Raw genomic sequence first — 144179 nt, 5'->3', positions numbered from 1 at the left:
TGTCACCCTTTCGCTTGCCTTGCTGCTTTGACCCTTTAAGCCAGACCATAAATCAGCTTCAGGTAGAAGCCACGTTTAAGGCCATAGTTTGGAACCCTCACCCACCACTCCACTGGATCTCAAGCTGACTTAGCCTGCCCCCTAGTTGAGCTTTCTTGCCTTGACATTCCAACATGCAGGTAGTAATAGTTCCCTACTTTGCCTTGGGCGGTCACAACTATGTCTGGCTGAAAACTTTTTATCCCAATGATCTTTCTGGGCAAGATGCCTTTGCCAGTGCTTGGAGATCTTGCTAACATTCTTGAGTGTCTGCCTGTCACTTTTGACTGTTGGCTGTGTAGCAGATGTGAATTTTAAATGTTGTTAGAATAAAATTCACTTCACCTAATGCCAGCTGAATTAGGGGCTGAAGGCAGGTCCACTCAAGGTAGTGTTTCTGAACCAGATAGGCAATTTGTTTTTTCTTTCTTTTTTTTTTTTTTTTTTGCAGTACGCGGGCCTCTCACTGTTGTGGCCTCTCCCCTCGCGGAGCACAGGCTCCGGACGCGCAGGCTCAGCGGCCATGGCCCACGGGCCCAGCCGCTCCGCAGCGTGTGGGATCTTCCCGGACCGGGACACAAACCTGTGTCCCCTGCATCGGCAGGCGGACTCTCAACCACTGCACCACCAGGGAAGCCCCAGATAGGCAATTTTGTTCATGAGCTGTGCCTTCAGTTTCCATTCAGGGTAGGTAACCTAAAACCATCTATCTAGAAACTAGATGTAGACTTTAAAGATAGTTAAAGCAGGACATTTTTACAAAAGGGTGGCCTGTTCCCTAGTATGGAACTAGGGAATTTTGACAATTTCAAATCAGATTAGCTTGGGTAGCCCCAGAACAGGGCATGAATAAATGTTATTTTTATTTCTTAGACTACTATAATCTGATCTTCCCTGAAGACTTTAACTTACTCAGGCAAATTGGGAAAATAGAGAGGGGTGAAATACTGATCATAGCTAAGGAAACGTAAGAAACACTACATATCCTTGTTTGTCCCAGGGGCTATTCCAATCCACAACTCTTAACACCATGTGTGATAATTATGATGGGTTGAAACACAACCAGAGTCCTGGAAGTTGGCCTGGAAATGGTACTATGCAAGCTTGCTCAGGTCTTTTCCATAACATCCTTTTTTTTTTTTTTTTTTTGACATTTATATCTTTTGACCACCTTCATCCAATTTCCCCTCCCACCCCTAACCGGTAACCACAAATCTGGTCTCTTTTTCTATGAGTTTGTGTCTTCTTTTTCCTATTTTTTAAAATTCCACATATAAATGAGATCATACGGTGTTTGTCTTTCTCTGCCTGACTTATTTCACTTAGATTAGCATAATGCTCTCAAGGTCCATCCATGTTGTGGCAGATGGTAGGATTTCTTTCTTTTTATGGCTGAATAATATTTCATTATATATACACACCACATCTTGTTTATCCATTCATCTTCCCCTAGACACTTAGATTACTTCCATGTCTTAGCTATTGTAAATGATGCTGCTATGAACATGGGAGTGCAGATATCTCTTCCACATGTTGTTTTCCTTTTCTTGGGATAGATTTCCAGGAGTGGGATTGCTGGAACATACAGTAGTTCTGTTTTAATTTTTTTGAAGAATCTCCGTACTGTTTTCTACAGTGCCTATACCAACTTACAGTTCCACCAGCAGTGCACAAGGATTCCCTTTTCTCTACATCCTCACCAGCATTTGTTATCTTTTATCTTTTTGATAATAACCATTCTAACAGTTGTGAGGTGCAATCTGGTAGATTTGCATTTCCTTATGATTACTGATGTTGAGCACCTTTTCATGTACGTGGTGGCCATTCATATATCTTCTTTGGAAAAATGTCTATTCAGGTCCTTTGTCCATTTTTTACTTGGATTATTTGAGTTTTTCCTAGTGAGTTTAGGAGTTCTTTATAATTTTGGATATTAATGCTTTATTGGATATATTTTTTGCAAACATTTCTCCCATTCCACAGGTTGTCATAACTTCTATTTCTTTGCTAAAATTTTCTAGTTTTTGATTTGTTTCATGAGGATTTGTAATTGATTTTTAAAACACTTTATAAACGGCTCCTTTAAAATCTTTGTCAGACATTCCAACATCAAATATATCTTGTTATTGGCATCAGCTGGTTCTTTTCTCATTCAGATTAGGGTTTTCCTGGTTCTTGGTCTGATAAGTGTATCCAGACATTTTGGTTATTATGTTAGGAGAGCATTGATCCTATTCATATTTTCTGTGTTAGCAGGCCATTGCCCTGTGTAGGTTGAGCCTATAGGTAACTTTTGTTCATTCTGTTCCAATGACAGTTTGGGTTTCTGAGCCCTTGCAGTGTTATTCTTGTCGGCTTCATTCTTCTGATGCTTTTAGCGTTCTTGCTTAGGCCCTTCTGGTGTCATCTGTCAGCGTAGAAGGCACTTCCTTGGGCTACGTACAATTTCTGGGTGATCTTCTGGGGGAAGACGCCGGTGAGGAGCAGGGAAAAGTGAGTGTATACAGTCTTGTTCCAGAATTGGAAGCCAGCCCAAGTCGTTAACCATCCTCCTAAGAGTTCTTGACTACAAATGCACAAAGATGTTGTCCAGAAAATATCCAGGTAGAGGAATATCTAGATGACAACATCCAATTGAGAAATATACCCTGGTGGAAACCAGAAGTCCATTTATCAATGTTTGGAAGATGAGAAGCACTGCACAGGTCATTGGACATTTTCACGTCCTGAAGTTGCCTGATGCATTGCTTGAAATTTACCTTCCTTTTTCTCACACTCACCTTGGGCTCTCTGAGACTCCAGCTTTGTGAAAACCCAGGCTCCATGGAGCTGGTCCAGGAGTCCTGCTACTAGGGAAGTGGGCAGTAATTTCTAATAGTAACTCCACTGAGGGTATAGAAACCCTGGCACAGATAAGTTCTCTGCTCTTTCTTCTTTGTGAAGAACACTTTGACCCCTGTAGGGGAAGTGGAAAGTATGTTCCCATTATTTACAAAGCACTTTACACCAAGATTACCTGTCCACACACCAGTAAAAGGCTTTTGATGGCCCAGGTGCTTGTTCAAAGAGCCCTCTACTCCTCAGTTATATCTCAGCCTGGTTTCTCTTCATTTCCTAACCCTACTCTAGCATTTGGCTCGGTTGTGCGGTTTCTCTCATAGCTTTCTCAGCATGTCAGGGCATCTCTCATTTTAGTGGAGGTGACTCCTGCTTTAGCTCCAGTAACCTCGACATGGTGCTATAACGGCTTTTGCCAGGCAAGGTCCAAGTGGCTGGTGAAAAGTCCCAGTACCCAGCATGGTTCTCATTTCCGTCACAACAAGCCATGTGGTACCGATACATAGAATCTTACAGAAGAAGGACAGCGTGTTGAGTCAGGTTTCAAAATGAGACACCTCTCCTACATCTACCCCTGTCAACTCAACTTCATTCCTCATTCCTAGAGAAGGGGGCTCCTGAAATACTTGATATCATGGCCTGTGAGTACGCTGACCACAAAATACAGTGGATTTGGTGGAATGAGCTATTCTCACACTTCTTGGTTGATAGGTTTGTTGCAAATCTTGCGTAGCTTTGATTCAGTTACTAAAGCAGATGTTTATGTTGGTCTCATTGAGAGTTCTTGGGACAATCAGAAAAATCACACTTTGATTTTTCTACCAGCTAGTCCACCGTCAGAGATCAGGAAGACCTCGTTGTTGTGGTTCTTCTTTGTTGAATAAATTCCCCTTTTGTTTACATCCATCTGATTTATGATATATTGACCCTTCCCTTGTTTATCCAACAAGGAATTTTGGACACAGGACTCTTCTGTTAGGCATTCTCAGGCACAGATTTACAAAGTTTATTTAATGTATCACTAACATATCTAGTGGTGCATTTCTTTTAAACAAATTTTCCTCTAACAATAATCATAAGGTTTGCAAAATGGAAAAAGATTTCAACAAAAAGTTACAAACAACTGAATGTATACTGGGCACTGTGCAAAGTCCTCGAAATACAAAAATAAAAAATAACATGGATCTGGCTCCCAAGACTTATGCAGTGTAACGGAAGAAAAATTACATGCACCCATGAGCGATAGTTAACATATAGTAATAGTGCAATATTATAAACACTGACAAAGCCAGAAGTCCTATATCAGAATTGCTTTAGACAGGCAGATGAGTCAGGAAAGACTCAGCAGAGCAGGTAATAGTTTTGAATTAAGTGTTTAGAATAAATAGGAACCAATCACGTGGGAAGAGAGCAAAGACATTCCAGGCTCAGCGAGGCCCATGGGCCAAGTCACAGAGGCGTGGAGTAATAATAGGCGTTGGGAGCTATAAGCAGCTCTGCGTTGCTCAAGTCCAAAGGGATGTGAGATGAGGCGGTAAGGGGTTTTTGCAGTCCATGAAAAGCAGCTGGGATTTGGTTCTTTAAGGAATAGGAGACTTAAGATAGATTTTAAAGTGGGAAGCTTTGCATTTCAGAAAAAATCACTGTTGATTACAAGTAATGCTAACACCCGATTTAAAAATTTAAATTTATAACCTCGTGTTCGATCATGTTGCCCCTTCAAAGATCTGAAGGGCTCTTATATAAATGTAAGCATAAGGACATCTTAGGCATTGCATACCTCTTAGGTAGGACTCACGTAAGAATAGCTGGTAGCTTCTTTCTGCCCTTATGGAACCATAAAGAGAAAATGTGCCGTCTTTAAAGAGGAAACTTCCTTTCTTTACAAAATTTCTAGTAAGCATCAAAGCCAAATGGAAAAAAAAATTATTCCCATAATGCTCTCAACAGTCTTGTCCTCCCAGGCCTTCCTAGTGGATGGGAGATCTTGCCCTTTGTACGCATAGAGTGTGCTCGTCTGTGCTGTTGACTAATGCCCTATATCTGTCTTCCAGACACCTATCCATAGAGGCAGCCTTCATTCCCTATTTCCAGATGAGAATTTAAGTCAAGGAACATATCAAGGAAAAAAAATTAGGTTATATACGCAATAGAAATTATCCATCCATGACTGGTTTTCTCTTATGAATATTTGTACTGATACTCTCACGTCGCTTAAGAAAGGTGATTGTCAGAGAAAGATCACACCTTCAACAGGTGCACCCAGATCCTGTGCACCTTCACTCAGGCAGTAAAAGTGAAGGTGCCCAGGACCATTTGTGATCATCAACCTGTCTTCCTCTCTCTGTCTCATGTCCTTCTCTTGCCATGATGACGCAGACAAGCAGGCAGGGCAGCAGCATGACTCTGGGTTTGAACCCTGGCTAACATTGACACAGATTTCACAAGCCGTGGCTATTAATGCAAAAGCACATCGGTCTGGATCTTATGGAAAAAAGGATGATTTCTGTTGGCATCTTAGGTTCTTTATAGGAAATGCCCTGCATGAGGAAAGCCGTGGAATGAAAGCAATTGATAGGTAAATAGAATAACATCGTGGCATCTCAGTGTCTCATGGATATCACTTTCACAGATAAAACCTAAGTCTCTCTGTGTAACTGACAGGTAGGCCATTAGCCATTTTTAATAAAAGAGTAGACAAGTTTCTCTCCTGTGGCTTTTGCTGGTACTTTTTATAGCCGAAGTGTGGTAGGAAGTAGGCCCCAAGTTCCCTTGGCAACAAGTAGAGTAGAAGCGATACACAGAAATCTGAATCATCGGTGAATCATCTGAGGATTTCTGTTTCCATTCCTTGGAAATAATTTACTGATTGTTTTTTTTTTAATCTGTGTGATGTTTGCTGACTCCAAGGTAAGAGCACAGAGACTGACTCTGGTCAGTCATTTAAGAATCATTCTGAATGCTCCAAGTGGACTTTAATATTGATATCCAAAAACCCACTGTTCTTTATTAAGACAACACTGACTGTTTAAAGGGAACAGATCTGCACATCAAGGCATCAGCAATGGGGAAGTTCCCCTTCACCAAATAAACCTGATGTTCCCAGGAAGATGTTTCAGGACATTGCTGCATTTAAACTCAATTTTTCTTAGCATCAAGGAAAGGTGATCTCTATAGAGCTCATTGTTAATCACAGAGAACACTTTCAGACACTGAAAGAGAGAAATGATATGGTTGCCCCTGAAACGTGTGTGCACACGTGCGTGCACGCACACACACACACACACATACACACACACACCATGTGAAAATTCTGGACATCAGTTACTCAGTTTTTTCCCGCTATTTTTTTTTGCACGAATACCTGTCTTGTATAATCCCTTTACCTCCATTCTTGTTTCTTCTCCCTTATTTCAAGGTTTATCACTTTGTCTTCCTGAGTCAGTGTCTTTACTCTATTCTTTGTGCATAGAGAAAAAGAACTTCCCCTACAAATGCTTTTTCTCATGTCAGCATCCCAATAAAAACTCATGAATTGTTCAATGACTTCTTGTGGGTCATGACTTAACTATCATTGTATTCACAGCATGCATCATGGTGTGACCCATAGAATATGTTCATCAATAGATATTTATTGAATGATGTATTATAATTGTGGAATTTTTGATTATACACTTCCCATAATAATCTAAATCTATTTGTGAGCATAAATCTAATCTCATAAGTCTTTGCATCCCTAGCTGCTAGCATGGTCTCTGGTATAGTATCATGCTCAACCAACAGTTATTGAAACAGTGAATGGCATTCAAATTCTGGACTCTCGTATGCATGTTGTAATCTCCCCTATCTAGGTGGCCTCATCTCCTACCAGTCCCCTCCTTCCTGTGAAGTGACCCTTTGTACCAGTCAAGCCCCATGTAGTCACTCATACCATTTTCGTCAGATGAATTATCACCACCATTCCCACCACCTACTTAAGTTCTATCCTTCGAGGCCCAGCCTAAGTTTCATTCTAGTCACAAATGGAGAGATTTCTTGATTCCTCCAGTCCTCATAGATCTTCATGTTCTTCTAACTCCTCGTGTCTATGGCCTTTATTCAAATTTTGTCCCTAATGCAATCTTCCATTGTTTGCTTCCTTTTTGATTCCTGGGTGATGTCACTTATTTCCTAATCCTCGGCATCTCCCATATATTGATGACACTAAGCTCCCTCATCTCTAGCCCTGATGTCTCCTGAGATCGTGAAAACTCAGTGTTTTATAAATTCTTCAGGCTCAAAAATGTTCAGAAGTTAGTCCATACCGTTAAATTTTGTAGGTATGTTAATTCTAGTATTTTTGTTGTGAGTCCTTTTGTCTTTAGGAATACGTATTAAAATATTTATGGATGAGGGCTTCCCTGGTGGCGCAGTGGTTGGGAGTCCGCCTGCCGATGCGGGGGATGGGGGTTCATGCCCCGGTCCGGAAGGATCCCACATGCCGCGGAGCGGCGGGGCCCGTGAGCCGTGGCCGATGGGCCTGCGCGTCCGGAGCCTGTGCTCCGCAGCGGGAGGGGCCCCAGCAGTGAGAGGCCCGCGTACCGCAAAAAAAAAAAAAAAAAAAAAAAAAAAAAAAAAAAAAAAATTAATGGATGAAATGATATGTTGTCTCAAATTTATTTAAAAATAATATGGGAGAGGATCAAAGGAAGAGTTATGCTATTCTATGCACTACATGTTTGGAATTTTTCATAATACACACTGCTTAGAATTTTATTCATCATTTTTCTCTATTAGTGCCTTCAGTCACTTCAAACCTGCTCCTCCTTTGCTTAAATGCATTTTTCCCCCCAACCCCTGTCCCAACCTCTGGGACATTCTCAAGCGGGGAGCAGAGATTGACATGTGAAACTGACCTAGTTAGCTGCTCATGAGATCAGTGCCCAAGTAGAATATCCTGGTGTCAATCAAGTAATTAGAAACAATTTTTGAAAGTGAAAGGAGAGACCAACTCTCTTCTGAAAGAAAACTAAGATAATTGAGAGTTACCCCTCCACCCCCCATATCCCCAACTTTGTGATTCTCTACGCATACGACAAGAGAAACAACCAAAATCCATGGTCACGTTGTGTCCTTTGCTTGAACTATCTTTCCCTTCCCCTCTTACCTACTTAGAAACTATCTACTTAAGCTTCATTTAAGACTCTGGTCAACCATCCCTTTCTCTTTGTAGCACTCCCTGGACTCTCTCTGTCTCCTATAGGCAGAATTAAATGGTTCCTCATCAATATTCATATAGGACATTATACCTACTTTCTTTTTTTTTTACTACATCTCTAAGGAATATAGTGACTAGTTTATCTGTGTTCTTCTGGCATTGTGCTAATGTGGCGAGAACTAGCTTAGACAATTTCCCCCACGCTGTAAGCTCTGAGTTCAGGGACTCTCTTCCTCTCCTTGATTCCCTAGATAGCACAGTGCCTTGAAAAAGGTAGATGTTCAATGAAAGTCTGAAATTGAATCAGAGAGAATCTAATTTCTTTCTATATGTTGCTCCCTTTTTCTGCTAATATCCATATATTGAAAGTCTTCTTTCCTCATCTCCCGCACTCCAAAGCGTTCCATCTTCCTCTGAATTCACAGCACGTATTATGATCTGCTCTGGTTTTGGTGTCCTATTTCATTTGCTGTTTAAGACTGGTGAGAACAATGACCATACATTTTCATCCTCCTCTTTTCTATGGAGCCTGCTTAGGGTTTGATTCCCAAGCACAACTGAAAAATTTTTGAATTGAATGTTTGAGTGTGAAAGACCCAGGAAGGGCCTGTTTCCTCCTTGAGGTCAGCAGTACCAAATATTTGATGTCCACTATTTGCTTAAATAATTTCATGAGCTCCATTATTTATAAAAGGAATAAAGAGGTCTGTAAATAGGCAGCCACAATTCAGAGAGTGAGTACTCACAAAGTTCCTTAAGGTTTCAAGAATTATGCAGCGTATGTCACCCATTTAATCAGTTACTGCTCACAAAAACACAATGATAGAGGATTTGTATCTCCATCTTAGAGTTACGGAAACTGTGGCTACATTAGTAGCAGATTCAGGAACAGAGCTCAGATTTTTATCCCAGGACTTCTGAATCCAACTCCAATGTCCTTCCCACCCACACCACAGGTGCCTGTGTGTAAATGATACCAGGCTTAGCTCATTTAATACAGTCAGGGACCTGATCATCTGTAGATTTGGTATTCACAGGGAGTCCTGGAACTAATCCCCCATGGATACCAAGGGATGACTGTGCTTCTCATCTGTTACAGGTCTTTTAGAGAAGCGTTACAGCATAGGGAGTTAGGAGAAAACCTCTGATGCCAGACTGTGTTCAAATTCTGGCTTTGTCTAGCCTTGTGACCCTGGGCCGGCCAACAATCATGCTGGAGAGGGAAAAAAAATTGCTTAATTAATTGAGGCAGTGCACTTCATGAAGGAAACTCAGGTGGCTGCTGTGGAGGCTTCTTGCTATCAAATGTGCGCACTCTGTGCCTCAGTTTCCACATCAGTAAATTAAAGATGATAATACTCCCTACCTCCTAGGGTTGAGCACAGGATTAGATAAGTAAATATACATAAAGCGACAGTGCCTGGCACATACATATAATGGTTTGCGTCTGTCACTACATTAATCATTTATTTTAAAATAGAGCATATGCAATACATTTTGTATAGTAAGAAAAGCAGAAATATTCACTGACTCTGGGAGGTCAATATCTGAGCCTCGTTCTAAGATATTTATGGAATTAGCATCTAAAATTTCTTTCATATACTCCACAACCTTTCTAAGCATACTTAGTTTACAAAATCAGATTGGACATTGTACAGGAATAGCTTTTCTCATAATATGTTAGTACTTTCAGTTACATTCCAGCTGGAGTCTGAAATGTTTTTGCGTGCAGAAACTTAAAAGTATGTGAAAACAACATGATTCAAACTTTTTATTCATTTTCATTAATTATGTTGTTCGTTTTTTGCTATCACTGGATAGGAATCAATCACCCCCAAAACAGGGCAACATATTGGGAACTATTCTGATGTCTGCTTGTGAAAGAAAAACTAACAAAATGATACATCATTTATTTAATAATGTAGTCTATACATATCGATCGAGTATTCTCGTATTCCAGGAATTATTCTAGAAAAAGGACACAGACAGTGTCCTCTACATGGAATTAATCTGCAGGTGTAAGGAGACATAAAGTAAACAAATAAAATAATTAAAAATGTTATGGTGGGAGTTATGGAAGAAATGTGCAGGGTGATATGACCCACTAAATAAGTGGAAAGGTAGAAGGATGAATTTAGATAAGGTAATTTGGGAAGATTGAGCAGAAACTTAAAAGACCAGAAGAAGGCACAGAATTTGGTGATGTAGTCTGAAAAACAGAGTAAAAAAAAAATCAACGATAGAGACTGGTAAATACCAACAGGATTTTGTTTTTGTTTTGTTTTCTGTGCTCATTTTACTTGTGTTTTTTGTCCTTATCAGTAAGTTTGCTTTGGTTCAAATGCAGTTCAAATAGCTTGGATGAAGATCAAACATTATCCGAGATTCACGTTTCTTTCTCTGTTTCCTTTTAGTATTAATGTAATGCTCATTATAAAAAATTCTGGAAATTAAAATTTTTAAATAAAATAAAATTTACCCACAATCCAAAAACGTAAATGCAAACGTTACTAACATGTTGGTCTGTTCCTAAGGCAGATTTTTTTAAAGTTCAGTTTGTGGTTATCTAACCTTTGTGAAATGAAGTTAAATGAAGTAGGTGGCCAACTCGGCTTAGAAAAAAGAGAGGCAAAGCAAAGGTCATGCCGATATTGGGTTTACACGGTAATAAGCATGTTTGGGTTTAAAAAGTTACAGTTGACCAGAAAAACTTGTAGTGGTCAGAACAATATGGCCAGAGAAATGTTTTGATAGCAAATGTTGCCAAATCTTATCTCCCTAACAGTTGCCCCACTTTGGAAGTAATAGCCTTGAGGGAGAGGGACCGTAGAGAAATCAGCCTTGTTCTGATGGAAAGAAGCTGGGATGGGTGATGCTTCTGGCCCTTATATGGTCCCAGCTGAGTCCCAGTTGATGACAAGACCACAGCAGCAAATATCTTGCTTAGTCACATCATTTGAGATCTAATTTTTTCGTAACTGTCAACATTATACTTTCCTTCTCCTCCTGCTCATTCTCCCTCTCCAGTTCTCACACTGAAGAGCCTCTAGGTTCCAGCTTGCTTTTTGAGGCAATACTGAACTCACAGATCTCAGTACCACCTTCTTTTGGATAGTGTAAGGCTCATGCTTTAAGGGGCTCAGAACACACACACCTTCTTTGCTTCAACCCTGAGAATAAACCAAGTAATGGAAAATAAAGGCCCAGCAGCAGTCAAGTCTGAACAAGAGGAGCCCATCCATAAACACTGAAAGAAAAGTATGCTGATTTAAAAAATCTTCCACTGGGAACCAGGGACGGGAAATTAGAGGGAGAGATGATTGGGATATTGCTAATTTCTCTATTATCTTTCACTTTACATAATAAAGAGACTTGTCTTTTGCAGTGCTGATGTCAAAGAACCAAATTAGGTTGAAGCATTGATGTAAGATAAGCTAGGGAAAAGTAAAATATGTTATTATGACTCAGGAGTCATTTGGCAATTATTTTTTCCTTTTCAGGTATAGGTAGATAGGTAGGTAGAGAGATACAGATATTTATACATATGTATGTGTGTGTGTGAATTCATTATTGTAAATACAATTCTATCCCTTGTCTTTCTCACTAAACATCTTCCCATGTCATAAATTCATCTTCAAAAACATCTTATTAAGTGAATAATCTATTATCATACAGCTGTATCATAGTTAATTTAACCAAAAGTACCCTATTGCTGGACTTTTAGTTTGCCACAAATGTTATAGATGATGCTATAATGAACATCATAGGATATTAATCTTTTTCCAGTTGCTATTTTTTTAAGGATAAATCCCTAGACACAGATCTACTATAATCAATCATTTGAGTGTTTGTCAAGTCGTAGACCTGTATTGTTAAGTTGCTCTCCCAATAGCAATGTTTAAAGTAGAGCTTCTCACTAAACCCAGCAGTATTAACTGTCTTTCATGAAAATCTTTACTGGCATGAATTTTAATAAAGTTTAAGGTCTGAGTCAGAGTCACTTGTTATTTTCCTTTCTATTTTTTCTTCTATCTTTTTGGAGGGTGGGGATATCAAAATAGGATTCATAGTAGAGCTAAAACATGCACAAAATAATAAGCCACAGTTTCAAAAAAAGAGCATGTAGTTTTAAAAATGTGCACAAGATTTGTCAATGACTTTATTTTTGGAAAGATTATTTTCTTAGGACCATTTCAGTGACCTTGGGTTAATACTGCTTTTGAATCCTGTATGGTCAACATTGGCTATTTTTGAGCACAGAAATTTCTAGATCTTATTTATACACTAATATACTTAACTGCTCGATTATGTGGGATTTTAGCTGAATGGGTAAAACAAATTCATTCTTCTCATAGTTGTCAAATCAGACAGCTGTTTTCTTTCTAGTAACATCCTTTTCGTATTTGTCATTTCCTCTGTGGAATTGTGAAATAGATTGATCAACTTTTCCCCATAATGCTAATTTACTTCACTATCTACTTATAATTTTACCTACTTTTAGATATTCTTCTTTTTTTAATTAAGTGTAATTGATTTATAATATTATGTTAGTTTCAGATGTACAGCAAAGTGATTCAGTTACACACATTTTTTTTCTGATTCTTTTCCATTATCCGTTCTTACCAGAAATTGAATATAGTTCCCTGCGCTATACAGTAAATTTTTGTTGTTTATCTATTTTATGTATAGTGGTGTGTATCTGTTAATCCCATACTCCTAATTTATCCCTCCCCCCAACGCTTTTTTCCCTTTGATAACCATAAGTTTGTTTTCTATGTGAGTCTGTTTTTGTTCTGTAAATAAGTTCATGTGTGTTATTTTTTAGATTTCACATTTAAGTGATATCATATTATATTTGTCTTTCTCTGACTTACTTCAACTCAACGTGATAATCTCTAGGTCCATCCATGTTACTACAAATGGCAATATTTCATTCTTTTTCATGGCTGAGTAATATTCCAGTGTGTGTGTGTGTGTGTGTGTGTGTGTGTGTGTGTGTGTGTGTGTGTGTGTAAAACATCTTCTTTATCCATTTATGTATAGATGGACACTTAAATGCATTCTTATATACAAGGGCAATGTACCTTTGACTAGAATAGTACTAAATTCTAGTCCCCCTCTACACAACCAACCATTGCCATCAGGTTAATGTGGATACTTTTTAGACTGTATTCTATGCATGTGTAAACATCAATAATCACAGAGAAAATGTATAGTGCTGTTTTGGTATTTCTCTTTTATAGAAGCTGTGTCATAATATACCTACTATACCAAAAACCTGATCTTTTTCAGTGCCTCTTCCCTGTAAACTCTGGCCTTATATTCTCTACCACAGATTATGAGTCCCTCTGTATACAGATATTGAGTTCACTTCAAGTTTCTTGGTGCAGAAATTTTTTATTTAAGAACACCTTCTTGATCCCAATATCAAAGAGAAATTATACTACAATTTAGTGTAAGACTTTTATAGTACTATATTTAATACATTTATAGTATTATATTTATGCTTAGATTATAATCTAAAATTTGTTTTTATGAATATGAGATATGAACTAACTATATCTTTCTAAATAAGGAACTTTTTCTCCCAGAACATTTATTTTAAAATCTACCCTTTATCCATTTATTTAAAATGCCATTCTTATTGTATCTTAAATAAGCATATATGCTTGCATTTATTTTTAGACTCCTATTTCATGCATCTAGTTAATTTCTGTCCTACTACTAGACTATTTTTATTACTATAATCCTATAACATGTTTGATACATAGTAGGCAAGCCCATTCCATCTTGGTTTTCTTTGATAGATTTATCTTGGTTACTTTTACATATTCACTCTTCTTTATGGGTTTTAGAAGAGGTTTCACATTTCCACAAAACATTGTTTTATATGTTTATTTATTTTTGCTGTACGCGGGCCTCTCACTGTTGTGGCCTCTCCCGTTGCGGAGCACAGGCTCCAGGCGCGCAGGCTCAGCGGCCATGGCTCACGGGCCTAGCCGCTCCGCGGCATGTGGGATCTTCCCGGACCGGGGCACGAACCTGTGTCCCCTGCATCGGCAGGCGGACTCTCAACCACTGCACCACCAGGGAAGCCCTATATGTTTATTTTTAAATTATTTTTTCTTCCAGTTTTATTGAGATATAATTGATATACAGCACTGTATAAATTTATGGTGTATAGCATAATGATTTGACTTAAATACATTGTGAAAAGTTTACCGCAATAAGTTTAGTGACCATCCATCACCTCATACAGATACAAAATAAAAGAAAAAGAAAAAAACCATTTTTCCTTGTGATGAGAACTCTTAGGATTTCCTCCTTAACTTTTATAATAACACACAGCAATTGTATTTCCCATATTGTACCTGCATCCCTAGTACTTATTTATCTTATAACTGGAAATTCGTACCTTTTGGCCACCTTTGTCCAATTACCCCTCCCAACGCTTTTTTTTTTTTTTTTTAGTGTTGTACTAAATTCATAGATTATTTTAGAGAGAATAGACATCTTTAAAATACTGAACCTTCTCAGTCTTGAATAAAGAATTTTTCCCCATTTATTTAGGTTTTCTTTTATGCCCTCCAGTGAAGTCTTGTTAGGATTATTCCTAAATATTTGATGTGATTGTTTCTATTATAAATAGACCTCTTATTCTATTTTATTTTCTAACGGGCTTACTGCTGTGAATAAAAGCTACAGGATTTTATATGCTGCATTTGTATTTGGCCATCCTGATGGAATTTACTTACTAGTTTTAAAATTTGTCCCATTGGTGTCCTCAGGACCAATTATCTGCAAATTGTGACAGTTTTGTAACTTCCTTTCCAATACTTGAGTTGTTTTCCTTATTTTATTACATTGTCTGGGACCTTGAGTTGAAGATTGATCAGTTGCCTAATTCTTGTCAATATGCGTCTGCTTCAAATATCTCATGATTATGGGGAGGGCTTGATGCAGGACTTTGGTAGATCCTTTTATAAAGTCAGGGAAATTATGTATTTTTTTATTTTACAGAAAGCTTTTTAAAAATTGTCATAAAGGTGTTGAATTCCTTTAGGATTCTTTTTCGAAATCAAGTGAGATTATCAAATAGTTTTTATGCTTTAATGTATTAATATAGTGCATTCCACTGAAAGATTTCTAATGTTGAGCCACTTTTGCTTTCCCAAGATAAATCCCTATTTGGTCATTCTGTATTATTTTTTACAGCAAATTGCTGGATTCGATTTGTTACTATTTTACTATTTTGTATCCATAGTCAGCCAGTCAAAAATGTCTTGCTTCAAGAAGATTTGTTAGTGCTTGCTCATAAAATAATCTGGGCCCTTGATGAGGGCTGGTAGGGGCAAGATATTATTCCATTACCAGTTCAGTGTCTGTTACTGTTTTTTGTCTTTTTTAGATTTTCCAGGTCTTCTTTTGTCAATTTTAGTAATTTTTTAATCTTCTGTAGATAAAGTCTTACATAATCTTACTTTTTAAGCTGTGCTATATTTTTTCTTAATCATAACTTTAAAAAAATTGACCTTTCATATAACTTTTCAATGAATTAGTTTTTGTTTTTGAATCATGTCAATTATCTCTATTTGTTTTATTCATTAATTTTTATATTTATCTTAATTCCTTTCTTAAATTTATTTTTGTAATTGTTTTAGATTGTTGGATTGATTGCTTAGTTCTTTTATCTTAAATCTTTCTAACTTTCTAATAAATACATTTAAAATGACAAATTTTTCTCTGAGTACAGCTTTGACCACAAATCACAGGTTTAATATGTAATACTCTTAGTTTGAATCCGTTCTAGACATACTTTCTTCAGTCTTTGCTAGTATTATAAATTTCATTTTCTTCAGTTATTTTAGTGTAGTATAGATTAGCTACCTTTTTCATTCCTTGGATACTCAGGAGAGATACAATATATATTCCTTGAAAATAAAAAGCCTTGCATACTAGAGCACACAACATGAATAGAGATTGAATAGTGCATAATATTTCATTCCTAGGAATATGGATCTATAACATGTTACCTGGAGCAAATGTTATACATTTTAATGAACTCTATTGTTTCAAAAAGATTTAACACTTCTTTGGGAAGAGGAAGAACAAGAGTCAATTGAGACTGGAATTAAGTTCAAAGGGGTGACTCTAAGCAGGATCACACTATTTATTTTATTTCTAGACTTATGAAAAAGGCTGTTTCTAATTATGCTCAAAATCCAGTACCCAGGGTCATATGGTAGTCCTTAGGTTTCTTTGTTTCTTTGTTTTTTACCGAGAGAACATTAAAATTAGTGAAATATATCAGGCAGAGAAAGGCAAATACTGTATAATATCATTTATATGTAGAAACACACACAAAAAAAACAATACAAATGAACATATATGCAAAACAGAAACAGACTCACAGATATAAAAGACAAGCTTGTGGTTATCAAACAGGAGAGGGGCAAAGTAGGGGTATGGTATTAACAGATACAAATTACTATGTATAAAATAGATGAGCAACAAGGATATACTGTCCAGCACAGGGAACTATCCCCCCTATGCAGCTCAATATCAAAAAAACAAACAACCCAATCCAAAAATGGGCAGAAGACCTAAATAGACATCTCTCCACAGAAGATATACAGGTTGCCAACAAACACATGAAAGAATGCTCAGCATCACTAATCATTAGAGAAATGCAAATCAAAACTACAGTGAGGTATAATCTCACACCAGTCAGAATGGCCATCATCAAAAAATCTAGAAACAATAAATGCTGGAGAGGGTGTGGAGAAAAGGGAACCTTCTTGCACTGTTGGCGGGAATGTAAATTGATACAGCCACTACGGAGAACAGTATGGAGGTTCCTTAAAAAACTAAAAATAGAATTACCATATGATCCAGCAATCCCACTACTAGGCATGTACCCTGTGAAAACCATAATTCAAAAAGAGTCACGTACCACAATGTCCATTGCGGCTCTATTTACAATAGCCAGGACATGGAAGCAACCTAAGCGTCCATCGACAGATAAATGGATAAAGAAGACGTGGCACATATATAGGATGGAATATTACTCAGCCATAGAAAGAAACAAAATTGAGTTATTTGTAGTGAGGTGGGTGGACCTAGAGTCTATCATACAGAGTGAAGTAAGTCAGAAAGAGAAAAATAAATACTGTATGGTAACACATATATATGGAATCTTAAAAAAAAAAAAAAAAGGTTCTGAAGAACCTAGGGGCAGGACAGGAATAAAGGTGAAGACATAGAGAATGGACTTGAGGACACGGGGAGGGGGAAGGGTAAGGTGGAACAAAGTGAGAGAGTGGCATGGACTTATATACACTACCAAATGTAAAATAGCTAGCTAGTGGGAAGCAGCCGCAGAGCACAAGGAGATCAGCTCGGTGCTTTGTGTCCCCCTAGAGGCGTGGGATAGGGAGGGTGGGAGGGAGACGCAAGAGGGAGGAGATATGGGGATATATGTATATGTATAGCTGATGCACTTTGTCATACAGCAGAAACTAACACAGCAATATAAAGCAATTATACTCCAATAAAGACGTTATAAATAAATAAAAATTTTAAAAAAACATCAAAAACTAGAAGAAAAAATCCAGTATCATTCACTTCATTAATTTTGGGTGTTTTTGTTTCTTAGGATTCATGGTTTTCTCCCAATTGCCCTGGTCGGATACGAAGCCCTAAATTGGTAAGAAGTCTATTGGACTGATAGGAAATATTTCTTAGTGCCTGGAAAGGAAGAATCTGTTGGACAGTATGAAATGCAATCACGGGATTCCTGTTTCTGGTGGGTTATGCTGTTTCTAACAAAAACATTTGTGCACACTCATATCCTTTCTTCCACTACCTGAATGCAGAATTCTGCTAATGGAACTGACTAAGGTAAGTGTTTCACACAAAACGCAATTTTGCAGGCATTTTATTTTTTGATGTGTTATCTTCACCTTTCAGCTCACAGGGTTTTAGAGAGCCGGAAACTTGATTTTCACAGTGCACAGACTTTCTGTTTCCCCTACTTTTCATACACATTTTTGAAGATGATTAGCTATGAATCTAATCTCGTTAGCACCATGACCTTTTCACCACCGAGTTTTAAGAGCTACCTGTTAGACCACTGCCTACTAAGCATTAGGAAGTAAAATGCATGGGATATATGAAGTTATCAGGCAGAATGGTATTTATTCCCTATTGATACATAACTAACAAAACGTTACGTAAAATACTTTCTGCCTACTTTAAAAGATTTGGATTAATTCTCCTTTTCACTCTAGGATAAATAATATTTACACTACAATTAAAATTTAACTAAGTTTGGCAAGTTGCACAGAGTTCAAAAGTTTCTGGAAGTCCGGAAACCTTCATATTTTATTTGAACTGGACACTCATTTTTACCTTGGCTATTATGTGGGTCTGATTATTTCCAGACTTAGAACTCACTAATCCTTGTACATTTTAAAAGAATTGGTAAAGTAAATGTGACACAGAAGTTGTTCATGTGACATTGTCCCTAAATGAAGAAAGAGAATAGTTTGCAAATAACTCACCATGCCTATAAAGAATTTTTTGGATCCCAAGTGGTATAGCTAGATTGTGACTATATTTACTGCTTTTAACTAGACGGTTGCTCAACTATCTACTTAACCTTTAACTATTCGGTTGTGTACTAAATTACAAGAATTAAGCACAAGTATGAGGCTTAATTGGTAACCTTTAATGGTTGTTAAAAACAAAGCAAAAAACTTTCATTCTAAGAATAATTTCTAGATGAGAAGTAATAGCCATTAGCTGGCAAGTAATAAAACCTGACAATGAAATACTAAGAATTCTCAGGAATGAAGTCTATATGAGTTTTTATTAAAAATTGTATACTTATATCTACTTTTACTTTTTAATGAGAAATACAGAAACCCTGTCTTCGATTCTTAATTAGTAAATATTATGGAATTTTACTGTTAAAAGGGTTTTTTTTATTTCCACTGATATAAAATATTTTGCTCATTTAAATTATAGTCAGGACAATGACTGAGGGTCAAAATCCAAATACAGCTTGTGCCATCACTTGGTCCAAGTCAGAGAATATAACCTTTATCTTCAGGTGGTTGTTCAGTGTGATAGCAGATTACCTTAGCCACAATCACATCCCCTTGGCATGCTTACATTAACCTTGTTTTGAGGAGAAAGGTTCCTGTGGTATCTCAGGAAACTTCTAAGTGTGGATTAAGAAGTCATAACTTCCTTTATTTAAACACTTCCTCATAGTTTTCTTTTGTCAACTTACTAATAGAAGTAGTCTTTTTCAAAAAAGAAGCATAATTAAAACGAAATTTCAGCTCGTTTTCCCCATTTGATAGCTTTATAGTATAGCAAAAGAGCCCACCGTAGAAAAGAGTATGTGAAAAAGCCTATACTGGTTTCCCTGGCAAAACGAAATTGGGTTTACAGAGTGCGAACAGTTCAATTATTTTCGTTAAAAAAAAGTTAGCTCTCTCCATGAGGGTAGTGGTGTGTTGGTTGAGAAGGTGGCAACGTGGTTATTGATGGATATCATTTATACATGCAGGTGTCACAGGAAAACCTAATGTGGTCTTAATAGTCCTTTTCATGTTCTTTATGCCGGTAGATTGTTCTTATTGTTGTGGTTGTTACTCAGAGCCTGTAGCTACGAGTAATCCGATTCTGTAAATGCTCAGTGGTCCCAGCCTCTGCTCTTTTCCTATGGCCGCCTGTCAGCTGGTATGTAGGCTGCAGTGGTTTCTCAGCTCTCTACATTTCTTTTACAGGCTCACTCTCGAGCATCAGAAAAGTGTATTTATTTTCCTACCTCCATACTTAAGGCTATTCCTCTTTAGCTCACTGAACAACCATCTGGATATCCGTTGACATGCATTTATTGCATATACACACTCCATCAAAAGTGGTGAAGTATTTAGCGTCCTCTCAGAGATAAATTGTCATATTCACAGCAAATAAATCAAGATATAGGCCATCAGTTAATGACAAGCCATTCACTTACTCTGGTAGCCTTAAAGTCATTCAGTTAACATTTATGTTCTGTGTTCTTACTGGATTTAAGGTACTACTATCTGTGGGAAATTCTCTGAGTTACCACACTCACTCAGAATGACTAGAGCCCAGGCAAATATATGTTATATTTTTCCCCTACATTTTTTTCTTTTTTTCTTATTTTAGTTTTGGAGTATATCATAAATAATTTGATTGTATTTCATTTACATGGTTTCATCTATACTTTTGGAAACACCTCACCACCAGTCATAAAAGAAGAGCTAATACTAATTGCATGTGCTAGTTGCTTCACATGAACGATTTCATGGCAACTCTATGAAGCATGAGTATTACTATTATGAGTCCTGCTTTGTAAGTAGGCATGGAGGGGTTAATTGAACAGCAAGGTTAATTGAACTACCCAAGGTCATATAGGTAGTAAATAGTGTAACCGGGCTTTGAACCCAAATTGTCTCACTTCACAGTCTAGGCACTTGCTTTTTCTCCCCCCACCCCCCTTTCTGTACATAATGAGCTTACTATGTTCCGGCAACTCTTCTAATGCTCTATATGAATTAACTCATTTGATCTGCATAATAACTGTTAAAGTAAGCACAAATATTATGCGTTCTGTGTAGATAAGAAAACTGAGGCATAGAGAGGTTAACATGCTCATATTAACACAGTTGGTAGGTATATGAACTGGGAGCCCAAGCATTTTAATATCAGAATCTGTGCTCTTAACCGCTATGCTATATTCTCTTTGATCTTTGAAAAGTACTCACAACAAAAACATGTGGTTTCTAGTAATGAAAATCTATCTAATGAAGATACTTGCAGAAATAGAATTTTTTTCAAAAATGTGTTTTCCACCTCTATTGCCAATACGTTGTTAATTGGCAATTTCCCAGAGGTAGCAAAATCTCTGAACATTTGTGTATTATACAAATTCCACATATGTTTCAGATTCATCACAGTTATTTGTGATTAATGTTTTTCTAGTCCTCACACTTACATCTGGCTTATTTACTCTAAACAGGAATCAAATAAAAAGAGGAGAGATATCTGGGGACTGATAATGGAATTAAGGTGTATGGCAACTTCAATTTGGGGAAGGATAAAGAAATCTCTCTTAGAAACACAAAGATGAGTTTAAACACCCCGGGTTATTCACACCAAATGTCACATTCACAGTATGTGAAAACTGATGTAAACATGCCATCAACAGCAACAGAGTAATTCCAAACATAATGCTCATAATACTATGATTAATAATACTTCAAAATGCTAAAGTCAATAATGAAGTTATCATTCTAATGCAGTGGAGAGAGACATCATAGTTTTAACCAGTGTGACTATTTGATTAATGCTTGTTATCTCTTCCATTCTCTGAGTTCCATATTATCAGGTACTGGGCCTGTTTTAAATCACTAGAGTATACCCAGTGTCACTATGTGCTCAATGTTGAGTACAGAAAATGAGCTCGATAAGCATTGAAGGAGTGAATAAATAAATGCAGACATAATAGTGACTGAGTTTCAGCATACATCAACCTAAATTCAATCCTTTTGTTCCAGATACAAACCCTATGGCACCAAGTTTAAGTCCGGCTCACTAGATAATGGGCAAAGGCCATCGCTATAACCCCTACCTTGGTGGTATGGTTGAGTCAGGATTAGGAAGACAACAGTGGCCAGAGGTGGTAGAGTCCAGGGACATTTGTCTCTGTTTACTCCCTGATTCAAAATAAAATAATCATTCTCCATCAGCAGCTTTCACCCTAGTGGATCACTCCTTCCTTCTTGACACAATTTCTTCACTTGGCTTTCAGGACCCCATACTTTCCTGGGTTTTTCCGTAGCCTCCTTTAGCTGATACCTCCTCTTCTTCCCAACTTCTTGAATTTTAATTTTTTTAAAAATAGTCTTTCTTTAGAAGAGCAAAGTTTTAAAATTTTAATAAAGTCCAGTTTAGCCATTTTTTTTCTTTTAGAAGTATGCTTTTGATGTCTCATCTAAGAAATCTGCACCTAATGCAAGAACACACATTTTCTTCAAAGTTGTCTTCAAGACGTTTTAGAGTTTCAATTTTGCTTTTAGGTCTCTGATATATTTTGAGTTAACATTCTCGTATGGTGGGGGGAGATATGAATCAAAGTTCATTTTTTGGATATGGATGTCCATTTATTCCAGGATTATTTGTGGAAAAGATTATCCCTTCTTCACTACATTGCCTTTGGATCTTTGTCAAAAATCAGTTTTCTAAGAGAATGAAAAGACAGGCTAGCAACTCAGAGAAGACATTTGGAAGTTACATATCGGACAAGGAACTTGCACCAAAATAAAAAAGGAACTCACAAAATACTACAGTAAGAAAACAACCCAATTAAAGCATGTGCAAAAACTACTAGACACCATCAAAGGGGATATTCAGAAGGCAGAGGAACATAGGAAAAGATATTCAACATCATTAGCCATTCAAGAAATGCAAATTAAAACCATCATGAGTTACCACTACACACATCTTAAAATGGCTAAAGTAAAAATTACAATATTAAATGCTGGTGAGCATGTGGGACAGCCCATAAATTGCTGGTGGGAATGTACTAAAGATAAGAATGTTGAGACAGTGACAAAATTGTCCTGCCTTGATTTCTTTTTTTTTAAATATATCTATCTATTTATTTATTTATTGGCTGCATTGGGTCTTCGTTGCTGCACGCGGGCTTTCTCTAGTTGAGGTGAGTGAGGGCTGCTCTTGGTTGTGGTGCGCAGGCTTCTCATTGCGGTGGCTTCTCTTGTTGTAGAGCACGGGCTCTAGGCGCACGGGCTTCAGTAGTTGTGACACGAGGGCTCAGTAGTTGTGGCACATGGCCTTAGTTGCTCCTCCGCATGTGGGATCTTCCCGGACCAGGGCTCAAACCCGTGCCCCCTGCATTGGCAGGTGGATTCTTAACCACTGCGCCACCAGGGAAGCCCTGCCTTTACTTCTTATGACAACAAATATATATCATTTTTCAAAACAACTTTAACTTTATATTATGTATCTGTCTTACTTGCAGTATTAGTTTAAAGAGATCATCTGTTTTAAATAGAAAGATATAGCATATATCAAGATCTATATAAAACACAAAGGCCGGGCTTCCCTGGTGGAGCAGTGGTTGAGAGTCCGCCTGCCGATGTAGGGGACACGGGTTTGTGCCCCGGTCCGGGAAGATCCCACATGCCGCGGAGCGGCTGGGCCCGTGAGGCATGGCCGCTGAACCTGCGCGTCCGGGGCCTGTGCTCTGCAACGGGAGAGGCCACAACAGTGAGAGGCCCGCGTACAGCAAAAAAAAAAAATCAACCCACAAAGGCCATATTTTGGATGTGATGTAAAATATAATAATAATGTGAGAGCTATTTAGAAAAAATGAGATTGATGATTTTGTCCTTGGCCTTACTGGAATTATTTGAGGATAAATAGTTCTTTAGAACTAGCAGGACAAACAAGATGCTCCTCACTGCCAAGTCAGTGAACTTCTCAAGTTCAAAAGGAGTCTTCAGCTATTGCCTAGAGCCATTTCCTCATTTTTGATGACAGCAAATGAGTGGTTCATTTTCTCTTTTACAGTGTTATGCCCTTTAGCTAATTCTGAATAAAACTGCTGCGCTTGTTTGGTGAGAATTTTTTCAACATTCCTCTCTGAACATACCCACTGTTCATGACTAGACCACATAAGTTCAGAGCCTAAAGACAGCTTTCAAAACACAAACGCAAAATAAAATGAAAGTATAATGATGTGGGATCTCCATATTAATTTGCCATTGATCTGTCTTGAGTTGTTTACACATCTGACCTCACCTTTCCAGTGCCAGCTCAGGCTGTGTAATGAGACACTTAAGACTAAGATTCTGAACAATTCACTCATACTTCACAGGCCAAAGGTTAACTCAAGGTTTAAAACTTTTACTTGAGACCTTACAGAATCACATCATGCTTTCCACAGGTCAAGACACCTGCTGGTGTGCTGTTTACCTCCTGGTAAACACTGCCTAATGTATGGCTAAAAAGGCATATAGAACAGAAAATAGTCATAACAAATGTTCAACACTGTTAACATAAATAGCCAACAATCACTCTTTTTCCTGACTACGTGTATTTAGTGCGATTCTTGTTAAACAAAATATTTTTCAAACCTGAAGCTTTGCTACTTAAAATTCAGGCATCAAAATCTTTTCCTAGGACTGACTTATATCTAATATTTCTACCAATGTCTGTGTGTCAGCACCCAACCATGACTTCAGTTTATTGTCAACACACGGATAGACAAAGCTCGTGCATAGACCATATTTATTGAATTATTCCCATCCTAGTCTCATTGTAATGCAAAATGCTTAGGGCTTAGAAAAACATACAAATCAATTATCCTAATCTGGAGCTTGCAGGAAGAATCTCAAATGAAATTTTAAGGTTTTATTTTATCTGAATATGAAATTGATAGCTGAGAAATAGGAGTTTATCAAGGGCATTCTTGGTTTGTTAATCATACAAACAGTGGGTACTCCAACATTTGTGGGATGGATAGAAGTCCATGAACAGAACAGAAAAGAAAGAAATGCCATAAATGCAAGGCAGAAGCCTACTTTGGGAAGGAAAAAATGGGGTAAGAGACAGCTTGTAGGTATTCACTGGAGACCTCTTTGCCAGTGTAGAACAGCATCCAGATGTGGTGGCCTTGGGAAGTCCAAGAATAAGCAGAAATTCCAGAATGTAAAATTCATGGACTATAAACAGAGCTGCTGTTTTTTTTTTAAGTTTAACAAATTGCCTTTTTATTACCTTTAAAATTTTTATTTTATACTGGAGCATAGTTGATTACCAATGTTTTGTTAGTTCCAGGTGTACAGCAAACTGATTCAGTTATACGTAAACATGTATCTATTCTTTTTCAAATTCCTTCCCATTTAGGTTATTACAGAATGTTGAGCAGAATTCTATGTGCAATCCAGCAGGTCCTTGTTGGTTATCTATTTTAAATATAGCAGTGTGTACGTGTCAGTCCCAAACTCCCATTGTATCCTTCCCCCCTCACCCTTCCCCCCTGTTCTCCCTAGTGGCTGCACCAATTTACATTCCCACCAACAGTGCAAGAGGGTTCCCTTTTCTCCACAACCTCTCCAGCGTTTATCTGTAGATTTTTTGATGATCACCATTCTGACCGGTGTGAGGTGATACCTCATTGTAGTTTTGATTTGTGATTCTCTAATAATCAGCGATGTTGAGCATCTTTTCATGTGCCTCTTGGCCATCTGTATGTCTTCTTTGGAGAAATGTCTATTTAGGTCTCTTGCCCATTTTTTTGATTGGGTTGGGCAAGAACATACAATGGAGAAAAGACAGTCTCTTCAATAAGTGGTGCTGGGAAAACTGGACAGCTACATTTAAAAGAATGAAATTAGAACACTCCCTAACACCATACACAAAAATAAACTCAAAATGGATTAAAGACCTAAATGTAAGGCTGGACACTAAAAAACTCTTAGGGGAAAACATAGGCAGAACACTCTTTGACATAAATCACAGCAAGATCTTTTTCTAGCCATTTCCTAGAGTAATGGAAATAAAAACAAAAATAAACAAGTGGGACCTAATTAACTCAAAAGCTTTTGCACAGCAAAGGAAACCATAAACGAAATGAAAAGACAACCCACAGAATGGGAGAAAGTATTTGCAAACGATGCAACCAACAAGGGATTAGTCGCCAAAATTTACAAACAGCTCATGCGGCTCCAAATAAAAAAGAGCTGCTCTAGATGAAAGGAATTCTTTATTCCCCAATTTTCACCACCAACAAAAACCAAAAAATACTTTTATCTATTCTTATATTTCTTTTTATTTTGAGGTAGTTTTCAATGGACTTATGCTCAAGATATCATCTTTCCAGAAAGTTCTAAAAAGGCATTTAAAATTAACTTTAAAGTAGACACCCATTAAAAAGTATTCTTATTCATGACTCAGATAAGTTGTGTACTTGTAATATGCCATACTAAATGATAATATTTGTTATAAACAAAAAGCACTAAAATTTTTTTTTCCTTTGAAGAGTTTTAATGTAAACACAATGCTTAAAAGACTATAATTTTATAGCATTTTATCTTAGTCCTCAGTTTCTTGAATTACTAATAGATGTCTTCTAAATCAGTTATTTCTACAGATGCCCAACTATGTTTTTAAATGCCCGAATCTATATAGTATGGCTCCCTAGCGTAACTGTAGTCCAATAACTATAATCCAACAGAAATATACAGTCAACAAGATAATATATGTAATGTGTCTGCCACATAAATATTTGTTTCAGCTTCTGTATTTTTTTTTTGTTTTTTTCCGGTACGCGGGCCTCTCACTGTTGTGGCTTCTCCCGTTGCGGAGCACAGGCTCCGGACGCGCAGGCTCAGCGACCATGGCTCACGGGCCCAGCCGCTCCGCGGCATGTGGGATCTTCCCGGACCGGGGCACGAACCCGTGTCCCCTGCATCGGCAGGCGGACTCTCAACCACTGCGCCACCAGGGAAGCCCTTAGCTTCTGTTTTTAAAAACAGAAAGAGTTTTATTTCTTTCCCCAGGGGTAGTACACATTTGGAATAATTTTCTATAGTTAGAAGGCTGTGCAGGAAATGGTTTGTTTTTTTTTTCTTAAAAGACAATCATTCAGGTGTTTTCACACTGTCAAAGATGCAGTGAGTTAGGATGTGCTGATCTCTTTGCTCACGAGGGCAGTTTTAGAACATGAAGCTCCAATAAATGGAAGGCTTAGCCCTCTTAACAGAAGCTGGCTTTCCTCGTGTGAGCGGACCCCCATCACAAAGATACTGTGTTCCTATTGGTTAGATCAATTTCATGGATTTTTCTGCCCTTGGAATGACCCATAGCTGTAAATATAACCACGAAGATGATACGTCTTCATGGTATGATGTGATATGATAGCACAATAAAGACATTTACTCCAGTGTTTTCTCATAGCAATGGGAATGTTTACTCAATGTATCTTAGTGGAACAACGTATCTCTGACTATCCAGATAAGATTTTTAAAATTTCTTAATTGTGAGAAATATACATAACATAAAATTGGCCGTTTTGACCATTTTTATGTGCGCAGTTCAGTGGCATTAAATATATTCATATTATTGTACAACCATCACCATCATGCATCTCCAGAAATTTTCCACCTTCCCAAACTGAAACTACCCATTAATCAGTAACTTCCTTTTCCCTTTCCTCCCGGTCCCCGGAAACCACAACTCAACTTTCTGTCGGTGTAATTTGACTACTCTACTTACCTCATGTAAGGGAAATAAGGCGGTATTTGTCCTTTTGTGACTGGCTTTTTAAATTTATTATAACATCCTCCAGGTTCATCCATCTTAGGGTCATATGTCAAAATTTCCTTCCTTTTAAGGCTGAATAATAGTCCATTATATGTATATGCCACAGATAAGAATTTTTAATGTGCATATTATAACACAAGCTGTGTGGACATATTATCTAAAAGCATTGAAAACTGAAAGTTGAATTGCATGAAACAATTTGAAGGTGTCAAATCCTAAAAATATAGACTAAATTAGTAGTTTCTAACAGATAAATACTTTCTCTGGCTCTATCATGAACCAGTTAGTGTTGGGAGAGACAGGATGACAATGAGTTTAAATTGTATAAATATATGATCATTCAGATAAGTTCAGTCATTCTTTTAAAATGCTGTAATAGTTTTGAAACGAGAAGGAGAGCACATGTTTGCACAACACTGTGAACGCACTAAGTGTCACTAAATGGTACACTTTAAAATGGTTAATTATCTACGAATTTTACTTCAATGAAGAAAAACGCTATAATGATAGAAATTTTCTTTAAATTTGTACTGGAAATTGTATTTTTACTACAAATATCACATGCGTTGGTAAACGATTTTGAAACATTTTGTATTTCAGTTTAAAGGATTAATTTAATGCTACAGTTAATTATTATTCATAAATGCAACGGAGCAGGAAATAAGCTTTGTGGAAATGCCATTGCAGATATGGTTCTCTCTGCTCAGAATATTTCCCAAGGTCTGCCCATCCCCACAGCCCAGCTCATTGACCATCTTCTTATAGGAGCTATTCCCATTACCTAATAATAAAAGTTTCTCTTTTTTGCACCTGTCAGAGCACTGAGGTTCTGCCTAGTTGTAATTGTCTGTTCCCCCTGCTAAACGGAAAGTTCCTTGAGGACAAGGTCGTACTTTCTTCCTCATCAGTCATATAGTACATTCTCTGTCAGTCCTGGTTATGTTGCAATTTACTGATTTGAATTCATTAAAATTGATTTTTCTTGCTCACTGGACTTGGCAAACCCTTGTTTCATTGTAATTTTTCCTCAAATGCTCCATCCATTTGGAATTAAGAAAGTGGACACAGAAAATTAAACTTGAACCTGGCTACTACATGAAGTCATACAAAATTGAGTGGCTGGACAAATATTTCTTTATTTTTCCATTATCTTTCTTTAATAAGCATGCATTTCTTATTGCTTTACTTTGAAATTAGTCACTGGCCATTTGTTTCTCATTTTAAAGCAAAAATATTTTCTTAACTTCTCTTGTATGTATCTTTAGTCTACTCATCATAACCAAAGCAGCTGAATTTTCTAGTAAGTATCTATGGTATATACAGCATTGAGCAATATCCTGTTGATGAGAGTCAGTGTTCTTGAGTTATGGTCAATATATGCTTAATATAGCTCAACCATACACACATGAACTCATTTAAGGAAAGTGACAAAATCAGTATCCAAGGCACAATTATAGACAATAGAATAAATTGATCCTAACAAAATTATTTAAAAAATAGTTTCTTCCATGTAGTATATAAAATTATTTCCTGTGAAACAAAACATCAAACAGAATGAATCAGTATGTGATGCCAAAAACTGAGCCTTGAGAAGTGGCTAAGTTTAAAGATCTGCAGATCCTGCACAGACAGGGAGAGAAAGAGGACGCCAGTGCCATGAGAGCTAAGGAAAGAGATTGTTATTTGGAAAACGGGCAAAGGTAATAAGGGTCTCCAGGAAAAGATTATAAAGCTCTGAAGAAGTAAATAATGACAAAGTGCATGTAATGGAGTTGCAAATTTACTCACATCCTCATTTAAATTTGAAAAGAAAATAGAGCCTCTTCCTATCTCTTTAACAGTCAGATCTTTCTCGTGATATGCATCTACAAGGTAAGAAGAAAAATCTAAAGTTTGGTCCATCCAAAACCTAAATCCACTATAATATTAATCTCTGGTAAAATGAGCAGTATCTTAGAGGCTGTCTTCTTTGCCCTTGTGCAAAATGGTTTTTACAGTTTGGAGCGTGCGGTTTATTTGACATTGTAGAGGCAATGGAAGAAGTAGCCTCTGTAATCTCTTTGGCCTCTGTTGTGAAGCGGCTCACTGGTCTGCTGGCTGAGCCAAGTGGCAGTGGAAGGGCTCCTTGAGCATCTGATCCGCGTCTAGGCATCTGCTGGGGAACTTATGGTCTGGACACCCTGGACTTGGTCAGGGCACAGTCATCTTCCTGCTGACTCAGTCCCACCATAAGCTTCACAGGTACTTGACTACACAGGTGCTGAGCCTTGACTTCTGAGCTCCCTGGAAGAGCCCCCCAGCCTCTCAGCTTCCACCTATCCGCCTCAGGGCACACAGGCCCTTGTGGGTCTGATCTGGGACACACAGGAAGCAATGTAGAAGGAAACCAAACTTGGGTCTTCTCTCTGCCTAATCACTCTCCACCACCAAGTTTATCTGCTGTTTGGGGTCCAGATTGATACGGAGACTTTGAGGGCAACTTGTCCCGTGTCACACACCTTCTCCCTTTAGAACTTTAGCCTGGAAAGGGGAGATCTAGCTGTAAATATCTCTCTGGCTTCTACCTGCCCCTCCCTTTCTCTTCCTATCAACCCCTTGGGACCAAAAGGGTAAGATTTTCCCTCTTCCTCTTTCTTTTTGACTAGAAACTTTTTTTTTTTTAGTGATCAATCTTGCTAGGCCAGCTTCTAGACTTTTTAAAAAGGAGAAATAAAAGAATTTAGAACATTTTCTCAAAGTCTGGCTTTCAAGACTCTTGTCTGTCTGCATATTGCCTTTGGGCAATTTCTTTTTTTTTTTTTCTTCCTTTCTGCTGCAACTCTCCTAATCTCCCTTAAATTCCCAAGACTGTCTAAGGAAACAGCTTTCCACAAGGAAGTGAAAAAACGTAAGCACATTACATCTCTCAAAATATTATATCCATTATGTCTCATCTCATATAATGCTATTCTTTGTCTAATAAGAAAATATCTAGATTATATTTCCATGCTCTAGGAAATTCTTTTAAAGAATGCTAAATTTTGTTTGACTTCTAACATTTTAATGCCTTTTTTTTTTTAAAAAGACAATTTTTAGAGCAATTTTAGGTTTACAAAAAATTGAGAGGGAGGTACAGAGATTGCCCATGTCTCCGGCCCCTACACATGCACAGTCTCCCCCATTATCAGCATCACTTACCAGAGTGGTATTTTTTTTTTTTTTTACCAAGGATGAACCTACATTGACACACCATAATCACCCAGAGTTCATAGTCTATGTTAGGATTCACTCTTGGTGTCGTACATTCTATGGATTTGAACAAATGTATAAATGACATATGTCATCATTATAATATCACAGTATTTTCACTGCTCTAGAATGCCCTTTTGCTTACTTTTTCCATATTTGTATTCTCTCTGGGTAACAAATGTTACATTCTCTAGTCTTCTAATATTCTGAAAACACAGTGTTTACTTATTAAGTTGTTCATATTAATTTCCGCGTCTTAAAGGTAAAATCTAATTGTATTTGTAAAAGTTTTGAACCAAATGTGTTAGCATTTAAATGCCCCATTTGGGTTCCATTATGTTTGTTTATTTTCTTTATGGCACTTCAGTTCACAGTGGTGATTTTAATCCAAAATATTTGCCTTTCAAGATGCACGTTCTACAATTTACAATCCATACTGTACCTCTTCATAGAACACTGTTTGATGGTACCTACAAACTTAAGATGGCTTTTATTTTCCTTTGTGTTTGATTACATTTACCTATTGAGTTTTTGAGTGTGAGAGAACATCCCTGAATGTTTATAGTGGTTCATTTTTTCTGAACTCGTTTTGGTAGAGTTGGTGGTTCTACTCTAGCTGTTTTTAAACTCTTGAATTAAATTATAGATACATTTTTGGCAAAGGAAAAAATTTAAATTTGAGGTTATCCACTGCAAGCTTCAGAGTAAGTGAACCAAAATTTTAACTGTGTGATTTAATCATTTTAAAAGTGGTAGACCCAGTTTTGACTATAAGTACAGTCATATCAGTGGGAAAGGACGTTTGAACTAGGGGGTATAGACAAAAACTCATTTTAATTTCTGGGTATCTTCCTTAACTGTTTTATCAGATTACCATGTAGAGCAACTTGCCATTCTGTGGTTACTCACTTCTAAGATTGTAAATGTCGAGAAATGCCAGACTGTCACCTTGGACTCCAAAGTGAGATTGTTTTGTGTATATGTGGTTTCATACCCAAGTGAGTCATTCTGCCAAGAACCTTGAGAATATGTCTCGTCTAGACATTTCAATCTTAATGACTGATACACCAACCCTGGCATAAGATTAGGTATCATTAGAAAGAGGATGTAGGTGTAAAATGGTTCTATGCAAATACAAATATTATATTCTTAAACCCACAAAATCTTGACTAGTCATTTCCTCTGCTAGACTTTTCCATTCCCACCATTTTTATTATCATTTTTGTCAACAACTGCTCCTCAGTAAACCTCATATCTTTAAAACAATCTCTGCCTGTCCTATTTATATTTCTAGCATGTACTGTGAGGCCTGCCTTAGTTGCTTCAGTAAAAATCTGTTGAATAAATACTTACCTCAAGGGACTTACGGGAAAGCCATAGTATTTGCACCTCTGATATTTTTATCTAACTCTTCTTTTCTTCAGTCTTTTCCGTAAGTATTTCTGATAGCTTCGAGGAATTTGTCACTGGTTTTCACAATGTTATCCTATTTTATCAAGCAGCAGATATTAGGAGAGCTATGAATAATCATATAAATGTTACTTTTATCAGATTTCTTTGTTTTATAAGAAAGTCGGTGTATGTTAATGTAAGATATTCCTTAATTCTGAGGGAGTATTTTTGGGAATAGCAGTCAATTTAGCATGAATAAACCTGTTAGTGATGGTCATAGCGATTAAAATGGAAGTTTGGAAAACTGAATGTTAATTTTACCCAGTGCTACTCCCGTGGGCCCCCATCTTCAGAAAGTTTTAAGTTTGGAATCAAGTGGTAAAATACGTTATGAATCCACAACACTTTTCATGAAATATTTTGATGAGCATGATACAGAGGATGTATACTAAAGGCATAGCCTGCGTAGATTTTCTCTTTAGTGAGTAAAGGGCTAATTCTTCATAGGTTGAGAACACAAAATTCTTTTAGAATCACCAAGGGTAGCATCCTTTAGAAGGGTAGATCTGATGGGAAGCTGCTATTTGCCTGGGGGAGGAGAGGACCTTTCGGGTTTTGAGAATTGAAAAGAAAAATTGCCTAGTGTTGTGGCTGGACCACAATTAGGGCTGCTCTTCAGCTGATGTGCCCGTATCGGTTGTTAACTTATAAATATTTCAATACAATTGGTATACTGCTGCCTCCCTGCTTTATTTTCCCTGTTCCTTTTCCTGGAAACAGTAGACCTCCTTGCAGTCAAGCCACTAACTGGCACGTGCCCAGGGATCTTCTCGATCCTTCTCCAGTGCCAGGGCTTCTTTCAGTTCTGATTTATCCCATATAGCATCCCCTGCTGGAAAGGTTTCATTTAGGCCTGCCAAGCATGGTGTATAATCCCCTTTTTGGTAAACCTGAATGAGTGTCCAGGCCAGCACCCAAGATAATGGGCAGAGCAGAGGACTCAGCCCCAGCCACGAGGCCAAGGTCCACACCGGAGGTACAGCTTCACTCTTCACAGCTCTAGTGCTCCACTAGAGGGATGCCACTGCTCCCCAGATACTCAGACATAACTCCATCATGTTTTGGAGCTACCTGCCCCTAGAAAGCAGCACGTTGTGTCCATGGCAACGGACCACCACATGCAAATCCCCACCGCTTAAGTGCTACACTTTACACCCATGAACAGCAGGGGGTAGAAAGATCTTCAACCTAAATGGTTGAGGTAACTTTGGGAAACATTTCACCATGGGTAATGTTGGGGAGGGATCTGCCCCACCCAAGAGGAAGTAGTACCCATAACTTGGCCCACTATGTGCTAAGACCTATGTTTATTCTCCCACCAGAGCATCTCTTTAGCAGACAGGATATCGAGACAGAAACAAGCTAGTCCGGACTACCCCACGAAACAGACAAAAGCACCAGCAACTGGGGACAATTAAGGCACATTATTTCTTCCTGAACTATACATAAATAAAATACTGAAAATTAAATATTCTCTCACTTGGGAAAAACTTTTTTTCTCCTCTTTTCTTTACTATTTTATCAACTTCACAATGGTCTCAAGACCCTTAGCTCTCCTTGTCTTTAGCCAACCATAGCAGACAGAACAATGGCCTCCCAAAGATGCCCATGTCCTAATTACTGGAGTCTGTGAGTACATTATTATGTTACAGGGCAGAAGGGGTTTAAGGTTGCAGATGGAATTAAGGTTTCTTGTCAGCTGACTTTAAGATAGGAGGATTATTTTGGATTATTTGAGCGGGCCTATCTAATCATAGTCCTTAGCAGACAACCTTTCCTGCCTGTGGTCAGAAAGAGAGATATGATGATAGAAGAAAGGCCAGAAAGATGCTACTTAAAAAGGATTTGCCCTGCCATTGCTGGCTTTAATGATGGAGGAAGGTGGGTGCGGGGCATGAACCAAAGAATGTGAGCACCTCTAAAATTTGGAAAAGGCAAGGAAATAGATCCTTGCCTAGAGCCTCCGGAAAGGAATGCAGCCCTGCTGACACCTTCAGCCCAGTGAAAAACCCGTGCTGGACTTATACCCTATAGCAGGGGGCCCCAACCCCCAGGCCCTGGACCGCTACCAGTCCAATCCAATAGGAACTGGGCCGCACAGCAGGAGGTGAGCAGTGGGCAGGCGAGCGAGCGAAGCTTCATCTGCCGCTCCCCATTGCTCTCATTACTGTCTGAACCATCACCCCCATCGGTCGCATGACCCCCTGAACCATTGTCCCCCACCTTCCCCCGTCCATGGAAAAATTGTCTTCCATGAAACCGGTCACTGGTGCCAAAAAGTTTGGGGACCACTCCCCTATAGAGCTATAAGATAATAAATTTGTATCATATAAGCCATTAAGGTCGTGGTAATTTGATACAACAGCAATAGAAAACTAGTACTCCATCCCTTCCTCTCCCCCAAAAGAAAACTCAATTAAAAAGTTTATGATAATGACACAATTCTGAAATCACATTCTCTGGAGCCAAGAAAGCAGAAAACTCCCCCTCAATTCCCTTTCAGTTCAACAGACGTTTGCTTAGTTGTTTGTCTCAGTCTGGGCTTTCTGACAACATTTTCTGAAGTTACTGAGAAAACTGTCAGGGTGAGGCATGCCTTGACACACAACAGAAACATATTAGGCCCTTTGATGCTCTACAAGTCATACATACGTTGACAGCCAAACATCTTGGAAGAGAAATTCACATCCAGTTCCTAGTCTCAGCATCTATCAGTTTGGACTTGCTTCATCAGTAGTGAAGCTCATCTGAGGCCTTCCTAGAAGCCAGGGGGAGCTGTATCTGTGGGAGAGTCTGGACTTGATGGATATCTGAGTGTGGCTATGGGTAGAAGAAGCAATTGTAAATTACATATTTTTCTCTCCCATCATCTCTGATCCTTCTTGTTCAACATTATAGGCTAGTCTCAGGTGTAGAGAATCAGAAAAAGGGCCTGGTCTAGCCATGTTGGCAGAAAGCCAAAATATCATCCAAGACCACAGATGGTAGCTGTGACGGTCACTGGCTGAGAGCAGACACTGTGGGAGAAGGCAGGATGGGAGAAGGTAAAGGATCTGTTGATTAGTGCATATAAATGCATCCTTAGGCATCAGAGGGATACTTGGGAGTGGAGTATCAGGGTTGGGGGGCTAAATTCCTACATTCAACCAATGGAGGTTTAAGCAATTCTAATTCAAGTACTTAAGGGAAATCAAAATATATTTTGTGGTCCACAGTCTAGTAAGGTGTAAATATTGGTTACAGAGTGGGATTATGTCTAGTGCAACATACATTCTTATTACAAACCCTAGAATGGAACTGAATTATATTTGGGATGTTATACTGGGATGGATAGAGGACATCATATGGGTGTGATATCACCGAAATAGGATTTCTGCTTTGAAGGAACCAGCAAACTGTGATGAGATGGAATTTCAAGAAATTAAACCAACAAGCTGATTTCATATCCTGACCCGGTATAGAGAGAGATTAGGAAGAATGTCAGGAAAAAAAAAAAAAAAGAAATGCAGTCTTACTAAAGCTTGCTGAACAAGTTGATTACTTGAAATCATCAGGTAGATTCTAGTAACAGGAAGTGATCTTTAAGTCCCCTACCTTGTACAGTACGTTTTTTGAAAGAGTGAATACTTTTTTTCAGAGAAGGGTACTATGACATATGCTGAATCTAGGCCTGGTAACATTCCTATAAATCCAAAACTGAATTAACAGGAACCTCCTGTAAGAGAAACCACATCCATTTGCTTCCTTTCCAATCCCACTCCCTCTTTGCTGGCAATGGCTCTCCTTGTCCCCTTCTTGGATCAAGTAGCAAGAGCTATACCCTGGCTTCCACTGTTTTGCTCATCTCACCAGCCTATGGCCATCAGGCTCTTTTCCTAAAAATCAGATCTGACCTTGTCTTTCCCCTGTTCAAAATCCTTCAATTAGCTCCTAATCCGTAAATACTATCACCTAACCTCTTATGGTTGAGATTTAAACTCCGTTAATAAATAGTTCTTGCCTTGCTTTCTAGCATTATCTCCTGCAGTAATCCCCCTCTCCCCATGTCACCCCCAATATGTCTATTTTAACTGTAAGTGTCCAAACATGTCTTGCATCCTGCTGCTTCCATATGGAGGAGAAAGAACTTGATGTTTTCAGTGGGAAGATTCAGGTTTCAGTCCATCATTTACTAACTTTGACTTGGAGCAACTCACTTTCTCTCTCTCTTTCTTGATTTCATCATCTGAAAAGTAGGAAATTAAGATGCACGCTTACCCTACAGGGCAGCTGTCAGGGTCAAATGAGAATGATGGTGAAAGAATATTTTACACTGTAAATTATCTGGATGAAAGCTATTATAAGTGTGGTCATTCTCCTCCCCTATTAGATACCTAACTCCTGTAGGTGACTACCCCGACTTGATTTTGCTCTCTCCAAAATCTCACATAACAGGCTTCCAACAAATGTGTGACAAATTGAATGGAAACATTCCATATTGTATGACGCATTCCAATATTTACAATATGCATCATTAAAAGTTTGTACAACATAGGGTTACAGAGGACAGTAGAATTGTCACACTCTTCCAAGTACATCTGAAAGTTGGAAGCCTACAAATGAGAAATCTATTTCAATACTGTACATTCTGTTTTCAAAACTTAATTAAGGCAAAGAAATTAACATTGTGATGGTAAGTTTTATTATTACTGCTTTTCTGATACTACAACTGATAATACTATTTATAAGAATCCTAGAAGCTACATAATAGGTAAAATATGTAAAAAGTCAATGCATTTTTTTTTAAACCAAAGAGGGCAAAATGGAGAGAAGGAGGAAGAGAAAAAGAAGATAGATAGAAGCTTCCTCTGTTCATTCTTTGCATTTTGAGTTATGGAGACCCTTCCTTTCCTTACAGGTGACGTCTGAGAAAATAAAGGATCAGAGAACATAGATTTTGAAAGTTAAAAGTTTTCTTACAGCTCATCAACTCCAAACTTCTTACTTTACAGAAAGAAATTGAGATGTAGAGATGATACAGGAAAGCCGTAAATATGATTTTAAACCAGTGATTGAAAATCTGATAATGACAGATGAACTTTTTGCTAGAGGAGTTGACAGTTATCTTCAGATTTTAAACCAGTGATTTAAAATCTGATAATGACAGATGAACTTTTTGCTAGAGGAGTTGACAGTTATCTTCAAGTATATCTTCCTTCTAGAAAAGCAGACACTGCTGCTTCTGTTTCTTATAATGGTATCTTTATTTCCTAGGGAGTCTCTCCAATGTGACGGGAAGTGGTTTTCCTAAAGCCATGAATAATAGCCTCTATCCTTTGTCAGGCGCTGCAACTAGAATGCATGGAACAATACCCCTGTGCCCTGGCAGAGCTAATGAGTCTCCCAGGGCTACTAATTTACCAGGAGGGCGTAGCTTAGAATTCGGGGAGATTCTTCTTTATTTTATCAGTGCCCTTTTATTTTGTTAACCTAATGCCCCTAACATTTCCCTCCATTATACTTCTTTCCTTCCTTTTATACCAAAGTCCTTACATGAAAAGTGTATGCTTACCACCTCCCTTTACTTTACCTCTCACCCCTTAATTTGCTTTTTGGCTGCTTTCCATAAACCAATATTCTCTGTATCAGAGACTTCTCGACAAATTCAGATGTCTCTTCTTAATCTTCTCCTTCTTGAATGCTTTGTCATATTAAACAAGTTTGACTACTGCCCTTCCTGAAACTCTTTCATCACTTGAATTCTAGAATCCTAAACAAGAAACTTCCTGACCGCCCCTGACCACCCCTCCAATTACACTTCATCCTCCTGTCTGTTTTCTGTGGCTATTGCTGAGGCTCACAGGTTTTCTTACTCTTATCTCTCAACAGATTTACCTATGTTGATGGCCTCAGCGATCACATCCATGTTGATGATCCCCAAACCTTGGTCTCTAGTCCGGATCTCAAATGAGCTTTCTAATCTTGTAATCCCAGCTGCTCTTCTTCAGATCTCTTACCATATCCCAACTTAACATCTCTTAAAACTAAACTCGTCATCCCACTGACTGAATTGTGCCCCTTTCCAAAACACCTTTAAAATTATTTTAAAAAATACAAATTTCTAATTTTTTACATTTCAAACACATATTTTTGTTCCTACTTTAAAAACATACTTGAAGAATGACTTTTTTTGATTATTTATTCTGTTTTCATTGCAAATGCCTTCATTTCTATGCCTGCTGTCATCACCTGAATCCATCCATCTCTTCACCTACCATCATCCCCCATTTAATTGTCTTCCAGACAGATTTACTTATAAAGGGTCTGTACAAGGAACTTCCATGCCAGTTTTCAGTGGATTAAGTTGATTAAGTAGTCCTGAGTACATTAAGCAGTTCCACTCAGTAGAACTAATCCTCACCTGCCTTTAACCTGGCTTCTCTAAATCAATCACCATGTGCCCGCCTGTCTTCTCTGTTACAGGAGGGTAGGATCAGTCCAACAGCAACCAATCTATCTTTTGTTTGTTCTTATTTGGGTTGGGAGTAACTCCATGAGGAATTAAGAAAGTGGAGAAAAATATCCTCCCACAATGACGGTTTATCTAATAATGTCCTACGCCAAGGTCATCCTTACTCCTAAGAGCTATTGATTCATGATCTCTAGTTGTCATTTCTAGATTTTGCCAAAAAGTTACTGCCCTTCACGCAGCTCAGCTTCCAACAACAGAGCACTTGGCTGCTTTACTTAGAAAGGCTAGCTTCTGTGCCAAACATATGTGTCCCTCTGCGGTCTTTGTAGCTGCAATCTGTTTTAAAAGTCAAGTATGGGTAATCATGTCAGGGAATCGGCATCTATATTGTAACCCTTGAAGAACGTTAGTAATCAATTATTTTTCTCTGTAATCTTTAAGTCATGTTGTTTCATGGGTTTATTCATTCTTCAAGTTGTAGATTCATTCATTTGACAAATACTGTCGAGCTACTAATACTGGATAGCAAGTACTTTGGTTCTGAGAATAAAATGTCAAATATGATAGACACAGACTCTGCCTTCAGAAAACAAATACGAAACAAGCAATTACAAGGAAGCGTGAGGAGTATCATGATAAGGGAAATACCGAGTTCTGTGGAAGCATATGGTATTAATATTACCATCTCAGTTCCACTACCTGTTGGCAGTGAGGTCTCAATTAAGTCGCTTAACCTCTTGAAGGCTCATCTCCTCATATGTAAAATTGTGGCCAATAATAATACCTGCTTTGCAGATTAGTTATGAGGTTAAATTTTTAAAAAAACACTGCAGTGTTTGGCACATAGTAAGCACCCAATAAATGTTAACTGCAACAGTAAAATAACATTAATTTTATGTTATAATACCATTTTACTGTGTTCATTCATATTCTTAAATTTTAAATTTTTTTAAGTCTTTTTTTCTTAATTCTCAGCATTGAAGTTTTTAATAAATTAACATATCAGTGTATTCCTCAACATGCCTACTTTTGTTCCCTGGCAAAACCATGTAAGCTGTGGATTGTACTGTTAGACTGAAAGAGAATAGTGCATTTCTAATGCTAACATGAGGAACAATGCTAAAATAAATGCCTAACTTCTGGCATTCTTGCTTTTTTTTCTTACTTTTCCCATGAAAGGTCTACATATTATCTAAATGTCCTGCTCATCTTGTAAACCTTGAGCCTCTTAATATGGTGTCTGGCAAATGTTAGGTTCTCAACAAAAATAATTGTTGAACATTTGTTAAGGCTGAGGAGATTTACTTTTTAAGTTCTTTTTTTCCCCCATCCTTCAAATGAGTACCTACTGCAAATTTACAGATCTATTTAAAGAGAATTGGAAGGTTCCAGAGTTAGTTGTCACATAGATGAATTTTCAGGTTGGCATTTATCTGATCTAACATTGAGTAGCGCCCTTTACAAACCTAGCTTTGGGACATGACATTGCCAGTTGCCCGAGCTCGTGCTTCGTAGACACAGTTATTGCCAATTGTTGTAATGTTGATATGAAAAAGGCAGCTACTGGATTTAGCAGTTGTTCCAGTAAATCATTCTACAGCTGGCTGAGAGTCACAATCCATAGTCTTAAATAGATATATCTGTCATTAGTTTTATTAGCTTCAGTTTTATGTGTGTCATCTGTTGGTTTGGGGTATAGAAACTGGTGTGGGCAAATGTTTTTCTCAAAATGCATTTTTAAAAAAAATGCACCGATTCATTTTTGCTCCACAAACTCAGAATTCACAAGCAGTTTTGTATTTTACCTATATAATCTTTCACATTACTGAATGTTCATTTTAGATCCCAGAGTCCAGCTGAGGCTATCTGAGATGGATAGAGGTCTGTTTGTCCTGTGTCATTCCCTAGTTGCCTCTAACAACGAGGGAAAGCCTCTAACTGTTGGAGAAACTGTAACTGAGAGTCTATTTTCATCAAATTGAGAGAACAAATGATTGACTGATTAATGTATATACAATCAACTTAATGAATTTGAGGTTGTTTCCACTCTAAGCCCAGATATGCTAACTTGAAATAATTACAGAAAACAAAGAGGAAGAGGAGAAATGCTACATTAAAGAATCCCGGACAGGAAAATGTATAAGACAAGACATAAACCTTAGCTCTGAGCTTCCTACTTCACAAGGGAAAAAGAGAAACATGATTACTTCATTCTCATTGTTTGGAACAATGGCCCTCAAACTGGTCCTCCCTAAGGAAGGTTAAAGACCAACAGCCAGGACCAGGGCCTCTTAACCCTGAGCCAGCAAGAACAGCTCTAGTCACCTGCTCTCCATTTTGGGAAAAGGCACAGGCTTTAGATAGACCACAGTCTACATGACTTTATTTTCTTTTGTAACTTGATAAATGACTCATCTAATTTGAGGAATCATATAGTTCAAGAGAAGAATTTTTTTTTCCTGGTACAGAGTTCTAGGAGTAATTTTCCAGCTATGGAATATTAAAAAATCTATACCAGTTTTTCATAAAAACACAGAGGCATATACAGTAACTTATGTTTATTTCTAAAAGTGTTTCTCAGTAAAAAAATCCATGGCATAACATTGAAGTGTGGTCCTGTAAAACAATTCCAAATAGCCTTTATTTTTGGATTACAATAACCTCCTAACTGGTCTTGTCTTTTCCTATTCATTTCCAAAATGCTACCAGTTATTTTTCCAAATATAATTTGTACAATATCATGGAATTCATTAATAACTACTTAGTGAAAATCTATGCACCTGTGAACCTAAAACTGCTCGAAAAAAAAATAGGCTTATTTTAAAAAATGAAACCCGTGGACCTCATAGACACACAAAAAAGCTTTGCCATAGTTTGTAAGGCCCTTTATACTCTGCTCCCAGACTATTTTTCCAGTTTCATTTGACAATGATTTCCCCAGGATAAGTACAGTTGTTTTTTGGGTTTTTTTTTTAACATCTTTATTGGAGTATAATGCTTTACAATGGTGTGTTAGCTTCTGCTCTACAACAAAGTGAATCAGTCATACACATACATACGTTCCCATCAGTTGTTTTTTTTTTTTTTTTTTGAAGCCAGACTGCCCCTTTTAGACCAAGAGCTCCAAACAAACATCACAAATTAATCACAGCAGACTTTCACATGAACAAGGATATAGCTTCAGATTTTTCATTAATCAACTATTGCTTCCAAGTACCTATCTACAAACTCACGGGACACGGGAATTTGTTCGTAAGATGCAGAATATTTGGCAGCCCATTTATGCTCTCTCCCACTTTTTATACCACAACATTGAACCTCCTGTAATTTGAGGAACACACCGTGCTTATTTATGCCACCCTGACTTTGAACATGCTGTTCGCCTTACCTGGAATTCTCTTCCCCTTTCATGTCTTTCATGTAAATTCATATTTCATATTTCAGATGTTTTCTCAGGTGTCACTTTTTCTTTGTGATTTCCATGATACCACTCCATCCCCATAACCCCAAGGAAGCTAAACTTTTTCTCCTCTGTGAATTATAATTATCTGTATGTTGACTCCTCAACTAGATTAAGAGTGAGCTTTTGAAAACAGGAGATGTGCCATATTCATCTTTGTCTTCTTAACACATAACGTATTTCCTAGGACACAGGAGGTTCTTAATAAAGACTGGACAATTATTGAAATACACAAGAAAACACATATCTGTCTCTAGTGTATCCCTTCACCCTCACCACAGCTTCCTCGACTAATTCATTTTAGTTGTGTATAAAGGGCAGAACAAAAGTCAGGTCCAGGCTTAGTCTTTACTACCAGTTAAAATAAGATGTAAAGTGTCCACAGTGGATTAAACTGGTTAATTACTAAAGCATTCTGGCCTAAAGAAATGAGAATCCAATTAATCTATAAGAATATCCTCACTTCATCAATAGGAACTAGTTAGAAATACAACTTTAAGGACCTTCTAACCTTTCTTTCCATTTCTTTTAAAAAGAGATAAGGAGATTAGGCTGTAAAACATGGAAAACAGATTTAAATTAGGCAGAAAGAAAGAAACATGCCTTTACAAAAGATTTTTCTATCACGAAGTATACATAAACCACTAGGTCTAAATAGGATTTTCTCATAAACTTGAGTAGAAAACATTCTCTGCACATGCTATGGGCTTGCCATTCTAATGATGATGAGAAACATGCATTTGAAAAACAATATAGGAACAATATACTTTGCCTGATGTCTCCTCTTTGTATTTGACTAGCAGTGTAGTCGGAGGAGGTCCATGAAATGTTGACCATGAAGTTGTCAACACTGCAAGAGGATTTCCCTTGCCCAATTTAAGGTTGCCAGGTATTTGATTTGAACTTGGTCATGTCGATAAATAAGGATCTCCATCCAAATGCTGAACAATTGTTCTGATTTCCTATTTCCACATCACCAGCAAAGATTCTAGGTTCTTAAATAGTCACCACAGGTACAATCTAAATTAATATATATCCCAGTATGGACTTTTTTTTCCTTACCTACTCTTTCCAAGTCTCATCTTTTTATTCTTCATTATTTCCTTACTTCTTAAACCAGGAGTCCTTGGGACAAGTTTCTGGTGTCCCTAAATCCCTAAAACTGCATACAAAACATTCTACAAATGTTCATATTCTCCTTGGAAAAGGGTGCAGAGCTTTCACAAATTTTCCAAAGGTTGTGTGCTCCTAAACCATGAAAAACTGCTCCATGGAAAGTTGCTTTCCTCTCAGTATTCCCTCCTGAGCAATCTTCACTTTTTATTTTCTGCTTTCTCTGTTGAAGCTTTACAACCGTCAGAGCTTCATTTCATATTTCTATTTGGATGACATCCTGCTTCATAGCCATTAGCTACCAGGCCCTAACTCACTCTCAAGCTTTAGATCTGTATTTCCAAATGATACTGGACTGACCCCTTAAACTCATTTTGTCATTCTAAAATATTGATTGAAGTCCCACTCACTGCATTTGGCACTAGAAAGACAGGACAGTCTTGAAAGACATTTTTATCTATATTTTCATAACTCTCATTTCCTGAGCATGTAATATGTTCCAGGTTTCACCTGTATTACTTTATTTAATTCTCATCACAAACCTGTGAGGCTTACAGATGAAGAGACATAGTCTCAGAGAGAGTATATGACCTATTGAAAATTACCTATCTGTGTAGCTGGAAAAACTCATTTTGAACTGGCATGTATGTCTCTAGGATCCAAGTTTCGGACTACTTTGTTACACAGTCTCTATTATAGTATAATCACAGTTTAGCGTTGGAAGCAGATCACTGCAGTAACATGTAAAATATGATAAGCACAGGATCATTTACTACTTAAAAACACTCTATGATTTCCAGTGGCTAGAGGATTAAGTCCATACTCTAGCCCCGTTTACGCTGCCTCTCAGCCCTCGGTTGTCACCACATTCCCAACACATTCTGGCATCTAGTCACATCAAACTACTGATCCTTTTCTCAATACATCATGCTTTCCTCTTGTACTTCTCTACCTTGTATGCCATTCAGTTGGCTGGAAAATCATTTGCCTGTCCCTCTTGTCTTCTTAGAAGAGTTCTGTTTTATTTTCAAGATCTATTGCTGCGCCCATCCCCCAGATGCTCTGAGTGTTGGCTGACCAGGCTTACTGCTTTCCCTTCTCCTTATCATTTCCCTCTGCTTTATGGAAGCCTCTGTGTCCCGCATCCAGGAGGTTATCCATCCTTCCTTCCTCCCTGACACGAGCCAGGCTTCTTGCCTCTAGGTGGGACCGACTGTGACACAGTTCACATCCCAGGCTGGCTCCAGCTGCGACCACTCTCCTGCCTAGGTCCTCCCCCTTCCAATCCTACTTCTCACATCCTCTTCTCCTGAGAGCACTCCCTCTGTACAAGCTCTTAGGAATGTGCCCTAAAACAGAAGGAAAAGAATTTTTCCCTTGAGAACATTTTAGAAATAATAATTGTCAATGAAATATTATTTTAAAATATATTATTCCCAGTATGTGCTTTTGGTTTGAGGTAATTTTGTTAGATGTTAAGATACGAGCTAGAATCAAATGAAATCTGAATCAGAACTGAATATAACAGCAGAAAAATGTAAGTCATTAAATAATTTTGCCTCTGTCTTTAAACCTTTAACGAACCTAGCAAGACTTTCCTTTCACTGTCTTCAGACCTTGCCCCAGGTTTTTCCTGACTTCCTCAAGCCCTGTTTGCTGGGTAATGCCTGGTCTTCAGCAGTTAGCTTATCACTTCAGAACCCCCGAGGTTAGACTGGGCATCCTTTTTACGTGCTTTCAGGGTACCTTGTGTTTACCATAATCCTCAAACTCATCACACTCCATTGTGATTTCCTGTTCACTTCCCTCATCCCAATACTCAGTATATTTTCTGAAAGTGAGGCAAGGACCATGTCTTATTCTTGATGCTATCCCCATTACTCAGTGCACTCAGGTACTTAAATATTTGTTGAATGAATGCATCCTTTATGCCTATCAAATAAATATACTGTACAATTTTTTTTTTTTTTTTTTTTTTTTTTTTGCATTACGCGGGCCTCTTACTGTTGTGGCCTCTTCCGTTGCGGAGCACAGACTCCAGACGCGCAGACTCAGCGGCCATGGCTCACGGGCCCAGCCGCTCCGCGGCATGTGGGATCTTCCTAGACCGGGGCACGAATCCGTGTCCCCTGCATCGGCAGGCAGACTCTCAACCACTGCGCCACCAGGGAAGCCCTATACTGTACAATTAATGAAATGATCTGGCTTCAGCATATAAACCAAATTACCTAGATTATCTCGAATTACAAGCAATATATCAAACTTGTTATTGACATCTGAAAAAAAGAAACATTGTAGCTGAGAAAACTTGACAGTTACCAAACCAATAATTAAACATAGCACGAATGCAATTTTTAGGTTGTTTAAGTTCAACAATCAAATGTTCAGGCTATGTTGTGTTAAGTATATAAATTCAACTCAAACACATGTTGATTAAGCACTTAACATTTCACCAACATGGTTTTCAATTGCATGAGAATTATGGCTTATTAATGAAAAAAATTATAAATAATATGATAAAATTTAAAAGTTAAGGAACAAACACATGGCACAAGCAAGTACTTTATGAGATTGATAGAATATTCTTCAAATCAGTTATATATTTCCTGACTTTGCTACATCACTCTGGTTTCAGCCTGGCTCCTGACTAATCTCCATTTTTATGTGTGTCTTCTTCTGTGCCCTTGAGACAGACAGACAGACACACACTCACACCTATTTATCTATCTATCTATCTATATGTATATATCGATGAAACTAGGAATGGTTTTGATCCCTTATGACTTAAATTCATTCACTTGGACCTCAATTATGATAAACACTCCAGTTCTCCCCTAAATGTGCATCAACAGATGAATAGATAAAGAAGATGTGGCACATGTATACAATGGAATATTACTCAGCCATAAAAAGAAACGAAATTTAGTTATTTGTAGTAAGGTGGATGGACCTAGAGTCTGTCATACAGAGTGAAGTAAGTCAGAAAGAGAAAAACAAATACCATATGCTAACGCATGTATATGGAATCTAAAGGAAAAAAATGGTACTGATGAATCTAGTGGCAGGGCAGGAATAAAGATGTAGACATAGAGAATGGACTTGAGGACACGGGGGCTGGGGAGAGGGGTAAGCTGGGGCGAAGTGAGAGTAGCATCGACATATATACACTACCACATGTAAAATAGATAGCTAGTGGGAAGCAGCCACATAGCACAGGGAAATCAGCTCGGTGCTTTGTGACCACCTAGAGGGGTGGGATAGGGAGGGTGGGAGGGAGGCTCCAGAGGGAGGGGATATGGGGATATTTGTATGCGTATGGCTGATTCAAGTTGTTGTACAACAGAAACTGACACAGTATTGTGAAGCAATTATACTCCCATAAAGATGTATTAAAAAAAAAAAGAATACTCGTGCCTTAATGGTGGTTTGGTATGTGGGCTGGTTTAAAGATAAAAGGTCTCTTGGCTCCACAGATGCAACAAAAACTGTTTCTGGGGGGAAAAAGATGATAAGAAAGATTATTTTATTACTTTAGAAAGTATGAGGTCAGAAAGCACAGAGCAAAATTTTTCCAAATCTGCTCAAAATCTTGACAGACATAGAGTTATGTCTGTCAGTCCGTTTCCACTTACAGAATCATCATAGTGCTTCTAATTATTACGATAAAAATGTAACAATAACAGGAAAATATAAAATTGAAGTGAAGATTTTTCGTTTCACTTATAAGAAAGGTATCATTCAAACTCGTGGGCGTTCTTAGGACTAGAGACTTCGAATGTCTAGATACCTATAGAATGTGCAATTGCTGCCCCTGTGTTATTCGCCCAACAGAACCAATATTTCACAAAATTTGTTTAGAACAATATTATCTGAGTCAAATTAATGACAAGAAAATACCATGAGACATTTTTAACAGCCGCTTGTCATGTCAATACCCTTTTTTTTTAAAAAAAAAAAAGAAAACAATATTAAATACACTTAGATAGTACTGTTTGGTTTTCTCAATGACCCTATGAGGTATAAATGAAATTTGCATACGTGTGTATCAGGACAGGAAACAGAATAAGCTCCAGGTTCTTTAAGTAGATGGAAACTAAATACAGGGCATTAAAAGCTTACAAAATAATTGGAAAGGCTAGAGATGGAGGCTGTAGGCTGGGCATCCAGAAATGTTTCCAGAACATGGCAGAACTGACCTATTAGCGGAACCACTACTTCTGCTTCAGTCAGAAAGGTGAGGAATCCCGAAGTCGCTACAGAATTTGAGTTCAAACGCACACTGCTGTAGCTACAAGTAAGGAATCAGGAAACCACTGCTGCCACTGCAGCAACCTCTCAAAACCCATGAAACGCAGAACTTGGATGCTGGAACCTATCACACAAAAATCATGTCTTCACAATCTTTATTAGCAGAAAACAGTGCAAGCAGCAGGAAGATGACCTCCACTTGACTTCTGCCTTCTAAATCTTAACAAGGGCATCTAATTGGCTGAACCTAATTTGCATCTGCAACTTTAATTGTGCAGGAATCTGGGAAGTGCAGATTTTAGCCTTCAAGCTTCTGCAGTACAGAGATGCACACTGCAAAGTGGACAATGGTTTCAACCGGCCACATCCACCTTACGTGATTTGAAGATTTTAGAAATTTCTTACCCAAGATCACAGAACTAGCAAGTGCTAGAGCAACAAACTTGAATTCAAAGATTTTTGGCCACTTGCCCAGTGCTCTTTCCACTACATCAGTCTACAGCACTCATTACTCTGTGAAGACATTTGCCAAAGGAGACATATTTTCAAATCTTGTGCTAATTATATTTTCAATGAAGCATTAATTCAGGCATCTGTGATTATTGTTACCTTTTAGTCTTATGTCAAATCTAGTTGTTCTTCCAAACTAAGACTTAATCTTATTTTACAGTACTTACAGTTAAACCAACATAGCAAGGGTTTAATACCTTTGAGTATTTTTCTCAGCGGGCTTGCTGCTTAATCCATTTAATGTCAGAACAACACAAGCCTTCTTATTAAAATGGGGGAAAGGACATCGTTAGAATACATTAGTGGCTGTCTTTCTGCTGGGTAAGACAGCGAATACGGCAATATTTGTACCTCATCTTTATTTTAATTTGCATTTTCTGCTAACGGTGCAAGGAAAACATTTAAAAAGAAAAGATATGGGGTGCTAAATCCTCTTGAATTTTAATCTACATAAAAGAAAAATAGAAGACTGAAACTTCTCTTTGAGAAATCTTCCTAAGTGTATACTTCAATATTGAAATTAAAAATATGGAATATGCAAATAAAATACTTGGACAAATTTTAATGTATCTGTAATATATCATTAATAAAAATTAAATCACAACTTTCATTCCAAATGCTTTTTACAGCAACTTTGGGAACATATTTTTATATGCACATTTAATGATATAAGTACAGAAATTTCTTATCTATACATTAAAAGAAAAATATAAATTACTAGATAACTTGTATATTTAGACTTGATAATACTATGTGAAAATTAAAAGAAGGGGTTAAATTCATGTTACTACATAAAAAATCATTCAGTTCTTGCCCAAGTTAGCATTTAACTCTGAGCTGTTCAAGAATAAAAAGAGTTAAAGTTTGCATTTTTTATCTTTCATATGCTTTTCATCTACTGTCAAAACACCCTAGCAGGATTTAGATTGGTATTTTGATTAACACAGGTGTATGTTTGGGTGCTGGTGGTAGTGATGCTTTGCTTCAAAGAATCATGTAAAAAGTTGACATAAATCTTAGATCACAAAATCTTAGTTTAAATAAGTAAATATGGAAAACTATAATGTTTAATAAATTAAATAATTGAAAATCCTATTTCCTGAAGGGTTTAGATAAGGATTGTTTACATTATAAAATAATCCAGATGGTATTCCATCAAATACCAATGTACTCCAAAACGATTATTGATTTCCATGCTTTTTTTCAGAAACACATTTGTTTTATGTGATTCTTTATTTATAGACCCAGATAACCAGGGTGGATTCAGCCTGAAGCAGGTACGAAAAGAATGTGCAAGGTTTATCCAAAAGCTGGGAATAAATTGAATCCTTCTAAGCCATTCCCATCAGGACTCCTTGCCACTCTTAAGGCAGATGGGAAGTCGATCGATGTCCAGGCAGGAAAGCAACTCAACTGAAGTTTACAGTTTTACAAGGGAAATTCTTTCACCCTGCCTTAGAAGGGAAGGGTGGAGAACCCAATGTTACACAGGACACTCCACCCTCAGCTACATCCCCTTGATTAATTATGTAATCAGATCTCCTTTATCACTATCTACTTACCAATCAGGTAATGGCAGATTTTTCTGATGCTTGATATAGACGTTGCTTTAGGAGGGTCCTGAGAGCCTTCCTTATTATACTTGTTTGGCATAGCATTAATGTCAAAAGATTTAACTTGGGGTGCAAGTTAACAATTTCCCCCCAATTTTTTTTTTTTTTTTTTTTCCTTGCTGTACGCGGGCCTCTCACTGTTGTGGCCTCTCCCGTTGCGGAGCACAGGCTCCGGACGCGCAGGCTCAGCGGCCGTGGCTCACGGGCCCAGCCGCTTCGCGGCATGTGGGATCCTCCCGGACCGGGGCACAAACCCGTGTCCCCCGCATCGGCAGGCGGACTCTCAACAACTGCGCCACCAGGGAAGCCCACCCCCAAGAGATTTTTAAAAAGCTATTAGTTTAGCATGTAAGCCTTACAGACATAAATCCTGATTACTGATGCACGGTAATGTCTTATGCAAGTCAGGGAGTGCTATTTGTAAGGTAATGGAAACTATTAGCGTTTTAGTATATGTAAGTAACTGGTGGATACAGCAAAATGAATAATTTGTTGTTAACGTAAACCAGCTAAGTTCTTCAAATGCACAACTAACTACTGTACACGTACATCCTTCAGTCCACAGATGGTGCAAAATGGGAATCTCGGCTTCTAAGTTTGTTCTCAAACCAGAGGAGTGCAGAAATTTCATTTGTGTCTTCTTTCACTTATCTTCAATATGTTTCCTGGAATATAAAGGGCTAGAGAAAGTTCCAAAGCTTTATCTCATGTAAGAGCTGGGTGGGTAATGTATCAGTCCCGGTCTCACTGAAACAGTTATCAGGTCTCAAAGAATTATTTTGTCTGGGAATTCTAAACTCGAGGGTAAATGGCTATTTGTTTTGCTCTTATTTTTTTTCTCTTTTTATTTTGAACACTTTTAACATATGGAAAAATTGCAAGACTAACACAACAAATGCCTATATTCCCTTCACAATTGTGTATACATATAAATATACATATGTATGTGCAAATACATTTTTTTCTTAAATAAATTGCAGACATCAGGATATTTCATACTTAAATGTTGCAGCATGCATTTCCTGAGATCTCATTCACAACCACAACACAATTATCACCTCTAAAAGTCCTGATATCCAGGCCACAACCTAAATCAACTAAATCAGAATCTCTTGAAAGGGCCCTAGGCATCAATATTTTTTAAAGCTCCCTGGAGATCACAGTGTACAATAAAAGTTGAGGGTCACTGTCTACAGAATGATTAAATTCAAGTTAAATATTTTCAACAAAGGATACATCGTTTTTGTTTTTTAATATGCATAAGAATGTGCTAGTCTTTTAAAGTTTAGCAGATCTAAATTATAGATTTTAGGACAGAGTGTCATAATAATTTATATTTCCTTAAGTTTTTCTTATCATGTTAATATAATTTTCTTTTAAAATATTTATCTAATATAAATATATTTGAACTTCATTTCAGTATCTTCTATATCATGATTTTAAATGCATAAAATATGCATTGTTATGTAAATCTTAAATATATTTATATCAAAAGCTAAATAACTTTAAGCACAAGATATTTATACATATACATTATTTAATAAACTGTTTGTCAGATATGAATCTTAGCACATAAAATATAAAGCTTCTTAATAACTTTTTCATAATCAAATGTCATAAGAATAAAAGGTCCAGCAAGCAAAAGTTAAAATCTAAACCTAATACACGTTAATATTTTAACAGAGAACGTTTTTTCATTTGTTAAAAATCTTGACTTTTTTACGACAAAGCATTCTTCCTAAGTAAATAGAGGTAATTTTGACCAACAACAAATTATTCCTACATTTTATTGTAGTTTTCCTATCAGTGTTAAGATTAATATTAGCTTAAAAGGTATTAACAGACACTGCAGAAATACAAAAGATCATGAGAGATTACTACAAGCAACTCCATGCCAATAAAATGGACAACCTGGAAGAAATGGACAAATTCTTAGAAAAGCACAATCTTCTGAGACTGAACCAGGAAGAAATAGAAAATATAAACAGACCAATCACAAGCACTGAAATTGAGACTGTGATTAAAAATCTTCCAACAAACAAAAGCCCAGGACCACATGGCTTCACAGGCGAATTCTATCAAACATTTAGAGAAGAGCTAACACCTATCCTTCTCAAATTCTTCCAAAATACAGCAGAGGGAGGAACGCTCCCAAACTCATTCTACGAGGCCACAATAAGCCTGATACCAAAACCAGACAAAGAGGTCACAAAGAAAGAAAACTACAGGCCAATATCACTGATGAACATAGATGCAAAAATCCTCAACAAAATGCTAGCAAACAGAATCCAACAGCACATTAAAAGGATCATATACCATGATCAAGTGCGGTTTATCCTAGGAATGCAAGGATTCTTCAAAATATGCAAATCAGTCAATGTGATACACCACATTAACAAACTGAAGGATAAAAACCATGTGGTAATCTCAGTAGATGCAGAAAAAGCTTTCGACAAAGTTCAACACCCATTTATGATAAAAGCCCTCCAGAAAGTAAGCACAGAGGGAACTTACATCAACATAATAAAGGCCATATATGACAGATCCACAGCCAACATTATTCTCAATGGTGAAATACTGAAACCATTTCCACTAAGATCAGGAACAAGACAAAGTTGCTCACTCTCACCACTCTTATTCAACATAGTTTTGGAAGTGTTAGCCACAGCAATCGGAGAAGAAAAAGAAATAAAAGGAATCCCAATCGGAAAAGAAGAAGTAAAACTGTCACTGTTTGCAGATGACATGATACTATACATAGAGAATCCTAATGATACTACCAGAAAACTGCTAGAGCTATTCAATGAATTTGGTAAAGTAGCAGGATACAAAATTAATGCACAGAAATCTCTTGCCTTCCTATACATTAATGCTGAAAAATCTGAAGGAGAAATTAAGGAACCACTCCCATTTACCACTGCAACAAAAAGAATAAAATACTTAGGAATAAACCTACCTAAGGAGACAAAAGACCTGTATGCAGAAAACTATAAGACACTGATGAAAGAAATTAAAGGTGATGTAAACAGATGGAGATATACCATGTTCTTGGATTGGAAGAATCAACATCGTGAAAATGACTCTACTACCCAAAGCAATCTACAGATTCGGTGCAATCCCTATCACACTACCAATGGCATTTTTCACAGAACTAGAACAAGAACTTTCACAATTTGTATGGAAACACAAAAGACCCCAAATAGCCAAAGCAATATCGAGAAAGAAAAACGGATCTGGAGGAATCAGGCTCCCGGCCTTCAGACTATAGTACCAAGCTACAGTAATCAAGACAGTATGGTACTGGCACAGAAAAAGAAATATAGGTCAATGGAACAGGATAGAAAGCTCAGAGGTAAACCCACGTATATATGGTCACCTTATTTTTGATAAAGGAGGCAAGAATATAACATGGGGAAAAGAGAGTCTCTTCCATAAGTGGTGCTGTGAAAACTGGACAGCTACATGTAAAAGAATGAAATTTGAACGCTCCCTAACACCATACACAAAAATAAACTCACAATGGATTAAAGACCTAAATGTAAGGCCAGACACTCTAAAACTCTTAGACGAAAACATAGGCAGAACACTCTATGACATAAATCACAGCAAGATCCTTTTTGACCCACCTCCTAGAGAAAATGGAAATAAAAACAAAAATAAACAAATGGGACCTAATGAAACTTAAAAGCTTTTGCACAGCAAAGGAAACCATAAACAAGACGAAAAGACAACCCTCAGAATGGGAGAAAATATTTGCAAATGAAGCAACTGACAAAGGATTCATCTCCAAAATTGACAAGCAGCTCATGCAGCTCAATATCAAAAAAACAAACAACCCAATCCAAAAATGGGCAGAAGACCTAAATAGACATTTCTCCAAAGAAGATATATAGATTGCCAACAAACACATGAAAGAATGCTCAACATCACTAATCATTAGAGAAATGCAAATCAAAACTACAATGAGGTATCATCTCACACCAGTCAGAATGGCCATCATCAAAAAATCCACAAACAATAAATGCTGGAGAGGGTGTGGAGAAAAGGGAACCCTCTTGCACTGTTGGTGGGAATGTAAATTGATACAGCCACTATGGAGAACAGTATGGAGGTTCCTTAAAAAGCTAAAAATAGAACGACCATACGACCCAGCAATCCCACTACTGGGCATATACCCTGTGAAAACCATAATTCAAAAAGAGTCATGTACCACAATGTCCATTGCAGCTCTATTTACAATAGCCAGGACATGGAAGCAACCTAAGTGTTCATTGACAGATGAATGGATAAAGAAGACGTGGCATATATATATAGGATGGAATATTACTCAGCCATAAAAAGAAACAAAATTGAGTTATTTGTAGTGAGGTGGGTGGACCTAGAGTCTGTCTTACAGAGTGAAGTAAGTCAGAAAGAGAAAAATAAATACTGTATGGTAACACATATATATGGAATCTTAAAAAAAAAAAAGGTTTGAAGAACCTAGGGGCAGGACAGGAATAAAGATGAAGACATAGAGAATGGACTTGAGGACACGGGGAGGGGGAAGGGTAAGCTGGGACAAAGTGAGAGAGTGGCATGGACTTATATACACTACCAAATGTAAAATAGATAGTTAGTGGGAAGCAGCCGCATAGCACAGGGAGACCAGCCCCGTGCTTCGTGACCACCTAGAGGCGTGCGATAGGGGAGGGTGGGAGGGAGATGCAAGGGGGAGGAGGAGATATGGGGATATCTGTTTACGTATAGCTGATTCACTTTGTTTTAAAGCAAAAACTAACACACCATTGTAAAGCAATTACACTCCAGTAAAGATGTTAAAAAAAAAAAGGATTACTGTTTTTTGGCTTCTGACTGTGACATTGTGTAGCATATCCAAGCAAGGAAAGAGGGCATTATGCATTTAGAAATAGCCCTTAGTTACTTATGTCTGTTATTTTGTGTTAGAGCAAGCAACTCGTAAACTGATTATTTTTCAAGAAATGAATCAAACCAGTTCACAGTGAGATAAATTATATATTTTTGACTGGAAAGAAGTCACAAGATCTCAATTCTAGGCTCTGATTAGCAGGGTAATTTATCTCAGGTTTCTCATCTGTTAATGAAGGGTTTAGCTATGCCAAAGATTCCCAGACTTTCCCAGTTCATGGCTCTCCTGTTATCTCAGAAGTGTTTTCATGGTGTGGAGGCTAAAAGAAATACCCAACAATTCCATTTATTAAGTAGCTAGGTCCAAACTTATTATGTATGTCTGTCCTAACAACTTCGTTGCTATTAAAAAAAAATAATACACATACATTTCTAAAACTTTTTGTTATGTTCTTTATGGCGTGTTCATGTTTATTGGATACTTTACAAATTCTGAAACCTTGGAATTGGATGGGAAACCAGTGTCCTCATTGCCTGTTCCACAGGCATTTTCCCATGGTTCTTGTGTTTTATAACATAAACTTACAAAACCCTGCCTTAAAAGATGTCATCAGAAGGTTGGAGTACAGGGCTTCCCCGGTGGCACAGTGGTTGAGAGTTCGCCTGCCAATGCAGGGGACACGGGTTTGTGCCCTGGTCTGCAAAGATCCCACATGCCGCGGAGCGGCTAGGCCCGTGAGCCATGGCCGCGGATCCTGCGCGTCCGGAGCCTGTGCTCCGCAATGGGAAAAGCCACAACAGTGAGAGGCCCAAGTACCGCAAAAAAAAAAAAAAAAAAAAAAAAAAGGACTGAGTACAATTTCATGTTGAAGGTCTAATCTAATTGGTGGTAGTGTTTTGCATGGTATCCAACTGATGTCACTGTGTTGGCCTTGAAAATTTTAAATAGCCCATGAATGTAAGGTCTAAGAGGTGCCCCTTTGAGTTTGTTGGGGTGCCCCAGTACACAGTTTGTGAAGGATGGGCTATGCTCTCTAAAATATTTAATGTAAATGTAATATGTGATGTAAAATGTAGAAGCAGAGGATAAGTGAAATAGATCATTCTGAAGGCCTGGGGTAAGAAGCTGCAGGATTGAAAAGAAGGTAAAAATTGTAATAAATGTCTGTCTGCTTGGGGTGCACTTTCCCTCCCCATGTCACCTACAAAATGCCTACCCGTGTCTCACAATTCGCCTCAGGGCAGCCTCCCTTAACCAAGGCAAATTCACCTATTACACATTCTCAGAGTACTCATCTCATAGCACTTATCATAGTGGCAATTATATATTTATTTGTATAACTACTTGTATAACTTCTCTCTCTCATTAGAATGTAAGCTCTAAGAGGCTAGGAATATGTCTGGTACCAGCACCACATCCCACGGTCTGGTATATTATAGAAGCTAAAACCTTGCTGGATGAAATGAATAAATGCACATACTCTGACAGAATAAGGTTAGCATTCATTTCAGTTCTTTTTTATTGTAAAACAGCTGCTATTTATAGTAGCATTCCTAAAACTTATTTTTTTTTCTCGTAACATTTAGCAGGAAAAAAGAACCCACAGATATAAAGCTGCGTCGTAAACCTCAGAAAGTAATCTCACCTAAACTAAATAAAAGGATAATGTTGCTTTGGAAAAGGCAGTCAAATATTCATAAACTCTTAGAGGCAAATTAATTTTATAAGAAAAAGTCATTTTTTGGAAGGTGTGATTTTATTTTTATCTTATTTTTAAATTAATTTTTATTGGAGTATATTTGATTTACAATGTTGTGTTAGTTTCCGCTGTACAGCAAAGTGAATCAGTTATACATATATCCACTCTTTTTTAGATTCTATTCCCATATAGGTCATTACAGAGTATTGAGTGGAGTTCCCTGTGCTATACAGTAGGTTCTTATTAGTTGTAGTGTGTATATGTCAATCCCAATCTCCCAATTTGTCCCTCCCCCCCTTCCCCCATGGTAACCATAAGTGTTTTTCCTACATCTGTGACTCTATTTCTGTTTTGTAAATAGGTTCATTTGTACCATTTTTTTTTAGATTCCACATATAAGCGGTATCATATGATTTGTATCATATGATATCATATGTATCATATCATATCATTTGTCTTTCTCTGACTTACTTCACTCAGTATGACCATCTCTATCCATGTTGCTGCAAATGGCATTATTTCACTTTTTTATGGCTAATATTCCATTGTATATATGTACCATATCTTCTTTATCCATTCCTATGTCAATGGACATTTAGGTTGCTTCCATGCCCTGGCTATTGTAAATAGTGCTGCAATGAACATTGAGGTACGTGTATCTGTTCGAATTATGGTTTTCTCTAGATATATGCCCAGGAGTGGGAATGCTGGATCATATGGTAGCTTTATTTTCAGTCTTTTAAGGAACCATACTGTTCTCCATAGAGACTGTACCAAGTTACATTCCCACAAAGAGTGCAGGAGGGTTCCCTTTTCTCCACACCCTCTCCAGAATTTATTGTTTGTAGATTTTTTGATGATGGCCATTCTGACCAGTGTGACTTAGTATCTCATTGTAATTTTGATTTGCATTTCTCTAATAATTAGGGATGCTGAGCATATTTTCATGGGCCTTTTGGTCATCTGTATGTCGTCTTTGGAGAAATGTCTATTTAGATCTTCCACCCATTTTTTGATTGGGTTGTTTGTTTTGGGTTTTTTTGTTTTTTGTTTGTTTTTTGATATTGAGCTGCATGAGCTGTTTGTATATTCTGGCAATTCCTTGTCAGTCGTTTCATTTGCAAATATTTTCTCGATTCTGTGGGTTGTCTTTTCATTTTTTTTAAACATTCCTTTTCATGATTTTAAAAACACTTTTATTTATTTATTTCATTTATTTACTTTTGCCTGCATTGGGTCTTTGTTGTGGCACGCAGGCTTTCTCTAGTTGTGGGGAGCAGGGGCTACTCTTCGTTGAGGTGTGCAGGCTTCTCATTGCGGTGGCTTCTCTTGTTGTGGAGCACAGGCTCTAGGTGCGTGGGCTTCAGTAGTTAAGGCTCATGGGCTGTAGAGCCACGGGTTAAGTAGTTGTGGCACACAGGTTTAGTTGCTCTGCAGCATGTGGGATCTTCCCAGACCAGGGATCAAACCCACGTCCCCTGCATTGGCAGGCAGATTCTTAACCACTGCGCCACCAGGGAAGTCAAGTCTTTTCATTTTGCTTATGGTTTCCTTTGCTGTGCAAAAGCTTTTACGTTTAATTAGGTCCCATTTATTTATTTTCGTTTATATTTTCTTTTTTTAAAATACATTTATTTATTTGTTTTTATTTTTGGCTGTGTTGGGTCTTTGTTGCTGCACGCAGGCTTTCTCTAGTTGCGGGGAGTCAGGGATACTCTGTTGCGGTGCGTGGGCTTCTCATTGTCGTGGCTTCTCGTTTCAGAGCACGGCTCTAGGCGCGCAGGCTTCAGTAGTTGTGGCACGCGGGCTTAGTTGCTCCGCGGCATGTGGGATCTTCCTGGGCCAGGGCTAGAACCCGTGTCCCCTGCGTTGGCAGGTGGATTCTTAACCACTGTGCCACCAGGGAAGAACTCGTTTATGTTTTCATTACTCTAGCAGGTGGATCAGAAAAGATCTTGCTGTGCTTTATGTCAGAGAGTGTTCTGCCGATGTTTTCCTCTAAGAGTTTTATAGTATCGGATCTTGCATTTAGGTCTTTAATCCATTTTGAGTTTATTTTTGTATATGGTGTTAGAGAATGTTCTAATTTCATTCCTTTACATGTAGCTGTCCAGTTTTCTCAGCACCACTTATTGAAGAGACTGTCTTTTCTCCGTTGTATATCCTTGCCTCCTTTGTAATAGATTAGGTGCCCATAGGTGCGTGGCTTTGTCTCTGGACTTTCTGTCCTGTTCCATTGATCTATATTTCTGTTTTTGTGTCAGTACCATACTGTTTTGATTACTGTAGCTTTGTAGCAGAAAAAGCCAAGTTATTACATAAAAATTGCTCATAGAAAATTTTAAAGTCTTAGCAAAGGCCACAAACCACACTTTGAGAACCATGTTCTACAGTGGTGATATTAGAAGTAGAAGGTGATAGTTTCTAGAAAGTGGCAACTCATTCTTTTTTTTTTTAATGGCATTCTACTACAAAGCCTGATTTTATTGACATAGTAAGCACAAATTTTAAGGGAAGTGCATGATGTCAGTATTAAAATGAAATGAATTCTGAAAATCTTATTGATATTCTATTTTAATCCTGGTATAAAGATCAATTAGTAAAATTAAGTCAAACAGAATCCTAAAGTCAAACAGGAAATAGGGATATGGAAGTAGGACAAAATAAGATAGCAAAGGATTGTATTAAATAACTAACAACCTTAAAAAGGGTGGACTTTTTTTAAAACAGTAGATTAAGATTGATTTATGGGATTTTGTACATTTAGTATATCCCTTTTCTGAAAAAGCACTTTAAGGTACAGAATCGATAAATTATGTTTTGTTATGCATTTTTCACCCTTAAAGTTCCTATGCAAGGAGGAAATTATTTGTTTACACCTTATACATTTTAGACAGAGTGGCTCTGGATAATAATACAGAGATGGGGAAATAAAAGAGAAGGTAAGATAAAGATGGTTGATTCTGTGCCCTTGGAATTGCTAATCCATAAACAGCAAACTCCCCTGTATGCACTGTCTTCTTTGGGAACTCATTCCACCTTTTGCCTTAAACTAAAATCTAGCTCTCCCCAAGGCTATCAGCTCCCAAATGGTGCCTAATTATTTTCTTTCATCACATATACAGGATACAGTGTTGATGTCCACCTAGTTCCCCATTGTCATATCCTGGATCACTTTTACCTTACAGTCTTGTAAAATTAAAATAAAACAAAAACCATCACCCACAAAACACACCTGTCCCTTTGTCGGTCATGCTACCTCCTCATCACACCTTCTTTATCTTTCTGATCCAAAATTATCAGCCTTCTCTATCTCACCCACCACTCTTCTGTCCCCCAGCTTGTAGAGTAATGTTCCTCGAACTTTGTGTACCTTTGAATCACCTGGGCGATCTTATTAAATTCAGATTCTGAGTCAGTAAGGACACCCAGAGATTCTGCATTTCTCATAATTCTCATGAGAAGCTGTGGACCACTTCGAAGAGTAAAGCACTAGAGGAGCTGTTTCTGTTATTATAAAAACTACAGTTATCCTAACTCCCCCTTTCTGCTTTGGCACTCTTTCCCTCCTGCCTTTACTATTTTTAGTACCAGTTCTTCTTCTTAATGTTCTTTGTCATTTTTACACAGTCAATTTCAATCTCTCTCTCACCTCTCTCTCATCTGCTTAAGTACCACCCACTTAAAAAATAAAAATAAAAATAAAAAATCCCAATTTAACCCTTTACTCCCCCTAGCTGCCATCCTAGGTCTCTCAGTTTCACAAACTTTTTTAAAAAACAATTGTCTGTGTTTGCCAATGTCACCTCCTCATCTCCAGTTCAATTCTGTTCCCACTTCCGTGTGATTTGTAGGTCCATTAGTCCACCAACAGTGTTCACTAAAGTTACAAATTATCCCATTTTGAGAAGCCAAAAGGGACATTTCCAGTTCTCATCTTATTTGAACCTCTCAACAGCATTCAATACTGTGAACCACTGTGACATTTTTCCACTTTGTCCTCCATGACAAAAGTCTCCTTATTTTCTTGTTACCGTTCTAGCAACTCTTTTTCAGTTTTACAGCACCATAATCTTCTATCCAGCAATTAGATATTACATACTGAAGTTTTTTGGTGCCCAGTCCTCCTTTTCTAGCATATATTTGCACCCCACAACCTTCATAATCTCTTCTTTGTCACTTAAATGCAGATGATTTCTGAGATATTCTCCAGCTCACACATCTTTGAGTTACAAACCTATATATCCTACAGCCTACTTGACACCTTTGATGTCTCAAAGGTACCTCAAACATAAGAGATCCAAGCTAAATTAATAATTTCCCACCAGCACATGCCATTATTACATAGCCTGATACATAGTCCAAAAAGCTATTATTGTGTTTTTGACACATCCTCTTCTGTCACTGTCATATATTCATCCTTTCCATCTTTCGAGACCACCTCAAATTCTGTGGAACCTATTCACTTTTTTTCCATCTACACTATCACCTCCACCCTTGTATCAGTAATTGTCATCCCTTGGCTGGGCTACTGCTAATGGTTTCCTAAGGAGTATCATTTCCATTCCTTTCTGCTCCTCCCTCTTTTATCTGTTCTACACTCTGCAGATATGGTGATATTTTGAAACACAAATTTGATCATTTGTGCCCTTCTCCCCTGCTCATCCTGAACTTGTTTTAGTCCATCATACTACTTACCAGGCTCCTTCCCACTAAACGGATGTTACTTGTACTATTTCACTGGCTTGGAATGCCCTTCCCCTCTTTTCTCCTAAGACTTTATCCTTCAGACCGCAACTCAACTGTCATGATTTTGCGAAAGCTTATCTTTGTCTCAATGACTAGGTCAAATTTCTCTACTAGAAGACCATACTGAATCGTGTACTTCTCCATTACAGTATTTCCTGAGAGTATGGTACTTTTCTGTTTTTGTTCACCATTGTCTCGTCAGTGCTAGAACAATCTTGGCACACAGGCATTACCTTCAAAATATCTCTTAATTGAATTAATGTATGGAGGGGGTAATTATCCACAATATTTGGATAGGAATCGCAAATGATATGGCATTTGAGTTGGGCACTCTCGGTGTTATTTTTGAAGAATAAGGTGGAGGAAGATGAATTAGGGATGTTGCTAAGCACAAAATTTAATAGTATTTGCTGGAATATTTAGATGTAAGTGGTAGGGGAGTTGAAGATGTTTCATAGGTTCATTGGAGGATGGTTGAGCCAGTGACAGAACAAGGTTTCAGCTAAAGAAAATGATGTTCAATTTATCAGTGTTCTGAATTTGAGGTAACAGACTCACCAGGTGGAAATGGTTTGATGACATTTTGAAATGTAGGAATGGATATGGTGTGAGATTTCATCTAGACATCTTAGTCTGGTTGCCCTTCTGCTCCTGACAAGCAAAACATACTCCTCTCGTCATCTATTTCCTTATCTATTCTTTCTTTTTTTTTTCTCTATCCCACTGTCACTTCCCTGGATTTTTACCTGGACTACTTCAACAACTCCCTAACTACTCTCCCTGCATCCAATCTTGCTCTCCTGTAATCTAGTTTGCACTTTCATTCCAGAGTGACTTTTCCAAGACACCAGAATGTCATTTTCCTGCTGTGGATCCTTAAAATGTTTCCATTGACTGCAGAATAAAATCTGGACTCTTGATCAAAGCTTTATGATTTGATCCTAGAATTCCTGAATTTCACTTCCAGCTCCTCTCCCCAGCCATACCAGACAACTTATCCTCAAATGCCTCCTGCTGCCTTTCTTCCTTCCTTTCTACCTTACTGAAATCTGACTATAGATTAACAAAGTTATTCTGGCTGGGGAAAAAATACTATACTGTCTAGTATGGAGACGAAAACCAAACCCAAACAAAAAGACAAGTAAACGCCTAGCCTTCAAGTTCAACTCAGATGTGGCCTCCTGAAGATTTCTTCTCGAGGAAAATTTATAGTTCCACTGGTTTTCTGCCAGCTCACTGTAATTCTTAGCCCAAAATTAGCTGCATCACTGTCTCTTACATAGGTGAATTTAAGCTCACTATTTGGCATTTCTATCCTTGAGACTGTCTAATTACAAAGTGTTTAGCTACACATAATTTGTTGTCACACGTCTTTCTGGACTGGAAATGTGTCCACAGATTCCTTCCCTTGACCTCAAGAACATGGATACCGGGGGTGGGGGAGGGGGTCATTACGCCTTGCGTCATCACGTGCCGAGAGGGTGGGGCCCTCAAGGGAACTGTAAGGAAGGGCGGAGTCAAGTAGAACGGGGCGGGGCTGCTAGGGGGCGGGGCCTCGAGAGGCGGGGCCACGAGGCGGGGCGGGGCCAGAGAGGAGTCGGGGGCGCTTCTGCCATTCAGCCGGTGCAAGCGGCGGCGGGAGGCAGCGCCTGTCGAGTCCCCTCGACGCTAGGTTCCGAGAGCGTTACGGGGACCACCGGCTCAGACCAGAGGCAGACGCGTGGTCGAGCGGAAGCTGGTGGCACCGAGAGCGGCGGCCGGAGTCCGAGCTCCAAAGGCGGGAAGTACCCGGGATCGGGGAAGCCCCGGGAGCAGCGCGGCGTCGCCTCCCTTACCCAAGGGGCCGCGGCGACGGTCACGGGGCGCGGCGCCAGAGCGCGCGACCCAGGCTGGGATTCCAAACAGGCGGCCCAGGCTCCTCCTCCATTCGGGCCGCCTCACCTGCGGGCAACGCTGCGCCGCCTCCGCCCGTATAGACGGCACCTGCGTCGCCCGGCTCACCGGTCTCCGCCCCTCGACCGCCGGCGCCAGGCCCGGGCGGCGCACTTGGACTCGGGGCAGCGGGAGCCAAGGCTCTTGGGGTGCGGCGTCTTTGCCACCGCCCGGGGAGGGTGCAGGTGGAGCGGGCGCGGCTGCGTGGAACCCGGCACCGGCCGCCGCCGCCGCCGTCGTCGTCCCGGTCGCCGCCGGGTCCCGGGGACCGGGCTGTCCGCGCCCGCGCCCGGGGAGAAGCCGCCGCCAGCCGGGCACCATGAACAGCAGCAGCGCCAGCATCACCTACGCCAGTCGCAAGCGGCGGAAGCCGGTGCAGAAAACGTGAGTGTCTGGTGCGCGTCCTCGGCGCAGGGGTGGGCGCTCAGGCGCGCAGGTGCGGGAGGCCGCCTCACCCGTGCCCACATCCCCGCGGCCTGGTGATTGGGTCCCTCCTTCCCCACGCAGTCCGTGGGATCGCGATTTGGAGGCTGGTCGAGAAACCCAGGCCTTGGGTTTTTCCGTGTTTAAAGATTGCATTTAAAAAATTGTGCCCCCCGTTCCCCAGTCTCCAGGGCACGCGCACCCTCGCACCCCCACCCCCCACCCCCCACCCATTTGTAGCACTGTTCACTGTGCTGTGGTCCTAATTTGTTGACAGCTCTGGTCTGCCCTGTGGGGCTGGCTGGTGGATTAGTTAACCTAAGCCCGTCTTGAAATCCCCTTTCACATTTAATATCCTCCTCGGTTAGGTTAGAGGACGGTCACCATTCTCACTCCTGATGGGGGGAGATGCTTTTAGGAGCTAAACACGTGCTGTCTGCAGGAAAGGGAATGAGTGTTTCTGAAGGTATTTTTTAGTCCGGTGCAACTGGCTTTCTGTTGCACTCTTTACTTATTTGGCAGTAATTTTGTAGCGCTCAGCGTGAACGCATCGGTACAATGTATAGAGATGGTAGCAGTTTTGAGTGAGTGTAGTAGCCAGAATACAGTAACGGATTTGTATTTTCAGTCACCTTTTTGGGGAGCTTTCTTATCACTTTGGGTCTGTAAATGATTTGGAGCTGGAATTATTGAAACAGACGTTTTCATTCTTAGCATCTTTCTCTAATTCCCTTCTCCCTCTACTTCCAAGTTTAGTCAGCTCTGATAGATTACAAACTTAGATTTTTTGTTTGTTTGTTTTGGTGGGATATTTGTGTGAGATGGAAAATACTTTTTTTTTTTTTTTTCAGAAAAAAGAAAAATCCGTGCTTGAGACAGATTTACTTTTGTGAATTGGCAGTATTCATGTGTTTATTCCTAATTATTATCCCTGAGTTATTTTACTTCACATTTTTCAAACTTTCATAAACAACTTTCAGAACACATTAAACAGTTCCTCAGAACAAATCAGAAGTGTGCATTTGACTTAAAACTTAATTTAGGTCACTAATCCAAACCAGAAAAATAACAGTTTAAGATTAATATTTAAGACCAGTTTAAAAGTTTAATTATTCTGGAGTTTTAATTTCCTTTTAGAATTTCAGTGATTATAGGTCTTCAGATCTAGACTTGGCATTAACAGAGGATATTCATCTATAAATAGACTGATTAAAATTTGGAAGACTTATCCTGCAGTGTGGCCGACATTAGGAATACTGCCGAATCAGCAGTTTTTGTCTTGGCAGTTCTGTTGACATTGGTTTTCAATACTTGAAATTTTATACAGTGGTTTCTTATATAAAAATGTATTTGTCTAATTTGACTTTGTCCTTAGTGGTTATTTAAAATTGAGAGGCCTCACAAACGCTTCTATGTATTTATTAATACACTGGTATACTTGGCATTATATATAATAGAGTTATCATAGGTTTTATGTGTATGGTCAGATAACCTGAAGATGCCCCTGATGGATTTTTAAGTTACTGCATTTCAGTCAGTGTGTTACAGAAAGACCTAGATGACTTTAATAGAATGCTTTAATTTTTATTCATCATAAAGTTTAACATTTTTGGCTTCTCGTTAATGTTTTATTAAAGATTTTTCCTTTAAACATAGTACTGTACATTTTATTTACGTAAGATGTACCTTTTATTATTTTATATTAGCATTTTAATATACTTTCTAAGATGTTAGTATATTTGTATTTAATAATCTCTAATACAATACAACTAAAGCGTTTCTACATTCACCCTTATTTTATTTAGTTAGTATAAATGTTTATCAGATCTTTATTGAGCATCATGCGTTGCTTTTAATCATATAAATGCCTTAAAAGGTCACTGCTCCATAAGAAAAGCCTAGTGCTGGCATTTACAGAATCACATGAAATTGTTTATAGATTGTTTTTACCAGAATGAAAAAATGGTTAACTTAAAATGCAGTTAATCAAAGTCCATTTTAAGAATGGGGCCATAAACCCAATATTAAGTTTAATGTGTTTTTTTAGTTAAATTACTAGTTTGTGGCTAACAGGCTCTATAATATGTTGGCACATTGTCAGAAAAATTCATCTTGTTTGAGCTGAAAATGTTACTGAGATCTATTTAACTTTGACCCCTTAAGTCAGCCATTGTATCTTAAAGAGAAAATATGTTGTAGCATAATTATAGGACTGTTAATAAGATGGCCATTTAAATATACAATTCCATAAAATTTTGGAATCAAGTGTGTGACATACTTTTAACCTGAAGCTCTTCCAATCTTCAATGGAATTTATTAAACGGGATCAACGCCCCCTAGTGGCAAAGTCCAACGTTGAAAATTATCTTAGTACGAAATATATTTTAAACGTGTTAAATTTAATCCCGCTAAAGTATCTTGTACATAGTAGACACTCAGTAAATGTTTCTTTTCTTTTCGGAGTAACGAAAGCTAGAAGATCAAAGGATATGAAGCAATCTTGCATCTGATCCATGTTCCTAAAGAAATTTTCAAAGATACCCTTAGGAATAGGTTCTACTGTTTCCTTACGTGTTCCTTAAAATAACCCTGCTCAAAAAAAAAAAAAGAAAGAAAGAAAGAAAGAAAAAACAATTTGTTTTTACTTAAATCCTCTTCTTGTTTTATTTTCTTTGGAGATGAAAGCCTTTTTGTACGTTTCTTTAATTACTTTGCTGCATGAAGATAGGTGAAAAGCACACTATTGAATTAAATAGAGTCTGGGTTTCTTTTCCCCTAGTGATAATAACTTTGGATGTATTTTTGTAGTTTTTAAGTTCTATTGATACATAAAATTTTTAGTGGTACTTCAATTTACCATATTTTTAGAAAATTAATGCTGAATATTGGCAAATAATAGGTGTTGAGTAAATGAAAATCTACACTTAAAAATGATATCAGTAGTGGTGGTGATCAAGCCAGCCATCATGAAGTGTCAGAGTTAGAAATAACTTCTCAGCCTTAGTTGACCCTTTTTACTTTGCTAACACACTAATAACATTAGTATAAAAGCAGTGTCTTCCTTGCTATGTTTGCTAAATTGCTATTCATTCTATTTAAACCTAATGAACCTCACTTATACAATACCTACTTAGTTGAATAAAATTATGCTTTACTGAAAATGTTTGATATAAACGTACTATGATAAAATTTCCTAAATAGCTTCTAAAATAAAAATATAGGTATTTTTAGTTACATAATTGTTTCTCCACTGTTGTTTTTCTTTCAGATAAGCTTTGTTCAGATAGTTTATACATAGTGACTATAAAGGCTCTCACATATTGGACCTATGAAATAAGTAAGTGAAAGTGATTAGTTATTGGTAACATTTATACAAATAAATGGTGTAAAGAGGAAACAGTGAGCACTAGTTGAAAAAGCGCTAGTTCTAAACTAAAATTGAAAAAGCACTAGCTCTAAACTAAAAGATGAGGTCTACTTTTCTCACTTGTATAGGTCTTGGCAAGTGATTGACCAATAAGGCAGGCAGTCAACACCTACATTGCCACTCTCACAACTAAAATTAGCAGAAGAAGAGTATTTTATAAGCTGTAAAGACTTCTAACAGAAATACAGATTCTATTTTTAAATAATTTCAGCTTACATTATCACAGAGCAATCAATTCTCCTGTGAAACAGTAAGAGGCAGTATATGATTGCATTCTCAATTGTGGGTAATGAAATGTGCTACTCCACTGGTGAAAAAACTTACACAGTACATGCTTATTGGTGCATATAATTTAGACACTTACTTAGAAATTAGTACCATGCAAATCTTTAACAACAGTACCTTTCTACTTCCACTCTTCTTTTAAAATTGATATTTTTGCATACTGGTTTTATATAACAAAAAACTGTTTGTTAGTACTTATTGTGACATAAGCATGCACAGTGCTTTACAGACATCATTGTATTTCATTTTTATAATAGTAGTATGAAAAGGTATTATTATTTCAGCTTTCCAGATAGGGACCTGAGGTTCAGATTCAAACTTGTTAGGTAGTAAATGAAAGGATGAGTTTTAATATCAGATTCCAGGTCTTTTGGCTCCAAAGCTTACGTTCATTCCAACTTCGCAGTGCTGCCCAGGTAAGTTCAGTGATGCATATGGTACACCCACATACTAGGGAGTTCCTTAACGCTCACTGTTTCTTCTCAAATAGTGTTCTGAATAAATTATTTCCCTTTGCCCATATATGATTTGTGCTTGCTTGACTCCATACTTGCATTCATGCCCTTTCTTCTTAGAGTCTTTTCCTCCTATTTTCATTGATGTGCTAGCTACCTCCCCTCCTTGAAAACATTGTTTTCAGTGGCTGCATGGTACTCCCTTCTGTTAAAGCTCTGTAATTTATTTGGAGGCGGAAATTCTGTTATTTCCAATCTTTAAATATTTCAACTAGTACTTCAGAGAATACCCTTGAGATATGTGAATTTCTATGTAAATTTTTAGTTCATTCCTTAGGAAAAATTCCTGTAAGTGGAAATTTGGGTACAAAGATATGATATACTTTTACGGTTGAGCCAAGTATTATGCTCTGAAACATGCTGTCAAATTACTCTGCAAAAAATTTCCATTCCTATTGGTAGTCTGTAGGAGTGCCTATATCCTTGCATTTTTGCTTTAAAAATATTAATTGTCAACTTCATAAGCCAAAAAAAAAATGGGGTAGATAATGGAACTTCTATGTTGGGATTGTATGTGTGGAATAATAGTGAGTACATTTGCAGATTTTTCTACTTGAGATGTCCTTTACATACTGATTTTCTTTGTCTTATGTTTTTCAGTTTGCTCTTTTACCTTATTTTTAATGAAATACTATTTTGAAAAGTATCCGTTTTAAATAACACATGCACTTGAAAAAGTCAATAATGTGTATAATGTTATCTTAAGTTTAGCATAGTAGGCATTATCTGTTGATGTTTTATTGTGATAGTTATGGTTATTAGTGCTATTTAATCTCTCCTCATCCTCCCAGTATAATTTTATCACAATTTTGGATTAAATTCACATGCAGTGTTTCCTTAACTGTAAGTATTGTTTATTGCTGAGTTAAGTAATATACTATGATTACATTTTCTTTTCTGTTCTCCGTTGTCATTGATTTCACTTTTTACCTAATTTTCATCTTCATATTATTTATATCTGGGTTTAGCTGTGTCTTAGGTTTATCCAAGACAGATTTTGTGTTTCTATCTCTGTTTTCCTCGTTTGGCATGATCTTCCAGAGAGAAGGGTAGTTGCAGAAAGCCATGTGCTCTGCCATCATGAAACTGGAAGTGATTTACCTATCTTTAAGACCTGATGTAGAAACCACATTTCCATGAAACCTTCCCCCATTACTCTACCTGTATGTGAGCTCTTACCTTCCTGAGCTCTCCAGCATCACTTTTATGGCATCTACATTATTGAGCAATACATTATGTTTGATTTTTGGCTTGTTATAGAATGTATCTCCTCCTAGTAAGAAAGACAAGCTCTGTAAAGATAGGTCTACCTTTTATTTGTCTTTATAGCAACCAGAGCTTCCTAGTACCATATACATAGTAGGTATTTGAGAATATTTACTAATTTAACAATTGGCCACCAGTTAAAATTTTTCATGTTTTAGTGATGTATTCTATGCGGGTTCCAAGGGAAATACAAAGAAAAAAAAAGTGTATATTTTAAAAAGAAGAGGAAAAAGGGAACATTCTTAATGAATTTTTTTCCAGGATTTTGGAAGTAACAGTGATTTCTAGGGCATATTTCATGTTCCAGTTTTCATTGTTAAAGTCTTGTGCTAAAGATTATATGCCATTTGTACCTCATCACCACTCCTTAAGCATAACAAAAGAGGGAAAGGGAAGAACCCCTCACAGTTGTAGAGCGGCTGCAGGAGAGCGACTGAAGAATTCAGACTCCTTACGAGTAACTGCCAGCCAGAATTCTCCGAAGTTGTTGTAGACATTTTTTTGCTTCGCATAGGGGAGTAAAAGATCCAGCTGTATTCCGAGTAACAGTGAAATTTGACTTAATTTGTGCCACGGATCCCCTCTCCAATATCACGTTAAGTATACAATTTATGATGATAAACATTCAGCATTTATATTCAGAGATAAATAAGTATGCACTGAAGCCATGGGGAGGAAATGAAGAATGAATGGGTTTAAGAGTTGGGCTTAATGGGGTGTACGTGGTATGGTAGAGAGATTTATCGAGAAATACTTCAATTTCCTAGCTGTTGGAATGAGAGTCATACCATAATAGATGCAGAGAAGCGGTGCCCAACTTCTGAAAAATATGAATGTGAGGACATTCAGGTACAGGGGCTGGAAATAAACAAGTTACTGGTAAGTAGACTGAAGCAGAGAGGGTAGATTAAGTCACCCACAGGAAAAAGCCGATGGAGCAAAAAACTCAGTACTGTGACAGGTAATCTTCGTTAGAAAATGCCACCTTAATCTAAGGATTACTGAAACTTTGTCTTTGCGTGTCATTTTGAGGTTTTATGGTAAATGTCATAAAAATATAAACATTTACAATTACAGTAATTTATGATTAAACTGGATTGTTATGTTTTTCAACTTTGTTTCAAACCCTGAGCACAAGTGATGAGCCTAAGAGACATTTTAGCCTGGGATATTAAAAAGGTATTAAAGAGGGCATGCAAGCTGGCACTGGACATGCTATTGGGCTTGTCACTGCCAGTACGTATGGCATGTAGGGCTTCTAAAACAGGAGCATGGCATGCAGTCAGCTAAAGTCTTGCTTTCACAACAATTTTGATTTACAGGTTGGGACAAGATTTTTGAGGTTAAGGTTTAAAAAAATAATAAATTGTTCCTTTCCCTGATCGACATCTACAGTCTCCCTATTTCAGGAGGTGTCTGAATTCCAGATATCCCAAATCCAATGTTGCAGGGACACTTATTTACATTTCAGATGTAGACTTTTGTTTAAATAGATGGCTGGCAGTATGTTTTGGCATAGGTTTAAAGACAATACGAAAGTAAAAGTACCAGCATAACTCAAGTGTAATTGATGTAGAATTACTCTCTCTTTTTAATTACTTGGTGCATCGTTAATAGGTGTGGATAAGTATGAAGTATTTTCACAAAATAGTTCTGAATATTTCTCATAAATAGGTGAAAAGGTGTCTCAACTCTATCACTTCAGCTTTAACAACAGTGGATTCGAAATGCCAAGTCCAGTGGGTACTTCTCAGCCCCGACTTTCCTTAATAACTTGGTGCATTTGACTTTGTTCTGTGACCTCCAAAATATTCTGCCTGGGTTCTTTTCCTATCTGCCTTATCATTCCTCCTCCGTACTCTTTGCCCGCGGCCCTTTCCTCAACGTTATACCTAAATGTTGGCATCATAGAGGTCTGTCCTCAAGTCTCTTCTTTCTTCGTTTGGCATACTTTCCATGAGGAAATATAGTTGTGATCCTAAGCTACGAATCCCAGTCATTTGCAACCTCTCCTCACTCACCGTTTTTCTCTCCCTTACTTCCTATACCTAGGAAGTCAGCACGTCAGTTTAGTTGACTGAACACTTGAGTCTGGCTATGTACGGAGCTTTGTGGTAGGTACAAAGTGCTGTGTTTAAAAATCTCAAGCCAGGCCTTACTTGTTATCGTCCCACTATCACTCCCTGTGGTCAGGCTGCAATCATTTCCTTTCTGGACACTTCTGATCAGCAGCCATTAATTGAGAGTCCACTCCGTGTCAAGTACTATGCTAAGCACTGGAGATACAAAATGATTAAGTTGATATTGTAATAAGAGAACAAACAAGTATATGCAATATAGGTTGATAACACTTGACTTAGGAAATTCAATCTCAAGCTAAATATTCCATAATGTGCATAATAATACATTAGAGCTGTGGACAGTTTTGCATTGTGTATAGATATAGTCTCATCTAGTGCAGGGTTGACTACTGCGAAAAGCCAGCGCAAGACAGGCAGCAATTTCACATGGAGGAACACCTCTAAACCTCTTTATCCTACTGTTATTGCTATTTCTTTCTGTGTCCTAGCAGCTTGTCTTGCTTCAATGTTTGTGTTACGGTCTTCTCCCCAGTGTTTTATAATCATTACTGGAAAGCTACCAAGAGTGCACGACTAGATTTTATTTTCAATTACGGGAAATGCCGTCTGCACAGAATATTCCTTAATGGAATGGTGCTTAAGGCATTTACATAAGATGCATAAAGTACAGTAGTCACCTGGGAGGAATCCAGTGGGAGTAGGTCAGGGAAGACTCTACAGTAAAGTGATCTAATTGAGCAGCGCTTTGAAGCTGGTTCACTGCTCAGTGTTCTGTGCTTGGCATGTGTGGTGGGTGGTCACTATTTACTGAAGGAAGGCGGCCCTAACCAGCTTCCCCTTCTCTCTCTTTACCCTGTGCTTCACAGATAGGCCCTCTCACGGTTCACCTTTCCTCAGTTATGCCGCCTCCTGAAATCCTGTTCACCTTTCAAGATGTAGCTCAGATACCACCTTTTCTATAAAAATCTTTTTTCAAGCAGTTGCTCGCTGAACTCAGCTCCCGTCACACTTTTTGAGTATATAGGAGGAGAATGTTTTCCTGGACCACCCAGGACATAGGTGCAAATAAATATTTGCTTTCACAGGTGATTAGTCAGACAATTATTCAATGAGGTAGACATGCATTATAGGTAAAAGTTGAGATTCAGTTGATTAATTGGAGAGATGCAGTAATTAGGTGTGACTTGAATTTGATTATACACGTGACCAGGGAAAATAGCTAGAGAAATAGTCACCAATTTCTGTTAAGTATGTAGTTACATGCATAGTCTAGAGGAAGTATCTACTGACTTATTTTGTATATATGCCACTTTATCAATTTCTTACTCTTATTTTTTGTAGAAATAACATGAACTGCAATAGAAAAAAATAGAAATAGACAAGTTCTGAAGAAATTACTGGGTAGGGACATTGATAAAAGCCTGTTAAGTTTTCATATTACTTTCTATTATCTTTTTGCATAAAGTATTACTTCTTCATGTTCATATAACATTGAAAACATGTTGTCGAGAAATGTTTTGATTGAATCAAATTAACAGCATTATACTCAAGCCAATTTCCACTCTTTCAGATGTAATTAATTTGAATTATCAAAAATGTCTTTGTCTTCTCAGTAAAACTGGAGGAAAAAAGTCTTCATCATAAGAATGCTCCAGCTAATTCTTTATTTTTCTGGCAAATGGTGGGGTACAGAGACATGATCTAAAAATTACTTTGTTTTTTTTAAAATTAATTAATTTATTTATGGCTGCGTTGGGTCTCCGTTTCTGTGCGAGGGCTTTCTCTAGTTGTGACAAGTGGGGGCCACTCTTCATCGTGGTGCGCGGGCCTCTCACTATCGCGGCCTCGCTTGTTGCAGAGCACAGTCTCCAGACGCGCAGGCTCAGTAATTGTGGTTCACGGGCTCAGTTGCTTCGCGGCATGTGGGATCCTCCCAGACCAGGGCTCGAACCCGTGTCCAGTGCATTGGCAGGCAGACTCTCAACCACTGCGCCACCAGGGAAGCCCCTGTTTGGTTTTTTGATATCTTCTTTTTTTATATTTCAACATTAGGTGTCTGATGATCTGTAAATCCACTTTAATGAATTTCTGTTATGAAATCCTGGCTAAGGCTTTTGTGTGAAGTTCAGTTTCTCATTTCTGAACTCAAGTTCTACTCCTAACCATAAGTATCATTTTTCTCAGATGAAAATCATGCTAAATGTTGGGATTTCATTGGATTTTCTAATTGAGACACAAACTATGATGGCTAATAATTAAGAAGAAGGATTACTGGCCAGTCATAAAAGCAAAATTTGCGGGCAATTGCTGGTAAACAGTTAACCTCTAATATTTGTCACAATCGACAAATATCAATAACTAAAGTCAAAGTTTTTCTCGCCTTAATATCGGAGGACCCCATTAGATGGCTGGAGGACCCTGTGGAGTTGCCACAATGGCTTTGAGACATTGTCACTGACAGGAAAGTGTTAAATATAGGAGGCTGAGGATGATGAAGAACAGCTTTTTATTTAGGGTCGCTCCTATTTATTTGCAACATAAATGATGCTAAGATGATTTTTGTGGAAGATAGCAAAGGAGGCATAATTTTCACATAATTTACTGCAGATTTCTTTCTTCCCCCTAACAATAGATGTGTTTGAAGGGGAAAAACTCCTAATAGATTTGTTAATTGGGAATCATGTACCACAAATGTATGAGGTATATAAGAGGTACTCAGCATTTTCCTGTGATGGGTTCATACGTTTTTAATAAAACATTATGAAGGAGTTTACCCATTCCCTTGTTTTTCTTAATTAAGATATGAAGGGAGCAGTTTGAAAGGATTTATGTAAACTTGAAGTAGATTTTAGATGTTTGTTTTGTTAGAAAAATAGTTGAGGAGATGTTATAATGTGATCAAAATTTTTTCTTTATAGATTTTAATGTATTTTATGGAATTTTGTTTGTTTTTCAGTGTCAAGCCAGTCCCAGCTGAAGGAATCAAGTCGAATCCTTCAAAGCGGCATAGAGACCGACTTAATACGGAATTGGACCGTTTGGCCAGCCTGCTGCCTTTTCCACAAGATGTTGTTAATAAGCTGGACAAACTTTCAGTTCTTAGGCTCAGTGTCAGTTATCTAAGAGCCAAGAGCTTCTTTGATGGTAAGACAGAAGGGTTTAATTTTTCTACAGTCGCTTACAAAATACTTACGTTGAATACAGCTGTTTCTGCTTCTGTGTTGAAAAGTGCAAAAATTAGCCTTACGTGAAAAAGTTCTGTTTATTGCTGGATAGTAAAACTTAGGTAGCAAAGCCAAATTTTTAATATTTCTGAAATCAGTTTTCCAGATTGATTCATCAAACATATGCTTCCACTTAAATAATATGTGGTGTCATTCTTTGAAAATAGTAACACTCATATTAAGAAGGACACTTTCTGGTTCTTCTCCTTTCTACTCAATTTTTTAAGGTCTTTTTTTTTTTACTGGAAAGAATAAAACACATATTAACTACTATGATATATTTTTGCTGGATTTCCTTCAATATGTTTCACAGATACATCATTTTGTTTATCCTTTCAAAGTTATACTTCTACTGCTTTATATTAACTATATGTGCTCCAGGAAAATGTAATTAAAAATTTTTTTCCATTGGAAAGAGCATTTTGTCACTGGAGTCAGTAGAGTTGGATTTCAGTCTCCATTGTGCCACTGACAACTATTTGACTTGAACATGTTAGCATCAGTTTACTCTGCTTTAAGCTAGGGAGTCATAAATTATTTTAAATGGAAGTTTTTGTTTGAAAATAATGCTTCAGTGTGTCTTCTCATGTAAAATAATTCCTCGATTTCTCTTTTGGTCTGTTTATATGTCAGAAATAGATTTTTTAGGAACTGCTCCGTCTTTTAAATATACCATGTCATTTTACCCATAGTAGTAAAGAATTAATGATAAAATCTCGGTGACATGTCAGTGCTCTTAAACTTTAACGTGCTCATAAATCACATAGGGACCCTGATAAGGCGAAGGTTCTTATTCAGTAGGTTTTGGTGTCACCAGAGATTTTGCTCTTCTTACTAACTGTCAGATGATGCTGCTACTGCTGCCCTTGACATATTTACAGATACTTGAATTTGCGGTTTGTGTGTAGAATATTGCAGAACAGTTACTTCCCTGTAGGTCTATGTTTAGATGGTTTGCTGTGTTTAGTCTGAGCGTCTTTTTTATTTATTGGTTTGTTTGCATGCTGTATGTTCTTCATTTTGGATTAAAAATTATACAGTTTTTTTTTTAGGTGAGAAATTCTTTTATCATATTTAGAGTCAAAATATCCCTTAAAATATTTGCATTTTACAATAAAAAGGATAGCAAAACACAAGATCATGTACGAGCTTAAGTCTTCAAGTTTTTGAAGAGCCAAAAAGGAAAAGGAGAATAATGGACTACCACAAAGCTGTAGTACAGTAATAAATGCCTTCAGTGACTGCAGACTAAAGCAATAGATGTACTCCTTGGGTTTCTGATTCTTGGTCAAAAACTGCTCGACTAAATGATTAATATAATCCAGTTACGAAATTGCTTGGCTTTTTGTTGCTCCTACCCTGAGAAAACCATAATTCAAGAAGAGTCATGTACCACACTGTTCATTGCAGCTCTATTTACAATAGCTGGGACATGGAAGCAGCCTAAGTGTCCATCGACAGATGAATGGATAAAGAAGATGTGGCACATATATACAATGGAATATTACTCAGCTATACAAAGAAACGAAATTGAGTTATTTGTAGTGAGGTGGATGGACCTAGAGACTGTCATACAGAGTGGAGTAAGTCAGAAAGAGAAAAACAAATACCATATGCTAACACATATATATGGAATCTAGAAAAAAAAAAAAAAAGGTTCTGAAGAACCTAGGGGCAGGACAGGAATAAAGACGCAGACGTAGAGAATGGACTTGAGGACACAGGGAGGGGAAGGGGAAGCTGGGATGAAGTGAGAGAGTGGCATGGACATATATACACTACCAAATGTAAAATAGCTAGTGGGAAGCAGCCATATAGCACAGGGAGATCAGCTTGGTGCTTTGTGACCACCTATAGGGGTGGGATAGGGAGGGTGGGAGGCAGATGCAAGAGGAAGGGGATATGGGGATATATGTATATGTATAGCTGATTCAGTTTGTTATAAAGCAGAAACTAACACACCATTTTAAAGCAATTATACTCCAATAAAGATGTTTTTAAAAAATTGTATAGTTTAACCATTGTGATCTGGGCAATATACACTGATTTGAGGATAATAACTTCAGGGAAGTTAAGTATTCATAGTAGACGCTTATGTTTTCTCTGATCTATATAAAAAGCCTTTGAATTTTCAATCTTCATGTATACCAGACCCTTCATCTTCTAGGTGAGTCACGTGATGTTCAGTGGTGTGTGTGTGTGTGTGTGTGTGTGTGTGTGTGTGTATGTATGTGTATGTATCAGCTGTATATTTATTTTGTCATCGGGCTAGAACTAGGTTTCCACATTCCCTCTGTTGTTTTTGTTGACCATATCTCAGTTACTTCTCTTTTCTGGGAACCATATATATATAGCAAAATCCTGAGAACTTTTCCCTAGATCTGTGATTCTCAAAGTATAGACCCTAGACAGTCAGCATTAATGTCACCTGGCCGTTTGTTAGAAATGCCAAATCTTGGGCCCTACCCTAGACCAATGGAATCATACACTCTGATGGTGTGGCAAGTTTGGGAGCCCCCGTTGTAGATTGTAACCCCAAGGTCAATCCCAGCTTCTTGGGATGCAATCCTGATCTTCAGCATTTATTCATATGCTGTGCTGTTTGACCTTATGATGGAGGGTTCCGTGACATGTAAGATGTGGTCTCTGTCCTTAGAGGGTTTATAGTCGAGAAGCCAGGGAGGCACTATTCCTTGACTCTGGTTAAGATGTATTGACATGATCATTTTGCCTTTTCGTTTCCTGCTGCTTTATAATGGGAAATCAAATTATATGTTAAAAAGAGAAAAAAAATGTATGGGTTTTTCCCTGTTTAGAAGCAGTGGAGTAGAATTGAAGCTGCTTGGAGAATAGCTAGTGTGCCATTTCAGTATTAACATACTTACTGCTTTCTAGGCTGTCTCTGTGTGTGTGAGTATGTGTATATGCTTACACACATGCATACACATACATTAATATATGTATATTTAATGTAAAAAGCAGTCTCCCTCTCTCTCTCTGTCTCTCTCTCTGTCTCTCTCTCTCTCTCTCTCTCTCTGTCTCTCTCTGTCTCTCTCTGTCTCTCTCTCTATATATATATATTTCATGAATAGATGTGTATCCTGTTCAATACCTCAAGTAAAAGCGATTCCCAAATCTACCTTATAAAGAATGTCATAGTGTAGCGGGGCTCATTGTGGCATTCTCACTTGTTAAAAAGTATTTTCTTGGCTTTTCATTAATAAGTTTATTTTTTATTCTGGCTCAGTGTATTCGACAGTAAGATCTTATTACCCTATTTGTGTCATTCCTTCATCACTTATCTTTTTTTTTAACATGTTTATTGGATTATAATTGCTTTACAATGTTGTGTTAGTTACTGCTGTATAACAAAGTGAATCAGCTATATGTATACATATATCCCCATATCCCCTCCCGCTTGTGTCTCTCTCCCACCCTCCCTATCCCACCCCTCTAGGAGGACACAGAGCACCGAGCTGATCTCCCTGTGCTCTGCAGCTGCTTCCCACTAGCTATCTGTTTTACATTTGGTAGTGTATATATGTCCATGCCACTCTCTCACTTCGTCCCAGCTTACCTTCCCCCTCCACATGTCCTCAAGTCCATTCTCTACGTCTGCGTCTTTATTCCTGTCCTGCCCCTAGGTTCTTCAGAACCATTTTTTTTTTTTTTTAGATTCCATATATATGTGTTAGCATACGGTATTTGTTTTTCTCTTTCTGACTTACTTCACTCTCTATGACTGACTCTGGGTCCATCCACCTCACTATAAATAACTCAATTTCATTTCTTATGGCTGAGTAGTATTCCATTGTATATATGTGCCACATCTTCTTTATCCATTCATCTGTCGATGGACACTTAGGTTGCTTCTATGTCCTGGCTATCGTAAATAGTGCTGCAATGAACATTGTGGTACGTGACTCTTATTGAATTACGGTTTTCTCAGGGTATATGCCCAGTAGTGGGATTGCTGGGTGGTATTATCTTTAATTTTAGGTCCTTTGAATTACTGGTTTTTATACTTTAGTATGCATCAGCATAACCTCGAAAGCCTGTTAAAATGCACATTCTAGGACATGCTCTTTTTATGCTGATTCTTTGTAGGTTTATGTAGAACCCAGGAATCTGTATTTTTACAAGCATTCTAGATAAGTCTGAGGCAGTGATTTAACCTGGTTTTGATTATGTCCTGAATTATTAAAAGAAATTTTTTTCTTTGCCTTTAGAAAGACAAATCCAAATGTACAAAGTTTTAGAAAGACTATAAGTGTGATTTCAGGGTAGTGTGTATTCTAAGCAGTTTTGTAGGGTTGTTCAGTACAGGGACAGAGTTTGATGGAAGATGAGGGAAATAATGTGTGAAAAATCCCAAAGTCTTCCCCAGACCACCAGTTATCTAGGAAGGCAATGCAATATTTTGAAAAAACACAGAATAAAATTTGCACGTAATTCTTAGGACCTGAACAAGTACTAAATGCAAATGAGGAGACTTGGAGCAGGCGGACAGTGATTAGGATTTTTGTGTGCGGTTAAAACCACTCTCCCACTATTAGGGAAAGAGTAGAGCGAAGTGAAGGGAAGCTCTAAGTGAATAACAGGATGCAAACAGGGGGTGTGTGAATTCCTGCGGAAAGAACAATATAAACGAGTAATCATACAATCTTGTTAGAAAGGAAACTCAAGTTTTACTGTAACAATAGATATTTTTCCAAGAAAATACATCTATTTATTGTGAGTTTAAATAATCCAGCTTGGATGGGATCTTCTTAAACTTTGGAGCCATGACTACTAAGACTGTCTGAAAAGCAGCACTTAAGTTTCAAGTACAACATTAATCTTTATCCATTTCTAATTAATCAAAACATTCTAAAATATAACTTTGAAGTACTTGAACAAGACTCAGTCATTATGGTAAAGTTAGAAGGTGTTTCTTTGACATAATTAAACTGAAATCATTTTTTAATACATTTTGTAATTCAAGATTGTGCTGTATTCTAAATAGTGTGCACTGTGCTGAATTCATGAAGAAGAAAAAGAGGGGAAAAAAGGCTTCTGCCCTCTAATAGCTCAAGGTCGAGTATCTCAGAAACTGTGACAAATACTGTATGTGAAATCCTTTAAAAATGTGCACATTAAATATTTATAATGCAACATTTAGGGAGCATTTACAAGGGAGGGAAAAGGATTAGAAGTTTCACTAGTTATTAGTTTTGGTTTCAACTGAGGAACAGTGGGAACCTTTGAACGTTTAATCCTTGAAAACTCTTGAACTATATGTATTCTAGACAGTAAAGCTCAGAGAATTGTTTTTCAGTTTGTACACTCTTTATTTTACAGATGATGAAGCAATGATTATAAAATTTTCATTTTCATAATATGCTGCTTTTTTGGTGCACTTAAATATGCCATTTATTGCCATTTTTCTAACTAGAATGGAAGGTCCTTGAGAATATTATCAATATGTTTACTCTTACACCTTAAACACTTAGGACAATGCCTGCCCCAGAGGGAGCCCTCAGTAATTATTTATTAACTTAATTGTATTAACATATCTGAAAAGCAATGTGGAAATTCTAAATTATATACTTAGAAATATGGCTCTAGGGCTTAGTTTTTGACGTTAATATTTTGCTATTTCCAAATAAGCTTTCTGTTAATAGCCAATTATAATTATTGGTTCTATCAATTATATTCTTTATTTCTAAATGTACAAATGCAAGGAATGTTTGTTTTAAGGAATCAGAGCAGTAAGGAATTTTTTACATGGCTTTTAATTAATTGATTGGCTGGATCATACAGTGAAACGTGTAGACGTGTTTAAGGATTCAGTCTTCTTTGAACTAACTGTATCACTGTGCCCTTTCTTGGTGCTTTCAGTACTGCCCCTTACGTTCTTGTGCCATCCGCTTTGCTCCTTTGCCTTCACTTTGTGTTCATTATCTTGTTCCTGGGCCTATGGTCGTTTTCTTCTTTGCTGCATGTTCCTGTTGTATTAATACTTCCCAGTCGTCTGGCAGTCTTGGTGTGTTTTTCAGTTTTGTCAGCGTAGATAGGATGGACAAATAGGTCTCTGGATTTAAAGGAAAAAAATCACTCTTTGTAAATTTGATAGATTAAAAATTCCAGAATAAGGTGCTACTTTATTTTTAATTTCTGCACAATGGACACATTTAAATATGTTTAAGGATTAATAACAATGATATATTAATAATAGATTAATTGAAATTATAGAAGGTGTTTAAGTTCTATTCAGTTTCCTCAGTAACATGGTTCTTCTGTGTTACCTTCTATTCTTCCCTGCTTATTTTAACTGTTTAAAGACTTTTCTAAATTATGTATCTTTGAAGTACTTCTGTAGTGTCTTTTGTATTTTTAGGAAACAAATTTTAAAAATTCAAAATTGCTATCTTCTCGTGTTGGTAATTAAACATAGTAAAGTACAAATTTTGCATCTTGATAGATTAAATCAAAGTTGAGGGGAGCCTGAAGACAGAAAATGACGAAGTGGAGCTATGACCTGGCAAGTCAGTGTGGACTTAGGTCTTGGAAATATAGACTGAAAGCCTAAAATCTTTAACATCACGTTCACGCTTTTTCATCAAATTTCAAATTGTTAAAATTAAACTATCCCCTTCTAATTTAAAAAGAAAAGTAGAGAATAAAAAGAAGACCCCAGTCATAAAATGAGTTTTAGACTCACATATCATGTTACCTTTGAGATGGAAAAGATTTAATAAGTTTAAATTACTAAATGACTATGAGCAATCATAGTTTATTAAGAGAGACTTAGATTTGGGTGGTTATACATAACCCAGTCTTTGAAATTGGTCGATGTGAAAGGAAAGGGTTGTTTCCTCCTATATTGTGTCTCTTAATGCCAGGGTCAAACAGTGGACATTGTGCTTGTTAACCACTCTGAATCAGTATGGTAATGTTTTATTCCTAGCAAAAGTAATTTCAACATGTAAAAATTTTGAATTAGATTTCATTATCAGTTTTAAAAATATTCATCATCGTGTAACAGGATTGTTTAAATTATTCTACTTTTCGACAGCAATCCCCCAAATTGATGAGAATGACTAATCCACGTTCTTTGTTGAGACACAGATACCTAATGAGGTAAAAAGGGCAGAAAAGTTTTCTTTCTTTGAGGTAATAGTAAATGTCAAGGGCATGTAGTATTTGTTAATTCTGTAAAATACTCATGGTAGTTATTATACCATTAAAATAGGGTCATTAACTGTGAAATCTTTTGCATCCTTCATTAATCTCAGTCATGAGTTACTCTTTATGACATCTCTGTAACTGAGATGTGCAAATTTAATTTGTGGAAAGGAAAACTAATAAACAAAAAAAAAAGGTGATTTTTGTGTGGGCTGCGTTAAGCCTGACAGAGGTGAGCTTGAGGATCTGAGTTTCTAATTCCAAAGTTCTGCATTTGCAACTGTCATAGGGAATAGTTTTCTGGTTATTTTTAAAACTAGGCAGTGTAGGGGCAATGAGTCATGAATCATTATAAAATGGTGATTATTTTAAGCATGTATTAAGTGTAAATATCTTACGTATTGGAGTATTTTAAATTCACCAAGTCTAAAAATGCTGTGAGAGGAGAGGATGGTGAGAGTTTACGTGATGATCTAAAATTTATTCAACCTCATTGTTTACCATGGATCTTTTTTGACTTTATTTTACATTAAAAATTATATGTGCTCTTTTCTTGGTCTTCCTTTTGTAGATACTTTAACAGTTCATTTCCAGTTCATTAGGTTTTCAAAAAAGAGCTATTGTGTTTATTCATCTTCAGCTTGTGTGTTTCTCTGGATTTCAGAGCATTATCTTGAAAAACAAATATATATGCATGTATATATAAGAAGAATGAGCTTGAACAAGCAGTAAAAATGAATTAAATAAAAAGCCTTTTTAAGGGTTGATGTTTTATAAAGTTTAAGGCGTTTGTATGTGCACTTTTTTTTACATTCACGGTTGGGGTACTAATTTTATCTGCTTCTTTTGTTTTTTTAATTACTATGTGTCAAGTAATTTACAAAACTTGCAGTATCGCAGCAGTTGTGATTTCTGAATCCTAGAAATGTCCAAAGTAGGTTTGTTTGCCTAAAAGATCAGCACATTTGAAATCATCAAATAGTGTTGAGTGTCATTAACCCATGGTGTTATCCATTTTAGATGGTAATTTAGCTATGTGTTTTTTTCCAGAATTTACATTTGAAAACATGAAACTCTCCTAACATTCATGATACCTTCCGTAACTAAAACTGTTAAGATTTAGAGATTCTTTTAAATTTTAATTTATGGACTTAATATAATCAAATCCATGCAGATTGAAACATGGATGGATGAAAAGAATGGTAGGACATTCTTATTGAGTCAGGGTATTGTGGTATTCAGATCCTGGCTTTTATAGTTAATAATATGGCCTCTTTGGATCAGGAATTTAATCTCTTTTCCTCAGATATCCGAACTTACAGCAGAAGAGTCAAATTCTATGAATAAGTAAAGTGAAAAAATAATTTTATGATATTTTATATAGGATACTTTTATCTCTGAGTGTTTTCCTTTGCTTTGACAAGTATTTTTTTAAAAACAGTGACAAATATATAACAGTTTCAAACTGAACCTACGCTCATTATATCCTTTATTATATATTTTGCTTCTCCCTTGTCTCTTTTACATTTACTGCTTTAATAGGTTTTCTCTTTGATCATTTCCTAGTGTTATATGACTCTAGGATCCTTGATCCTTAATTGCTTGGCCATGAACAGTTCCAGTTGGTCATAAATTTATGAGCTTAGCTTTCTTTTTTAAACAGAGATTACCATTGGGGGAATATTAAAGCCAGCCAACTTTCAGCAGTTTTCTCTCTTTTTTTTTTTTCCCCAGGACAGATTTTAAATGTCTCTAGTTAAATTGTTTGACTTTTTGTGAGTCTTTGCTGATCTGGTTAATGGAAATATACATTTGCCATGTTATAGTGTTTTAGAAACTATTTTCACATGTAATATAAAATTAATCACTTGAGGGTCTGTAATAAAACACATTTATATTACCACTAATCATTTTTATTTAGTAATTTATGTGTTATTTTTTAATCCTGCTCTTACAGCTTTTTGACTTTTTAATCAATCATTTTTAATCAGTAGCTCAAATTCATTTATTTGTTTGTAGCTGGAGATTTCGATTTTGGAGTCATCATAATGTCATTGGAATAGTATTTTAAACTATGAAAGTGAATAAAGTATTCCTGGGGAAAGCATATAGAATAAGAGGGAAAATACCAAAGATGAAATGCTTTAAGGATGGGCAGAGATAGAGGAAAGCACATCTCTGTGTGTGGAATACGAAACTGTGCTATGGTGATAATGAGTTTGCTCAAAGATGACTTCATTTGTCAAGTTCTTAAAGGGGCAAAGAGAGAATTGCACGTGAAAGTGTAAACTAAAGTGAAATTAAAGTCTGCAGAAAAATAATAATACTAGAGGAGGTAATTTCTGATTCTTGGTTGTCCATAGAAGACATAAAGCCATTCAGGTGTCAGCAGTGGGAGGTTGAGACAGTCAAATTGGATCAACTTAATGAACCTAGAATTGTCTGTATCGAATTCTTCTAGCCTTAAATTTGCCACATGATGTGGGAGTCCCTTCATGGTCAGTTTTACAGAATATTCTGTTGCCTCCTGCATTTTTGACAGTGTCTAGTTTCAAGTGTCTAGTCTCTGTGTTACAGAGGCAGCTTCCCTCTCTTTGTCCTGGCCCAGTAGAGGGAGACTTTGTCATGTAAGGGGCGCACCAGCAGGCAGGGGATATGGGGGTCGTTCGGTTACTAACCCTGTGGCTTTAGATTAGACCTTTGTCATCACTGTTCCACAGTCTTCATCTTCTCAGCATGGACAGTAAGAATGCTTGCCTGCCTGATGTTTTAAGTGTGTAGTGGGTTTATCCTAAAAAGTAAGATCTTTGTGAACCACAGTTATAAAATTTAAATTGTATACAGTTGACCCTTGAACAACACAAGGGTTAGTCGAAAATTGGCATATAACTTTACAGTCGGCTTTCCATATCTATGGTTCCTCTATCTCCAAAGTTCTGCATCCGTGGATTCAACCAATCACGATCATGTAGTGCTGTACTATTTACTGGAAAGAACCCACATGTAAGTGGACCTGCCCAGTTCAAACCCCATGTTTTTCACAAGTCAACTGTACATACAGAATTTTTTGTTGTTGCCCTGTGTTTCAGTAGTAAATTATGTGGTTCTACTTTCATCTTTATAAAATTGGGATTAGAATTACCTCCTGAAGACATACTAATAATGAACTCTTTAAGCAGAGGAAAGATAATTTTAGAAAGTATGAAGGAATGAGATCCAGAACATGTGTGTTATTTCCTAAATCCTGATTTTCTAAGTCACTAGTTCTCAAAATGTGATACCTGCCCCTCTGCATCACTTGGGAACTTGTTAGTAATGCAGACTGTGGGGCCCCATCCTAGACCTACTGAGTCAGAAATTCTAGAGGGTGGAGTCCAGCAATGTGTTTCAGTAGCCTTCCAGATGATTCTAATGCCTATGAAAGTTTGAGAATCACTGCTCTGGCTGATTAAATTTTCCTACTTAGAATGCAGTTTTAATTCCACTCTTATTTATGTGGAAAGCTAAATGCAACTCATTCCCCACTGAAAAGGTAAATTAATTGCTCTAGTTGGTTTCATTAATTCAGAGACCTAACATATCGTTACAGTAGAATCGCATGTAACTAAACGTAAAACTGGAAAAATGTTGAGTAACATCTTTGGAAGTTAGTTTCCATTTAATCGAGAGTGAGAATAGATCTAACTTTTAAGGATTTTTGCAGCTTTAGAATGATGTGTTTCTTTAGATTTGCTGAAAAGACAGTAACCGCCAGTTATGCAACCTACATTCATTCATAAAGATATAAACTAACATGTGCCTTTTTAAAACCTGAATTTACTTTTTTTCTGCCTTGGTGAGTAGAAACTTCTAGGCAGAAAAAAATCTGTGAACATCATCAGAAAGCACTGAACTGTGTACACCTAATCTTTGTCTCCTGAAAACTTAGAATATAACATAGTTTTTTAAAAAAAATTTCAGTTTCTTCCTTCTTTCCCTCAAAAGGACAATGCTTCACTTACCAAACAAACAAACAAACAAACTTGATGTTACTGAAGTGAAATATCTATCTATTACCTCAAAGGATCTAGAAGGAACTCACTTTAGGTACACTTATATATGATCGGAAATTATTTGTAAATACTCATCCGTACTAGACTGGGGATGTTTTCCTTATATTCAAGAAATACTACATTACTTAACCCTTTCTAATTTATAGACGTAGTTGGTTGAATTTCATAATAGGTGATAGCTTTGCTCTCTTTTATGCTTATATGAATGTGGGAATGGAATTTAACTTTTCCTACCAGAAGTAATAAAGGGGGATGAGAAACATTATTGTAAAATAAATTGAATTTATGTCAACAATTAGAGATTAAAAAGGCTTATGCTTTTTCCTGGCAAGACATTTACCATGTCATCTTTCTGTTTAAATGCCAACTACAGTAACAAAATACAAAGTATAGTTTACCACATGCCAATATTTGTTCCCCGTGAATTTCTCTCTTGAGAAATTCAGAGCATGTTTTTTGAAGAGGAAATATTTGGCTTGTAGGGAGAAATGGAAATCTGAGCTTAGATGTATAAGGAAGGAAAGTGCCATATTAGGAAACATGGATATGATTAAATGCATGTGGGAATAAGACTTGAATATGGGAAAAAGACTTGAATCAGTTGGTAATAATTATATGGATAATATTACAATCTGATAATGCTGTGATATATTTACACTCTAAATTCCATTATCAATTAAATTCTTGTTTAATTGCATCATTGATCTCTCAAAGAACAAAGAGTGGAAATATTTTGACAGTTTATTATCTTCATATTCCGCTGAATGCTGAAAGTCAGAGCCTTACACTTTGGAAGGTGTAAGCCTTACACTTTGCACATGTGGGGAGGATTTTAACAAATGTCTCTTCAGTACGGCCAGTGTTTCCCGAGTAGCAGAACTGGCTTATGACTTACTTTCAGATATTATATTTTGTTTCTGTGAACTGCCATGTATTTAATTCCAGGGGTGTAATGATCAAAGTGTCTTCTGTATCTGATGATGCATGTAATTTTTATAACAATTTACAAGTTTGAAGTACCTTCAGATTACTGTTGCACAGTCATCATAGCAGTCCTGTTAGACACTCATTAATGCTCCCTGTTTAGAGATGAGAAAACACTCAATTATCCCTAGTTTGCAACTTTTAGTGTCAGCTTCCATAATGGTTTGAGGGTGTGTAAACTCACCATATAGCCCATTTTCTCCATCCTTGACTGTCAGTTATAGATTCAGGCATTAACCCAGGTACTCTACATGTTATTTTAGCTCTCACAAGAATTTGTCTCCAGAGGTATCACTGTCCTAATTTAAAGATGAGGAAACTAAAGGTCAAAGGTGGTTAGCATGGCAGAGAAGTCTGGTAGGTGATTAATAATAGCTCATGCAATTAGGATTAGGCTACCTGGGTTCTTATCTAGGCTCTACCACTTAAAGCTAGAACCTTGGGAAAGTTTCCTAACCTCCTTAAGTCTCAGTTTCCTAATCTACTGAAAGGACAGTAAGGCCAGTTCCATAGAACTCTTATGAAGATTAAATAAGCAAGCCGTAATACATGGAGACTGCCTGGCATACAATGTGGGCTCTAAGTATCACATATTATTATGAAGGAAATTATTTAAGGCCACTCAGATGGTAGGAAGTCGTATCCCCACATCATCTTCTTACTCTTTTATTGCTTTCTGATCAGGGCAAGAAATGTATATGTGAAAGTGAGTAGTATTAATTAATACATCTTCCAGTAACTTTAAGAAGGGAGAGGTGGTAGGTATGAGATCAAGAAGTAGAGGACAAACTTCATGGAAAGGCAAAAATTACATAGTTTGGGTCAGGTGGCTAGGACATAAAATAAGTTTTCTAAAAAGTCATAGTAGTATTTTTTAGATGAGAATGGGAAGGGAGTGCACCCTTCCTCGACTCCTCTTTGCACAATATTTACTTGAATTCTTAACTGATTAATTATTAGCCTTAAACAAGAGAGCAACAGAAATACTTGTTTGCTTGTTTTTGGAAGAACCCTCCAGTGGTCCTTCCCCCAAATGCATTTACCACTTTTCCTACTTAAGCAGTAGTTATACATACGTATTAAACATTGTCCCTCTAGCATTTAGAATTGTAAGCATTGTTGTTTAGAAAGAATTTATTCTTTTTCAAGTTCCTCTAATACTTTAATTAAATTCCATCCTGGTACTTAATATTTTTGACATTCTTTACCAGTATTTTTGACATTCTTTTCTAGTTCTTCATTTCCATAGCTTACATGCCCTACTTAAAGGCAGAGTCTGTCTAATGTCTAATTACATTGGCTAATATCCCCAATACAAGACCAGAAACAAATTGTAAGTTACTGAGATGAATGGCCTCTTTCATTTCTTATTCAGCTTCTCAGTGGTCCAATAACTGTAGTGGGAACTGACATCATTCCACTGATTAAAAGTTAACTTTAAAAGATTCCTAATAAGAAAATTTAGACATTGTAAATTTGACACAATTAATATCTATCCATTTTTAGGATGACTTTGCTTCTTTCATAATGTCAGGGTTTGGGTATTGTTGTTTTCTTTCTAATAGCAAATCTTATTGATATTTGGTATAACTCTTAAATTGTGCCTCGTACTGGAACTTTTGGGAAAGTAGGAGAGTGTAGTTAACCCTTACATTGTGAGGTTTTAATGCGTTCAAGCAAATGTGGCCACTGGAAAGCAAGGAACAACAAATCTGTCCTTTACCTTTCAACGAGAAAAGACTAAGCCTTTCCTTTGGTCTTGGTTAACTGTTAGATCAGTTAATTTACCTCAAACTATATTTTGGCCTAAAGAAATCTGTTCTGTGGCCTTTTGGAATTGTTATATTCAGAGGCCACGTTTTTGGCTTCTTCTTTCAAAGAGATATACTTCAAGTTCTGCAAAGGCAAGGACTTGGCATAAGAGTCCAGTGTGACACATGCATTGCTGGTTTACCAGAAAATATGCTTCACACATGAAAATGTTTTATATGTGATGCTTTGCTCAAACTGAGAGAAAAATCTGGTTATTAACATATCTCCAGCTTATCACTGAGCCAGATTATCCTTAACGCTTAAAAATCCAATGAAATAAGAAATCTTCAAAGGAACGCCACAGTTGGTTTGGCTTACTGGTTTCTCTTATTTTAAACATCACAGGTTAAAAAAAGATCAGAAAAATAGAAAGGTGGTGTAATAGTGTGTCTAAAAGTTTAAACTTTATAACAGGGCAATCTATGAGCTTTGGGAAATACTGCTAATAATTAAAGCTACCAACTAATATTGAGCTGCTCTACGTCAGGAACTTCACATATATTCTAATTATTCTTCACAACGGCCCTGCAGGGTGTTTTTGTTTCTTTGTTTGCTTTTGCCTTTTCAATTACCACCTTACATATTAGGAGACAGGCTCAGAAAGCTCACGCATTTAGGAAAAGGCAGAGCTGAGATTTGAACTCAGCTCTGTCAGATACCAATGTCCATCCACATGTTTTAACTGAGAAGACATTTGAGAGTGCTTGGAAAAATGCTAAATAAGTAAATGGTAGCAATTATTATTTCTATTCAGCTGTGCTGCCTCCCAGACTATAAATGCATGCACACACACGATGTGGAGAGAGATGGGAAGGTGGGGAGATGCAGCATTACTGCGTGGTACCCTCTATAGTAAGCATCGTCAGACTCCCGTTCACATATGCAATCCATAAGCAACTAGAAGATGATAATGAAAGAGAAGCCACATTACAAGGTGTAGTAGTACCTAGGAATAGACATAAAAATACTTTTTTGTGGAAAACTTCAAAACATTCTAGTGGGACAAAAAATACAGACTTGAACAAATGGGAAAACATACATGTTCTCAGATTGATTCAACATCATAAAGACATTAATTCTCCATGAATTGACCTATAAATTTAATATGAACTTAATAATACTACTAACAGTTTTTTTACCTTAAAACTAGACAAGAGGATCCTAACCTCAGTGGACATATATTTCTTAATAAGGAATTTGGTTGATTCTTCTCACCACCCAGTAGTTCACAGATGTTAAGATAAATATGTAGAGACATACTAAAAATATTTTTTATAGGTTAGGTTGTGAGGAACCTTATTCCTAAATAGATAAGAACTGAAGGAGGGTTTATAGCAATGTCGTGGCAATTCTTTGAAACTCCTTAAGTAATGTGCCAAAAATCATATAGTGAACTCATCAAAAATTATCTTTAAGAATCTGTCAGGGACTTCCCTGGTGGAGCAGTGGTTAAGAATCTGCCTGCCAACGCAGGGGACATGGGTTCCATCTCTGGTCCGGGAAGATCCCACATGCTGCGGAGCAACTAAGCCTGTGCGCCACAATTACTGAGCCTGCGCCCTAGAGCCTGCGAGCCACAACTGCTGAAGCCCGCGCTTAGATCCCGTGCTTAGCAACAAGAGAAACCACCGCAATGAGAAGCCCGCACACCAACGAAGAGTAGCCCCCGCTCGCCGCAACTAGAGAAAGCCCTCGCAGCAATGAAGACCCAATGCAGCCAAAAAAAACCCCACCAGAATCTGTCAGCTGACTGGAAACCACCCATTGGCAAAGGATTGTTCGCTTAGTTACCGTAGTACCAGTAGATACCAATTTTTCAAATGATCTCTGTGTTTGGTGTACAGAGGTTTTTTATTATAGCTCTTTGAAACTGCTTATTTTAAAAACCACCTATACTATATCATTGTTTTTCCCTTTTTTTCATAGTTGCATTAAAGTCCACCCCAGCTGACAGAAATGGAGTCCAGGACAACTGTAGAACAAAATTCAGAGAAGGCCTGAACTTGCAGGAAGGAGAATTCTTACTGCAGGTAAATTGTAGTAAATATAGTTCGTTTTCATTAGGACAGTTATAAATGGAGAATTAATTAACAGCCTTTTAATTATCCCCAGTTTATTTAGGACTCACCCAGCGTTTCATACCACTTTCATCTGAAGTACAATAGCGGTATAATGTTAGTATTGTACGTGAAAAAATGGAATTTTATGAAGCATATTTATTAGAAGTCTAGTTATCACTTTCCATGTTGCATTTCTTTAAATAGCAAGAACTCCTAGATTATTTTAAAGGTTCTCATTTAAGACATCGGATTTACGTATACGTTTTGAGGAATATAGCTCCATTAAAATAATTTTATTTGTTAAATAGTTTGAAATTGTTCTTAACCTGAACTTTACTTTTTTCGATGTGTTCTTATAATTATATTTTCTTTTAGCAGCTCTGTGTGACTTATCAACTTGCTACAGATTTCTTTCAACAACCGTCAGCCCTATTGTCATGTGCTAGAACTTGGAGAGTTTCTAGTAGATTTGTCTATAAAAGTATTTTAAATTTTTTCCAATTTTTCTTTCTTTTGGATCTGATACAATGCTCGATTCTCAGTTAAAATTCTCAGGTATTTATCTTATTAAAGAAAGATAGAATGAAGATGCGTGCTATAAAGAATATATATGTATAACTGCATCACTTTGCGGTACACCTGAAACTAACTCAACACTGTAAATTAACTATACTTCAATTAAAAAATGGTAAAAAAAAAAAAGAAACTAGTTAAATAAAATAAAACAAAACAGAAAAGATGTGTGCTATAATCTGTACTATTACTATTACATAATAATTTTCAATTCTACCCAGGGAACTGAGTGGAGAACTTAATTTGCCATTGTGACAAAAAGTAGCCATAAGTTTCAGTAACTCCATTCATTCAGTAAATGCTTAAGTGTAACCTAACAATTTATAAGATTTTATTATAATTTTGTAATTGTGTTCAAATCCCTGATACCGAAAATTAACTTTTGCTTCCATTATGTTAGAAAAAATTAAATATATTCAACCGTGAGTCGTCCTCCTCCTGCCTCTAGCTGAGAATTTTTATGTATGTTAGCTGTAATGTAAAGACCCCTTATTCAGGTTACAGGAAGCATTCTAATAATTGCTTCTGAATGTGATTAAACATGCATCTTAGTTTACGTAGCAAAGTAATAAGGAAGTTCTTTATCTCAAGTGAAAATAGACAACTGTGGCATGCTTAACACTTCTTAAACTGCTTTAAATTATGGGCCAGTGATTATTTTTTTTAACATCTTTATTGGAGTATAATTGCTTTACAATGGTGTGTTAGTTTCCGCTGTATAACAACGTGAATCAGCTATACGTATACATATATCCTCATATCTCCTCCTCCGTGCATCTCCCTCCCTGTTCCACAACTCTAGATGGTCACAAAGCACCGAGCTGATCTCCCTGTGCTATGCAGCTGCTTCCCACTAGCTATCTATTTTACATTTGGTAGTGTATATAGGTCCATGCCACTCTCACTTCATCCCAGCTTACCCTTCCCCCTCCCTGTGTCCTCAAGTCATTCTCTACGTCTGTGTCTTTATTCCTGTCCTGCCCCTGTGTTCTTCAGAACCATTTTTTTTCCTTTTAGATTCCATATATATATGTGTTAGCATACGATATTTGTTTTCCTCTTTCTGACTTACTTCACTCTGTATGACAGTCTCTAGGTCCATCCAGCTCACTGGAAAAAACTCAATTTCATTTCTTTTTATGGCTGAGTAATATTCCATTGTATATATATGCCACATGTTCTTTATCCATTCATCTGTTGATGGACACTTTGGTTGCTTCCATCTCCTGGCTATTGAAAATAGTGCTGCAATGAACATTGTGGTACATGATTCTTTTTGAATTATAGTTTTCTCAGGGTATATGGCCAGGAGTGGGACTGCTGGGTCGTATAGTAGTTCTCTTTTTAGTTTTCTAAGGAACCTCCATACTGTTCTCTATAGTGGCTGTATCAATTTACATTCCCACCAACACTGCAAAAGGGTTCCCTTTTCTCCACACCCTCTCCAGCCTTTATTGTTTGTAGATTTTTTGATGATGGCCGTTCTGACTGGTGTGAGGTGATACCTCATTGTAGTTTTGATTTGCATTTCTCTAATGATTAGTGACGTTGAGCATCCTTTCATGTGTTTGTTGGTATTCTGTGTATATTCTTTGGAGAAATGTCTATTTAGGTCTTCTGCCCAGTTTTGGATTGGGTTGTTTGTTTTTTTTGATACTGAGCTGCATGAGCTGCTTGTCAATTTTGGAGATTAATCCTTTGTCAGTTGCTTCGTTTGCAAGTATTTTCTCCCATTCTGAGGGGTGTCTTTTCGTCTTGTTTATGGTTTCCTTTGCTGTGCAAAAGCTTTAAGTTTCATTAGGTCCCATTTGTTTATTTTTGTTTTTTATTTCCATTTCTCTAGCAGGTGGGTCAAAAAGGATCTTGCTGTGATTTATGTCATAGAGTGTTCTGCCTATGTTTTCCTCTAAGAGTTTGATAGTTTCTGGCCTACATTTAGGTCTTTAATCCATTTTGAGTTTATTTTTGTGCATGGTGTTAGGGAGTGTACTAATTTCATCCTTTTACATGGAGCTGTCCAGTTTTCCCAGCACCACTTATTGAAGAGGCTGTCCTTTCTCTATTGTATATTCTTGCCGCCTTTATCAAAAATAAGGTGACCGTATGTGCGTGGGTTTATTTCTGGGCTTTCTATCCTGTTCCATTGATCTATATTTCCATTGATCTATATTTGTGCCAGTACCATACTGTCTTGATGACTGTAGCTTTGTAATATAGTCTGAAGTCTGGGAGCCTGATTCCTCCAGCTCCATTTTTCTTTCTCAATATTGCTTTGGCTATTTGGGGTCTTTTGTGTTTCCACACAAATTGTGAAATTTTTTGTTCTAGTTCTGTGAAAAATGCCGTTGGTAGTTTGATAGGAATTGCATTGAATCTGTAGATTGCTTTGGGTAGTATAGTCATTTTCACAATGTTGATTCTTCCAATCCAAGCACATGGTATATCTCTCCATCTGTTTGTATCATTTTTAATTTCTTTCATCAGTATCTTACAGTTTTCTGCATACAGGTCCTTTGTCTCCTTAGGTAGGTTTATTCCTAGGTATTTTATTTTTTGTTGCAGTGGTAAATGGGAGTGTTTCCTTAATTTCTCTTTCAGATTTTTCAGCATTAGTGTATAGGAATGCAAGAGATTTCTGTGCATTTATTTTGTATCCTGCTATTTTACCAAATTCATTGATTAGCTCTAGCAGTTATCTGGTAGCATCATTAGGATTCTCTATGTATAGTATCATGTCACCTGCAAACAGTGACAGTTTTACTTCTTCTTTTCCAATTGGGATTCCCTTTATATTTCTTTTTCTTGTCTGATCTCTGTGGCTAAACCTTCCAAAACTATGTTGAATAAGAGTGGTGAGAGTGGGCAACCTTATCTTGTTCCTGATCTTAGTGGAAATGGTTTCAGCTTTTCAGCATTGAGAATGATGTTGGCTGTCGGTTTGTCATATATGGCCTTTAATATGTTGAGGTAAGTTCCTTCTGTGCCTACTTTCTGGAGGGTTTTTATCATAAATGGGTGTTGAATTTTGTCGAAAGCTTTTTCTGCATCTATTGAGATGATCATATGGTTTTTATCCTTCAGTTTGTTAATATGGTTTATCACATTCATTGATTTGCATATACTGAAGAATCCTTGCATTCCTGGGATGAATCCCACTTGATCATAGTATATGACCCTTTTAATGTGCTGTTGGATTCTGTTTTTTAGTATTTTGTTGAGGATTTTCACATCTATGTTCATCAGTGATATCTGGGCCCGTGATTTTTATTTTTCCCCTAGAATGTTTAGACAAATTGTAAACATATCCTATGTCAAGGACCCAGAATAAAAATATACTGTTGCAAAACTAGTGTTACCTTTTTAATTTTCTGAAGATTGGAAATATTTAGGTATTTAAAATAAGTGGTCTTGTCATTAATTCTGTTGGATGCCATTTGTATAGTATGTGATGCTTCCTCTCTAGTAGGAAGCATCAGACACTATACAATTTGCTTAGGGCCATACTTCTCATCTCTTATGAAGCAGATGAACACACTGTAGACATGCGAAAATGGCATATTTCATTATACACAGTTGCCATAATGGCATCTTACTTTATATTGCCAACGTGCGGTTATCACCTAGTTACCACTTAGAGGCAGAGGATGTTTCCAGAGGTGCAGTATACCATTTGGCTTGAAACTTTTGAAACGAAATCTTTTCCTTTGGTTTTATCAAAGGAGGCACATGAAGAAAATGTTACAAGATGTTTAATGAAAGTTTAAAATATTTATTTTCTTGATTAGCTTAAATTTGTTACTGTTTTATGAAGAATAAAAATAAGACAATAAAATAACTTTTTGTATCGTTTCACTACCTGTTATTTGCTTTAGTTGTTTATTTTCATATATTTAAATATGTTCTATCCATTGCTACTTAATGCTGTGCTTATTAAAACCCGTAGCTTCATTTTTGAGATAACAGCAGTTGAAATGATAAATAACAGTGCTAATTGCAGTTTATTTCTCTTATTAAATAGTAAGCGAAGCTCAACATGATTTTCAGATAGAGAGGTAGTTGTGACTTAGACCAAAGAATAATAATCTCTTTTATTAATATGTAATTACCAAATCAATTCCTTCTTTTAATTTACTAAGATAATAATTCAGTACAAGTAATAACCTTGCTCCGCATGGTATTTAAGATCATTTAATATCCATAGAATTGGTATGTATATATTCTTTTAAGATTGGTATGTATATATTCTTTTAAGAGGCTTTTTGTTTTATTTCTGACAGTTAACGTTTGTCTAAAAGTGTTTATCTGTCATACCCTAAATTATCTTTGTGTCACCTGGCATGCACTGATGAGCTTATTGTACAGTACTAAGTTCGTTCCACTGTTCGAAAAACATATTCTACAAAATAATATGCATATGATCAATGGATACTATTTTCTAGAAGGAAGACATCTGCAAGATAAAAAAATGCAGTAATGGATATATACTATTACTGCCAGCTAAAACTTAAGAATACTCAATTTTGGGGGTGTTAATCATTAAACATTTAAGTTCTTGGTGGGTGCCATCGCCATTTTTCATCCTGGGGAAATTGCCAGGTTTTATAAGGCATAATATCTAAAGTCAAGGATCTTAGATCCCAGTTGTGATCACATGAGTTAGAGGCATGCAACAGTTGGTGATCAGTAACACATAAAAGCAGTAGATCATGATATAACGTTAAGTGTGCAGGCTTTAGAGCTAGACAAAGTTTACCTTCTGGCTCAGCTTTTTCCTAGCTGTATGGCCATGGGCAAGTTACTGTGCGGCTCTTTACCTCAGTTTCCTCGATTTAAAAACTGGAATATGACACCTACTTCAGTGGATTGCTGAGGGAATTAAAGTACTTGAATACATTAAAAAAAAGCATTTAGAAAAGTGGCTGTTAAATAGTAGGTGCTGTTTGTTGTCTGCATAATTAAGTTCTCAGAAGTGTATTATAGACCAGGGATCTTGAAGGTGAAAGGACTTTGAGGGAAAAGGAAGACAGTCAGTCACCGTATTTCTTTTACCTCATCTAACACTGAGGGTATCTACAAGACTGTGTGAGCATCGTAAGCACGGGCGCAGTAGCTTCTCCAGTTCTGAATCTCAGTACTTAGCATGCATCCTCTTTGGTGTGCAATTGAGTGCCAGCTCTGTACCAGGCACTGTACAGTGCCTGTTTTTCAAACAATGACACTAAAGCTTAAAGGGGTAAATGACTTAATAAAACCACACAGTTAGTAAGAAACAGAAGAATCCAGTCCAAATTCTGACTCCAAACTGTGTGGTTCTTAAACTAAACCATTCCACGTCTCATTTTACATGAAGAAGAGTGTCTCGGGAGGGTTTAACAATGATCACATAGCATAGAGTAAAACAAGTACTGAATTAAACTCAAGCAGGAAGTAAGGAGGGCTTTAGAATTAAAATATGTGATCACAATTAATGTTTAAGTTGATCTAAATACTTTTATTACCTTAGACTATAGAGATATTAACATTGGACTTGAACCACCACTAAAAGAATAGGAAAAGAGAGGATAACTTCTAAACTAAAAGAAAGAAGAAGGAGTAATAAAAAATAATTGGCCCAAAGCAGGCAAAATGGAAAGAAAAAAGCAGCATAGTATAAGTGGAACAGATAAAAATAACACCTATAAATTGATAGCTTTAAACCTAAATATATTAGTAATTATATTAAATTTAAATGGACTATATTTGCTGTGTACTTGTCTTACATGTATTCTACATGTGTATTTTATGTAGAGTCCATTTGTGTATTCCTTTTCTAATAAAAAGTTTTTAAAAATTTTATAATACTTTGAGAGCATCCACATTTCAAACTGTGTCAGTGCTTAAACTGTCTTTGCACAGAGCTTTTCTTCTATCATATATTTTTACGGTTCTAATAAACATCTTTACACAGTCTTCCTTTAAAAGCAGTGTGACAGATTACAGTAACTGATGTGTATACAATTATATTTAAAAAACATGTACAGTATATTTAAAACAAAATCTAAAGCCTGAGGAAGAAGAAGAAATAAATATTAAAGTTACTGTGATTGAGTATTAAATTACTTCTAAGCTTTTCTTTGGCAGAATCAAAAGGTGTGAATAGATTCTTCTCACTACTGGGGTGTATGGTGTTTCTGCATTTGTGGAGTGTAATAATATTAACCATTTTAAAGATTTTTTCATCAATAAAAGTAACAGCCTTAACTGAAGTCAGTATTTATGGATGATAATATTTTTATTTAGTCACATTACTAATTTTGTAACTTTTTTCCTTGTAGGCACTGAATGGCTTTGTACTGGTTGTCACTACAGATGCTTTGGTCTTCTATGCTTCTTCTACTATACAAGATTACCTGGGGTTTCAGCAGGTAAATATATTTTTCTTAGGTCGTTAAAAAAAGTTTTTTGGAAAATTAATTTTTTACGTTTAATTTATCTTATACTTAGGGACACAAGTGATAGTTTGTATATATAAAATGTAATTAAAATACATATGCTATAGAATAAAGTATATGTTTGCAGCTAATATATTTTTATACTTTTAAAAATCTACTGCATTATAATTTCCTTAAGGGTATATGTGATTCATGGATTTTGTGTTTCTTCTTTCACTTATAAAGAACTCTTATATATACGAAACTTTAGGGTAAGGGGCAGATAGGGTTTGGACAGGGGCAGACAAGAGAATATTTATCATCAAATTAGTTATGGATACTGGAAGGTATATGACAACTATGAAATGAATGAGCTGATATGTAAAGGTGTGAGCAAAATACTATGGCTTCTCCCTTTAATTCGGACTTGTATGGATTATGGAAGCTTTCCTGAAGGAAATGGTATTTAAGCTAACCTAAAGAAAGTGTAGGATCCGGATGGGTGGACCATTGTGGAGGGAACACAGAGAAGAAAAGCTAGACGTAATGTGGACAGTAGGTTGGAAGGCCTTGAAGGAGGTGAGCGTGTTTGGTTTAGTGTTACTGAGTGTATAGTGAATAAATGGAGTAATAAGGCGTTCGGCATATTTGAGGGGCAAGAACATCCAATATGATTTGAGAAGTTTGTAAGTACACTTGAATGCTAACTACTCTTATGTATCCGTAGTTCTTAAATTCTAATGTGCATGAGAATCACCTGAAGAACTTCACAGGATGTCATAAAATTGATGGGCCTCCTTCCCATATGATCTGATTCAGTACGTCAGAGTGGGGCCCATGTATTTCATTTCTAACAAGCTCCCAGGTGATGCCAAGACTGATGGTTGAATGGCACCGTCTGCACTGTTATATAGACTGAAGCTTAAATTATGTCATACACACTATAGAAGCCACTAAATGTTTTTGTTAAAGGGAACGTGTATGCTCCAGTCTATACTTCAGAAGATAACTCTGGCATTGTGTAATGGATGGCATAGAGATGACTTCATGCTAGAAGATAAAGTTCGTAGGAAGATTTAAGTCCAGATAGCTAAAGTGGTGGAATCTGGCTACTGACACAAAGCCTAACTTAAGTAGTTTTGGATTTTAAAGAAAATAGACTAATGTCCATGGAAAAGCCTGTTTGCAACTTAATTACATAACTAGTTTCGTTATTATTTGATGTGATTCATAACAGTTAAGAAATCAGAAAGATTAGCTGTTTCCCAATCTGTTTTTTTCTTCATATATACATATAACCTGGATATGCTTTAAGGAAACATTCATATCTGACATTGGTGGTGGTTTATGGCACCATTTTTAAAACTGCATCTTGTAACTCATTAGTGGGTTATGAAATTGATATAGTGGATCACCATCAATCATTCGTTTTAGTTGCTTAAAATGAAATAAAATAGAAAACACAATATTGTCACACATATGTGGAATCTAGAAAAATGGTAGAGATGACCTTATTTGCCACGCAGAAACAGAGACAGACATAGAGCACAAATGTATGGATACCAACGGGGAAAGGGGTGGGGTGGGAGGAATCGGGAGATTGCGATTGACACGTATACACTATTGATACTATGTATAAAATAGACAGCTGATGGGAACATACTGTATAGCACAGAGAACTCTACTTAATGCACTGTGGTGACCTAAATGGGAGGGAAATACAAAAGAGAGGGTATATACATATATACATATACATATATATATATATATATATATATGGCTGATTCATTTTGCTGTACAGTAGAAGCTAACAGGACATTATAAAGCAACTATACACATATAAATTTTAAAAATATTGTTACACATAAAAGAAGTGTTCTGTGAAACTTTTTTCCACGTGTGTATATATACACACACACACACACACACACACACGATGGATAGAAAATGTATTTCTTGCCATGAGTTGCAATAAAAAAAGTTAGAGCAGTTCTGGTGGAAGGGCCATTTACTGTAGTAAATGCTGAGAAGCAAGAGGTGAAGGAGGGATTCTGCCCTGGTAATGGCATAATCCCTTACTCTTATGGAATCTACTAGAAGTAAAAATTTCATATAAGGAAAATTATTAGAGAGCAGTGAAGGAAATACATAATACTGTCAAGCTTAGAGAAGTCAAATGCAGCTGGATGTTCAGACAAGGTTTTGTGGAAGAAGGAGGATTTTAAAAGATCAGTAAATAGATAAAAATCAGCAGAACTTAATGTGCTGCAATTAAGGAGTGGGAAGGTGACTTATCTGACTGAAAAGCATTCACACAGGGAAGTGATGGCAAATAACTTTTGATTTGTCAATTACAGTGCCAGTCTCTCTCTGGCTTTTCCTATGTTGGATTCCTGAAGAGCTTTGCAAGCATTTCATTTGCGTTCATCACCACTAACAAGCACCCACTAATCTAGCAAGGTTTTGAAATTAGTAAGCCACATTTTAAAAAAAATCAGTACTTCTTGTTAATTTCCTTTTTTTTTTTTTTCTTTAGTCTGATGTCATCCATCAGAGTGTGTACGAACTGATCCATACTGAAGACCGAGCTGAATTTCAGCGCCAGCTGCACTGGGCGTTAAACCCTTCACAGTGTCCAGACTCTGGACAAAAAATGGATGGTAAGAATGTTTACCAAAAGATAATGTTGGGGATTTTTTGATATAATTCTGTGAAAGAAGGCAGAGAACCTTTAGGGGCATAGAACTCCATGGTGAAGGTGGGGAAGAAGGGGAAAGACGTGAATCTCTGGCTGCGGGCCAGAGCCAGGTCACAGGGAACCTGGTGACCTAAGGAGGATTTTGACAGATGACAGCCATTGATGAATTTCACGTGACAAAGTATACCCATATACTCACTAATATATTGTATAAAAAGAACTCTTACACTGTTGTGAAAAGGGGGAAGGAATGTACAAGGTTGATTCTGGAGTGTGTATGAATTGTTCTGTGTTTAAAATGCACCAAATATAAAAGCAGACTAGCATATGCAAGGATAAAAAAACCTTCTTTCAATGCAAGCAGTGTTTTCACACATCTGTGAAAATGTTAAAAAGCAGAAAAGGCCTAGAAAATATAGAAATTGTTGACAGGATAGCTCAGTAGAAATAAAAACAGCCGAATAGGTAAAGTTCTATGTAGTGAAAATGTTATTCAATAAGTTTTAATTTCTTTTCACTAGCTCCCCTTCTGAAAGCGATTTTTCTTTTGTAATCCAAATACAGACTTCGGTTTAGAAATTAACACAAATTTCAGCTATTCAAACACTTAATTTTACAGAAAAATGAAAGTAACTTTGTGTTGCTATTATTTCTACAGAAGCTAATGGCCTCTCACAGCCAGCAGTCTATTATAACCCAGACCAGGTTCCTCCAGAGAACTCTTCGTCTATGGAAAGGTGCTTCGTTTGCCGACTAAGGTGTCTGCTGGATAATTCATCTGGCTTTCTGGTAAGGTGCAAAATCTTTTACTGACATTTACTATGAAGTTTTAGAAAATTGAAAAGTGAAACCAATTTAATTGGAACGTATTTTGAGTTTGGGTTATAAAAATCTACTTTATTAAATAATTTTATAAGGGACAGTAACTTTTTAAAATCTTTCTAAAGTTTTAGAAATATCTTCCATAACTCAAAATCTCTATCCTTTAGGATGCAGTAACAAAAACTAGTGGAATAACAGGGAACTCTCTATCTTTCCCCTTTTTTTGGACTTTTTAGGTATAAGATAGAGAATTATATAGCACTTCTTTGGCAGCACACTGCTTACCCTCCTTGGATTTAATGCCTGCCAAATGGAAAAATTGTCACGGCCTTTTCCGCATGGCTGGAATAACTGCTGTGTAAAAAAGTGGTTGTGTCTTCATGATTGCAGGATCCTCCTCTAGTATGAAATGCTCTTGAATAGTGTGAACTCCTGAGTGGGATGGCCAGGGAGCAGCGTAGGCAGGACGCTAAGAGTAGAGACGGCCCGGCCTGTCAGGTGCCTGTGTCCTGAAGATTGTGCACTCCACCAGGTACAGAAGGAGACAAAGCATGTTGCATATTACTTTTGTGACTTATCAGGAATTGGAAACAGATGATCAAATCTATTAGCGAACGATGATTTTTGTTGGTGTGTTTATTCCTGAAGATAGTTTTGCTGACCCAGAATTAGAACTGTGCTTTGAGCTAGTTTGCTAGTATTGATGATCACTTAGTATATATGTCTAGGTGGAATTTCTTTGTGTAATTGGCCCTTTTCTCCCTTGTGCTGCTCTCATATTGATGTCAGAATCATCCCTTGGCCTGGTACTGTTTTAAGCAACCAGATTGATCATGGTCGTGATTAAGTTGTCTCTGTTTCCTCTGTCTTCTAAAATTGTTCTTTAGTAGAGTTCTGTGTTCTTTGTATGGTTTTATGATTCATTTTAGTGTTTTTAAACAGTTGTTTTATCTCTCTATAAAAGATTCCTATGGATTTTGAATAGAGTCTGAGCTGTGGACTAGTCCACAGACTATATCTGAAAATCAATATGTACTTGATGGCTTTATCACTATTCATTCGTTTAGGAAATGGAGTTTGTTGAGTGTGCAGTGTGTACGGACCCGTGCTAGGCGTGGATGGTAGGGCAGCCGCAAGGTCAGAAAACCATTAGGTCTTCCTTTTGTGACCTCTTAAAGCACTGAGTGGTTCACTTACGAATCCCTTGAGGATAGCCCTCATACTACCTTTTAGGATATTTTTAATGGGCTTTCTGGGGAGAAAGGAATTCAAGTCACATTTGATAGCCTCATGAACTTTTATGGAATTATCAAGAACACTGGAAATGGCCCTGATGGAGCCTTTTAAAAGGGAACCATTTTAAAGCGTTAATCTTAATGAACTGTTTTTTGGTTTTTTAAGGCAATGAGTTTCCAAGGGAGGTTGAAGTATCTTCACGGACAGAACAAGAAAGGGAAAGATGGATCAATACTTCCACCTCAGTTGGCTTTGTTTGCAATAGCTACTCCACTGCAGCCACCATCCATACTTGAAATCCGAACCAAAAATTTCATCTTTAGAACCAAACACAAGTTAGACTTTACACCTACTGGTTGTGATGCCAAGTAAGTGAAACCTTTTCAGGTTTATTTTACCAAATGTATATTTTGTTGCAGTAAGTGTGTCTTAGCATGTATATATTTTCCATGTGGTGTTGATTATAGTGTTGTTTATTATTATAGTAGCTATTATTATTTCATATTTTACAGCATAGCCTTTTAAAATAAAATTTCATCACGTTCACAAATCTTTTTATCATTTTACAATATTTGACACAATTTCTGTATTATACAGATGATGTGTTTATATAAGATTCGGTATCCTGATGACATTTATTGTCGGCTTGTTTTACATTTTTAAATTATACAAACTTTGACTTTTAGCCCTAGAAGTTTAGTAACCAAAGCATGTTGCTGCTTTTCTCCTTCCTAATAACGCGAATGCAGACAGGTTGGAGAAACCCTGCCCCTCAAAATGTAGTATAGGTATTCTAGAATTTAATTAGAGATTTTGTGTTTCACCTATATAATCTACTCTGTTAGACTGATCTTTAGCAATAATTTTCATGGTCTTTATTCAGGAGAAGAAAATAGTCTAAAAGTGAAATTTGCAACCATAAGCAAAAGAGAGCAGTTACAGAACTGTGTGCGTTTCTACCTGCTAGTGTGAAATTCTGAATGTCAACATAGTACAGAAACTAGCATATAACTAATGAATTGATGTTGGCTACTTCATTTCTGTTAAATTTTAATTGCATTCTTGTTTTGCCCTTTTTTGAAACAGAGGAAGAATTGTTTTAGGCTATACTGAAGCAGAGCTATGCATGAGAGGATCAGGATATCAATTTATTCATGCTGCTGATATGCTTTACTGTGCTGAGTACCATATCCGGAGTAAGTTGTAGTTTCTTAGGAGCTTGGCTGTGAAAGCAGCTTACGCTCTAGTACGTGTTTCAAATTATTACTAATGTAATGTGTTTAAGGAAACTATTTGGATAAACTTCTCCTTAGTATCCCACAGTTATGATTAGCCTGAGTTACACTCTATTCATTAGCTGCCACACAGGAATTAAGTAGTTTAATTTAATTACTCTGAAAATGACCGTTTTGCCCACGTTTTTGCTCAGGAGTTTTTTTAATGGCATCATTTTTAATTCTAAAATTTATGTTAATAGAGATTATGCTTTAAAATTGTATAGTAAAATATGTATTAGGCTGTAGCCCTAGGAAATGTTCCCTTTTTTTTTAAAACGAAAACAATTTTCCCTCCAAACTCTATACTCTCTTTTCACGTGTTACGAGAATTGTCTGACTTAATCTTTCCTTGAACCATTTAAATAATAAATTTAGTATGAAACAGGAAAAACTAGCAATGCTGAAGAAGTATTTTGATACATTTTAATATACTGTGCTTAAAAGTCGTCAATATATTTATCATCTTTGGTGATATGTGAATTACATCTAGAAATATTTATTACAGAGATTATTGTGTTGATTTTGATAATTTAATTCTTTTTTGTTTCAGTGATTAAGACTGGAGAGACTGGCCTGATAGTGTTCAGGCTCCTTACGAAAGACAATCGATGGACTTGGGTGCAGTCGAATGCACGCTTAGTTTATAAGAATGGAAGACCAGATTATATCATTGCAACTCAGAGACCTCTAACGTAAGTACAAAGACCTAAAACATTTCATGTTTTGGTTTTTTATTTTAATAATTCTCCTTCATGAAAACCTAAAAATAAATTTTAAGAGAATTTACACTGGAAGTAATAATTGAAAGGTGTAATATGTACAGAAAGAAGGCGGCATAGGGTAAGGACATTGAGAAAACAGCGTTAACAGACTTACAACTGTGTATGTAGAGCTACAGAAAGAGAATAATCAAAGAAACCTCCAAGGGTTATCCTGGGTATACGAAGGAAAGATGAAAAGCCAGCGCCATCTGTCAAATAAAAGAAAAACGTAACAGTGCTTTGTTTAGCGTGTTTGCTAATAAGCAGGCAGTGATTTTTAAGTTTCTCATATATTCTCGAAGTGAGTAGTGTGTCAGTTATTTGTATTGCAAATGTTTTCTCCTCCAGTCTGGCGAAATGATTTTTGTATGTGGTGTTGAGGGTAAGGATCAAGATTATTCTTTTCCCTTATATGGATATCTAGCTGACTAGTAACATTTATTGGAAAGATGGTTTTTTGAAAAGACCATCTTTTCCCCACTGCACTGCATTGTATCTGGGGTTCCATTGGTCTGGTTGTCTATTTTTAGACCAAAACACATTGTCTTAACTATTCTGTACCTTAATTTGCCTTGATATCTTGATGTACGCCCGCCATCTCGTTTGTTCAGAATTTTTGTTCTCTTTCAAGATAATCTTGGCTCTTTACATTTCTATATACTTTAGAAATCAGTTGTCAATTCCCATGGGAAAATTTGTTAAGAATGGAAGAATGTTTTTATACATTTGATATTTTTGTTTGCTTGTTCTATTAGTTATTAAGAGGTTTTGAGATCCATTGGAGCTCTTTACCGTATGGATATTAAATTTTACATACCTACACTCTGTGTAGTACATATGAACCTATAACTATGACATTTTCTCCATGCCTTGATTTATGAATTCCTTCCCCATGCAAACATTTTTAATTTTCATATGTCAATCCTCCTTTAGAGCTTCTGGGTTTTATATTTTATTTCAACGAGCCTCATTTTTTATTTCAACAAGCCTCATTTTTACATTTGGATCTTTATTCCACTTGTAATCCATTTTTCAGGTAGGGATGGAACCTGAGTGTGAAATTAATGACTATTATTAAAAGTTTTTGGACAAATTCTAAATTAAATTTGTCTGAAAAACAATTTTAAGTACTAATCATCAGAAAGATTTCTCTCAAAGTTCATGTTCCCTGCTATGAAACTCAACTACAGTGTATTTTGCTTGCTCTTATTTTTTCTTGTCTAAAATTTCTTATTTTGAAATGTTTGTGATGCGACTCTCCTTAACATACGCCAACTTTCTTGTGCACAATTTTAGAGATGAAGAAGGAACAGAGCATTTACGAAAACGAAATCTGAAGTTGCCTTTTATGTTTACCACTGGAGAAGCTGTTTTATATGAGGTAACCAACCCTTTTCCTCCCATAATGGATCCCTTACCAATAAGGACTAAAAATGGTGCTGGTGGAAAAGATTCTGCTACCAAGTCAACTCTAAGTAAGGATTTCCTCAATCCCAGTTCCCTCCTGAATGCCATGATGCAACAAGATGAATCTATTTATCTCTATCCTGCTTCAAGTAGTACACCTTTTGAAAGAAACTTTTTCAATGACTCTCAGAATGAGTGCAGTAATTGGCAAAACAATGTCGCACCAATGGGAAGTGACAATATCCTGAAACACGAGCAGATTGGCCAGTCTCAGGAAATGAACCCAACCCTCTCTGGAGATCACGCAGGGCTCTTTCCAGATAATAGAAATAGTGACTTGTACAGCATTATGAAACACCTGGGCATCGATTTTGAAGATATCAAACACATGCAACAGAATGAGGAATTTTTCAGAACTGACTTTTCTGGTGACGATGACTTCAGAGATATTGACTTAACAGATGAAATTCTGACCTACGTCGAAGACTCTTTAAATAAGTCTGCCTTGGGGGGTTCAGGCTACCACCCGCAACAGTCCGTGGCTCTGAACCCAAGCTGCATGGTACAGGAGCAGCTCCAGTTAGAACAGCAAGAGCAGCTCCAGCAGCATCAGAAGCACAGAGCAGTGGAGCAGCAACAGCTGTGTCAGAAAATGGAGCATATGCAAGTTAATGGCATGTTCGCAAACTGGAGCTCGAACCAACCCGTGCCTTTTAATTGTCCTCAGCAAGACTTACAGCAGTACGATGTCTTTTCAGACGTACCTGGGCCCAGTCAAGAGTTTCCCTACAAATCTGAGATTGATACTATGCCTTACGCACAGAACTTCATTCCCTGTAGTCAGTCTGTGTTGCCGCCACCTTCTAAGGGTACACAGTTAGACTTCCCCATTGGGGATTTTGAACCAGCCCCATATCCTACAACTTCTTCTAACTTAGAGGACTTTGTCACATGTTTACAAGTTCCTCAAAGCCAAAGGCACGGACTCAATCCACAGTCAGCCATGGTAACTCCTCAGACGTGTTACGCCGGGGCTGTGTCAATGTACCAGTGCCAGCCGGAAGCTCAGCACAGCCATGTGGCTCAGATGCAGTACAACCCAACAGTGCCAGGCCCGCAGGCATTTTTAAACAAGGTAAGAGTTTTATTAAACTGAATAAACCCTTTAGATGATTCTTCGTACATTATAAGTCGAACCAAGTTATAAATTTTCTACGTCAGTGACTGATTTTAATCTATTATCTGTAGCATTCATGTGAGAGAGCATTTTTAACTTCATCTGTTTTTTTAATAAGCCAGCACTTTTTTAATATGTTAGTAATACAAGTATATCATAGTTACCTGAAAGGAGAAAGAAATCAAGGACAAAAGCAACATGGCTTTATGGCTTTAAGTGACAACCAGGTGAAATTAGTGAAAAGTATATTATTTAGAATAATCTTGATTTATAAAAATACGGCCTTTTAAATTTTTAAAAATATTTTCTTCAAAGCTCAATTTTTTTGCTGACATATAATTGATTTACAATGACTTTCAGGTGTACAACATAGCGATTCAATATTTTATCGATTATACTCTATTTAAAGTTATTATTTAATATTGGCTCTATTTCTGTTGAAATTGGGTTAAAAATCAATATAGTTGTGCTTCCTTCAAATGCTTTTGTCCTAGATGATCTCTGGAATTCAGTACTTGGGTTCCTTGGTGTTCTCTGGCAGTCCCTCTATGTGACCTGCCAGATCCTCATTTTATCCTTTAAGGTAGAATAGTTTTTTTCCCTGGCATTCTTTAAAAAAAAAAAAAAGGGGTATCTCAGCTGGCTTTCTATCAGGGGACTCAAGCTAGGGGACTCAAGCTAACCCTTCTAGCATCGTGGTAACTTAAAAAACAAAAAGTGCTTGCTGATGATTGCTGCTCTCTTTGGCCCCCCAGGAATACATCATGTTTGCATTCATGCTTTTCCATTAGAAAATATTTAGTTCATTTTACCGTATATTTAAGTTTAGTTTTGAAGCGAATCCTGGTTATAAGACTATGTATTATAATAGTTTATAAATGTTACTTGACTCTTTTTCACTAATTGTTTTTTTCTGGCCTTTTTATACACATGGTTTTGTCTGATTATACATGAGCTTATTCATAGAAAATGGCTGTGAAAGTTTTTCTTCTCCTCATTCCTGACTTCCTTCAGTTCTTTAACAATTGGTTACAGTCTATCTCACAACACTGCTGTGAAGTAAGCCTGGGTAGGTAACTACTGTACAAGTTAATTATGTAAAATTACATTTTGAACAGGGCCTGCGTTAGCATGAGTTCCTTACAGTATTTTCTTCCCCCACTGTTTTGTATTACTTTTTTATGAATGATAAGAATTCTAGACCTATATATTCCCCCAGGAGTTATTAAAACTAAAGAAAATTAAAATGCCATCTGTGGCTCACATTATATTCTGGTGGACAGCACTGCTCTAGGCAATATATTTAAAGAGAACTGCTGATGTGCATTGTATTATGACTGATCAGAGTAATTTATTCAAAACCTACCATTCTCTGGGCACTTACTATATTCCCTTTGAAAACTCGACGAAGTTTAGAAGCAGTCTGTTTGGATTACTGAAACCTAATGGTACGTAGGCTTTAGAAAGGTAGATTTCACTCAAAGCAATTAAGGGTATGATTATAATGTTACTTTCACTAACTATATTCTAAAATACAAAAGGCTCTCTAATCTGTAAAAATCCTACAGAACTGGGTATCTCTGTCATCCCTCCTTTTTTTCAGTAGCAGTTATGGAAATCAGCCTAATTTCACTGTTACACGGCAAGAGCAAGTATTTTACTTTGGTAACTTATTTCCATAATTAATTAGGACAGTAATTTTAGTAGTAAAGCATGTTATGAATTTAAAAACTTGGTTCTAGCAATCATATACCCATGGTGTAATATGTTAAGAAACCTCTTGCACATCAAAACTTACCTCTTTTGAGAAGGTTCTAGGTTATCTGTAGTCCAGTGTAGTGATCTTCAATGTAATTAATTCATCGGTACCTAGAACTTTTAGATAAAATCTGGTCAAAACAAACTTACTTATGACAGAGAGTACAGTTACTGTGATTCACGATTGGTACTCTCATCCATCAGTTCCTATCCAAACCAAAGGCAGTTCACTGATCAAGTACTCTCTCAGTGTATGGAATGCCAAATCTGCAGTGAGACAATGATATTATTCATCCATACCATGTAAAAACGCAACTAATACAGAATATATGTTCAGTATGTCTTCACTGAATGATTTAAAATTTAACAGCAGGAAAGGAATTTGAAGTTTAACAACGTGCAGGACAAAGATTTTTTTTTTTTTTTTTTTTTTTTTTTTGCGATACGCAGGCCTCTCACTCTTGTGGCCTCTCCCGCCGCGGAGCACAGGCTCCGGACGCGCAGGCTCAGCGGCCATGGCTCACGGGCCCAGCCGCTCCGCGGCACGTGGGATCCTCCTGGACCGGGGCACGAACCCGCGTTCCCTGCATCGGCAGGCGGACTGCCAACCACTGCGCCACCAGGGAAGCCCAGGACAAAGATTTTAAAAATACATTTTCATACATCTAACGGCTTAAGATATACGAAGGATCTGTTCTAATAAGTTGCATTGCAATTTTTGTTTTCAGTTTCAGAACGGAGGAGTCTTACATGAAACCTATCCAGCTGAATTAAACAGCATAAATAACACTCAGCCTACCACCCATCTTCACCCGTCAGAAGCCAGACCTTTCTCTGACTTGACATCCAGTGAATTCCTGTAATTCCAAGCCCACTTTTCATCTTGGTTTTTTGATTAAATTCGTTTGTGAAACATTATTAGGGAGTAATAAAACTGTCATTGTTGGATGTTAGCAAGTTCACGTGGAGGCATTGATGTATGTAGTTCTGTTTTTCCAAACCAAATTTTAATGATTTTATAAGAGGAGTTAATTACATATATTACCATCATTAAAATAGAAAGTATGCTGCCACCGAGGAGTGAAATAATCTACACTTTATAGTATTCTGAGATACCACAGAATATACAAAACTTATTCAGGGGGACATTATGACACTTTTAAGTAAGAACTTTTTCTCCGTTGGAATTATTTCTGTCAGAATAAAATGAAATACTTCGAGTTTTGAACTTCAACATTCTTATTAGTGTACCAACTATGAACTATTTTCTTCTATTTGTAGCTTCTGCTCTTATCTCAGATGTTAAAATGAGTGGTTTGGTGCTTTTATAAAAAGATAATCTCAGTGCTCTCCTCCTTCCTTGGTAATGTAAGTGCCTCACAATTTTTTCTACCTATAACACTGTAGGAGTATGTTTTATATAAAATATACTTTCTCTTTTTAAAATCAATAACATTCCGCAGACAAATATTATCAGTGTTTCTTAAATTCAGTCATTTCTATTAATCCAGGCATGTTTTAACTGCGCTACTCACCCACTTTCTTCAGGTAAAGGGCAAAAAATGGTTGAAAAGTTAATTATTTAATCTCGTTGTTTCTAGACTTTAATGTTGCCGTGTGCCTTATGTTGAAAAATTTTGAAAGGGAAGATGTCTTTCCAAATTATTATCATAGAAATAAGACAGCAGCTCTAAAATTTCAACAGTTTTCAGAAGTAAGAGATATACCACCATTTAGCTTTACTAAAATCTCCACCTTAATAGTTGAATGTTGCAGTGTAAAGAATCTGCTGTTAAATGCAACAGCATTTAACTTAAAATGAAGAGAAGCAGCTTTACTTTTAGCTCTTTAGTAAGTAAAGCACCCATTTCAATATGTATAAATTCTTTAAAAACTGTTGTAGATCTATGATCCTTTCAGATGTTGGAATATGTTCACTATAAATTTCACTTCTTAGTATAGTGGAAACTGTTTTTCTCATATTTGAGGAGTGTTAAGATTGAATATAGCTATGTTTGGTGCAAAGTATTGGTATGAGTGAAAAGAGTGGTGCATTGTATAGTTTATAATGAACAAAATTTTTTGTAAAATAGTTTGTCTTTCATTTAAAGATAGTGCATACCTTATATATGCACGTAAATAATTTGTTTGGGTCTTAACATATTTTATCAGTGTGTCTTTTTAAGATAGCAAATAATGAATCCAACTTCTTTCAAAAGTTGGTATTAAGAAAAAGACAGTCATGCAGTTCTCCTAACTTCAAGCATGAGGTTGTTTCTATGATATAATGACCTCTGTTATCAATAAGGCAAATTAATCAGGCTATTAATTTAACCATCCTCAGGTGACTTAAGAGTGCCACCATCTGCCTTGCTTTCATTTAAATAGGACATCTGGAAAGGCACAGACACATTTTGCACGTATTATATAAAAACACGATGGTATCCCACACTGAAATGTAGTATTAAAATACATTCTTAAAAATTTTTTAGTAAATTAATGTATATAAAAGTGACTTCTACATCAGTTTTATGCATTTTCAGACAAAATTTTGAACCTGTAGAATTTAAGAGTTGAAAATAATAAATTTGTCTAAAACATTTCATAATTTGTTTCCAGCATGAGGTGTCACTAAAGATTTAGACCAGTGATCCAGATTAATATTCCATTTTCACATTTAAACCTGTCATTAAAAGTCTTCCTATAAACCATTTTTGTTAGTCTCTTCCACATGTTACTGAATGGTTTAGTGGGGGAAAAAATAGGCTTTTTAAATTGTGAATATAATGACAATCAAGTGTACACTTATAAAATTTAAAAACCTTAAAGCAATATTGTATATTTTTATCTATAAAAGTAACTAAAATTCATCTAAGAATAATAAAATCACATTAAACCAAATACACCTTTGTCTGTACTGCTAAGTGCCAAACAAAGGAAGAATGGTTTGTGTACTGCTGTATTGAGGGATTTATTTTCAGATGATGTGCACTTCTGAGGATGTGATGTGCCTCATTTGATCTTTTTCCTATGCCAGGTTGTTCCTACAGTACCTGAAGATTTACCAGTGTTCCAATGTATTATATAGCTTTCAATCATTGCTATGCTCAAACTAGTGTTTTTCAGTATTACTAAATTTGAGGTAAATGTTTTCATGGGTATTCTCTCCTTCAAGATGTTAATGCTTACATATGCCATGAATACATTTTTGTTTAAAATATGATTTGTAATAAATATCCTTCATTATCAAAAAATTGTACACAATAATATATATGGTAATAAAATAATCACCAAGTATGAATAGTATGTTTTAATGCAAATTCTTCTTTCTGGTCCCTATAAAGGAAGTGAGTACTTAAAGTATAGTGTTATAATTATATTAGATGAAAGCAGTCTTCAATATTTAAGGATAGGTTAAGTCAATAATTCATAAACTTCTTATAAAGTTCTGCCCCTGGATATTTTGGCCTTGACAGGAATATAAAAAAAAACACACTTCAAGTAACTCATAGGTTAAAATGCTTCTGAAATGGATGCTGTTTTAAACCTTGTATTCTCAGTAGTATAGTCTAGTGGTATTTGTCTTGTATCTCAGATTAAAATCCAACATTCCATTTTAATAGCCAATATTTTAAGAGTATTTATGACAAAAACGTAAACAACCCATGTTCTATTCTATGCTTAGATTAGAAAGGGTATTGCCCAAACTTACACCTCTAACAAATATAAATGGCATGTTAAGCCTTTGGTGTTAAATTCATAACTATTAAACACTCACCAAGAATTCTGCAGTTAGAGCTGGAAAGAAGTTCCTGGGAAAAAGTTTTCATTCTAGTAACAATTTTTTTACATTCATTTTACATTGATTCTTAACCATTAGGTATTTTTCTCAACAAGTCGATAAAAACATAGCCAATTAGCATCATACTTAATTCTGAATATTTGAGAAAGACTAACACTATCTTTTGCCTGCGTGCACGATATATTCAGTTTCAACTGTTTGATCTTAAAGAGTCAAGAAAAATCCAGATAATATTTCTGATCCCTACTTTCAGTCAGACGACTTCATCAGCATGAATGACTGCAACTTGCCCCCTTGTCACCAAGCCTGTCAAACACTGACCAGGGATGTTAGCTACTCACAAGACTAGGGAATGTCTCTCCAGTTTTATCCCAGTGTCCGCAGAGGACCATGCTTCCAGTTGCACTAATACGACTGAAACCATCAAAACCCCACAGCACATCCTAAGTGTGTCTGTACCTTTACCTCCACAATACCACTGTCCTCTGCTCTTAGGCCAACCTCCAACATGGGAGAAGGAGAAGCTCCCCGGCCTCCAAGATGGACACTCTCCCTAACCACAACCTGCCCCTCCATCCCTCCCCCACCCCCTCCCCCTTGGCAACCACAAGTCTGTTCTCTACATCCAGAGGTTGGGGGCAGCAGATGTAAGCTAACGTATTTGGAATGGATAAACAGCAAGGCCCTACTATACAGCACAGAGAACTGTATTCAGTATCCTATGATAAAGCATAATGAATAAGAATGTAAAAAAGAACGTGTGTATTTATGTTTAACTGAATGACTTTGCTGTACAGCAGAAGTTAACACAACACTGTAAATCAACTCTACTTCAATAAATAAAACAAACACCCTTCCTTTCCAGTTTTCATACACTCAGCTACTCCGTCTCCCTCTTCCCGAGTCTTTTCTCTCTCCTGTGGGCACCCCTGCGTACAGGTCATCCTCTATCCCAGGGAAAAGAAAAATTACTTGATTCTGCATCCCTCTTCTTATTAAATTACTTCTTTGCCTCCTTTCTCTCAAATAATGTTGGTCTCCTGAAATCTTGTTTTCTTCCCATTATGCTGCTTTGATGACGTTCACTTAACTTCCTTCTTACCATAGGCTGATTCTCTATGGCCCTGCACCCTCAATGAACATTTTCCCCCCCCTTAGGTTCTATGACATTAGTTGTCCTGCATCCTGTTTATTCCCTCATTTGCCTTTGTTAGCTACTCTCCTCTCCCACCTGGCAACAGGCTTAGTTCTGACCACCATGTGTGTTTCTTTCTCTACATACTGACCCTCTGGAAGCTCATCCATTCTGCAACTACTACCTTTATGATGAATCTCCTCAAAATCTGTGATCTCACCTCTGAAAAAGGGTGAAATAAAGACACCTTATCTCCGATTTACTTTTGTTGAGCATCCTTTCCCTCTAAACAGCGTAGCAAAGCTAAGCACACGGACTCTGAAGACACCTGGCCTCAGCACACACATGACGTGAATCATTGGGAAGGTTTCTTACTCTCTGAGCCTGAGTTTCCGTATCTACAAAATAAGGATAGCAGTAATAGGCACCTCACAGGATTCCATAAATTATGTAAAAACAGTTCCCAGTTGCCAAAACGAACAATTTGAGCAAAACAATAGAAGCATTGGATTACAACCCAAAGAATAAAATATCCGTGAGTCCATCCTGATATGAATAAATGATTGAAGAAATCAATAAATGGGGACGAGGGGGCGAACCTTCCTTACAGGAAAATCACAAATATAGGTAACTGTGCCTTCCAATAGATGGAGCTTAATACCCCTCCCCTTGAGTGTGCGCTAAACTCAGCCTCTTGCTGAGTACAGTAGAGCAAGGGGAAAAAATATTTATATTGTAGAACTCTGGCAAGCACCACTTTAACCAAGAGATCGAGTTTGACATCAATTACGTCGTGGTGTTCTCACAGATATGCTCTATGATCAGCACACTTCTGCTCTGTGGTATTTTCTCAAACACGCATAGCCCTAGTCTAATCATCGGAAAATGTCCGAGAAACCCAAATTGAGAGACATTCCACAAGATTCCTGGGAGTATTCTTTAAAATGTTAAGGTCAAGAGAAACAGATGTTGAGACGTCACAGGTCGGAGGAGACTAAGGAGGCATGACAACGAAATACAAAGTACAACAGGGTATGTGGGATTGCATTCTGCAATAGAAAAGAGGCATCAGTGGAACAAATAAAGAAAGCGGAATCACGTTTAGTTAATAGTACTGTACCACTGTCATTAACTAGCTTTACCAATGTACCACGGTTATGTAAGAGGTTAAGTTTAGAGGAAGACGGATGAAGGGAAGAGAGAAAGTCTGTATCTTCACAACTTTTATGTAAATCTAAAATTATTCCTAAATAGTAAATTTAAAAATCATTTTTATATTAAAAACACAGTTTCTTGTTTGTCACATAGCAAGTACTCAATAAATGTCTGCCATTACTAATATTTCCCTGCGATTTCCAATCAACCTCTCCTCAGTTGTAGGTGAATCTCTACATTGACCCTACTCCTCATTCTGTTTACTTCTGATCTCATGAATATCTAGGTTTTTAGTCTCTAGTTCAGTGTTGCTTTCCACTTTCAAGTCCTGATATCATCCTTATCAATGATCCCTCTAGCCTTGTTTCCATAACTACTACACGTCAATATAATAACCTATTTTTCCATTCCAGCCAAGAATAATCACATCTCATACTTTGAGCATTTGTAACTGCCTTATTTTTGCCAACTTGAAATCTCCTCTTCTCATCACACCATCTTTCTTCCACTTTCCCATTCCTTTCTTCTTTATTCAACTAGCTCTCTACGTTCCTTGTGCTCTCTAGCCCCATGAGTACCCATTGTGCTTTTTCAGTCCATCTGCCTGGACCTCAGTATCCGGGTTTCAGCAGTATGTTTGCTTGTAGTCTGGAATTGCTCACTTCCTTATTGGAAACTGCCACTCCAGTCCATAGCCCTGGCCAAAACATTTCTTTTCCTGATAACCAGTTTTGCTAGAAAAAGTGACAAAACTGGAATAATGGCCTCATCACAGATGTTTCACCATGTCTGTGACAGAAACTGACAGTTACCGAACACCACCATCATCTTCCCTTCCTTCTTTGTAAGAGAACCCTGACATTTCTCTGGTCACAATGAGGGAACAAAACTATATTTTCCAGCCTCCTTTGTGAATAGGTGTAGCTGATAAAAGTTCTGGCCAAATACATGAGAGCAAAACTTTTGTGATACTTCCCAAAAAGCCTGCTGAAAGAGACCTAATGCAGCTGCAAGGAGCCGTTTTTGCTTTTCTGCTTTTCCTTTCTAGCCAGCACACGTGGGTGTGATCAATGGAGATCTAGCAGCTCTCTTGAACCATGAAGATAGAAGCCATAAACTAGGATGGTGAATTGAAAACAGGATGAGCCAGGGTCCCTCATGACGTGGAGCCACATGTTTGGAACCACCAAAGAAACCCTGTCTGTGTACCTTGTGACTTCTTTTATACAAGAGATAAATAGACTTCTGCCTTGGTTAACCCATCATTCTATTATCTATCCCACCCCCACTGCCAGCCACCCACGGTATCTTCACCTTCTCAGTCTCTCCAGTGACGTTATCTCCAACTTGACTCAAAAAAGTCTGATATAATTTTCAGTTTCCTCCTTTTTTACTTTTATGTTGCTATCAATTATCCTCTCAGATTTTCCTTAACTCCTTCTTCTTGCATTTTCAGTCACTGAATGTGTTGATTTCTCCAGCAAGCATCATCCGTTTTCTTCTAAGGACAAATCAAACTGCTACTTCATTCTTTTTTCTTTTTCCATGCATCCATTCACTCATTCATTTTTATTGTTTTACATCTGAATAGAGCAGCTTGCTACGATTTGCTTTCTTCATCACTGACCTCTTATTGCTTAAATCTTCAGTGTGAATTTAACTACTACCAATTTGTATGTACAAATGTTCTATTAAGTCAAGAAATCTTCTTTCCTTGATACTTTCTTACCTTGGCTTCTGTAATACTGTACTCTAATTAGTTTCCTGATTGGATTACTCGTGGTCCCTCTCCTTCTATATTGCTGCAGATAGGCTTTTTTTTTTTTTTTAAGGTTCGATCTGTGTCCTTTTTCCTACCCTCCCCCTATACCTCTCTCTCTTTATAATCTCACCTAATCAAATCACTGTGAATAACTCAATATGTAACCTAGACCTCTCTTCTGAGTTCCTGGCCCAGATTTCCAATGGTGTATTTTGTACAATATGTAATATAGTATAGTTTTCTTTTAAATATCCTACCAGCACCTTAAATTGTCTTTGAACAAAACTGAATGCCTCATTTTCCCTCCTGAGTCTAGAGATTCTCCTACCATTTTTGTTAACACCTCCACTTCCATCTTCTAGGAGCTCAAACCGAATCCTCGCATCTGGCCCTCTCTATTACCACAGTAGTCAGTCCCACTGGACAATGGAATTCTTTGCTTCTGTACTTATAATCTGAGACACTTTAGATTCAAACTATAGTTAGGAACTCGGCAAGAATGATCTGCCAACTTGCAGTAAGAAAAGACAGAATGGGAAGGAAAAGAACTTCTACCGAAGATCTGACAGGAACGTGTAGGGAGAGACTGGTTGTAGGGATTGAGAGAAGTTTCAAAATTGAAAACAAAAATGGTTTCAACAAACAAGGATTTGGGAGTGGTTAGAGAGGAGGAGCAGGGAGGAGCATTCATTCAACAAACATTTAGCCATCCGGGCCTACAGGGGGCCATTCTAGGCTGACCTTAAAGCACCCAGCTGAATAGTTCTCTATTTTACTCCATCATGGTGGGACCTATGGTGGGGCCCTCAGGACTTGGTGTCTCTGATGTCAAAAGAACCAGAAACAGTGTATTTTACTGAGTGTCCATGGGCCATCTGCATCTCTGTCTATGGAGAGAGCTATTGAAAATTAGACTTGTGGACACCCCATGCTCACTGAATCCAATTTGTAGGCCTGAGAATCTTATCTTTAACAAGCTACTCTGATGATATGATATGAAAACCACCAGGATAGTCTTACAATTTAACTATTAGACTACGGAGGCCTGCCCAGGCTACACTGTTCCTTGCGTGATCCCAGCTGATCCTCTGGCTCCCAACTGACAAGTCAAGTCACGTTTATTAGGTGAACTGCCCTTCTCTCGTGGTATGTGATCTTTAGGATATCACCATGTGCTTGGATAGAATTTAAGTCTGCCCCATCAGCTTTCCTGTGCTGGTGAGCTTAGACTTAAAATTCCAGGAAGCAGAACCAGCCCTGGCTTCCTTTCCCCATCTCCAACCCCACTGCCACCACCTTGGACAGCATCCACAGCCCCTGGAGATCAGTTTTTGATACCAGTTCTTCCACCTCTAGCAAACATTTTCAGGAAGAGCAATGGACAGAACTCTGTTTTGCTGTCTAAAGTACACAGGCCTGCGTGAAACAGCTTACAGTTTAAGACCAACCAGAAGTAGGAAGGAACGCAAACTCATTTATAGAAGAATTTATAGGGATCAGGGATTAATAGATTAGAATAGAGTGATCTCTGATGTGATGACCCACCTTCAAGTAACTGATATGCTAGCAAGGGTGAGGGGGAAGAGATTATTCTTGTCATTTATGGTCCAGAAGTTAATCCAGGATCAATGATAAAAGTTACAAGTTAACACATTTTACCTCAATATAAAGAAGACTCTATTATTGAAAGATGTCTGGAGATGAAATAGGCTGATCTGAAATGTAATGATCTTCCTCTCTCCAGAAACACCACTTAGAATTTATGCTGAGAAAATAATTCACTACTGTTTCCTTCTATTTCAGAGAGTCTATGATTCCATTAACTTCCGTGTTAGATGTGAGCTTTGAGATGTATTTCATACCCCCTGTTTTATGCTTGAAGAAAAAACAAGGCCCAGATACTATCCCGTGCAAGTCTCACAATTACTTGATAAAATGATCTCACCTATCTTGAGCTCTGGTATTCTTTCCTCAGCACAAGAAGTTTGCTTTATTTCCCACTTAGGGAAATCAAAATATTCAAATAACTTTATTTTTTAATCTTTATGTATGAAATTTTTGTTTTCCTTCCATTCAGAATCATAGTTTCACCCTCCTTTCCAACAGAGCTGGATATCCTAATGCTTGTGGAAAGTCTAAAAATGTATCTCAACTCCATTTCCCCATCAGGTTGTATCTTCAAAAAATTTTAAACCACATATTTGTTGACATTTTAGGGTACTGAAATCTAATTTGGGGACTTTGCCGTAACATTTAGAACTCAGACGGAACTCTGTGTTTCAGAATTAGGTTGACATGAATTCTGACTAAATGAATATCTGTTTCAAGCATGCTAATTTCCATTGTCTGGGTAGACACTTCCCTTCCTCCTTGTTCAACCAACTGACATCTAGAAAATCCAGACCAGCTACCTTTGAATATTGAGTGTTTCATTGCACTTAAAAGGGGATAGAAAAATGTACCTTATTGTCAAGGTAAACTGTGAATGGTCCGAGATTCTACCCTACATTCAAGCCAACAGGTTAACCAGCTGCAGAAAGACATGTGATTCCTGGGTCAGAGTCAAAGGGCACTTGATAACTTGCAACAGTAGCAGCAACCAGTGTCAGCATTTGTGTTGGTTCCCCACAAGGCAAGACAAACATCCCCACATGCAGTTACAGGAAAGGAACCCTGACCTTAGGGAACCCAAATCTTTCATGACAGCAGTACACATGCCTGACCCTTTACTCTGAAGGGAGACACTGTCACTATCTTCTAAGGCTGTTCACTATACAAACATCCTTGCAAAGATGGTTCACAACAAAAGCAGTCAGTGCCTCTGCTTGCAACACATGCAGAAACACAAGAGACCCTCGGAGAACGGTCTCCAGCACTTACCCTGATGGGTTCTGCTTGCCCTTTCAAGTAAAATGTTCATCCTTCCTCTGTTGACTGCCTCCTGTTTTGACTACAGAGACGACTGTTATTTGAGAGGGGGAGCATGCCAAACCTGAAGCCTTTTCTATCCTCAAGTTACATTATTCTGACTTTCTATGGAAATAGCTCTGAAACCCTGCCTTTAAGTCTCTGTTCCAAGTCCTTGTAAAGAGCAAAGACACCATGATGTTTAAGATTCAGGGCACGGGGCACTGGGTTTGAACTCTGACTCTGCTCCCTTGCCATATGTGTAGTATAAATTGCTCATTTAACCTTCTGTGCCTTCATTCCTTCCTCTGGAAAAAGAAGATGTAATGACTTTACCTTATAGGCTCTTCATGAGACCCAAATGACATAATACATGCAAAGTGCTCAGCACAGACACTGGCACATGACAATAAGTGTTAAAGAGGACCAATCACAAGTACGGAAATTGAAACTGTGACTTTAAAACTCCCAACAAACAAAATTCCAGGACCAGATAGCTTCACGGGCGAATTCTATTAAACGTTTAGAGAAGAGGTAACACCTATCCTCCTGAAACTCTTCCAAAAAAAATTGCAGAGGAAGGAATTCTCCCAGACTCACTCTATGAGGCCACCATTACCCTGATACCAAAACCAGACAATGATACCACAAAAAAGAAAATTAGTGACCAGTATCACTGATGAATATAGATGCAAAAATCCTCAATAAAATACTAGTAATCTGAATCCAACAATACATTAAAAGGATCATACACCATGATCAAGTGGGATTTATCCCAGGGATACAAGGATTTTCCAATATCCACAAATCAATCAATGTGATACACCACACCAACAATTTGAAGAATAAAAACCATATGATCATCTCAATAGATGCAGAAAAAGCTTTTGACTTTGGCAAAATTTGACACCCATTTACGATAAAAACTCTCCAAAAAGTGGGCACAGAGGGAACATACCTCAACATAATAAAGGCCATATATGACAAACATTATACTCAATGGTGAAAAGCTGGAAGCATTTCCTTTAAGATCAGGAACAAGACAAGGAGGTCCACTCTTGCCACTTTTATTCATCATAGTTTTGGAAGTCCTAGCCATGTCAATCAGAGAAGAAAAAGAAATAAAAGGAATCCAAATTGGACAAGAAGAAGTAAAACTATCACTGTTTGCAGATGACATGATACTATACACAGAAAATCCTAAAGATGCCACCAGAAAACTACTAGAGCTAATCAATGAATTTGGTAAAGTTGCAGGATACAAGATTAACACACAGAAATCCATTGCACTTCTATATACTAACAATTAAATGTCAGAAAGAGAAATTAAAGAAACAATCCCATTTACCATAGCATCAAAAAGAATAAAATATCTAGGAATAAACCTACCTAAGGAGACAGAAGACCTGTACTCCAAATACTATAAGATGCTGATGAAAGAAACTGAAGATGACACAAACTGTTGGAAAAATATACCATGTCCTTGGATAGGAAGAATCAAATTGTCAAAATGACTATACTACCCAAGGCAATCTACAGATTCAGTGCAATGCCTATCAAATTACCAATGGCATTTTTCTCAGAACTAGAACAAAAAATCTTAAAATGTGTATGGGAACACAAAAGTCCCTGAATAGCCAAAGCAAACTTGAGAAAGAAAACAGAGCCAGGAATCAGACTCCCTGACTTCAGACTATACTATACTTCAGACTATACTAAAGTCACCAAAACAGTATGGTACTGGCACAAAAACAGAAATATAGATCAATGGACCAGGATAGAAAGCCCAGAAATAAACCCATGCACCTATTGTCAATTAATGTACAACAAAGGAGGCAAGACTATACAATGGAGGAAAGAGAGTCTCTTCAATAAATGGTGCTGGAAAAACTGGTTAGCTACATGTAAAAAATGAGATGAGAACATTTTTTAACATCATACACGAAAACAAACTAAAAATGGATTAAAGGCCTAAATGTATGACTGGATAATATAAAACTCTTAGAGGAAAACATAGGCAGAGCACTCTGACGTGAGTCGCAGCAGTATCTTTTTTGAGCCATCTCCTAAAGTGAAGGCAATAAAAACAAACAAATGGGACCCTAATTAAACTCTTTTGCACAGCAAAGGAAACCACAGACAAAACGAAAAGACGACCCACAGAATGGGAGAAAATAATTGCAAATGATGCGACCAACAAGGGATTAGTTTCCAAAATTTACAAACAGCTCACGCAGCTCAATATCAAAAAGCAAACAACCGGCTTCCCTGGTGGCGCAGTGGTTGAGAGTCTGCCTGCCGATGCAGGGGACATGGGTTCGTGCCCCGGTCCGGGAAGATCCCACATGCCGCGGAGCAGCTGGGCCCGTGAGCCATGGCCGCTGAGCCTGTGTGTCCGGAGCCTGTGCTCCGCAACGGGAGAGGCCACAACAGTGAGAGGCCCGCGTACCGCAAAACAAACAAACAACCCAATCAAAAAAGGGGCAGAAGACCTAAAAAGACATTTCTCCAAAGAAGGCATACAGATGGCCAAGAGGCACATGAAAAGATGCTCAACATCACTAATTATTAGAGAAATGCAAATCAAAACTAAAACGAGATATCACCTCACACCAGTCAGAACGGCCATCATCAAAAAGTCTTAGAGACAATAAATGCTGGAGAGGGTGTGGAGAAATGGGAATCCTCCTACACTGTTTGTGGGAATGTATATTGGTACAGCCACTATGGAGAACAGTGTGGAGGTTCCTTAAAGAACTAAAAATAGAGCTATACCATATGATCCAGCAATTCCCACGCCTGGGCTTACATCCCTAGAAAAACATAGGTCAAAACGATACATGCACCCCAATGTTCATTGCAGCGCTGTTTACAATAGCCAAGACATGGATGCAACCTAAATGTCCATCGACAAATGAATGGATAAAGAAGATGTGGTACATATATACAGTGGAATACTACTCGGCCATTAAAAAGAATGAAATAATGCCATCTGCAGCAACATGGATGGACCTGGAGGTGATCATACTAAGTGAAGTAAGTCAGGCAGTGAAAGACGAATGTATGATATCGCTTATATGTGGAATCTAAAAAAAAATGATCCACATGAACTTATTTACAAAACAGAAATAGACTCACAGACTTAGAGAACAAACTTATGGTTACCGGGTGAGAAAGGGTGCGGGGGAGGGATGGATTGGGAGTTTGAGATAGACATGTACACACCGCTATATTTAAAATAGATAACCAACAAGGACCTACTATATAGCACAGGGAACTCTGCTCAATATTCTGTAATAACCTAAATGGGAAAAGAATATGAAAAAGAATAGGTACATGTATATGTATAACTGAATCGCTGTGCTGTACACCTGAAACTAACACAACATTGTTAATCAACTATGCGCCAATATACAATAAAAAAAGTTTTTTAGAAAACTCAAGAAAAGTGTTAAAGAATTGTTAGCTTGTACTGTTTTTGGAGTCTGTATTAGCTAAAGACCAACTTGCTATAATGAAGAGATCAAAGAATGAGTTGTTTCAAAAATAGACTTTTGTCTCATATGAGTGGGCTCTGCTCCAGAATGCCACCCAGGCTGGTGGGGCAGCTCTTCTATCCTCAATAGGCTCCAGCCACTGCTTCTTCCTACCAGGAGAAAGGAAAGGAAGGACCTTGTCCAGGCCAAGGGTCTTTGAGAGCTTAAGTCAGAAGGTGCATACATTCCTTCTGCCCACATTCGGTACCCATGAACTTAGCCCTATGGTCACACCTGGCTGCCACCATCTGCCCAGCAACAATTCTATTTCTGTGGAAAAAGAAGAAACAGATTTTGGTGGGCAACTGAAAGGACCAAGAAAAAAATAAATATCACTTCTCTATTCTACTGGAATTTTGAAGCTATTGAGAAATAAGAAAAAAGTGTAAACAGGGAAAATGTCATCATTACTAGAAACTATAACTTGGAAGAGTCAAATGGGGATTGACCACTCCATTCCCCAGTCTTGAATCCAGACCTTAAACTATTCCGGGATATTTTCAATGAGTAGAGCCAGCCTACTTTCCCATGTCACTGCCTCTTGCCATTCCAGAGAGAGAAAAAGGGAAAAAGAGACCAAATTCCTCATGCCTGGGCCACTGGTAGGTGTGCTTCACATATGTGAGGAGAGTGGACAGTGGCTGTCACCCACCCAGGCTTTCTACGCTGGGGAGAATTAAGGAATAAGGCAAGAGGCTAGGAGTGCTCATCTTTCCTCATGGAAACTCGAGCAACAGGAAAAAGATTTTCCTGGCCAAACATGACCACCATCACCACCATTATTATTACTATAAGGCAAACTAATTTGGTAAAAACTTCTCTTAAGGGCCCTGTCCACTGTCCATTATTTTGTTCAATGACACCAATGAGATGCAGAACTAAGTTAGAGTTTAGACTGAGAAAAAAGACTTGTCTCTTCTGTCAAAGTGCTGCATGGTTTCTTTCATTTACCTGTTTGCTCTGCCAGGAAGCACAGAATTCAGTTTTGTACTTAGTGCAACAGTTTCCCTCTGCCTTTATTTCTGGCAAATTTTTTTATGCTTCTGCCTGACTACTCTTCCTGCTTCATCTGTTACTTCCCTCTAGACGTCACCGCTTTTAAGTTTTCGTGTCAGCTGCCACAAATTCTTTTTAGGTGGGATATAAATTATCCTCATAAAGATGCAATCAGTAAATGCAGTGATGTAGAAAAAAATGTTGAAGAGAAACATGCTATCCATGAGTGCTTTTGGAGAAAGTATTGGCCAATTAAACTTGGGAGCATTTACAGGAGACAGATTGGCTCAGTATAGAAGCAGCCTTAAGATGAAAGAATGATGACTGAATAATGGTTTCCATCTTGTCTGCCTTTCTGGAGCTGTGACATTTTTTCATGATCCTTCTCTCTGAGACTGCTAACTTGAAATTATTTGCACTGTCGATGAAATCCTTTACTTTTTGACCCCTCTAATATTCCCCATTGAGGTTGTCATATCTTCAACTATTTCCTATCCTACAGATTATCTGCTTTCTTCTCTGGACCTGAGTAAAAAGGGCCCAGAGTGGGAACACTTGGGAGAACTGATGCGTGGATACATGCAAAACACCACCTTAACACTCCTACAAATAAGTAGGTGACACTGTAAGAAGCTTGTAAGTGCTTTCTTTTATAGGTGGAGTCCTATTGCAACTTGAGTCATTATTCACAAGCTGATGAGAAAACTCAAGCGACGCACGTAAAGATGCAAACACTGAGGCCAAAGAGGCAAAGTGGCCTGTTCAGGTAACATAGTCGGTAGTGGGTACAGAATCTAGACTTTGCACCTCTGAATTGACAGCACTTACAAAAAGTAAATCTTCTAATGGCCACCATCCAAGCACTTTGCTGTGATGCTGAAGCCAACCTATCTCATGAACTCTGTATCTCCAGGAGATGAATATAATTGCCCCAAATTTACACATGATGAAACTATTTTAAAAAGCAATCAAAACAACCAACATGGTGGCAGTAGATAAAATAATGCCCCATCCCCCACCACCCCCTACCAAAGATGTGCATATTCTCATCCCCAGATTAGATGGCAAGAGGGTCTTCACAGATGTTACTAAGGGAAGGAGCTTGAGATGGAATGGTTATCCTCTATTACTTTGGTGGACCCATGTAATCACAAGAGGCCTTATAAGAAGAAGACACGAGGGTCAGAGTCAAAGGAGGAGATGTGATGACAGGAGAGATGAGAGAGAGAAAGAAAGAGAAAGAGAGAGAGAAGATTTGAATATACTATGCTGCTGACCTTGAAGATGGAGGGCCACAGGCCAAGGAATGCAGGCAGCCTCTAAAAGTTGGAAAAGGCAAGGAAACCAATTCTCCCCTAGTGCCTTCAGAAGGAAGGCAGCCCGGCCAACACCTTGATTTTAGGGTTTCTGACTTCCAGTACTGTAAACTAATTAATTTGCATTGTTTTAAGCCACTAAGTTTGTGGTAATTTAGGAATTACCACCAATAGGAAACTAATACGTTGGTTATCGATTTTAAGAAGGCAAGGGAGGCGTTTGAGGATAAAAAACACTCCTCTGTTAAAATCATGTCTAGAGAAGAATAGAAGAGCCGTTCTCTGTACCTCTCCCTGACCATTCTGCAGGAGAGGACCAGGAAGGTCTGGCAGTGGTCCCCATCCCTCCACTCCACCCTTAGATACATCTGGGCCTGCAAAAGAACCTCCACTTTATAGATGAGAGTGGTGCCTTACGGGCGCCAGCCTTGCCTTGCCTTTGCAAAGAAATGTGGATGAACACAGCCAATGCACAGTTTCATTACAACTTTGCCTTTTCCAGATGTTTAGCTCATGTCAGAAGCCAGGAAATACATTGCTTACAGCCCACATGTGTTTCTGAAGAAGGGTCCTGATAAATGTGTCTGGTCTTTGCAAACAACCCCCAAAATTGGCCTGATTCCTAGGAGAAGAATGGTTTTACTACAGTAAGTTAGACATGACACAAGCAGTGCCAGTTATCCAGCTTGAAGTGTTTGTTCTTATTTTAAAATTAATAAAGCCTTTTTGAGCATGCTATTTGCAACTATGCATCTAAGCTTCTTGTATATGGGGAAGAACACATTTTTACCTAGACCTTGACAGTCTCACACTGGTGGGTCTAAAGAAAAGACCATTAAAAGAGAATAAGTGACCCAGAAGTGTCAGAAAGCTTTTCTTTTCTGAACGCAGGGAAGCATATATCTGGTCAGTGCTTTATTTACCCAGAAATTTCACAACCACTATCAGAATCGATACCAACGACTATGCTACAATAAGGTGAGTTTTTATGGAAAAGGAAGACTCCAAGAAGATTATGCAACACCGTACAGCCAGTAACTGGTAGCATCAAAAACTGTGCTCAAGTCATCTGACCTCCAAGTTCAAAAACTTTTTTAAGGATATTTCAGGTTGGTCTTCAATAGGATACAACAGGAACTGCATCACTGATTTAACTACATGCATCAAACAGTTAAAATTTCCCTTGAAGCTGAGATGCCACACTGTGGGTTCATCTTCAGATAGCAGGGCAGGAATACGTGTGTGGAATCTGCTGAGGAAAGACTGCTGAGGAATTCCTACAGTGGAGGAAATTGAAGCTAGAATATGAGATAATCAATGTTGTTCTACCTAAAATGCCCCTTATTGGTCTAGGAAATTAATATAACCAGATTTAAGAATTTTCTGGTCATTTGACTGACCAATCGTTTAGGAGGTTTCTCGGCTTGATTCAAGTGAGATATGAAACTGTTTCCCACTGAACATTCATATCAACTAGGATATGCAGGATGGCTCTTTGCTCTTGACAGAACTTCAGTGTTCCCAGAAAATTAACATGTGCCTCTACACAAAGGCCATTGACAAAATACAGTCGTACATTTGTGTACGTATCAAAGAAAAGTCCTAAGCTGCAAACTGGACTTTTAAAACTTTATGAGAATACCTCACTTGAAAAACAAAGAAAACAGACTCCCATATTTTCCCTGAATTCACAACCTACGGCATTTGAAAATTCATTTAAAAATCAACTTACCAAACAGATTTTATAGTATAGAAAAGAATTTTGACTTCTGATTACCTTCCATGTTATAAACATCCAATATATACATTTTCATTAGCCTTCTGAGGTTCTGAGGAAGCCATATGTCCACTTGATACTTGTTTAAAGTAGATATACCAGAATCCTATTTTGCCTGTGGGTGTGCAAGAGTTTGAGTTAATGTCTACTGTTTTGTTTCCTAGGACATTCCTCACAGTGATGTTTTTTAAAGTGATTTTAATCTTAATAACATTGAGTCAATGTCATCAGAAACTATGAGATATTTTTCAGCGTCTGTTTTATAGAATATTAGTCACACCAAATGTTAACGTGGATTTGATGATCAAATAAGTTTGGGAAACACTAGGCAAAGAAAAGTTAATCAGATTCCTTTATTACAGGTCTCTCATGTATTACTGTGCTGTGTAGTATTGTGTAGTACTACCATGTAATACTACTACTAATTTTCCAAGAGATGGAACTGGTATGCAATATTTTCCAAACTTATTTGACACTGGAACCCTTTTCAGACCTTATCACGTGATGTTAGTAGGCCAAGGAAAATACTTTGAGAAAATTTGATCTATGGTAAAAGATCCCAGGTTCTTCTCTTGGATTGCTCCTATGGCTCAGAGTCCTTATTCTACAGATATGCTTTCGAATACCTATGACGTACCCATCCACATTGAAATCATCTGCCATTTCTCTGCCTAAGCACACAGATTCCTCCAATCCAGCTTTTCACTATGTGGAGGAGTTTAATGTTATTTTTATACCTCAAGTACCCACTGTAGGGGCTCTTCTCTATATCACCTATAACAATATTGTAAGCTTTTCTTCTGATCAAGCTTGACCATCGAAAAACTCTGTAGTTGCGCCACATTATTTTGACTATATGCAGAAAGAGTTTCACCGAGTTTATTTTGGAAGGTTTTGATCTTAGTTTTCGTTGAGGGGTAGTAGGAAAAGCAGTCTTATGAGATATATTATGGCAATTACTGTAGAGATTGTATTTAAGTCCCTTTGCAAAGATCCATACGCGTTTTTTAGTATTAGAACTAGGAAAACAGCATGTTTTCTCCTCATCAAACTATAATTGAGTCTCTTTTTATTCTGAACACCAGGAAGCTTAAAGCCGAGTCAGGGCACAACTAGATCAAGGATTTATGCTCTTACAGACTGCACATTTGTGTTATATTTTCACCTCTCTCTAACTTGTGTTAACCTCTCCCTCTAATTTATATTTTCTCTGCTGTTATCTTGCTTTTTTTTTTTCCTGTTCCTGCTATACTATTTTATATGTTCTCATTTTAATCAGATTTATTTTTTCTTTTTGGAAAGATTTGATAAAAGAACAAAACAAAGAATGTGGAAAAAGAAAAAAAATAACTCAGGTTCTAGTAATTCTTGATTACTAGAAGCAGTGATACCAGATATAACTGATACTGGGTGAGTACTTAACATTCATAGTTCAATTTGGAATACATGTCAACAAAGTTCATGGTAGCTAATTTTTTTCTGGTTTTATAATAGTGCTAGCATACACATTAAAGGAACCAAATTCTTCAATCCTCCTTAATTGCTTCAGTTAAAAATCCATGAGTATCTAAAGGTGTGACCAAGATAATTATGAACAGAGTGGTCAACCAAGATGGCAATATAGGAGGCTCCCGAATTCCCCTCCTATGTACACACTGAATCTATGGCTACACAAAGAGCAATTACCTCTGAAAGAAATCTGAAACTAGGGAACAATTCCTACACATCAAGCAAATTAGAAAATTGCCCACATCAAAACGGGTAGAAAAGGCTGAGATATACACATGCCATAAACTCCACCCCTGCACAGCACCATACAATTGGAAGGGAACTCCTCATTTCCGGATTCTCCTTTAGGAGCAAAGCGTTTGCTCCAACATTTAATACCCAAACTTTTAGAACTCTCAGTTGAGGTATAGGCCCCTAAAACATCTATTTCTTAAAGCCAATGAGGCTTGTATCTGTAAGACTATAGCAAAAAAAGGAATAGTTGTTAACGGATATGCAAGTGCTTGCAATAGAGCTATTCTCCCAGGGTTCAGTACAGAGGGAGCAAGCAAAATTGCCCAACTCCTCGTCTTTCCCCCAAAAGGAGTCCATCTGCATACTCTGAAAGCTGCTGCCTGAGATTTAGGCCTTTTGATTTAGCACACATACAGGGGCTAGCTGGAAATTCCTGGAAACCAGAGAAACTAACAAACACCTTTCTCATTGACTCCTGGTAGCCTGCTCCAAGTCACCAATATCTTCCTGGAAGAAGCTTGTACATATGTCTGTGTCCCAGCTTTTGCAGCTGCTGCACAAGGGGCAAGTCCCTGGTATGTCTGGCACTGACAGCCAGTGGGACTTCCCTTCACAGGTCCAACAGGACTATGGCAATTACAGGTAACCCCCACAGCTATACACCTGGATCCAGTACAGAGGAAGCAGGAAGAAAAATACCCATCTCCGGTTTCTCTGTGAAATGGACTTAACTACATACAGTCCCTTCAACCTAAGGGGGTCCACATTCTAGATACTGAATGCGATCCTCTCTCTAAGGACACTGACAGGTCTTGGCACACCCTAAACTACTGTAAGTCACTAAGAACAAAGAGGGCAGCTTGGTCAATTACAAAGTCTTGAAAGAAAACCAGGGTCTTAGGCTGGACTGATTGATGAGGTTCATCTCCTATATGAGAGCACTCTGTAAGGACTGGGAAATGTGGCTGCTCTATTTCATGCATAGAAAACAACACAGACAGTCAAGGAAAATAAATAAAAAGGAATGTGTTTCAAATAAAAGAACAAGATAATTCTCCAGAAACAGATCTTAATGACACAAACTTTAGTAATTAACCTGATAGAGAGTTCAAAATAATGCTGGTAAAGATGCTCATCAAGGTCAGGAGAGCAATGCATGAACAAAGGAAGAATTTCCACAAAGAGAAAGAAAATATTAAGAAATACCGAAGAGAAATCACAGAGCAGAATGATATAATAATTGAACTGAAAAATTCAATAGAGAGGTGTAACAGCAGACTAGATCAACCAAAAGAGAAGATCAGCAAACTAAAAGACAAGGCAGTAGAATTCATCCAATTGAGGAGTGAAAGGAAAAATGCATGAAAAAAATGAAGATAGCTTAAGGGACTTATGGGACATCATCAAGCAGCGAATATTCAAACTATAAGGGATCCCAGAAGTAGAGAGAAAGGAGCAGAAAGCTTATTCAAAGAAGTAATGACTGAAAATTTCCCTAACCTAGATAAACAAACAGACTTTCAGGTGCAGGAAACCAACAGAATTTCAAATAAGAGGAAATCCAAAGAGAGCCACAACGAGATACACCATAATTAAGTTGTCAAAAGTTAAAAACAAGAAAAAAAAAACCTTAAAAGCAGCAAGAGAAAAGCAACTTTTTACATACAAGGGAACCCTATCATCAGAATTTTTAGCAGAAAGTTTGCAAGCCAGAAGGGAGGGGCATGATTTAGTCAAAATGCTGAAAGAAAGAAACTGCCAATGAGAATACTCCACTGCAAAAGTATCTTTCAGAATTGAAGGAAAAATAGTTTTCCAAGCAAACACAAGCTAAAGGAGTTCAACGCCACGAGACCAGCCTTACAAGAAAAGTTAACGGGGATTCGTCAGCTGAAACAAAAGGATGTTAATTAGTAACATGAAAAAAGATGATAGTATAAAACTCATTGGTAAAAGTAAATATATAATTAAATTCAGAATACTTTAATGTGGTAAAGGAGGTGGGTAAATCACTTATAACTCTAGTATAAAGAGCAAAAGACAAGCGTATTAAAATAACTTAATTACAATAATTTGTTAATGGACACACAAAGTAAAAATATGTAAATTTTGACAACAAAACACAAAATGCAAGGAGGGAGAGTTAAAATTTAGAGCTTTTGTGTGCATTTGAAGTTGTTATCGGCTTAAAATAGACTGCTACAAATATAACATGTTTTATGTAAGCTTCATGATAACCACAAAGCAAAAACTTATAGTAGATACACAGATGATAAAGAAAAAGGATTCTAAGCATATCACTACAGAAAATCATCAAGTCACAAAGGAAGAGAACAAAAGAGGAAGAAAAGAAGAGAGGATGTATAGAACAACCAGAAAACAATTGACAAAATGGCAATAGTAAGTCCATACCTGTCAATAATTACTTTAAATAGAAATGAACTAAATCCTCCAATCAAGAGACATAGAGTGACAGAATGGTTACAAAAACAAGACCCAACTACATACTGTCCACAGGTGACTCACTTTAGCTTTAAGGGCACACATAGGCTGAAACTGAAGGGATGGAAAAATATATTCCATGGAGATGGAAGCAGAAAGAAACAGGGGTAGCTATACTTGTATCAGACAAAACAGACTTTTTTTTTTTTTTTTTTGTGGTACGCGGGCCTCTCACTGCTGTGGCCTCTCCCGTTGCGGAGCACAGGCTCCGGACGCGCAGGCTCAGCGGCCATGGCTCATGGGCCCAGCCGCTCCGCGGCATGTGGGATCTTCCCGGACCAGGGCACGAACCCGCGTCCCCTGCATCGGCAGGCGGACTCTCAACCACTGCGCCACCAGGGAAGCCCAAAACAGACTTTTAACCAAAAAAAACTGTAACAAGAGACAAAGAAGGTTATTATATAATTATAAAGGGGTCCATTCATCTGGAGGACATTGCATTAATAAATATTTATGCACCCAACAGAGGAACACCTAAATATTTAAAGCAAATATTAACTTCTCTGAAGAGAGAGATAAATTTCAATGCAATCATATTAGGGGACTTCAATAGCCCACTTTCAACAGCGAATGGATCACATAGACTGAAAATCAATAAGAAAATGAACCCAAGCTATGTTAGAGCAGATGGACCTAACAGACATTTATAGTACGTTCCATTCAAAAGCCACAGAACACATTCTTCTCAGTCTTAATAAATTTAAGGAGATTGAAACCATATCAAGTATCTTTTCTAACCACAATGGTAAGAAACTAGAAGTCACAAGAAGAAAACTGGAACATTTACAAATATGTGGACATTAAACAATACACTTCTGAACAATCAATGGGTTAAAGATGAAATCAAAGTGCAATAAAAATATCTTGAAATAACTGAAAATGAAAGCACAATATACCAAACTCATGCTGCGCAGCAAAAGTAGTTCTTTGAGAAAATTCATAGAGATAAATGCCTAGATTAAGAAACAAGAAAGATCTCAAATAAACAACCTAAGTTTACGACATAAGGAACTAGAAAAAAGAACTAAGCCCAAAGTCCATAGAAGGAAGGAAATACAAAGAGTGTAAATAAATGAAACAGAGACTAAAAAGACAATAGGAAGGATCAATGAAACTAAGAGTTGGTTCTTTGAAAGGATAAACAAAATTTCCAAGCCTTTAGCCAGACTAACCAAGGAAAAAAAGAGAGAGGACTCAAATAAACAAAATTAGACATGAAAGAGGGGACATTATAACTGATACCACAGAAATACAAAGAATCATAAGAGACTACTATGAACAATTATATGCCAACAAATTGGACAATCTATAAGAAATGGATATATTCTTAGAAACACACAAATTACCAAGACTGATTCATGAAGATATTGAAAATCTGAACAGACTAATTGCTATAAGGAGGTTAAATCTGTAATCAAAAACTTTCCAACAAATAACATCCAACAGATAGCTTCACTGGCCAATTTTACCAAACATTTAAAAAAGAATTAATAGCTATCCTTCTCAAACTATTCCAAAAAAATAGGAGAGAAGACTTCCAAACTCATTTTACGAGGGTAGCATTAACCTCATACCCAAACCAAAGACACTTCAAGAAAAGAAAATTACAGGCCAATGTCTCCAATAAACATAGATGCAAAAATCATCATCAAAATATTAGCAAACTGAATTTGGCAATACATTAAAAGGATGACATGCCATAATCAAGTGGAATTTACTCCAGAAATGCAAGGATGGTTCAACATGCACAAATCAATTATTGTGATACACCACATTAACAAAATGGAGAATAAAAATCATATAATCATCTCAATCAACACAGAGAAAGCATTTCACAAAATTCAAAATCTTTTCACGATGAAATATCTCAAGAATCTTGCTAGAGAGGGGATGTACCTCAACATAATAAAGGCCATATATGACAAGCCCACAGCTAATATTATACTCAATGGTTAAAAGCTGAAACTTTTCCTCTAAGATCTGGAACAAGACAAGGATGCTCACTCTTGTTACTTCTACTCAACATAGTACTGCAAGTCCTAGCCAGAGCAATCAGGCAAAAAAAAAAAAAAAAAAAAAAAAAAAGCCATCCAAATCAGAAAGGATAAAATAAAATTTTCTGTATTTACAGATGATGTGATATTACATAAAGAACATTCAAAAGACTCCACCAAATAATGGTTAGAACTAATAAATGAATTTAGTGAAGTTGCAGGATACAAACTCAATATACAAAAACCAGTTGTGTTTGTGCATACTAACAATGAATTATCAGAAAGAGAATTTAAGAAAACAGTCCCATTTATAATAGCATCACACACACACACAAAAGAAATACACTACCTAGGAATAAATTTAACCAAGGTGGTTAAAGATCTATACACTAGGAACTATAAGATATTGATGAAAAAAACTGACAAAGACACAAATAAGTACAAAGATATTCTGTGCTCATGGATTGGAAGAATATTGTTTAAAAGTCCATACTACCCAAAGCAATCTCCAGATTCAATGCAATATCTATCAACATTCAAATGGCATTTTTCACAGAAATAGAAAAAAACAACCATCAAATATATATGGAACCAGAAGAGACCCCAAATAGCCAAAGCAATCCTGGGAACTAAATACAAAGCTGGAGGCATCACACTTCCTGATTTCAAACTACATTATAAAGCTATTGTAACTAAAACAGTATGGTATTGGTATAAAACCAGCCATACAGATGAATGGAACAGGATAGACAGCCCAGAAATAAACCCTTTCATATATGGTCAAGTAATATTTTACAAGGGATCCAAAACACTCAATGGGAAAAGAAGAGTCTCTTCAATACATGGTGCTGGGAAAACTGGACAACCACATGCAAAAGAATGAAACTGGACCCCTATCCTACACCATACACAAAAAACAACTCAAAATGGATTCAAGACTTGAAATTAAGATCTGAAACCTTTAAAATCCTAAAAGAAAACACAAGTGGTAAGCCCCTTGACTTTGGCCTTGGCAATGATTTTTTGGGTTTGAAACTAAAAGCCAAGGCAACAAAAGTAAAAATCAACAAGTGGGACTGCAGCAAACCAAAAAGCTTCTGCTCAGCAAAGGAAACAATCAACAAAATGAAAAGGCAAACCCCATATCTAGTAAAAGGTTAATATCCGAACTATACAAAGAACACACACAAACCAGTAGTGAAAAAAACAAATTACTCGATTAAAAAATGGAGAAAGGACCCAAATAGATGTTTTTTCCTAAGACGTACAATTGACCAATATGCACATAAAAAGATGCTCAACATCACTAATCATCATGGAGATGCAAATGAAAACCACAATGAGATATCACTGCACACCTTTTAGGATAGTTATTATCAAAAAGATATAAAAAATTCTGGCAAGGATGTGGGGAAAAGGGAATCATTTATACTGTTATTGGGAATGTAAACTGGTACAGCTTTATGGAAAATAGTATGAGATTCCTCAAGAAAAACAGAACCACCATAGTATCCAGCAAGCCTCCTCGTGGGTATTTATCCAAAGGATATGAGACCATTATCTCAAAGAGATATCCGTACTCCCTTGTTCACTGCAGCATTGATCACAATAGCCCAGGTATGGAAACAACCTGTGTTCATTGACAAATCTATGGATCAAGAAAATGTGGTATATACATACAATGGAATGTTATTCAGCCTTAAAAAAAAAAGAAAATCTTGTCATTTGCAACAACATGGATGAACCTGGGGGGTATTATGCTAAGTTCAAGCCAAACAGAGAAAGACAAAAACTGCATGACAGCACTTAAATGTTGAAGAAAAAGAGAAAGAGAGAGAGAAAGAGAAAAGGAAAGAGAGAAAGAAAGAAAGAAAAAGAGAGAGAGAGAGAAAGAGAGAGAGAAAGAGGGAGAGAGAGAGGGAGAGAGAGAGAGAGGGAGAGAGAAGGAAAGAGAGAGACAGGGAGAGGGAGGGAGGGAGGAAGAAGAGAGTAGAAAAGAGGTTGCCAATGGATGAGGTATGGGGGAAATAAGGAGGGGTTGGTTAAAGGGTACAAAATTTCAGCTATAAGAAGAGTAAGGTCTAAGGATCTAATGTATAACATGATGGCTATTGTTGATAATTCTGCATGGTATAATCGCTATTTGCTAAGAGAGTAGAACTTAAATGGTCTCACTACAAAAGAGGGAGGGGGGTAAATATGGCTATGTTAATTAATTTGGGGGAAATCTTTCCCCTCTCTATATCTATCTATCTATCTATATATATACACACACACACACATATATATGTATATATATATATCTCAAATCCTAATATTGTACACTATAAATATCTTAAAATTTTATTTGTAAATTATACCTCAAAAAAGCTATGATGAAAAGATAGGTGTGAATGGTAGAAGCTAACCTTTTGAGGCAGGCATAGAGTCTCCCTAGCAGCTTTAAAAAAATGCCCATTCTATCTTGATGCGGAGCAGGGTTTCTCACTCATGGTACTATTGACATTCTGGGACAATTCTTCCTTGTGGGAAGGGCTGGCCTGTGTGTTGCACGATGCTTAGCAGCATTCCTGGCCTCTACCCACTAGATGACAGTAACAGTCCCACCTCCAGGTGTGAAAACCAAAAATGTCTCCAGATATTGCCAAATGCCTCTAGGGATTGGGCGGTGGGGAGGGAGGGAAACACCCTTGGTTCAAAACGACTAATAGAAGAAGGAGGATTTCCAAAAGGACACAGTTTTTTGTGTTGGAGACGGTCCAGGAAATGAAATTAAATGGTGGTTTCTGAGAGGTCCTACCTGATTCCTATCTTTCTCTTTCCCAACAGCACCCCTGAAATTAGTGAATAGCTGTGTGGTACCTAGCTGTAACAGATCATCTAGCAGAGAGGGTCAATCAGAAGGGAGCCAATTATTCACACAGAGACCAAGAAGAGAGGCCTTTGAGACAATAAATTTTGCACAATGAGTAAGGGTTGATAGGATGTTCATTACAAAACAGTGGTGGGATTGGTAATATTATATAATCAAAAATTTTTCATCTTTATTATTTGTTTCAGATTATAGATGTAAAAATCCAAATATTAACTATGTTTGCAAAAGTAGTTCCTGCTACTGCATAACATTTAGAGTAAAGGAATGCATAAAACAGAAAGTGAAAGCTTCATCTCTCCAAACCATTCTCCAGAGGGTGCCATTTTTAATGGCCTGCTGCACGGATATATGTATTTTCATACTCTATATGCAATCGTTTCAGTGTTTCGTATGTGTGCGTGGGTGTATGAAGCTTTTTCACTTACCACATTTTCTACTGAATGATTGTATATAAAACTCAATTTTTCCTCACTAGGAATTTGGGTAGTGATTTACTATATGCATATGCCACGAATTATTCAATCTTCCCCCATTAATGGAAATTTAGGTTTACAATTTTTTGTAACTATTTTACAAACAAAGAAGAAATAATCATCTTTCTATGTACATCTTCATACACTTTTGGAGATATTTCTGTTTGATAAATTCTTAGTACAGTGAAGTATATGTACATTGAAAATATTTTAAGATAACAGCCAAATTGCCCTCTGAAAAGACTGTAGCAATGTAAATCCTGCTACAGTGTTTAAAAATGCACCAAGTATTAATAATCATTTTATAATTTTTACCATTTTGATAGAAGGCAGACTGGGTTGTGTCAAGGAATCAAAGAAAGATACATTTTTTCCTTCTTGAGGCACGGAAGAGCTGGCCTTTTCTAAGGTCTGACCTCCTTCTCATGAGACAGTGGAAGTGGACTAACTCCATCTGTGGAGACCCCACCGGCCTGGGCAGGAAGCTGCACATGGATGGGCTGCAAGGCCAGGCAGATGGTGTCTGAGCAGACAGGAGGACCCCTGCTAGGTCTGCAGTAGCCACAGTCCAGATGCCATCCCAGGCCTCCCACCTCATCACCTGCCAAGGCACCAGCCCTGTGAGTTCTTGACCTTGGGAGAGGACACTGAAACTGAATGTTTTGCTCATCCGATGGTTGGCAGCTGGGTCCAGTTCTAATTTAATTTGGGAAGTGAAGAAACGTGATATTATTTTCAACTCTCTATTGTAGAGCAGTTTACACTGGCTAACTAGACAATAATAAACTATTATATTTTTTCTATGTTCTGGTTTATAGTAAAAATAAATCTCACTTTTCCACTTAATTATTCCATCGTTTCCAGAGGAAAAAGAACTGCAGCAGTCCCTCCTGTGTTTCAGAGGTACGGTGGTGTCTGTGATTGGGCTGGCATTTGTGATCTTGTGGTCTCTTGAATTGTGCAAAACAAAAAAGCCAAAGTAGCGTCTCCCGAAATCACACTCCAGAGGTAGCTCTTGAAAGAAGCTGAACTGCAGACACTTTCCATCTTTGTGAGTTGTGCTGAAAGATTTTCCTACACCCAGGCTTTCTGTTTTCAAATGGTGCAGACTGCAAGAAGGGAGCTGGGTGACCTCTGCTTTGGGATTTAAGTGGGGTGATTCGGAGCAGGGAGACATTGCACAGGGGCCCACATGGCACACCCAGGTAGAGCCTGCTTGTACGCACAAGGCCGGTGCTTGGTGATGGATCATTTACACAGGATGCTCATTTAACCAGGGAGGCAAGGAACGCTCCTGCAAAGAGCAGATCCAAGCGTCAGTCAAGAGGCAGCCCCTGACTTCAGTAGGTTCAGTTTCCAAGTTGGGGGTGGAATATTTTGCATAAAAATTCAGTGACTATTAATTGACAAGGGTCTATGCATATGTGCATCTATGGTATGTACTGGCCAGAGACCTTCTCTTTCTTAAGTTTACATTCACCAGGATAACTCAGGCAGTTACAAATGATGTTTACACTGGAGGAAAAAAAATCTATTTCTGACAGTGTTAGAAGTGGAAAAGAACTTAGAGATCCTCTCATCGTCACTCCCTCTTTTCAAAAATGAGATTACTGAAGCCCAAAAGGTGAACCAATTTGCCCAATACAACGGAACTAGTCATCAACAAATGCCCATATACTTCGAAAAAGAGTAAAATGCATTTTATTCACAGGCTCAAAAATTAGGGCTTGATTACCATAGAATGAAGATCTAGCAGCACTTCTTGATCTTGAACATGCATAGCTATCTACCCCCCACCTCACTCCCGTCTTGTCACAATGCAAATTCCGGTTCAGTAGGTCAAGTCTGGGCCTGAGATTCCGCACTGCTAACAAGCTCCCAGGTGGCGCCCACGTTGCTGGCCTCTACTTTTGAATATCAAGTGTCTATAGGCAACGCCCTGGCCTTGTGTGGATGGACCTCAGCCTCCAGCAGAAAGGTATGCAAGACTTCCCACTGAGAATTAATTCTCTCCTGGTAAGGTAAGGAGTTCTCATTAGAAAATTATTTTGCTGTGCCTAAGGCAAACAGAATTTCTTGTCAGGGCTCCTTTCAGAAAAAAAAAAGTAAAACTAAGAGGATGGATGAATTTACGTCTCCTATTTGTGTAAGTACACAAATTGCATTTCTTAGTATCCTTAGCACAGTAGGCTCATAATTCAGAAAGTGCACGCCTGTGTCTCCCACTCACTCGGAGCATGTTCTGCTTCCTCTTAAGTAATAATCAACATTGCAAAATTGCAGGTAGGCAACCAGCAAAACGTTCCCAGGAAATACAACTGCTGGCTTTCGCTCATAACAAGTTCCCCTCCCTAACCCACTCTGTTCTTTCCTGCGGGCTCTCATTCACGGGTTTCTCAACTTCAGCACTAATGCCATCTGGGGACTGGGCATTCTTAGTTGTGGGAAGCTGTCCCGTGCACTGTAGGGTGTTTAGCAGCATCTCCGGGCTGTGGTCATGTCTTAGTTTAGGCTGCTATAACAGAATACCCTAGAACGGGTGGCTGAAACACGGTGCACTTATTTCTCATAGTTCTGGGGGGTTGGAAGACCACAACCAGGGTGCCAGCATGATTGAGTTCTTGGTAAAGGCCTTCTTCCTGGTTTAGAGAGAGGCGTCTTCTCAGATCTTCACTTAGTGAAAGCAGATAAAGAGCTAGCTCTCTTCCTCTTTTTATAAGGACAGTAATTTCATCATAGGGGTTCATGACCTAATTACCTCCCAAAGGCCCCATCTCCAAATACCATCACATTAGGTATGTGAATGAATAAGGCATGTGAACATACGAATTTGGTGGGGGGGGGGCACTAACAGTCCATTACAACCCACTAGATGCCACTAGCACCACACCACCAGTTGCGACAACCAGAAATGTCTCCAGAAATTACCAAATGTTCCGTAGGAGGCAAGGTCACCCACAGCTGGAAACCACTGCTTTAACGAGTAATAGTACTATGTTGGAAAAGACAACTAGCTTAAAACATAAAATTATACAATTTTACATCTGAAAGGAATCTTACAGCTCTTCCTGCATCTTGGGGTCACACACTGAACTTAAGTCAGAAGCACGGTTATTACTATCGGACACGTTTCTTTCTGTTCAAACAGTGAAGTCAAGGGGTTATCGATATTGCATTTTTCAACGGTACAAACTTCAGTGAAGCAAAATCTCAGATTCCAGATCAAGATGGAGTCTTTGCTGATGTGATAGGTAGTGGGGAGGAGTCAATACCTTTCTCCACTGTCATCAGTACAAGCTTAGAAAAGGCGAGACCAGAGCTGTATGGGGGCGCCCACACGTCCCCAGATCAGCGACTATTCAGCTGGGGTGCGAAATGTCTTCCGTCTTCTATAAGGTGCAAATGTACAAACATTACTTCAAGAAAACATTCCTCACCCTCTGCGCACAGCTTCTTAGCCCTCTAGTTAGCTAGCTAAACTCTGGAGCAGCTTGTATTTATACTCAGCCACAGTAGGTCAGCTTACAACATGCACCACAGGATCCTGAGAGAGGTTTTCTCGCTGCAGTAATAGTGACAAATGTTTTACTAATACTCTATTGACGAGAGAGAGAGAGAGAGAGAGAGAGAGAGAGAGAGAGAGAGAGAGAGAGAGAGAGCGCGAGCAGTTCATCAGACGTTCGCCTTCTGGCCGATGCTGAACGATGGTCTACTAAAAGAACCACTTGTTATTAGATTTGTTAGCTCACTGTTAAGAGAGCGCTGAAGTAAAACACATATGTTAAGTATTTAAAAACTCATTTCATGTTCATGGCTTCTCTAACATTCTGAAAACGTGATGGCCTAGAAGTGTGTCAGTGTCAACACGAGTTATTTATGGTAGATAATGTGAATAGCTTAAGGCCCTGGCACAGGGCCAGATTAAAGGGGCCCTATTTCCCCTCTCCTCTACTGAAAAGAAAAAGGAAAAAGGCTGGTCTCTCTCTCAGCTCTAAGCTGGGGGATGACATTCATCGCCTTCCAATAAGCAATCTGCTGCCCTGCAGCTTTCACGCCACCTCTATTCGCACTCAAATAATATTACTTATACGCCTACCATGTGCCAGATGCTAATCTAGGCACCTCCACAGAATTTATCTTCGTGTTTACAACTCGATATATTTGGGCGCTATCGGGGAACAAAAGGAAAGCATTAAGGCTAATAATGTCAAACATGTTTTAGAGTTCTCTGTGCTCAAAAATATTACTTTCATTTTTAAAAAATTTCTAATTTTATCTTTATTTATCACTTCCTTGCTCGCTTGACTCCTTTATGCAGTAGATGTGCTCCCAAAATTGGGAAGCAAATTGCAATTTTCTAAGTTGACTCACTTTTGAAAAGTTTTAGGATGGCTCAATATTTAAGACTGATGAAATAAACCTGCCTTTGATTAAACAAGACATCCTTTGGGAAAATGATGAGCCACCCTTTATCTGATTTTTATTTTATTTTTTTTTGAATCACAATAACGAGTTTTATCTATGTATTTACTTATTCATTCATTCATTCTTCATATTAAATATTTTTCCCTCCCAGTTATACCGAGATATAACTGACATACAGCACTGTGTAAGTTTAAGGCAGAATGATTTGACTTACAACATGAAAGGGTTACCACCTAAGTTTAGTGAATACCCATCGTCTTATACAGATACAGAATTAAAGAAAAAATATTTTTTCTTGTGATGAGGACTCTTAGGATTTACTCTCTTAACAATTTTCTTATATAACATACAGAAGTGTTCATTGTATTAATCATGTTTATACATAAAACCCTAGTATTTCTTTTTTTCTGATTTTTAATTCTGAACTTTTAAAAGTTTTCTCAAAGATGGACATGATACTATTTTCTCAAGTCATCAATGAAATCTAAACCGACAACAGATTATGTTTTTACAGTGATGAAGTAGATGGTGTAGGAATCAAATATTAACACCAATATTCAGACCAATCTAACGGAAGGTATAGCTGTGTGTCCTGCATGTTTTTTATTAGTTTCCTATTGCTGCTATAACAAATTGCCATAAACTTAATGGCTTAAAACACCACAAATTTATTATCCTATCGTTCTAGAGGTCACAGATCTAAAAATCAGTCTCACTGGGCTAAAGCCAAGGTGTGGACAGGGCTGGTTGCTTCTGGAACAGGAGAAGAAACGATTTTCTTGCCTTTGTCAATTTCTAGTGGCTACCTGCATTCTTTGGTTCATGATTTCTTCACATCACTCCAACCTCTTGCTTCTGTTTACTACCACTCATCTGATCTTCTGCCTGCTTCTTATAAGGACTTTCATGATTACACTGGGCCCACTCCGATAATCCAGGCTAATTTCCCCATCCCAAGATCCTTAATTTAATCACACCTACAAAGTCTCTTATCATGTAAAGTAACGTATTCACAGGTTCTGGGGATTAGAGTTTGGGCATTTGGGGGGCTATTATTCATTTTATCACAATGCTGAAACAAACTTCAAACTAAACTTAGTTAAGAATTGGTAGGCATCCAACTAATTACCTAAACCGGTTTAAGTAAATAAGAAATAGGTCTGGAAAAAATTCACTGAGTGATTAATTTTAATCCAATGTACATCTGGGACTTTTCAGTGTTGTATTAAACCCAGGAGTGAGGCTTCCTGAGAAGATTATTGAGACGCCCTGTAACTGTGGCTTGTTCCATGGAAATGAAAACTAAAAAATGATCCAAAAACGCAGAACTTGGCTCTATTTATAAAACACATTGCTCTGTAACAATACCATACAACCTTGGCTCTGAGTTATTTTCTAGATAGATTAGTTTGATTTGAACCATTCTTTTTACCCAGACCCCGTTTATAACCAATGCTATACATTTCTGAAAAAAAAGAGTTTGGAATTAGATATCTTTTGGAATGTAGACATCTTTTCAGTAAGTACTCTGCTCTGATTACCTGAGTGAGCTCCTTAGACATTTTGCTTGCTAAGAAAGTGTACTTTAAAGAATTCAGTTCTATTGTCTTCCAATAGATGTAAAAAATCATCATAAACTATGGGACATCAGCTGTACTCGTTCAACAAATATTTAAATACTTCCTATTAAGGTAGGCATTATGCACTTTGAGGGAGACATAAAGATAGATTTTATTCTTGAGTCCAAAAGCACCTGTGGGGTGTTGGTCTCCTCCTCTGGATTCTGAGCAGGTTTGTGTCTGCTTCAGTCAATAGAGTTCAGCAGAAGTGATACAGAGTGACTATCCACAGCCGGAAAGGTCATTGAACATCAGGTAGAACTTTTGCTCTCAGAGCCCTGAGCTGCCACATAAGGCAGAGCTGCAAAGGTGTGAGGAAGCCCAGGCCACAAGGACAGCCCACGTGTAAGGTACCAGTGATGGTCCCAGCTGCAGCTAGCCTTCACATCATTCCAGCCCAGGCCCCAGAGACCCGAGGGAAGAAGCCTCCAGATGATTTCTGCCCACTGCCATTCAAGTCACCTGCAGAGGTTTGAGCCCATACGATGGAGCCATCCCTGTCCAGATCCCTGACCCATCAAATCTGAGGGGGTTATGAGACAGTGGTGTTTTATGCCACTAAATTTTTTTCTAATTTTATTTACTTTTTATACAGCAGGTTCTTATTAGTTATCTATTTTATACATATTAGTGTATACATGTCAATCCCAATCTCCCAGTTCATCACACCACCACCACCACCACTCTTCCCCCTTGGTGCCCATACATCTGTTTCTCTACATCTGTGTGTCTATTTCTGCCCTGCAAACCAGTTCATCTGTACCATTTTTCTAGGTTCCACATATATGCATTAATATACGATATTTGTTTTTCTCTTCCTGACTTACTTCTCTCTGTATGACAGTCTCTAGATCCATTTACCTCTCTGCAAATGACCCAATTTCGTTTCTTTTTATGGCTGAGTAATATTCCATTGTATATATGTACACATCTTTATCCATTCGTCTGTCGGTGAGCATTTAGGTTGCTTCCATGACCTGGCTATTTTAAATAGTGCTACAATGAACACTGTGGTACATGACTCTTTTTGAATTATGGTTTTCTCAGGGTATATGCCCAGTAGTGGGATTGCTGGGTCATATGGTAGTTCTAGTTTTAGTTTCTTAAGGACCCTCCATAGTGTTCTCCATAGTGGCTGTATCAATTTACATTCCCACCAACAGTGCAAGAGGGTTCCCTTTTTTTCTCCACACCCTCTCCAGCATTTGTTGTTTGTAGATTTTCTGACGATGCCCATTCTGACTGGTGTGAGATGATACCTCATTGTGGATTTTATTTGCATTTCCCTAATAATTAGTGATGTTGAGAGGCTTTTCGTGAGCTATGCCGCTAAGTTTTGAGGTGGTTTGTTACACAGCAATAAATCACCAGAAAAGTCTTCAAAGTTGACTAAAAATTAACATAATGGGATGGGAAATGAAACTTTTGTGTTAACCTAGAATTGTGACTAAAGCCATAACGCTGGAAAAGTGAGGTGTTATAAGTCTATCAGTTATAATGAGAGCTGCCCAAAATAGGCACAGACTAGGAAGCAGAATAGGCCGTCTACAATCACCCCGATCCCCAGGGTATTTAAGGACAGGATAGAGAAGCAGGGTGGGGAAGAGGTAGAGGAGAATTGTGACGGATCCTTTGTGGTTTGTAACAAGCAGCTTTCCCCTCCCTTCCTAAGGTCATGCCCGATGAATCCAAGACAGGTAAAAGGTGGTTCTAAGAAAATTATTCCTAGATATCGGCAAAGCTCACCAAAGAGGAGACTGAAGTGACGTCAGTTGTGTTAGCCCAATCATCTGTGCTTAGAGTGGGAAGGATTATGTCATGTCCAGAGGTGACAGTAACCCCAGAATACGAGGATGAGGACACTTACTTTGCAAAGCATCATTTCTCACTAAGAATAAGGAAATGCTTGTCCCACTTCCACAGGTACTCAACATAGGGTGATTTAAAAAAATACTAATG

General features: G+C 37.5%; 1 protein-coding gene across 1 annotated transcript; it reads left to right on the top strand.

Annotated features, from left to right (window-relative positions):
* The first annotated feature begins 62987 nt into the window (after positions 1–62987).
* Positions 62988–111506, top strand: AHR (aryl hydrocarbon receptor). Its single transcript, XM_065884394.1, has 11 exons — positions 62988–63172; positions 73742–73929; positions 89951–90054; positions 96972–97061; positions 99604–99727; positions 100424–100554; positions 101989–102191; positions 102910–103019; positions 103651–103792; positions 105158–106403; positions 108932–111506. The coding sequence occupies exons 1-11, from the start codon at positions 63108–63110 to the stop codon at positions 109064–109066; spliced, it is 2538 nt and encodes an 845-aa protein (XP_065740466.1). The 5' UTR covers positions 62988–63107; the 3' UTR covers positions 109067–111506.
* Positions 111507–144179: the final 32673 nt, after the last annotated feature.

Source organism: Phocoena phocoena, chromosome 9 (genome assembly GCF_963924675.1).
Source record: "Phocoena phocoena chromosome 9, mPhoPho1.1, whole genome shotgun sequence".
NCBI classification, from domain to species: Eukaryota; Metazoa; Chordata; class Mammalia; order Artiodactyla; family Phocoenidae; genus Phocoena; species Phocoena phocoena.
Note: the sequence above shows the minus strand (reverse complement) of the source record. Positions and strands in the feature narration are given on the sequence as shown.

Bases quoted from the DNA above. Each gene is read 5' to 3' on its own strand.
- AHR (XM_065884394.1), top strand. From the start codon at position 63,108: ATGAACAGCAGCAGCGCCAGCATCACCTACGCCAGTCGCAAGCGGCGG. The intron at 103,020-103,650 runs GTAAGTTGTAGT...TTTTTGTTTCAG, and splicing joins TGCTGAGTACCATATCCGGA to TGATTAAGACTGGAGAGACT. The intron at 106,404-108,931 runs GTAAGAGTTTTA...TTTTGTTTTCAG, and splicing joins CGCAGGCATTTTTAAACAAG to TTTCAGAACGGAGGAGTCTT.